Consider the following 129,861-nt stretch of genomic DNA (forward strand, 5'->3'; position numbering starts at 1 on the left):
TTGGCCTTCAAGGCCCTATCCTGTCCTGGTTTACCTCCTATATCTCTGATTTTTCTTTAAGTGTCTCTTAATCTGGTAACTGCTCCTCTCCTGTCCCTGTATCTGTTGGGGTTCCCTAAGGCTCTGTTCTTGGCCCATTACTTTTCACTCTTTATACCTCCACTCTTGGTCAACTTATCCGCTCCTTTGACCTCCACTATCAACTCTATGGCCTCCCTCCTCTGCCATGTGTCCGACTGCCTCTCTGCCATCTTCACCTGGATGGCTGGAAGCTACCTCAAGCTCAACATATCCCAAACTGAGCTTGTCATCTTTCCACCACCTAGTGGCACATCAAAACTTGCTCCCAACCTCCAATGATTTAAACGCTCCCTCAAAACTCACCTTTTCACCTTGTCTACCTGACCCAGTCCTAAGAAAGTTCCCTCTTCACGCTCCACCTGCCCAATTCCCTCCACCTCTTTCGTCTCCATTCACTACATTAATCCTCTTAATGTTAACTCTCACAAGTCTTTCTCTCTCTATCTCCTATCTCCTCAACCTGTCTGTAATGTTTTTGTGTCTACATATACTGTATGTAGCTTCTTTCTCTGTAGTCTCTTGCATTGATTTTTACTGATTCTATTGTTTCTCTTGTCCTTTACTTATCTATATTTTTTTCAGTTTATTTTTTGTTGATTGTGCGATGCTGCGGATTCGTTGGCGCCATATAAATAAAGATGATGATGATGATGATCTGCAAACCCGCCACACATAAGATGCGGTTTTATTTTACAGCTTCCAAACCGCAGGATAGTAATTATTGCAGTTTGGATGAGAACACATATTCAATGTGTGGTTGTTTGCCAACCACATACCAAACCGAACTTCAGTAAATCTCCCTCTTGCAGTATTTTACTCCACCTTTAAGAGTATCCTGTAGTATGACATAATGACAAACAGGATAAGTGTTATATATAACACTGCTCTGACCAGCGCCGGTTCTAGGGTTCACGGCGCCCTAGGCAAAATTTCGCCGCCCCCCCCCCCCCTAAAAAAAAAAGTAGAGTTTACTTAACTTTTCTCTAGCTGATCCGCGCCTTCTTCACGCAGAGGCGGAGTGATGCATTCTGGGAGGGAAGGGGAGGGGGGCGCCAGGAAAGAACTTTATTCACACTGTCTGTCTGACAGACAGTGATACTTCACAGATGCCCCGCGGACACTGAAAAACAGCGGCGGCGGCAACCCTCTCCTGAGCCACTGACTAGATTAGAAAATCTAGTCAGCGGCGCCCTGCAGGTCCCGGCGCCCTAGGCAACTGCCTAAGGTTGCCTAATGGGAGCGCCGGGCCTGGCTCTGACCAAAATGTTGGGTTGCCACCTGTCTGGGTCAATAAAATTGACATTCAGTACCTATATTGTTAATAGGGTAGAAACATAATAGGGATAGTATGTCGGGTATGTTTTTATTTCCATTTGGCAAACCTACTGAGAATATGGGAGCTATTTATGTGCTCAGCTAACTGTCCAGATGTTGCTGTAACTGATAGGAACCAATCAGATTGTGTAATTATTTTGTGCCTTTGAAAAAATAAAAGCAAACTGGTTGCTATTTGTTAGCGTTAACTTTGTGGTTACCTGTGCACCAGTTTTTATAAATATCCCTATTTTTTGTGACACAAAATTGAACAGCTAGTGTTGTAATAAACTAAACATCAATTTGGTGAATGGCACTTTGCTAAAACAAGTCTTTTAAAACGTGAGCTGTAATGATTACAAACAACCTACTTTACGAAATATTATTATCTACGTTAAAAAATATGAACACACAAATTAAAGGCATTACTCACAGGTGTCAGAGACACAGATGAATTATTTAATCGCTCCTCGTGGCTCCTAATTAATATATGCTAATAGAGTTTCTCTCTGCTGTCACAGTTTTAAGATACAGCTACTGCAACATAGCTGCAAAGTTAATTACTATTTTGTTGTTTAGATTAATTACATAGAAATGTACAAATAACTATTTTTCTGGGAAACGATGATTATTAGTTTGTTTGTTTCAGAACACAATGCCTCTCAGATTAAAATGGATCTGAGGCTAAAATATTGTTTTGTTGTAATACGGCATCATCTACATTGTTTTCAACAGCTGTGTATACAACCACTGCCAAAACTATGTGTTTGTTTTACCTGCTTGTTGAGGACATGCCGGGGTTTTTCTTGGCAAATGGTTGTTTTACTCCAGTTCCTGGCTATGTTAAGGTATCGCTAAAGTTTGTTTAATTCGTAAATAAATGAACGCTGCATTTCTAAGGTATTAGGATACCTTTATTCTAGTCAACATGATGTATAAACTAATTTAGCATTACAATGTGAAAAATAAAATAAAAAAATGTACTAAGCATTATCATTAGCATATTCTTTTTAATAGGGTTGTATTCCAAGGCATAACTACTAAAAATAACAGGATTGTGATGGGTCCCATAACCACCATCATAAACACATACCCACCATGATATCTGCCCCATCACCTGTCAGTATCCAGTAGCGCTCAGTGATGTGTACTAATCTCATTAGCAGAATTTAGCATATTATATAAACAATCGTTCTATTTTCCAAATCATATAACAGCCTGGATATAAAATTGTCATATTTATTTTGCACTTTAAGGCACATTTTGTCCTTTGGGACACCGCAGTGTATGATGTTGAGCCCCACAGCAGTTCCATGGGTAGTTTGATTATAGCCAAGAGAAATATCGGGCCCAGGCACAGCAACTTCTTGGGCCCCTTCCATAGTCTTCGATGAGGGTGGGTCCACACCAGGCTGGTGACTCCTCCTACTTCACAGGCAGGCCAGGGCCCCCAGGCAGGTCCTGCCCAGTACTTTTTGTACCTGCCCCCCCCACCCCCTCTCAACACCCCTGAATATGGTCAGTAATAATATCCAGCAAGGCTTCATATGGGCAGTAATAATATCGAGCAAGGTGTAATATGGCCAATAATAATGCCCAGCAAGGTGTAATATGGGCAGTAATAATAACCAGCAAGCTGTAATATGGTCAATAATATCACCTAGCAAGATGTAATATGGCCAGTAATAATACCCAGCAACATGTAATATGGCCAGTAATAATACCCAGCAAGATGTAATATGGGCAGTAATAATACCCAGCAAGATGTAATATGGGCAGTAATAATACCCAGAAAGATGTAATATGGGCAGTAATAATATTCAGCATGGTGTAATATGGCTAGTAATAATACCCAGCAAGATGTAATATGGCCAGTAATAATACCCAGTAAGATGTAATATGGCCAGTAATAATACCCAGCAAGATGTAATATGGCCAGTAATAATATTCAGCATGGTGTAATATGGCTAGTAATAATACCCAGCAAGATGTAATATGGCCAGTAATAATACCCAGTAAGATGTAATATGGCCAGTAATAATACCCAGCAAGATGTAGATGGCCAGTAATAATATTCAGCATGGTGTAATATGGCCAGTAATAATACCCAGCAAGATGTAATATGGCCAGTAATAATACCCAGCAAGATGTAATATGGCCAGTAATAATATTCAGCATGGTGTAATATGGCTAGTAATAATACCCAGCAAGATGTAATATGGCCAGTAATAATACCCAGTAAGATGTAATATGGCCAGTAATAATACCCAGCAAGATGTAATAACGCCAGTAATAATATTCAGCATGGTGTAATATGGCCAGTAATAATGCCCAACAAGATGTAATATGGGCAGTAATAATACCCAGCAAGATGTAATATGGCCAGTAATAATGCCCAACATGGTGTAATATGGGCAGTAATAATGCCCAGCAAGGTGTAATATGGGCAGTAATAATGCCCAACATGGTGTAATATGGACAGTAATAATGCCCAACAAGGTGTAATATGGACAGTAATAATGCCCAACAAGGTGTAATATGGGCAGTAATAATGCCCAGCAAGGTGTAATATGGGCAGTAATAATGCCCAACATGGTGTAATATGGGCAGTAATAATGCCCAGCAAGGTGTAATATGGGCAGTAATAATGCCCAACATGGTGTAATATGGCCAGGGCCGCCAAGAGAAATACTCTACATAAAGTGCATTTTTATAGATTTTCTTACTTGCAAACACATGTCTGGCGCTCATACGTGTCAGTCAGCACTTATACCTGCCCTGTAGATAGTGCAAGTGATACGGCTAAAAAACTCATACAAACCCAAGAGAAGCATGAATCAGACGAACGTGTGTGCGCCTCATCATCCTTTTCTGTACATTGCCGATGAGCGCCCGCCCGTTCCCTCCCCTCTTCACCACTGAAATTGTAGGCAGTCAGAAGTGTGATTTGCACATGTCTGTACATGAATTGGATGCGATTGTGTTCACTGGGATAAAGTCCTTTTCTGAGCTCAAGGCGGGACGTAAGTCTGAAGATGAATCAGACTCTTTCTGTCCATATGTTATGGACACCCATGATGACCAGAAGTGCTGGAGCTTGGGACGGACTCTGGTAATGGCAGGTGTAAAAGGCTCACCTGTCATAGGATTAATGGGGTGTTGGGGGTCCACTGTTGAATAAAAAGGGGACAATACATTGAATCTGGATAAGATTTCTAATGTGAATAAACAAGATTAGTAGAAATATACATTTTAAACTGTTTTACTACAATAAGTCACCCCCACCCCCCAGGGACAGGTTGGGCTGGGGGGCAGGGGGCCCCAGGCTGGTCACATAGTAGGCTACCTTGGACAGGGTCACTGGGATACCTTCTCTTTAAAAGAGGCTACTCAGTCGAGTCTTGCCCCCCAGGCTAAAATTTGCCAGCCCTCTCCCCCAACACTAAAAAAAATTGTTTTTATTGATTGATTCTTGTAACTTTGGTGGTCTTTTAGTTAAAATAAAATTGGTGCCCTAAATATGGGGAATAGACAAGTTTTAAATGATAAAGAATAAGATCCAGAAAGGAAAATATAAGGCTATGTTTCTATTTTATTTCTAAAGTATTATTTCAATCTATTTCTTTGCTGAGGAATGACTTCTATTGACTAAAGTTTTAGAAATATATGAAACACATTCATAATTCATAGCAGTCCTCTGAAGCTCATTAGGCATTCATAAATGAATAATATATTATCAGATATTACTTATAGCTGAATCATAGCACTTGTTCTTCGTTGACTGGAATTAAATATGTTCGAGAGCCACTGTTTACTAATCTCAAGGATAGGCGTTCAATCAAATCAACACTGTGTCTCATCAAACTCATCCAAAGTTAGAACACAAACAATGTTAATTTATTGAGTTCAACCACGGTAAAAGGTCTTTATTTCTGCTCTATTTTGTATAATTTATTACTACAATTTTGCATATAAAGCCACATTCATAGACCAATGTGGCATCTGAGCCAGTATATCCCCAAGTAGGACACAAAGAGTAACATTTACTTTATGGGGCCCTGTGTCCGCAGGGCGCATACATTAAAGAATGCCCCAATTCTTATATCTGATGTTCATCTTTGGGGGCTTGTGGTCTGTAACTAAAAATGTGCTTGTCTGCAAAATTAAAAATGTCAGCCGATTGCTATACCGCCTAACACATCTGTATTACCCCCTTAATTATGTTTCCTTTTATCAGCTAAAATACTGCTTGTTACAACCTCTTTTATGTCATAAATAACTCATGACAGTAAGAGAGCATCTGAACTACCTTTGTTTCAAGTCAGTAATTAACATCCTCATCTTTCATTTACTTTTTATTTAACGGCGCATATTAAAGCACAGATTCCTTGAAATTATGTTAGAGAACTCAAAAATCCTTGGGCTAAAAAGCGGGATCATTTCCACAGGCGCTCACTCTCCACCCCCTGACGTTTATTAGAACATCTCGTACCGCACAGCAAAACCTTTTTGTACTAGTAGGCGGAATCAGGTCACAACTAACCAACTTTTTCTGCAGAATGCCCTGATATACCCACGTCCGAACAATATTCCCACCTCTTGTTAGCTAGCAAAAATGGCCAGTCTATGCCATCATCTGCGCTAATCTGTGCACTTGCCCATACGAAAAAGGCCACTTAATTACTAAACATTAATATACAGAATATTAACCATTAAAGATTGTCTCCACACAAAATCTATACTTTCCTATATAGTAGGGAGCAGCGATGTAAAACAAAACATGTGTACCGCCCACGCTCTTGTCTCCCGCAGCATCCTGTGTCCTCTTACCGCGGTCAGCCTGTCATGGCGGACAGTAGGCGCACCTGCAAAGTAACCCAACAATAATCATGCTCACCTGTGGCATGTCCCAACATTCTATTCACGGTGCCTGTAGCAGACTGAATACCCCGCAAATAGAATGCACATTCCACAGGTGTGATTTTGTATATGTTATTTTCTGTATGTTGTCTGTTTTTTGTTTTGTTCTTTTATTTCTGCCACAAAACAGTTACCATATAAGCTTTTCGCACTATTATGTACTGTTTGAATTTGCCATGAGGTAGAGTGATATTTATAACGATACTATGGGGTATATTTACTAAACCGCGGGTTTGAAAAGTGGAGATGTTGCCTAAAGCAACCAATCAGATTTTCAAACCCGCCGTTTAGTAAATAAACCCACAAATCTTTTAATGGCAGCCAGTTTGACAGTCCTGTATGACCACATCTGGTTGCACCTTGTTCCCCTGCCATGTTCTCTTATATAGTTAGTAGGATGTACTCTACAAAGAGACTTAGATATTAGCAGTTCATAGTCAGCAATCTGCTCTAATTATCAAATTGCCTCTATGGGGTTTACTTCAAAGGGCAAACATGTAGTACCCCACAGAGCTCTAGTTTCCGTGAAACCTCTATTGAAGGGCTGGTGCTGGAAGCAATGTTTAGTCCATCTTCTCCTGGGTCCTGGTGCACTCCAGCTCCTCTTTACAACAGTCCTCATGTCACTTCCGTTTCATCCCGGAGCACCAGGCATGGGTTTCTCATAGCATTTAAATCTGTCTGACATTCTATATGATAACTCATTGTTCTCATTTCTTTATCTGCAAATGGTAATTTAATGAACAAAATGCTTTTCTGATACTCTACTGCTGTGCCATGATTTCCAGACTCAATTGGGGATTGGCACAGTGTTTGTGGACCTTCTTATCTTGGCATCACTTTTCAGGTACATTTATACAGCCAGTATAAATAGTGATGAGCTCACACAGGAAATATGTCATATTAAAGTAATGCTTTCCTCACAAACCTGAATAAATGAGAAGTTTGTAGGGGGAGACAGGGCAAGAGAAGACCACCCCTGAAGAGGTCTCCTTAGCAATAGGGATTATTTTACTATAACTTGGTGAACTAAGGGCTAAATGTATCAAGCTACGGGTTTGAAAAAGGGGAGCTGTTGCCTATATCAACCAATCAGATTCTAGCTATCATTTATTTAGTACATTCTACAAAATGACAGCTAGAATCTGATTGGTAACATCTTGACTTTTTCAAACCCGCAGCTTGATAAATGTACCCATTTTATAGCCACAGTGTAAACCTCTTTGCGGAAAACAGTAGTAATAGTGAAATCACCCTAATAATATGAATTGCAGTTTCATTATATTCAGCTGTGTGCAATACAATTAGTAATTGCACCAGTGAATTAATTTTCCATTATTGCTCTTACTGATTATTTTGTATACTTTAGACTACTGCTTTGTGCATATTGTTGCATTACTATTTTTTTTATACTTTTTATTTTCACCAGAAAATTGTGGTACCACAAGTACAAAACACTAAATTGAACATAGGAAAACCATGGATATAATGTTTCTTTTATTAAGAAAAGTAAATCATAAACGTCATAAGAATTATCTCTAATGAATTGGTAAATAGGGAGGGGACCTACACGAAGAGGAACAAAAGAAATTTGTGGTTGATACGTTTTAAACAGTGCATTGATGTGAGGATGGTGAGTTGTCAAACAGTTATCATAATAGGGATTGAGGAGAGGAGAGTCCTTATGGATTGGTGCTTCTAGTAGTGAGTTCAGGAGATTGTATAACTTGTCCCAGAAGAGAGAGATTTTTGGGCAAGCTCACCATATGTGGTATAGGGTAACCTGTGTCTGCACTTCCCCCATATAATCGGGTCAGCATTAGAAAACATTGCATGGACTTTATGAGGTGTATAGTACTACCTGTAATATAGCTTGTCCCCTTAATTTAGGTTGAGATAGAGGCTCGAGCTGTCCTGTCTTATTTCTTTTCAATAGTCCTCCACAAGAGAGGGCTAAGATCTTTTTATCAGCAGAGAGTAATATCGGGAGCAGTCGCCTGGGAGGGGGGGGGTCGCCTGGGGGGGGGGGGGTAGAGGTTCACTAGGCGTTGATGTCTCGTGCTGTTGCTTTACAGAATTGTTATAAATAAACAAAGGAGTTTTCCTGGTACATGGAGCATGGTAGTAGTGACAGTCGCTTACGGAAGTTGCATACAGCAATTTTTTCACGCTGCACTGTCACTTTCCAAATTAGCAGAATACTGTAAACCAATGAGATTCCATCTGTCGTTTCACATGTGGAATTGTCAGTTATTACATAATTATCATGTAGACTTTGTCTACATGAGCGATTGTAGCTGAGATTAAAATCGCTGCGATAAAATGCCCATGTGAATGCAGCCTTACTAAGAGCTTTCATTTAAAGATAACTGTTTAACAGGCAGATATTTGGGGGCTGAACCAATATTTATGAAAATAAAATTCCTGTGACAATACTGAGCCCATAAAATTAGTTTTTTTTCTGCTGTGAATTCTCTCATTGATCTGAATCTGCAGATATTGGAATTCCTGTGTCATTTTACTGCGAATGTAAAGAGTGAGGCATGACCAGCGCTGTATATCCCTAATGAAAAGTCTGCATATTGTGACATTTAAACCGGCTCCAGAGACGTACTACATTCAGAAGAAAATCCTTTTCAAGTGAAATCCTCTGCTGTCAAAAGCCGCAGATTTTCACAAGCCTTTTTAATAGGTCAGGCAAAGAAGTGTGAGCATCTAATTAGCATGAGACTTAGTCTGCTGATTAACATTAGCATTCTGAACATAAACCCCTTTTAAATATATCTGTATATTTTACTTGTATAGCCTACTGAATGTATGCTGCATATTACAGGCTAAATGTCCTCATATGACAAATAAATTGAGGTACAGTTATGTATCCCATTTTCGTTGTATTTAAATATTTGAGGTAACACTTACTTTCTGGAATTCAAACACTTGTAAAAAACTAAATTTGGCCCCCAAAAAGAAGTAGTCACTTCAAGATGTTTTTTCATTTTGGGCAAGCCTCCTCCTAAACCACAATCCCTTCCCCATGTAGAAATGTGCGCTGGGTCCCAACTGTTATGTCATCTGTGTGTAATTACACCTGCCTTGTAGCACCTAACAGGGGTACATGCGTGTTTCTACAGTACTACATGAGCCTGTACTTGGCTTGTATGTGCATGCCATTTTCCTCTGCTGTTCAGTCATTAGGAAGCATTAACACATTGTCACGGTCACTAAGATTCTCGACCCAGAATTCTGCCAATAGTAGTTACTACAAGCGAGGCGTGGAGTCTAACACAGCGGCTGGTCTTCTCCAGGGACCCCCACAAGAGGTAAAATAATAGAAGACTGTGTACCGCACAGGGTAAATCCAAAAATCCCAGTGATATGTTATAATATCAAGTCAAAACAGTTCTAAATATGGGTATCAAATGTTTAATTCCACCCTAATCACTGGGAACGATGCTACTACACCCATACACCCCACAAGAGGGTATGGGTTTAGCGGCACCACTGCGCAGGTCATGGCCCTCTGGAGAGTGTGGCAGGGTTAACGGTCATGCAGCTAAGAGAATTGAGGATATGGCAATACGGATAACAGAACGCAATGAGGTGCTCTGTGGATGCAAGTTGTAACCTAGAAGCAGCGGAAAGTTCAGATGAGCGGCAGGTGGTAGGTACCACAGACGTGGAGATGGGGTTATCCAACAAGCAGGTGAAGTGATACGAGATGCGGCTGTGATCAGCGGAAGGCAGGGATTTATCACAGACATGGCGATGAAGTTATCCAGCCCGCAGTTGATGAGTCGGAGAAGCTGCAGTGATTAGCGGGAGGCAGGTAATACCACGAACGTGGCGATGAAGTTATCCAGCCCTCAGTTGCTGAATCAGAGAAGCTGCAGTGATTAGCGGGAGGCAGGTTGTGACAGGATGGACCGCCTATGCCACCATGTCTGTTGTTGCTGGGAACCGGCTGGGCTTACTTTGCCACCGTTCCCTTTCGTAATCCAAAAAGTGACCTCTTGCCGCAGTAGGAGGGGCTTACACGAGCTGCCACCACTGGACTCTTTACCGGCATCCAGTACCGGGTTTCTCCTGGGTAAATGACGCTGCTAGCGTATCTCGTTGCTGGTTTACCTGGGCTGGTACTCCTGACCTCTCATGATAGATCAGGGTTGCTGTGGATGGATCTCCCTCTGGCCTATCATACTGACTGTTTTTTCATGTAGCACACAAATATCAACTTTAAATTTCAGTGTACAAATAAGCTATCAAGTATTTGTGTGCTACATGAAAAAACAGTCAGTATTTAACTTATCTGCAAAACAGAATACTAATTTGCTCCCCTTGCATTGTAACATGGTTTTGTCCAGGAGACTGAAATAAGAAGTTTCTCAACTTAAGATCCTTAATGAATCAGGCCCATGGTCCCCATTGCAAGATTATTACCATCTAAGCTGAGTACATTACTGCAGCACTCTAAGTAATTAGCACAGAATGCTAACAGCACAATGCAAATACTAATAATTATAATCAGCCGAGCGCTGTGACTTGGCATGACTGTCACTGCTACACCTCATAAGTTAATGAGGTTGCTAAATCTGACCAATTAGCGTGTCACTTATCCTAGGCTTTTCATTTTTCGCGGCCAGTGGCAGATATCTACGTTAGGTCATCGTCAGTGCGGTCTGAATCTGTCAAGACGACATTTTCCATCACCCAATTACTAAATCTACATGTAACATTTTAATATAATTGACAGAAATGTCTCTTACCACTCTCCAGTAACCTCTGCAATGAGCCCAGGGTAAAGATATCTCCATAGCAGCTTAATGTGAACAGGAGAAAGTGGCGCTAGCAATTTTTTTTTTTTTTTTAAAGACTCATAGAAAATCGTGAGCGTGTTTTAAACCCAGAACAAAAATATGCAGTTGGCATATAATCCATATGTTTATAATTTAGTGAAGACAGGAGGTGAAGGAGATTAAGCTGCGAGAGCTTATGCTTACAATTTAATAATTATTTATCCACAGGGGAGTCACAGTGGGTTCTGCCTCAGGATAGAAATTAGAGAGATATTTATATGTTTAAGGATAAATTAGGAGAACTATAATGGTGAAGGGGTTCAGGCAGGGGAGTTGGAATATCCTTAATCTGGTTATTGGTGAATACATTACACTTTATATTCTGGCCCACCCAATGTTTCTGTTGCTGTGCTGCCAATATTATGCGTTAAAAATTACATTATTAGGCTTAATTATATTGCAGACAATAGAAACATATGAATGATTTATTTCCTAAAGATGTTTTTCACTGTATTTCAATATACATGTTGTAAGGTGCAACAAGCTATTTTTCTCATGTACTTATATAAGCACCAATTTGCATTTTTTTCCTTTACTTACTTATGTAAACCAATACTTACTTTACATCCAATGCAATAAAATAAGCATATATCTATCAATAATGTACTACTACTGTTTTAGTAGGAGTGCTTGAAGATAGAGAGACACCACTATGCTGGCTGCTACTGTTGTCACATACGATTATATTGGAGGGGAGAGAGTCTGCTCTATATCCAAGACCTGGGCTGTGGATGGCTCCTTGTGTACCCTTTCCATTTACTGAGCCTGTGGCATTATTTTTCCATGAAGAAGCCTGACAGCCACTTTCCCACCTTTGAGTGGCGACTACAATCTTTGGTCTGAGCCCATAAACCTTCACTTGTTGGATTGGATTTGTAGAACCACTGGGAATTGTGACCCCACAGTAAACAGATGCCGATCCGAATCAGGTCTGGCTGGGGTAGTCCATTATATCTGTCGAAGCAGCAAGGAATGTGGGCAGCACGGTGGCTCAGTGGTTAGCACTTCTGCCTCACAGCACTGGGGTCATGAATTAGATTCCCGACCACGGCCTTATCTGTGTAGAGTTTGTATGTTCTCCCCGTGTTTGCGTGGGTTTTCTCTGGGTTCTCCGGTTTTCTCCCACAATCCAAAAACATACTAGTAGGTTAATTGGCTGCTATCAAATTGACCCTAGTCTGTATGTGTGCGTGTTAGGGAATTTAGAATGTAAGCTCTATTGATATAAGTGCATTCTCTGTACAGTGCTGCAAAATTAGTGGCGCTATATAAATAAATGTTTCATTCAGGTGGGCAAGGGAAATTCCATGTATGCCAGATAGCCTCTAAAAGATCTGGTTTACTTGTTATGGTGACTGGCTATGGTCTGAGCACCTTAAAGTATTTATTCATTAACCATACCTGCATAGGTTTCTTATCTTGCTTTCAGGCGATTCAGAGGCAAGATAGGAAAGACAGGGTGGGCAGAGCTTAATGATAATAGATAAAAATGAGTGCGCTCTAGTTATTGAGTGTGTTCTTGACTTAGGGAGCTGCTGATCATGGAGTTTCCATGATCCAATGGAACAAATAGTAAATGTAAAGAGCCGTGCTACATCTTTATATGACAATATAGTGAAAGATTGAACCGTGAGCATGGTATTGTCCCAATAAAGTCTATGATCAATCTAATGAAAAGTCCTTAGTTCATATGGTTCAATTGGATATCCTGATGTTATCAATATAAAGCTGGAAATATTACGTTGATGATATCCTAATAATTAAAAATAGTCTTTTAGATCTTAATGTTCTCCTTGTTGCTGTAGTTAACCCTAACGCAGCTATATTTCCACAATGATTAAGGGAGTTTTTGAAGTTACATATCCACTCTGTCCAATAGTATATACCTTGAAAAAAATCAGAAAACATAAATGTCCAATTAAGTTTAATGATTTGCTGCATCTGTGGGTTTGGAAATGACATCATCAAGACCATTCCCATCTCAGTTCACAGCAAGTGTCAGTGGACCAATCCCATCACTGCCACTAGGTGTGGTCTGTGGGAGGGCGGGGCTTGATGGTGCAAATCGTGCCATGGCCCCGCCTTCCTTGTTGCAGTTCAGTGCTCCAGCGAGAATTTCCTGCTCTCTTGGGAGTTCGGGAGGTCTTCCCCTACTTCAGGAGGTCTTCCCCTGGACACTTTGGGAAAGTAGATAACAATACCTTTAACTCCTGCTCATCGTGTATGTCCTCAATTTTGAAATGGGTGGGGATAGAACAACTTGTAGCCAATCTGATCATTTAAATGTCAACTACAGCAGGGTATTAATATACTGACCTTGTGGAAAGGAGTAAAATGCCTCTTTATATGAACACCGGGTACTTCTGGTGATAAGATTTGCCGGATCTCATTGGCGATAGATATCCTAGGCCTGGGTCTAGAAAACTTTACATTTTAATTGAACTAGAGATAAAAAGTAAAATAAAAATGGCAAAATTTGATTTCTACGGGGGGTATTCAATTGTTGCTTTTAACGCGCTAAAACAAAAAAAAACGAGCGCTCGAAAAATATTACAGTTTATACGGTAATATGCGCGTAAATACCGTTAATACGGTAGTTTACTCGCTGAATTTCATCTCATGAAATTTAGCGAGTAATTACCGTATTAACGCTAATATTTTTAGAGCGCTCGTTTGAGAGCGTTAACGACAACAATTGAATACCCCCCTACAAATCTTAATGCTTCATGGTCAGCAAATCATTTTACAAAGGCTGACCTAAATAAAAATTTTAAGGAAAGCTGTCTTTAAAAATGTAGTTTTTAAACAACAAATTTATTTATTTATTTATTTATTTTTAAAACAGTCAACATGTTGCTTCTAGTACATATATTTTTCACATTGTTTTGTGCTTGAGCAGCAACCAAAACACTGATATTTATTTAAATATCTAGTTTGGACCACTTTCGCTTTCCATGAGAACACTCAACAAGCCAATTAGTGTACAGAGCAGACCACAAACATCTCAATATTTTTTTGTACTAAAATGCAAGAATCTCAAACAAATTCTTTAAAACATACAGTAACCCCTTAAACCAAGCTCACTTTATTGCTTGTCATAATTGTACAACTGGGTTTGAGTGGGCAAGTTCGGCAATCTGGATTAAATCTATATAATAACCTATTGTAATCTGCCACTGGGTTACATGGTGCTGTAGGAAACATTTGGTAGAATGAGGAACTGAAACAGTGATAGGCAACCTGATATATAACATACAAAAGGGCCTCACATTACCCTTAATCTCAGTAATAAATTTAAACAATACATGTAATGAAATACAGAGACGCCTATCTGTAATAACATATCAACAGACGTTTTAAACAAGTGATACAAGCTGTAACAAACACATCTGATTATAAAGCAGCAGGAAGAAGCTGGGGGCCACAGGTGAAAGTTTGGATAGCCGCATGTGGCCCTAGGACAGTTGCTTATCACTGAACGATTTGCTATACTGTAAAAAAGGAAGATGGAATTTAATGGACAGTTAATATAATCATCATCATCACCATTTATTTATATAGCGCCACTAATTCTGCAGCGCTGTACAGAGTCCCTGCCCCAATAGGGCTTACAGTCTAAATTCCCTAACATACACAGACAGACAGAGATTAAGGTCAATTTAATAGCAGCCAATTAACCTACTAGTATGTTTTTGGAGTATAACGATGAAACATAGTCCCATACAATTATATTTTCTTCTGAATTATATTTTAATTAAACAGAACGGTGTTATGAAATGAATGTCGTAGTAAAAACGCATATAGTAACTTCTGCAAGTAAATTATGCTGTCTCATCCTCCAATTTAGAATTCAATTTCAGTAATAGTGATAAAGCCTGTTTTGTTTTAAGCCTCAGAAAACAATTTATCTAATGTGATGGTTTCTGTGTAATGTGGGGATCACTATCTGAGATTACAAAAGTTACGGGCTGTATGAAAAGCGGAGGATTTGTTTCCGTGGAGCACAGTTTGACAACGATTGCCTGCAGACTGCCAACGTCTAAAAAATAAACCCCCTAAAATATATGCACTTGCTGAAGATCTGCTCGGGAAGTATGATATGAACAAAGATTTGGCAAATCAACTTTAAAGGACTGACCTAAATAGACATTAACAGATGTTTCAATATTCATACATGCTGATGCTTACAATAAATCGTATTACACTTACCTTTGGCAGCTGTCTACAAGATTAAGGACCAAACAGACAAAGGCCTGAATTTGGAAAGAGTGTCATGTTACTGGCATCTGGTGCTGCAGGGACTGCTCGCTTACACTGTTTCAGTCTGTGAAGGAACAAGATGGTATTAAGGGATACACACTGAAAATACGCATAGAAATCTCCTTCATGGACGTTTCTTAGACATCCTGGTTTTCACTTCTGTAGGTAAAATCAGCTCCATTTTTGTGAAAAAAAATCTGTAATTAAGAGATATTATAAATATATCTGAAGATGTCTGTATAGACATCTTCATAAGGTATGTGCGTTTGAGGACTCCAGTACAGAAAGACCAGGCACATGGGTATATATAGTTCTATGACCAATTTGGCCATAAGCGTTTGGGACAATTACAGACCCAGGTGTCCAAATCCGATACTGAATAGCCGGCTACTATAGGGAACAGTTAGGGGCGGGTTCAATTACCAGTGAGGTCCCGTAGGCACCTCACGCCATGTGTTCCTGCGCAAATTTCTGGCATTTGCAGTAGAGGAAACTTTGCTAATTTTTCCTGGCATCTCTATGAGGTACAAGCAAAAACGAGTGTATATTTCAACATCCAGCGGAGACCCATTGTACAAGTTCAGGGATTCTGAGAGATGGGGGGGGGGGGGGGGGGCAGGTAAAAAGTACTGGGGCTCTGATCTGCTTGTGTAGTGGGAGGAGCCACCAACATGGTGTGACTACGCCCCCTTTGGCAGCTATGGATGGAGCACCAAGAAGTTGCTGTATTGAGGCCTGAAATTCCTCTTGGCAGCTATGTACAAGGTAGACTACGTGGCTAATTGAATGTGCCTGATTATGTGGTTGGTGATGACCATACACACTGATAGACTAATTCAGTGGATTCCAAACTTTTTCAGTTCAAGGCACCCTTAGGGTCTCCAAAATTTTTTCAAGGCACCCCTAAGCCAAAATAATTACCAAGTAGTCCCCCGCCTTGCTTACCACTGGCCCTGGCTGAGGCACCCTTGTGAGATCTCCAAGACACCCCAGGGAGCCTAGGCACACAGTTTGGGAACCACTGGACTAATTCATAAGCTTTCTTGTCGTTTCCTTACTATAATTTGCTCCATCTTTAAAGTGTTGTCTAACTAATATCATCACTGGCTCAAGACAAGAGTAAGACAACTTAGGTAATAGTTTTAGGCCTCTAGATGTTAAATGTACTATAGTGATCAAACCAATTTTAACATCTCTGCTATGTTTAACTCAAACTGAGAATATCTTTTCATTTACAAGGTTATCAAAGTGAATTATAAATTATCTTTTTCCGTGATAGATTGCACTTTTTTGACTAACATTTTGTAATAAATGATTTCAAAATGGTGCAATAGATAGCTTGGCAGAATGGGAGTTTTCACCGATTCTTTTTCAAATTATGTACTTTATTATTATTATTATATACATGTGTGCGTCATAGTAACAGAAGTATGTACACTTTTATTCCCTATGATGGAAACTTTGTTTTGTGCAATAGAATGTGTTGGCATTAGACGTTAGTCTCTCCTTCCCGCAGACGAACACCGCCATCAACAGGGTCTCATTCAATCCCAGAAGAGCCGTATTCTCTACATGAGTTTGGTTTCACTCGACTCACTAACCGCATTAATCATGGTCAATTACTGTGATTACCAGTGTGGTCTAAGAAGAGCACCACAAGGATGAAAAATGTAATATTGTGGCCCAGTTGAAGCCTATAAACCTAGTCATAAATACTACTAGTATGGTGCTCAGAGAGTTAAGCTAAGCACACATGTAATGGAATATCTCTAGTCATAGGAGCCAACTTTTTAAAATAATTGGGGGTGCTCATGTTATGTTCGCTCCCATATGATTGAAAAATACCATATATAGATTGGATAGTGGCACATAGCTGGTTTCTAAGTCTTGGTGATATTAACAAATTATTCTAAACATACCTCCCAAGTGCATCAGACACGCGCTAGTCACGTCCTAGGGAACTTAACCCCGACGCACCCTACTTAAGGAGGCAATGGGCACACGCAGGACCACGCAGGACCATACCTAAGGCTGTGCCAGAGGGGCAGTCACCCAGGGCACACACATGTGAAAGAGGGCGCAGGGGGGGTTTCTGAGTCTCCAGAAACCCCCTCCCCCTGCGCTAAGTGGCCGCTATAGCTGCACTGTCCTATACAGCAGCAGCGGCGCTGTCAAAGAAGCGTCCGCGGCGGTGCTGTAGTGTATACAGCACCGCCGCGGACGCTTCTTAGACAGCCCTGCGGCTGCTGTATAGGACAGCACTGAAGAAACGGAGCTGCTGTGCATGCGCAGCAGCTCTCGCGGGGGTGGTTTTTTTTTGAGTCGACATTCCTCCGTTCGCCCCCGGGTTTGGGGGAGTCACATTACCTTCTTGCCCCAGCCACCACACAGCTCTGCACACACACTTTCCTGATCAAGTGCTATAAGTGCTAAAAGCTGTGCAAATAAATTAGGGAAAAACCCCCCAAAAAATCTGGAAGACCCAATAACTGTTCAACAGATGTCTGCTATTTACCAAGCTATAAGATCTTCTGAAAATTGCACTGATAAACCCCAAAGTGATCCAATCACACGACATGTGCACGGAACAAGCAAATCTGTCCCCACGTGTATTTATTTTATTAAACAGAGACAGCGCTGAAAGCAGCAGTGGCGCGTCCGTGGAGACTGTGTGCGCGCTGCTAGCTGCACTTGTCAGTGCTAGACCTGCCGCGTCCGTGGAGACTATGTGCGCGCTGCTAGCTGCACTTGTCACCTGCGCTCTGCAGCTCTCAGTGCGCGCTCACGGCTGCCCTCTGTGCGCGCTGCCGCGTTGCCTGACAACCATACACACAACACAGCACAGCAGCCGGCCATAGACAGGCAGGTAAGTCAGCGAGAGGTTTACATGGGAATTACATGCATCACATAAACAGAAAACTTAGCAAAATGCATCACTGTTTTATTTTTCAACAGGTCTAAATAGTGCATTATAATCATAACATGCATATGAATGCAGTAGTGTAAACCAAAAGAGACGTTTTAAAATGTATTGCAAAGTGTATGGCACCTAGTGGCATAGTTTGCAGTTAAGCTTTTGTATTTGGGCATTAAACGGACTGCCATTGTTAAGGCATATGACTAACGAATTTGCTAAACCACACAGGGCAAGCTGTACAGACACATTAGTTGTCATGTTGGTGTAGCTGCATATTGTGCTTTCTGTATTACTCCCAATAGCTGGCCTTATAACATGACCCCTTCCACAGACAGAGCACAAAGTGCTGGGCTCCCAAACTGACCACTTATTTTTCTGTTGCTGTAACCTGGGGTTAAATAATTAATTAGTAATTAAAAACACATTTCTTGTGAATTAATTCATTCAGGCCATGCATTTGCAATTTTAAACTAAATGGGAATTCCAGGAGCAGAACATCGTGGTAGATTAGGTCATGGTGGAGAATCAGCAACAGATATATGTATTGCTTTTGAAATCGATTGTACTGATGGCATTCATCCATTATGTAAATAATGTTACCCTGCAGCACACAAGGCTGTATACATCATTCCCTTCCTTTTGGAACTATGAATTTTAGGAACGCATAATTTGTTGTTTTTTTATTGAAGTATTAAATAAAATCCAAACTTTCATGACATTCATTGTAGAAATTTAGGTTAGAGGAAGGCATGCTGATTAATGTAGCATATAAAACTCTTATGTCATGCACACCAAACCAATTAATCTTGCTAAGTGGTCCCGATCAAGTCAGTTGTAGAGACTTGTAGTGTAAGGTACAGCACAAGTTGCAGGAGAAACCATTTTTTTTTTTTTTTTTTGAAAAAACAAGAATAATTTGTTCCATATATTATATTGTGGCAGTAGAACAATTGCACCTTCAATGTGATGATAATTTTCTTGTAAAGAAAATAGCTGTTAGAGGAGTCGGTTCAAAAAAATCTATAAAGGAGTCGGTTCAAAAATATCTAGGGCACTATGATTCTTAACAGTCTTCTTGGAGGAGGTAGTTCTACTCTTGTGTTCTTCTTACGTGAACTTTAAATTGCTTGATAGTTTTTTCCAATATTCATTTTGCGACACAGAAACTTCAACATATAAATACAGAAGTATGTAACACAAACATAAATATGTTTAATGGAAACAAAAATTCAGGTAGCAGATATGTAAAATATGTCCTTTGTATCAAGTAACTTTACATGTTTTAACCTGAGATTTGCAGGTAGTTGTTGAACCAATAGCTATTGATAACAATAAAGTAGTCTGGGTAACTGATCTGATGGCAGAAAATACAGGGCAAAAAGGCTGGTGAATGGCATCTTTTTGTGTTTTTGGCCTCTGTATCAGCTGTTGCCAAAGCCAATATCAATCAGATAGCAGCATTGGACTCAGTTGTGAATGTGATCAAGCGTATTAGCCAAGGGCAGGCTGAACCCTACATAAGTGAAGGGATGCTACAAGCGTATTAGCCTTCAGTCGGCTGAACCCTACGTAGGTGAGGGGGCGCTACGAGTGTATTAGTCTAGGACGGGCTTAACCCTACGTAGGTGAGGGGGGCGCTACACATGTGTATTAGTCTAGGGCGGGCTGAACTTTACGAAGGTGAGGGGTTTTTACGAGTGTATTAGCCTAACCAGGTCCTTCCTCTTAATGCTAAGAAGAGCAAAGCATGGGCCTCTGAAGTGAATAGATTAGTATCACTGGGCTCCGTCACTGACAGGTAAATGTGGTCAGAAGATGTGATTGGTCTCTTGGGCAAGAGCATAAAAGTCCATCTGTCCTATAGTCCACAAGCCCTTTAAGAAAATGTTAGTGCAAAATTGGAATACGGTTTATAGAACTGAAAGGCTCAGAGTGTGTTGTACTTAAGTAGACGGTTAAGAAATAGCCATTGAGGACGAGTGAAGTACATTCATTGATGCAGATAGCGCAGGAATAATTTTATTATACAGGTGGTTTCATTAATCAGTTTAAATCTACTATGTAAAGTTAAATATAACTAATCACAGCTGTTTAATTAGATGGCAGAGGGTAATTTTGATTATTTTATTGTTTCTCCATACACAGCATTGGCAATGCCGATATTGATCAAATATTAACATAATCAACTTAGTAATAATAGTAGTCTTCTTTTAACCAGCGGGAATGTCTCCACATCATGTGTACATTATTCAGCAATACAACCTCTTCAATACATATACGCAAATAGTTTAAATAAACCCAGTTTGGGGCTAAACTTTCTTTCAAGACATGTTCTGTCAAATATCTCATTGCGCACAGTGGTGTATCTTTGGGGCATTGGCCCTATGCAGACCTCACCCCGGGCCCCCGATGGACGCCTCGTTTTTGACAAATGCAGGACATCTTCTATGAAAGAGTTCTTTGATTACATTACTGTACAGCGGTCCAACCACTTTTTTTTTTATAATATTAAACACCTATTCCTAACAGAGCACTGGCCTTATTATGCAAAGGTGTCAAAGTGATTTCGTATTGTTGACAAACTGTGTTTAGTGTGAAAGTTGTATACACATAAGGCCAGGAGTCACCGGAATAGGGCCACGAATCGGTGACTCCTGGCCCTAGGTTCAACGCCTTGGTTCGCTCTATAGCAGGTAATCACCATTCATGCTGTGCAGTACCAGGATCCTTGTTGTGATCTTCATGCAGCGATACTTCTGTCTGCGTATATATATATATATATATATATATATATATATATATATATATATATATGTTAAAGGGAAATTCTACAGGTGTTTGTTGAGTCTACATTTGTGCAATTGCATAAATTGCATAAATAGAATTTGAGAGGCTCAAAACGTGAGCATAAGGCTCTAGATTGTGCAAGCCAATACTTTCTGTGTAAGATATGAAGGCTAACTACACCCCTGCAGGACTCACTGTACAGATGTGTTCATACAGAGGTGAGGGAGAGAATCTTATTGTGATTTGTGATCGCTGTCTTCAGCCTGACGTACTGGAACAGGCGGTGATGATTATTATAGGAGTGGCTTAAAAAAACCACAACTCTCCATTAATACGCTGTGTAAGACACACCTGAGATCACTAAATCTCTAGAATTCCAGCTGTGGCGCTGATTTAAATAACAGAATAAGGTTATGTGGCATTCACCTTGTTAAAGGAACAGGTGGGGATAATTTATCTTACCCTCAGCAGTGTAATACTGACCAGATGTATTGCTTTTGTCTGGTCAGGATATACTACTGGAAATGTCCCAGTAAATCCCTCTAGAACGGTCCTGTGACACAGTGTATTTGCAAAGAGTGCAGATTTTATGCTTTACCATGCCCAAACCACATTACAGTAAAGAGGGACAAAGCTGTATAGCTATACATTTTCTCATTAAATAATGTTTTTTTTATACTGTATGCTGCTCTGTCATTTTTTTGGTGTATTTTTTTTTTGTCCTTTTTTTTTTTTTTATATATTACACTTTTTCAGAGGAAGGGTGATAGAGGGTCTTAATGTTTCATTGTGGCAGCAGTGTGCTAGAGATCAACATAAATACAATCACTGCCTGCAAAGCAATTGTGTTTTGCTGCTGTAGGCCTCCTCTTGAGAGGATTGTGCATAAATTATTTCCTTAGACCTGGGGTGGATCTAGAAAATAATTTTAGCTGGGGCGATTTTGGGGGGATGATTTAGTCCCCGTCCCCTTTTTGACAGCTAAGGCTGTCTACGGCTGCACACTGGGCCTGAATCATTAAGGAAGGTAAAGCAAAAAAAGGAGTAAATGATGTTCTCTGTGACAAACCATGTTAATCAATGCAATGGTTACAAATTAGTTTATTATTTTGCACATAAGTTAAATACTGGCTGTTTTTTCATCTAGCACACAAATACTTGATAGCTTTATTTGTACAATGAAATTTAAAGTTGATCTAGAACATGCCTTACGCCGACTATAAATCTGTCCCCACATTTTACATTTACCTCATACTTGCCAACTCTCCCGGAATGTCCGAGAGACTCCCGAAATTCGGGTCGGTCTCACGGACTCTCGGGAGAGCAGGCAAGTCTCCTGCATCCCGCAACTGCCTAGCCTAAATTAAGCGATTCACTGTGAATTGCGTCATTTTGGCATTCCCACGCGACAAAATGGCATTTCCATCACGGAGCGGGGCCAAAATGACGCATTTGCCCACCCTCTAGTCACGCCCCTCTCCCGACCTACACTTGCCGAAAGTATATAAGTATGATTTACCTCCCCCTCCAATGCAACATGGTTTTGCCCAGATACAAAGTTACTCCTTTTTTATGCTTTACTCTCCTTGATGACTCAGGCACACTATGTGCAGGTCTGTTCGGCAGAGACAGCGAGGTAGAGTGTGCAGCCCGGCTGCTCTGATTATTTTTAAAACACAATCGGAGCAGTCGGGCACCACACTCTCCCTGCCTGTCTCTGCCGAACGGACCTGCACATAGTGTGCAGCCGCCGGCAGCAAGCCTCCCCCTGGCTCCGCCACTACCTTAGACTGAGGTCAAGGTAAAGATTGCTACCCATGTGAACAGGAGACGCGTGTTATCATAGGGATCTATGACCCCTGTGTCAGCTGCATTTTTTAAATCTCTTTCTCATCCGCATTTTAATTAGAGCACAATACAAGTAAATTTACAAATTGCCTTACAAGCAGTTACATGAATGACCACTTTTTGTGGACCACTGATTAGTTCCTAGTAAACTTATAGTCAACATTCTCATGAATATAATCATCATCATCATCATTTATTTATTTATATAGCGCATAGTTGCCTACTCTCCGCGAATGTCTGTGAGACTCCTGAATTTCTGGGAGTCCTCCCGGACTCCCGGGAGAGCAGGCAAACCTCCTGGTTCCTGGCCGACCATTAGTTTAGTGCCGGGGGCGGGGCTTATTATGTGATTTGAGCTTGCCCAAGTTGGCAAGTATGATATAGCGCCACTAATTCTGCAGCGCTGTACAGAGAACTCATTCACATCAGTTCCAGTTAAACCCACAAAATGGCTGCCTCCACAATATACAGGGAATGGTTCCTTTTAAAGCACGTGTTTGAAAGTTGATGAATTAAAAAAGTTAGAAATAATATTTTTCCTAGATGAATTAAACTACTTCATAGGCTACAGTTTATTAAGCTGATGGAATCATCAGGACTGATGTCTGTGGGAATATGGCTGCTTAGCCTCATCCATCTTCAGTTTATCCAGCAAGGACCAATAAAGTTGCCTTATTCCTATACAACGTTCCTGAGTGAGGAATTTATTCCAGCTATCAGTCAGATCTGGCAGGCTACAGAACTCATTACTGCAAATGAGAACATAAATATTAATTTGCCAATGCAAACCTCATATAAAATGTAGCTAAAATGATGGAAGTAACTTTAGGGAATGAGTGAGGGGCAATTAAATCCATTTTTTATTTGAACGCCTTTTATATAATTTTTGTCACCGACATGCATCATTTTGTGTAAAAATGTAAATGTACAACGTGAGAACAATTCCCTTAGTTGGATCTTGCAAATCATTCTCAGGTGCTAATTGAAGAAGATGTAAAATATTACACATTGGAGGTGAGAGCGATAACGCCTCTGTGATGTTCTTATTAAACAGTATGGCTGTATTCTCAGGAGAATCGGTCCTGCCCACAAAATGTCTGCCTCCATTGTGTAGAGACAACGGGTGCACTTTAAAGTGGAACTAACCTTACAATATAAATATTACTTGTTAAATACTGCCAGGATTTCCTTTACCATACACATCTAAATTAATTGATTTAACTAGGTCAGTAATTCTTAACCTGTTGCCACAGAGGAAAATCATTAAAACACAGTTTGAAGGGCTGTGCGGCTAGAATTGATAAACCCTGTTGTAAAAGAATTATTATTAACATTTATTAATTTGGCGGCACAATTCATCCAAGTGAACATAGTACGAGTGCCAGAAGGGAAACGAGGGTGACATAAAACAAGAAGTAAATTAAAGACGAGTGTAACAAACGAGAATATTAAAACAGAAAGAGGAATTTCGAGGATAACATTGGCAGCAGAATGTAGGGAGCAATGCTGGTTATAGATACAGAGGAGGGCATAGGGGAAGCACTGCTCCTGATTTCACAAGCTTGTGACATGCCTGGAGCATTTTTATATGGTAGGTGCACTTCTGCCTACTGTCACTATCAAATGACACTATGTAGTTAATACCAGATACTTTGAGACTATATACAGGCAGACTGGAGCTTGTTCTGACAGACCTTCTGTCTTACCTCAAAAACGATACTGCAAGCGCTGTGGTGGTACCAAGTCTTCTGTTTGGTCTTCAAGGAGGTTAGCCTATGTGAGTACCTTAAACCCCTCTAACCATCCTCTGAGCCACATTATGTACTCCACCATGGAAGTATTCTGGGTAGCCAGGCCACCCTCCTGCATTCTGAAACAGGTCAAGGCATCCCTGGACTCTGTGGCCACATAGTAGGTAAAAGGACAAGAAGCTGGTGGACTCCTGTGGCAACAGGAGTTATTCCTCCCAGTCTCCCCCATCTAAAGTTACAAATGCCATTAAGCATCTGCTTCAGGGTCCAGTTGAGTCCCTCTCACAGTCTGTTAGTTTATGGATGGAAGGGGTGGTGAGGAGCTGCCTTATTCAGCATGTTGCCAAAAGGCAATGGACAAGTTCACTCATTAGCTACATCTCTTGTTTGGTTAGGATCTCACTGGGTTATCCACCTACAGCATCATCCAACACTCCACACTAGAAAAAGGTCTTTGTCAGTGGTTTCAGTTTTTGGCCCTTTCCTTGTTTTTGGGCCAAAAAGATTTTGTGGGCAACTGACAATAGATTTGGAGATCAGTCAGACGAAAGCCACCAATTCCTCCTACAGACATTGCTCCTCCAGGGTATATGAGAACCATGCTAGAGAGACTGGGATGCATGGTGGTGTTTATCTGCTGCACGGTGTAGCAGCCAAACACCACCAGGTCCTCCCACAAGCATTACTCCTCCAGGGTATATGAGAACCATGCTAGAGAGACTGGGATGCCTGGTGGTGTTTATCTGCTGCACGGTGTAGCAGCCAAACACCACCAGGTCCTCCCACAAGCATTACTCCTCCAGGGTATATGAGAACCATGCTAGAGAGACTGGGATGCCTGGTGGTGTTTATCTGCTGCATGGTGTAGCAGCCAAACACCACCAGGTCCTCCCACAAGCATTACTCCTCCAGGGTATATGAGAACCATGCTAGAGAGACTGGGATGCCTGGTGGTGTTTATCTGCTGCACAGTGTAGCAGCCAAACACCACCAGGTCCTCCCACAAGCATTAGTGCTCCTGGATTCATGAACCATTCTGTAGGCCTAGTGGTGAGAGGCCTCTAATTTCCCATGGGAACACCAGGTAAGTAAGTCTTGCTCCCCCAGAACCTCCTGTATTGCCACTGGACCACCAGGAAGGGGTGCTTCTCTTACTTAATACACATTTTAAACTAAGCATTTCATACACCTGTTACATGACGCATTGACAAACAGTTATTAAACATATTTCTTGCAACATGTCAGGGAGGAGAGAGAAAAGGGTCGTCCAGCCATAATAATTTTTACTTTCTGTTTGAGGAAACCATTAGGTTTTAATGTGAACCTGTATGGGTACCAATTGAGTTAAGTGCTAAAATAAATACTAATACAGACAAGTAAACCATGAAAGTGGCTTTGCATATCCAAAACCTCTTATATACTGTCTCTGTTCCCAATTGTAAAGCGCTTCAGAATCTGCTGGTGCTATATAAATAAATGATGATGATGATGATGAGATTACAATCAACTGGCAAGATTTAAAATACTTGTATATGATTGTTAAGATACTGTATATATTTGTGATTGTTACAAAGTGAATATACATACTAGATATAGATGTAATTAAGATATACTTTTTTCTCTCTTATATATAATATTGTATTGGTAGAATAAGGCTGCACAAATTAATTTTAAGCTTTATAACATCGTCTTTATCTGGCAAACCTCATCACATCAGCTCAGCATTTCATGGGCGCCAGATATGTCATATAACATTGACCTGATATTATGAAGTTAAAGGTGAAATTAATTTGTGCAGTCTTGATGTCTTCTCTTATTTGGATTACAAACAATAAAGGGCTGGTTACTTTCTGTAAAGCTACAGTGAGATTGATGCATTTTTAGGGTGTACAGGTTGCACATGGATGAAAAATGATGTTTGCTACTGTGTAATCTAAAATTATAATGTCTTGTCAATTAGTTTATCCTGATCTATTTTCCATTATATCAATGCTGTTACATTGCAAACAGCTCAATGTGAGCCAACCTCAAGCAAATTAAACCTGGTAACATAAAAGCATTGAAGCTACATTCAATTAGTGTTTTGTTTTTAATTGATAGACGGTTATGAAAAGCTGAAAAGCTTGTGTGCCAGCACAGGCTATATTTGCTGGTTACATTATATCATGGAATATATTAACAAATCTTACATTGTCTCAATCACCCAGTTGTTATGAATGTCACTGTCGGCTAGAATTCACTATATTATCCCCAGATGGTGGTCAGGTTTATCAATGTCAAAATTCTAATTGCCTGTTTGCATGTACAGCCATGGTAATGCTCAATGTCCATGCATTTATGTCAGGGCTATCATTTATCATCTTGAAAGGTAAGGCATGTTATTCTATGCCATACAAATGATAACAGCAGACATAATTATGTCACTGACACCTTTGCTTGGGCAATTATGTGGGGAAGCGAGACTTAATATAAGTGGGATTTGCAGTATTGAAATATACACGTGTGGAATTTTACGGTATTACGGCAGAAAAGAAACAATGAAGATCCTGTGTGATGAATATTCCCCCCAAAAATATTTTATATTAAATGGGTATAATAGAAGCACAAATGAGTATAATATGCAAATAGTTAGCAATTAGCTTTGATCAATCAAGTGCAAAGTCAGCAATGAAGGCAAATGGAAGGTTGCATTGTGTTAATGTACAGTTATACTTTTGCCATTTATAGTAATTAACTTACAATGATGTGCAATCTGTAGTACAAAATGCCAATTAAAGTAATTATAACCCAATTATGACAAGAGTAAATTCTGTAGTTTAATGAGACATTTTTTTAACATATTTTTGTCAGCCAAAATGTGAAGAATGTCATTATTTAGTGAGCCAGGGTGATTTTTTTGGGATAAGAGGAGCACATTGGAATAAGTATTATTATTTATGTATTATATTGGTTTAAAGAAATAAAATGATTAACCATTTTTTCATCCTTGTTTTTAATGCACCTATTCAACCTCAGAAATACTTCCCTACATTTTCTTGGTTAGTTGTAACATTTCTGTATAAGTGTATAATACTTATATGGACCAAAATAAAGTATATTATTGTTTTGTTTTTTAAATACATCATATAAACTATAATATCCCTATGTTCCCTAACCTTTAGAGGAATTATGAGTATGCTTTTAAAAGGGAGGTCCATGCATTTTTGTTAATGTATATTCCCCAATTAACTGCAATTTATTGTTAACGATGTCTTCAGGTAGAAAACCAGGCCTACATTTAAGCTGCAGATTGCAGTTGACATATTTTAAGTGAGTTTGAAATAGTAGTTTGATCTTTAACATCACCCTCCCATCTCTGTTCAGCATAGCTTAGTGCAGGGGTGGGCAAACCAGTCCTCAAGGGCCATAAACAGTTCATGTTTTTAGGATTTCTTTAATCATGCACAGCTGAGTTAATCTATTTGGCTGGGTCAGTAATTATCCCAGCTGTTTCTACAGACAGAAATCCTAAAAACATGAACTGTTTATGGCCCTTGAGGACTGGTTTGCCCACCCCTGGCTTAGTGGAACTATATGATCCAGCCATACAGCAATGTTGGTTTGACAGTCAGAGGGTTGGTTGAGTATATAAGGAGAATAAAAGCTTTGAGTGAATTGTAGAGGTAGTAATCAGCTAGAATAGCCTAAGGTGGTTAAGAAAATAGTTCAGGAATTTGATAAGCTTGCCTGAAAAGATAAGTTTTCAGGGAACACTTTAAGGTTTGCAGGCTAGGGGAAAGTCTTGTTGTAAGAGGCATGGAATTCTACAGAGTGGGTACAGCCCAAAAAAGTCCTGTAGCTGGGAGTAGGTGATTAGCGTGGATGATAATTAATCTTGGAGAGAGTGGAGAGGTCGAGTTGAGAGATATTTTGTAGTTTTTACAGTGTCTTGTGTGAGGTATGTGTGTATTCTGGAAATAGATGTATGTAACTTGATTTGAGTACAGACTGCATGTGGGGAACAGAGGACTGCTCTTAATCAAGGATAACATTTAGGCATCAAGCTTGAGGGGTAGGGTTTATTTTCTTGTTGTCAACAGATACCTTGGTATCAAGTTGGTAAATTCTGTTGACTGTTGGGGATAGAATAGCTCTGTGTTTGAAATATTGGCATTCAGGTGGCAAGAGGACATCCAAAATGAACTGGCAGATAGATATTCAGTAACACAGGTCAACACACAGATGGCAAGAGATCTGGAGAGCATAGATAAGTTTGGGTATCATCCACATGGAGGTGAAATCTAAAGGGCCTTATTAGAGGAAGTAGCAAGGAGATGGATCCAGAGAATCAAACACTGAAGGATCGAGCTGATAAGTAGGATGAGATCCAGGATAGGACCGTGTGCTGAAGACTTAGGGAATGTTGCATTTGTATAAGAAGTTAGTGCTCAACAGTGTCAAAAGCAGCAGAGAGGTCCAGGAGAATGAGAAGTGAGTAGTGTCCGTTAGATTTACCAGTGATCAAGTCATTGACCACCTTAGTCAGTGCAGTCTCTGTGGAGTGTTTGGAATGAAAACCTGACTGAAGTAGGTCCAATAGTTCGTGTGAGGAAAGACAGTGGGCCTGAGTCATTAAGGAGAGCAAGGCAAAAAAAGGAGTAAATTTGATCCTGGACAAACCATGTTACAATGCAAGGGGTGCAAATTAGTTTATTATTTTGCATACAACTTTAATACAGGCTGCTTTTCATGTAGCACACAACTACTAGATAGCTTTATTTTTACACTGAAATTTAAAGTTGATCAAGGACATGCCCTTCCTAACTATATATCTGTCCCCACATTTTAAATTTATCTCCCCCTCCAGTGCAACATGGTTTCGCCAAGGTGCACAGTTACTCCTTTTTTGCTTTTTTTTCTCCTTAATGACTCAGGCCCAGTATGTGTGTGTGAGTTGAGTGTAGGTAAGCTCCTCAAGAAGCTTGGAGGGCCATGGGACTTGAGAGATTGGATGGTAATTTGAGAGCAAGTTTTGGTCAGAATTTTTTTTTCAGATATAGGAGTAATAATCTCATGCTTGAATAGTGATGGAAAGATACCTTAGATTACAGAGTTTAGTTAAGGCTGGGATGAGGACAAGAAACAGTAATCGACTGATTTATGAGGGTTTATGAAGGTTTATAGTCAAGTGGACATGTAATTGATATGAAGGAGAAAACGGTAGATGCTTAATCTTTATTTATTGGATCAAATGAAGAGGACATGCCAGTGGTACACCTGTATTTGTGTGTGCGGTTTTTCCTTAATAGGTTCGGAACGCAAAAGCATGCACCTCTAAGGAGGCCCATGGTGGCCTTCATGTTGGTGTTAGGTTTAATGCGATTTACAACCTTCAGGAGCTCCTCAGTTTCAATAGTCATCCAGGTAAAATCATGCCATTTTTTTAGCAATTCCATGAAGATGAGAGAAAATACCCCTGAAGAGGCACTAAGACACCACTTGGTGACCCCAATACTTGCAATGTCTTGCACGCTTTATGAAATACCTCAATCAGAACAACCACATGTAGCATAATGATGTAAAAATGAATCTTGAATTGAGCAGAAATGGCAAAATAACAACTTGCTGTAACTCCACAACAATTTCTAGCCAACAAATCACACCATGATACCCACAATTCTCCATGCTGTGTTTTGGAGCAAGTTTGTATTTAACAGGATGTGTGTCTCTATGATCTATGATCGTGTTGGGCAGCCGCAGGGAAGCGTGGAGAGACGTTAATGAACTTGCTCTGAGTGCTCTGTGACATTTTAATTAGCATTGTTTTTTAACCCCTGTGTGTATAAGGCCTTATTGTAATGGTAATGTGTCATAAGCCTTATATTTAAAACATACAACAATTATACTATACTATTGTTTATTTGTAGAATGGGGAAAAAAGTCAAGAAGGAAGTTCAACTGCCTCCAAAGGACGTGGTAAGTTTGTATTAGAATTGTAATGGAAGCATTGTGAGTCTTGAGTTTAGTACAACATGCAACGTGGAGCAGATCATTAGTGAGCAGCTTTCATATGTGAGATAACTAGATATTAATTACCTATCTGTTAATTTTATTATCTACTATAAACTATTGATTATAATAATAGATGTGTGGTTGATGTACTTACAGATATAAGACACAACAACCATTCTGGGTTTGCATTACTTGCATCCTAGTATATTTTAAGAGCTATGACCATTATAGCACAGTACATCATTGCCTTAGTGTTCTTTAGTACATGCTTGGTCCCCACTCTCCTATGACTGTCATGTTGAGCCACATCACCAGGACTGGTGGAAGCCCTGCACTGGCTCGGAGCTGCTTGACAGGTGTGAACAGTTGGCCGGCGCTCCTCTGACACCCAGCGTGGTTGAATTAGTAATATAACACTAAGTCACATTATGTCAATATTTAAATATTGGATCAACTTGTAATTCTGGACAACTGTATGTAAACCCCCACTTCAGAGACCTTTATTCCTTACTGGGAAGCTAAAGTTATATAATACTGGCCAGGCCAAAACTTGGAGTAGATATAACAGGCATAACCTTACAGTAATGGCAGATTGGCTCTTTCTGCACCCAGCATTTAACTGCTCCAGGAACCTGGCAAAAAGCACATATCTCATACTTTCCAACTCTCCCTGAATGTCAGGAAGACTCCCTGAAATAGGGGTGATCTCCCTCACTCCCTGAAGAGTCTGGCATTCTCCCTGATGCTGAGCCAGTACAAGACGTGGTTGGCTTCACCATCTGCGGCATGATGACACAGTTCAGAAATTGTGTCCTATGTCCAAGTATTGATGCCTATGGAGATGGCCATTTTTATGGAGACCAAGATTTAATCAAAGACTGACAGGCAAGGCAACATGACTTCAGTAATGGAGACAGAAATGTAAAAGACACTTCAGTCTCTAGAGATTCATTAGCTGCTTTTCTTTAATGCATAGTTGCCTACTCTCCCGGAATGTCCGTCAGACTCACGCATTTCTGTGAGACCTCCCGGGAGAGCGGTTCTCCTCCTCGCAATAGATAAGCGGTGGGGGCGGGGCTTAATGACGTAACTATTGTGACATCTTAGCCCTGCCCCATGCTGTAGTTGGCCAAAATTGTGACAATCGTTTAGGGGGCGGGTCCAAAATGATGCAATTCGTCAAGAACCGATCCCCCGGGATCTCCCTTAAGCCAACGAGGAAAAGTTGGCAAGTATGATATATCTGACACTACCCTGAAGTGAAAGAAGCTGCAGGAAATAACCCACATTTCCCGCTTCTTCTTGTCCTCTAATGCAGGCTGCTAATGCAGTATATCAATTCAGCAGTGTTATCACATACTTGCCAACATTTCTTTTTCTTTTTCCGGGAGATGCCGGCTGGGACGTGGGCGTGCAGGGGGCGGGGCTGCGAAATCGCGTCATTTTGGCCCCGCCCCCGTGACGGAATGACGCAAATCGCGTCATTTTACAGTGGGGGCGGGGCTAAACGCCGCGATTCCGGGTGAATCGCGGCGTTTAAACTGAATTTTTCCCCCTTCCTATCAGGGAGATTGCCACACTCGTCCGGGAGACTCTCGCAAAATGCGGGAGTCTCCCGGACAATCCGGGAGAGTTGGCAAGTATGTGTTATCACCAAGAGACTTTGTTAGAGCTGTTTTGTTGTCACTGGTTCATAGTAAATGGATAGGTGGGTATTCTCATACGGTTTAGTTAAGTCCATATAATGGCTTCCTGCACAATATAAATCGTCTTTGTTTTCTCAGGCTTCAATGTCAATGTCACTGTGTTTCTGTTCAAAAATAACATGTTTCATGTTTATAGGTAAAAAAGTTCACAAACATCCCTTTCCTCCCTCCCACTTTCTGTGTTTGCAGTTTGACTCATTAGCAATTGAAAGTAAAAATGCAGAAACAGCCGTCTTAATGCTTCAGTCTCCAGAAGAGGAAATCCTCGCCAAAACCTGTGACGCTTTATACAAATTTGCAGGAAAAGGTTTGTAGTATGCTGGTCAACTGCATTAAAATAAATGATCTATTTTGAATTCTTAGAGCTATTAGCTGCATTGCTGTGACATCATTGGTGTCACTCACCGGACCGTGAGTGCCTCTTCCCGGACATTTAGGAACCGTGGCCGTCCACCATCCTGAGGGTCTGCGCATGCGCAGCCCTTTTCTATACTTCAGTGTATACCCCTTTAACTTAATTGGCAGATCAGGCAACCTCCCTATATTAAGCACCTGTGGTCACTACCACGTTGCCTGATCTTGGAGTCTCATTCCTCATGAGTCTCTGAAGGTGTTCCTGTATTACTTGTGTATTCAGTGCTGCTGATTCCTGTGGTTTCCAAACCACTTCTACTACTGTGGTTCCATACCACTTCTACCATCAACTTTATCATCATGACTGTTTGCTGATTCCTATCCGCTGCCTCCGTGCACTACAGTCTTCTACACCACTTCAACGTTATTTTATATCAATGTGACTGTTTGCTCATTGCTATCCGTTGCCTCCGTGCACTCCAGCTTTTACCTCACTCACCTGCTTCTCATCAAGTCTGTTTGCTGATTTCTATCCGCTGCCTCTGTGCACTACAGTCTCCTGCTTGCAACTCGCCTGTGTTCAACATCGTGACTGCCAGCTGACTACTATCCACTGCCTCTGTGCACTACAGTCTCCTGCTTGCAACTCGCCTGTGTTCAACATCGTGACTGCCAGCTGATTACTATCCGCTGCCTCCGTGCACTACACTCTCATCTCATCTTTGCTGTGACTTCCTCGAGACTGCCGCTTTTCATTACCATCTGCTACACTTCGTGATCTACAGCTCCGGCCCTGCGCTGCACTCCTGTTTCCCATCGCTGTTGGTTCCTGTGGTTGCTACTGGTTACCTCCGTGTGCCGCTGAGTCCTGCCGCTGTGGTCAGCGCTATCGTCCATCTCCTGCTGATCCACTCTCCACGCCTTCACGTGTTCCACTGGCCTCTACCCTCCTGTCAGCATTGGATTTGTATCTCTTCTACTACCCTCTGCTGGATCATCTCCATTCTCCTGGGTTTCCTATGAGTCCAGTTCCACGTGTTGCTGACTCCTGTGGATTCGTGTCCCTGTCGGTCTACTCACCTGTGCGCTGCACCTGCTAGACCGCTGCTTCTCCTATCCAGGGACTTCCTATCCAGTCGGCCTCCAGCCGCTCAGGTACCGCTGCAATCCCATCTGACTGCTACTGCTGAACCACGGTATGCATACTTCTCATTGACTGTGCTGTGTATTGCATATCTTGCTGGACTGTGTTTGGTTCTCTCTGGAGTCTGCTATCCGCTGAGTCTATTGCCATCATTGACTGTGTTATCATTGTGCTGGACTACTTCAAGAGACTTTCTAGATTGCAGACCTGATCAGTCATTTACATATATATATACCTATATTGTGCATATTACTGTGGATCGTGTATAAGGTGCCTGTGTATATCCTGTGTTGCAGTCTTCCCCCGTGCACCTCCTCACATATATATGCAGTGGTACAACTTGCTGATGTCAGACCACTGATCCCTGTTTCCGGTATCACCTGTTCCATTATCCTCTCACAGAGCAGTGGTACAACTTGCTACCGCAGACCACTGACTACCTGGATACCTCCACTTGGATTCCATTCCTTCACTCAGACAGCGGTACAACTTGCTACCCGCAGACCGCTGACTCTCATCACCTCCTTGTTTCTGTTGGACATTCCACCTCACTATAGCAGTGGTACAACTTGCTATCGCAGACCACTGACTACCTTCACGTGTCCTTGTCCATACAGTTCCTTGTGTATCATTACCTCATTATTACCAGTGTTGCTAGTCATAGACTTTCCTGAGCATCTCATCGGCCATCATTTCATGTTCCGTGATCACCCAGCTACCAGAGTACCCTATTACCATCTACATTGCTCTGGTAAGCCTACCATCTGGTGATCCCTGGGTAAAGACTCCTAGTGCCCGTGACAGTAAGATCAGGCCATGACAGACCCAGATGTGGAACCTACCGCCAAAGAGATGCTGCAACATCTGGTTAGCCGTGTGGAGCAACAGGATGCCCGCCAACAGCTGTTACTTCAGTGTTATCAGTCATTAACCTCCCAAGGTACATCTGGACAGACTGTGACAGCTACTACTGAAGCTCCTGTGCTTTCCTCCGTTTCCCCATTGCCATCCCAGGTGTCTATAGCTTCCACGCTTCACCTGCCTACTCCGTCAAAGTACGATGGAGACCCCAAAACTTGTAGGGGTTTCCTTAACCAATGTTCAGTCCATTTTGAGCTCCAACCTCAAAATTTTTCTACCCATCGTTCCAGAGTGGCCTATCTTATCTCTTTGTTTTCAGGACAAGCCCTGGCTTGGGCCTCCCCTCTGTGGGAGAGGAACGATCCAATATTACAAGATAGTGCCAAATTCATTTCTACATTCCGAAGTGTGTTCGATGAACCAGGTCGTGTGACCTCCGCTGCTTCCAGCATCCTCCGTCTGCGACAAGGATCTCATACTGTAGGCCAGTACGTCATTCAATTTAGGATCTTAGCCTCTGAACTTCAGTGGAACACTGAAGCCCTAGTTGCCGCCTTCTGGCAGGGGCTTTCCGATAAAATTAAAGATGCACTGACTACCCAAGAGCTTCCTTCGTCACTTGAAGATTTGATCTCTCTATGCCATCGTGTTGATATGAGATTTCGTGAAAGAGAGGCTGAGAAAACGACTTCTGCTAAAGCACCTTTTCGCTCTAACCCTCAATTTCGTCCAGTGTCACCCGCTGTGATTCCCATGGAGATTGGACGTTCCAAGTTATCTTCTGAGGAGAGGAAACGAAGAGTCAAGAATAGACTCTGTATCTATTGTGCTGATTCCACTCATGTCCTCAGCTCCTGCCCTAAGAGATCGGGAAATGCCAGGCCCTAACTAGTTCTGGAGAGGTGAAGTTAGGGTCCCTGGAGTCCTCTCCATCGTCTATGAAATCTAAAGTCTGCGCTTTTGATGTGACTATTTCCTTTGCTACCAAGACCTTTGAGTCACAGGCATTGATTGATTCCGGAGCAGCAGGAAATTTTATTTCCAAATCGTTAGTTAATCAATGGTCTCTACCAATGATTACCTTAAAAACTCCCATTACTGTGACGGCTATCGATGGATCACGTCTCATCAACGGTCTCATCACCCAGAGTACGTCTCCAGTAACCCTTCAGATTGGTGCTCTGCATCATGAAGAGATATCGTTTTTAATTCTTCCTGTTACGACAAGTCCGATTGTCCTAGGCCTTCCATGGCTTCAGTGTCATTCTCCCCAGATTGACTGGCGCACCCCTCAAGTCACGTCTTGGGGGCCTGAATGTCACCATCATTGCCTTTCCCAAGTCATTCCTCTCAAGGTACAGCAAGCTTCCATTTCAGCTATTTCACCGGGACTCCCTCCTCAATATGCTTCATTTACCGATGTTTTTGATAAAGCTCAGTCTGAACGTCTTCCTCCTCATCGTTCTTGGGATTGTCCGATTGATCTTCTTCCTGGCAAGACTCCTCCCAGAGGCCGGGTCTATCCACTCTCGTTACCTGAAACTCAAGCTACATCTGAATATATACGGGAGAACCTCCAGCGTGGGTTCATTCGACCTTCCACCTCGCCCGCTGGAGCTGGGTTCTTCTTTGTCAAAAAGAAGGATGGATCATTACGCCCTTGTATAGATTTTCGTGGACTCAATGCCATTACTATCAAGAACCGGTATCCCATTCCGTTGATCACTGAGCTATTTGACCGCATTAAGGGAGCCCGTATTTTTACTAAGTTGGATCTTCGTGGTGCTTACAATTTAATCAGAATCCGTTCCGGTGACGAATGGAAGACGGCGTTTAACACCAGAGACGGGCATTACGAATATCTGGTAATGCCTTTCGGGCTATGTAATGCCCCCGCTGTTTTTCAGGGCTTCATCAATGAGATTTTTCGGGACTTATTATATGTATGTGTCGTCGTCTACCTGGACGACATATTGATTTTTTCACAGGACCTGCCTTCTCACCACCAACATGTGGCAGAAGTCCTCTCCAGGCTACGGAAAAATTCATTGTTCTGTAAATTAGAAAAATGTTCATTCGAATTACCCCAGATTCCATTCTTGGGGTATATTGTTTCCGGAGTTGGTCTGAAGATGGATCCTGACAAAGTAAATGCTGTACTACATTGGCCCCAGCCAACTACTCTTCGTGCCATCCAGCGTTTTTTAGGTTTTGCCAATTACTATAGACGCTTCATTCAAGACTTTTCTTCCATTGCATCTCCTATTGTGGCCCTGACTCGTAAAGGGGCTAATCCTAAGCAATGGTCTACTGAGGCTATTCAAGCCTTTCAAACATTAAAAGAGTCCTTCTCTTCGGCTCCAATCCTTCGTCAGCCTGATGTGACACTCCCTTTTTTCCTAGAAGTAGATGCCTCTAATGTGGGCTTAGGAGCTATTCTCTCCCAACGCTCGGAACAGCAAAAATTCCACCCTTGTGCCTTCTATTCTCGGGGTCTCCTACCCGCAGAGAAGAATTATACCATCGGAGACAAGGAATTACTGGCTATCAAAGCCGCATTAGAGGAATGGAGATACTTGTTGGAGGGAGCTCGCCATCCGGTGACGATCTTCACGGATCATAAGAACTTGTCATATCTCCAGTCTGCCCAATGCTTGAACCCTCGTCAAGCAAGATGGTCTCTTTTCTTTTCCCGTTTTGAATTAATAATTACCTTCAAACCAGCTGCCAAGAACAAAAAAGCTGATGCCTTATCTAGAGCCTTTGCTACGTCCTCTGATATAGAAGAGGTTTCCAACCATACCATTCTAGACCCCAAATGTATCTCACTGGCTGCTTCATCCACCAAAACGCTACCATTTGGGAAGACCCTCGTGCCTCCTACTCTAAGGAGGAAAATCCTTTCGTGGTTCCATGCCTCTCGTTTTTCTGGACACGCCGGTGAACACAAGACTTTTGAGATCCTCTCTCGAAGTTACTGGTGGCCTTCAATGAGGAGAGATGTCAAAGAGTTCATTGCTTCCTGTGAATTATGTTCGCAATTCAAATCCTCCCGCAGAACCCCAGCAGGGTTGCTGCGACCACTACCCATTCCGTCCAAACCATGGACCCATATTAGTATGGATTTCGTTACTGACTTACCACCTAGTAAGAACCATAACACTATTTGGGTCGTAGTGGACAGATTTTCGAAGATGGCTCATTTCATCCCTCTGTCTGGTTTGCCTTCCTCGTCTATCCTGGCTGAACATTTCATTAAAGAGATCTTCCGTATCCATGGATGTCCATCTGAGATTGTGTCTGATAGAGGAGTACAATTCGTGTCCAGATTCTGGCGAGCCCTTTGTAAAACCTTGGGCATACGATTAGCACTCTCATCTTCTTACCATCCACAATCCAATGGACAAACCGAACGTGTCAATCAAGATCTTGAGACTTTTATAAGGATATTTTCATCAGCCAATCAAGACAACTGGGTAGAGTTACTCCCTTGGGCTGAGTTCGCCCATAACAACATGTACCATGAGTCATCATCCAAAACTCCATTCTTTGTGGTCTACGGTCACCATCCGTCTTTTCCGGAATTTCCTGCCCTCCCGCCCACCCAAGTTCCTGCGGTGGAGACTGTTTGTCAGACCTTTAAAAATATCTGGTCTCAGGTTAGAACCTGTTTGAAGAAGACATCTGTCAAATATAAATCTTTCGCTGATAAGAAGAGGCGGGCTATTCCACCACTAAAAATTGGAGATCGTGTCTGGTTATCCACAAAAAATATTCGTTTGAAGGTTCCATCCATGAAATTCGCCCCTCGTTTTATTGGTCCATATAGGATCATTCAAGTTATCAATCCAGTATGTGTGAAACTCCTTCTTCCTAAGAGTCTTCGGATTTCTAATGCCTTCCATGTATCTTTGCTCAAACCTCTTATTATCAACCGTTTTTCAACTCCTCCCTCAGCTCCGCAGCCAGTTCAAGTCCATCAGGAGGAGGATTTTGAGATTACCGAGGTACTAGATGCAAAAATTTCGCGAGGAGTCCTCCACTTCCTCGTTCATTGGAAGGGCTTTGGTCCTGAGGAGCGCTCTTGGATCAAAGCTGAAGATCTTAATGCTCCTGCCCTTTTGAAGAGGTTTTACTCCAAAAATCCGGACAAGCCCGGTTCCAGGCGTTCTGTGCCCACCTTTAAAAGGGGGGGTACTGTCACTCACCGGACCGTGAGTGCCTCTTCCCGGACATTTAGGAACCGTGGCCGTCCACCATCCTGAGGGTCTGCGCATGCGCAGCCCTTTTCTATACTTCAGTGTATACCCCTTTAACTTAATTGGCAGATCAGGCAACCTCCCTATATTAAGCACCTGTGGTCACTACCACGTTGCCTGATCTTGGAGTCTCATTCCTCATGAGTCTCTGAAGGTGTTCCTGTATTACTTGTGTATTCAGTGCTGCTGATTCCTGTGGTTTCCAAACCACTTCTACTACTGTGGTTCCATACCACTTCTACCATCAACTTTATCATCATGACTGTTTGCTGATTCCTATCCGCTGCCTCCGTGCACTACAGTCTTCTACACCACTTCAACGTTATTTTATATCAATGTGACTGTTTGCTCATTGCTATCCGTTGCCTCCGTGCACTCCAGCTTTTACCTCACTCACCTGCTTCTCATCAAGTCTGTTTGCTGATTTCTATCCGCTGCCTCTGTGCACTACAGTCTCCTGCTTGCAACTCGCCTGTGTTCAACATCGTGACTGCCAGCTGACTACTATCCACTGCCTCTGTGCACTACAGTCTCCTGCTTGCAACTCGCCTGTGTTCAACATCGTGACTGCCAGCTGATTACTATCCGCTGCCTCCGTGCACTACACTCTCATCTCATCTTTGCTGTGACTTCCTCGAGACTGCCGCTTTTCATTACCATCTGCTACACTTCGTGATCTACAGCTCCGGCCCTGCGCTGCACTCCTGTTTCCCATCGCTGTTGGTTCCTGTGGTTGCTACTGGTTACCTCCGTGTGCCGCTGAGTCCTGCCGCTGTGGTCAGCGCTATCGTCCATCTCCTGCTGATCCACTCTCCACGCCTTCACGTGTTCCACTGGCCTCTACCCTCCTGTCAGCATTGGATTTGTATCTCTTCTACTACCCTCTGCTGGATCATCTCCATTCTCCTGGGTTTCCTATGAGTCCAGTTCCACGTGTTGCTGACTCCTGTGGATTCGTGTCCCTGTCGGTCTACTCACCTGTGCGCTGCACCTGCTAGACCGCTGCTTCTCCTATCCAGGGACTTCCTATCCAGTCGGCCTCCAGCCGCTCAGGTACCGCTGCAATCCCATCTGACTGCTACTGCTGAACCACGGTATGCATACTTCTCATTGACTGTGCTGTGTATTGCATATCTTGCTGGACTGTGTTTGGTTCTCTCTGGAGTCTGCTATCCGCTGAGTCTATTGCCATCATTGACTGTGTTATCATTGTGCTGGACTACTTCAAGAGACTTTCTAGATTGCAGACCTGATCAGTCATTTACATATATATATACCTATATTGTGCATATTACTGTGGATCGTGTATAAGGTGCCTGTGTATATCCTGTGTTGCAGTCTTCCCCCGTGCACCTCCTCACATATATATGCAGTGGTACAACTTGCTGATGTCAGACCACTGATCCCTGTTTCCGGTATCACCTGTTCCATTATCCTCTCACAGAGCAGTGGTACAACTTGCTACCGCAGACCACTGACTACCTGGATACCTCCACTTGGATTCCATTCCTTCACTCAGACAGCGGTACAACTTGCTACCCGCAGACCGCTGACTCTCATCACCTCCTTGTTTCTGTTGGACATTCCACCTCACTATAGCAGTGGTACAACTTGCTATCGCAGACCACTGACTACCTTCACGTGTCCTTGTCCATACAGTTCCTTGTGTATCATTACCTCATTATTACCAGTGTTGCTAGTCATAGACTTTCCTGAGCATCTCATCGGCCATCATTTCATGTTCCGTGATCACCCAGCTACCAGAGTACCCTATTACCATCTACATTGCTCTGGTAAGCCTACCATCTGGTGATCCCTGGGTAAAGACTCCTAGTGCCCGTGACAATTGGCTTACAATATGCCATGTATTTTAGGTTTATTGACATACTAGAGTTGTCTGTGTAACACTGCCACCCACTGGACACAGTAGTGTTCGTTCGTAAAGACCACCTACTCTGCACAGTAATGTCCTGAGGCTGGAACACTACCCCCTCAGCATAAAGATTCACTTGAGAAATACTATTGTCTGCTACCAAGTGTTAGTCTCAAAATGCTATCTAAGCTACACACAACATTCACTTCTGAAGTACTGTGCACTCTATACACAACATTCACTTCTGAAATACTGTGCACTCTATACACAACATTCACTTCTGAAATACTGTGCACTCTATACACAACATTTACTTCTTAAATACTGTGCACGCTATACACAACATTCACTTCTGAAATACTGTGCACTCTATACACAACATTTACTTCTTAAATACTGTGCACGCTATACACAACATTCACTTCTGAAATACTGTGCACTCTATACAAAACATTCACTTCTGAAATACTGTGCACTCTATACAAAACATTCACCTCTGAAATACTGTACACTCTATACAAAACATTCACTTCTGAAATACTGTGCACTCTATACACAACATTCACTTCTGAAATACTGTGCACTCTATACAAAACATTCACTTCTGAAATACTGTGCACTCTATACACAACATTTACTTCTTAAATACTGTGCACGCTATACACAACATTCACTTCTAAAATACTGTGCACTCTATACACAACATTTACTTCTTAAATACTGTGCACGCTATACACAACATTCCCTTCTGAAATACTGTGCACTCTATACAAAACATTCACTTCTGAAATACTGTGCACTCTATACAAAACATTCACTTCTGAAATACTGTGCACTCTATACACAACATTCACTTCTGAAATACTGTACACTCTATACACAACATTCACTTCTGAAATACTGTGCACTCTGTATACAACATTCACTTCTGAAATACTGTGCACTCTACACAACATTCACTTCTGAAATACTGTGCACTGTACACAACATTCACTTCTGAAATACTGTGCACTCTATACAACATTCACTTCTGAAATACTGTGCACTCTACACAACATTCACTTCTGAAATACTGTGCACTGTACACAACATTCACTTCTGAAATACTGTGCACTCTATACAACATTCACTTCTGAAATACTGTGCACTCTACACAACATTCACTTCTGAAATACTGTGCACTCTACACAACATTCACTTCTGAAATACTGTGCACTCTATAGACAACATTCACTTCTGAAATACTGTGCACTCTATAGACAACATTCACTTCTGAAATACTGTGCACTCTATAGACAACATTCGCTTCTGAAATACTGTGCACTCTATAGACAACATTCGCTTCTGAAATACTGTGCACTCTACACAACATTCACTTCTGAAATACTGTGCACTCTACACAACATTCACTTCTGAAATACTGTGCACTCTATAGACAACATTCGCTTCTGAAATACTGTGCACTCTATAGACAACATTCACTTCTGAAATACTGTGCACTCTATACACAACATTCACTTCTGAAATACTGTGCACTCTATACACAACATTCACTTCTGAAATACTGTGCACTCTATACACAACATTCGCTTCTGAAATACTGTGCACTCTATACACAACATTCATTTCTAAAATACTATGCACTCTATAGACAACATTCACTCCTAAAATACTGTCCACTCAGGGGCAGAACTAACGAGCTCTGGGTCCCGTTGCAGAGAAGCGGGCAAGATGGAATTAGAGAACCAAGGCCCACAGTTCGCTAGTTCCAACCCTCTGCATCTGTCGTGCAGCGGGGCCCATTATCTCCATGGGCTCCGTTGCACCGCACCTGCCGCACCAATGGTAGTTCCGCCACTGTGTCCACTCTGTATAAACGCATTCACTCCTGGAATGCTGTCCACTCTACACAATGAGCCTCATTTAAAGACACATACATGAACCAAAGGTAGAAGAAGAGGGACACAAAATAAGCGTTCTTGTGCGCACATGTTGAGTCAGATGTATCCCAAGATGCGTCCAACGCAAAAACAGTAGCATTTGCACCAGGCGTATGTCATGTGTACAAGTGTGCATACTTACACCTAAGGGATAGCGCAGAGATGGTTATGACAGTGCAAAATACAAGGTTTTGCTCTGTGTACATGACCACACAGCAGTTCTCATTTTCTATTCAGTTTTGCCATTAGTAAAGCAATATAGTGCTCCGATTTTAAGAATGCGGGTGCCCAGTGAGCTCAATGATAACCATCACTGTACTGATTAAATAAATGCAATGCAGGTAACTGACCACTTACATATGTTTTGCATATTGTGTGATCTGAGGTTTTGCAGTGGTTGTTAGTGGCTGCATCTCTCCCAGTCTGACTAATATGTTTCTTATCTGGGGCAAGCAAGATTTATAATAATTACTATGAATGATCGTGTGTACTGGGTGAAGCTATTAAAAGCTAGTCATAACATTTCACTTTCATTCATATGGATTGCCACCTGTTACTGTTAAACAGATTGTTATTTCTGATGTCTCGTTAAAGGCGAGTAAAGCTATAGTTGAATACATAAAAGTAACCTACAACATTCACATTTACATAGTTACCGACAATCCCTAATTACCAGGGACTGTCCAAATGGTCAAACTATTGTCCATTTCCACATTACTTTAGTTTATTGGCGTGTACATGCCATGGTCTAATTTATGTTCATATTTTGTTTTTTTTTCAGGGGAAAATATTTGCACGGGGCATTCTAAATATAGGCGCAGATTTATCAAACCTTCTAAAAAGTAAAAGTGGAGGTGTTGCCCATAGCAACCAATCAGATTCTAGTTATCATTTATCTAGTACATTATAAAACAGTGATGGGCAACAGACGACCTTAGGGTGGCGTGCGGCCCTCTGACCCTTCACCTGTGGCCCCCAGCCCCTTCCTGCTTTATTGTAGTTTGTTTGTTATAGTCTGTAACACTCGTGTAATATGCCTGCTGATGTGTTATTACAGATAGGTGTCGCTTTCTTTGATTAAATGTATTGTTTTAATTTAATTTGTTGCCACGGGCAACATCACCATTTTCCATTTCTTAATGGATCGACCCTTTTTATATATTATATGTTTATATGTTGGAATTATACAGTGTTTGACCTGAAATTCTAAAAGCAATGCATTTAATGTATTTATATATATATATATATATATATATATATATATATATATATATATATATATATGAGATAAATAGGCCAGTTAGTGGTATATTATAGATGTATATTAGTGGCACTATCTAAGCTATGCTTGTATGCAATGAATAGACATTGGTTATGTATGATGCCAGATTATGAAAATATATTTTAGACATTAAGTCAGGGGCTTGGGTATATTAAGGGTGGAGGGTATTGTTAATGCAATTTAGATTTATGCTTCAATATATCTACTCCTAAGTCATACAGAGTTATGCTGACACTATATTTGATTATAAATCTTGCACTGTTAAAGAAAACTTAAATAAAGTATATGTTAAAACACTTAAAAGGATTTATTTAAACAATTGGAATATATAAATTCAATAGTCCTTTATGAGTGATAGATATTATCAGATAATATTTCTACAAACATATAAAACATCTAATTTAATGGTATACAAAGTGGTGTGGAATAAATCCTGGTACATTATGCACAATTGGGCTAAACAACAACAGCACAGTGCTTAGTATCTGTTATTATCATTATATCTTCTTATTACCTGAGCTTATTTCACTTAAGATGCATTGTACTGTTTGCTTTTATTGCTCTCATAAAAAGCTGCAGCTTCCTCTGAATAACATTAAATTATTTATTCACATTCCTCAAGGAGATGAAAATAAATTAAAACTTCTTGGACTCGGAGCGTTGGAATCATTATCTAAACTCATCTCCCATGAGGATAAGACAGTGCGCAGAAATGCCACGATGGTGTGCGGCATCATGGCATCACATAGTAAGTCATTTACAGTGTTTATATAGGGTACAGACTGGTTGGCTGATCTCATCTAATCTACTAGCCGTATACACTGCAGCATCAGGCCTGATATTGCAGCAAAACGACCATGATGGTTCCCTTCCACCTGTGTGCGTGGCCAAATCGAACATCCTGCTGATTGGCTGAACGGCAAGATTGACCAATGTAGGGCTGGCTTTCAAGTTTATTACCGGTTAGATCTCTGAATAGATCATAGATTATTTCAAGACCCGTGTTTATCCTAGAGCACAAAAGTTATACAATGAGAATATTGGTCATTTTTGTATGAGATTTGGGAAACTAATTGTACACATATGAAGTGGTGGGGTATAGTAAGGACAGTTATGGAAGCAGCCCAGGGCCTAGGAACAGGGGCGGACCTAGATGTAATTTTTAGGTGGGGCGATTTTGCATAATCATGCCCCTCCTTCATTCTGATTGGCTGGCCCCGCGAAAAGCCCACCCACCACCCGCGATTGGCCCCACCCCTTCCACCCGTTTTGATCGGCGTCTTGGACCCAATTTTAAAGGTCTTGTACTTGTAGGGGGGGGGGCGATTGCTCCGATCGCCCCCTCCCCCAGATCCGCTACTGCCTAGGAGTGTTAGGGACCCTCTGCTATCCTTGTAATGCATGTATTCAGCAGCAGAAGATTGTGTGCCTACAACGGGCCCGAGCAGTGTTGCTCACTGGATCGGTGTAACAACATGGTGCTATGAACACGTACTGTATATATGTAATAACAACCAATCAGCCTATGCTTTTATTTGCTGACTGCTTTACCCAAACTTGACATAAAGGGATTGTAAAAACAAAAGCATTATTTGCTCAATTATTCCTAACCCAAGTCATTTATATATGCTATTCTTGTTTGATATTATTCTTTTATACAGGCCTTATGGAGTTGTGTTGGCCACCTCCTTGCCTGCTCTCTGTTATATTTTTGACTCTTTCTGAGCCATCCCACACTCTCAGAGACATGTTGTCCTGCCCTCAGTAATGTCACTGATATCCCCTGCCACAAGGCCACGCCCCCATGGTATTGTGTTGCGATAGGATTATCACAGTTCAACATGGGTGACAGGAAAGTGGTATAGGGAATAGAGAAGAGTAACAATGACAATTTTAATGAATGAAGAGATCCGAGAGCAAACTTACTAACAACTTCACAGAAACTACTTTAAAAATAATATTTTTTTCATTCATTCCACAATATTTGCGTAAGGGAAAAAAAATGTAGAGTCCCATTTAAAGGGTTACGTACAGGGTTAGATAAAGGGCCACATTGGCCTGGGGCTGAAAATTTTAAAGGGCCTATTGTGAGAAGTGCTGTCCCACCGGAGGTGTGGCCAGTGATGTGTGGGTGTGGCCAGCAGTGTGTGGGTGTGGGCAGCACCAAGGAGGGCATAGCTTGCTCTTCCCTCCAATCACCTACATCTCCCTCCCATCTTCCCTTATATAAAGAGTGCACCAATAACTGGTTCACACAGCATGTATGTAAAGTGAAGAGTGGAAATACGTCCCAACTGTCCCTCATGATGGGACAAGCTCCTGGCTAATCAGGATAGTCCCCTAAATTCAGGACTATACTGATGGAATTGGGACAGTTAAGAGGTAAAGGTATGTTATTTTATTGACCATTGAAGACAAGATTACAAACAATGGCTGATTTATTTTTATTTATAAAGTGCTTTAACAGAAACATACATGAAAATTGCTTTTCAGGTTGTCAACATTGAACAAAGTACAAAAAGCTGAAAACAATAAAAAAAATAAAAAAAAATAAAACTTGAATCTATCTATAAAAATATATAAATACACTCTGTTAGGATACTGGGTTTATCTGGCCCAGTTCTACTAACTTCACACTGGCTGGCGTCCCAGGGGTGCCTTACTATGCCAGGGAAGCTTACCCAGTACCTTCTAGCGTCCCTATAGTTACTCAGGCAAATGCAGTTAGTAGAGTACAATAGTATCATTTATTGTAATAAAAACAACACTAGAATATTATATACAAATGGTAAATAAATGCCAGGCAGGTTTACCACAGCATCTGTCCCCTACCATATTAGCTTAAGGAGATACAGTTACCTGGCAGTCCTGATTTGCAGAATCCAAAATCCATGAATTTCTTTTAGCTGCAGATGTAATCCATTGGTAGAGAATGAAAACTCAAGACCAGCTACCCTGCACCTTCCAGCAAAATCCTCAGAATCGACCTCCTCCTCCCCTCGAGTGACTCCTTATATCCAGGGTCAAATTTACACACTGCTTTACCCTCCCTGGGCAAATCACTGGCTCTTTCCTTCTTGAACATTGGTGGGTGCTGGACTAGGGGGTTGGATGGGGAGTAGAGATGAGCTGTAATTCTACAGTGGCTCCCCTGCTAGGTTCTAGACAAATGTCTGGACTTGTCCTGTGGAGGACAATGGATACTAATTGGCCTTCCCCACCTACAGATTTAGAATAGCACTCAGCCCCTCCCAAAAGTAACCCCTTTCACTACTTTTTGATGTCACAGGATCCCCAGCTTTTCCATGCTTCCTGTAGAGAAAGGAGGGGGAGAATGAATGTAGCTACAGGCCCCTCACCTCTATCCTGGACACCACCTGATCCTTTCCCATAACCCACCTGGCTTCACTTTAAGAACAATGAATAACAGCTTCACTGTAATATCAGCAATATACAATAAACAGTATACATATTTACAATGAGCTACAATGTCCCCTTATCCACATGCAATTAGACACTGCAGTTGTACTCTTGTGAGTTGGGGAAAAAAACAGGGCTATAAGAAGTATACTTGTCACACTCCACATTTTGTGAGGGACGGGCTGGTTAAGGTGTTATCAAACTCATTTCGTCACACCATACGCTTTGTTTCATTACCCCAGAAACTGTTGATTTCTTGGGATTTTTACAAACAACAGTCTCTAGAGTTTACAGAGAACGGTGCTCAAAACCAAAACCAAAAACATCCAGCGAGTGGCAGTTCTGTGGGTGAAAACAATGAGAAACATCAAGAGAATGGCCAGCCTGGTTTCAGTTGACAGGAAGGCGACAGTAATTCAATTAACCATGGGTGGTATGCAGAAGAGTATCTCTGAATGCACAGCACATCCAAACTTGAAGTGGATGTGCTCAAGCAGCAGAAGACCACAAAGCCCCTTATGGCCTCCACACAATACAGAGGGTAGCCTGGTGATCGTCACACAGTACATACCACCCTTGGGACTGCCACACAACACATAGAACCCTTGTCACCACCACACAATACAGAGGCAACCTTGTGACCAACACACAATACATAGGAAAACCTTGTCACCACCACAAAATACAGAGGGCAGCCCTGAGACCACCACCCAATACAGAGAGAAAAATATTCCCTGTCACATATTCCCTGTTGGGCCTGTTGTCACATATTCCCTGTTGGGCCTGTTGTCACATATCCCCTGTTGGGCCTGTTGTCACATATCCCCTGTTGGGCCTGTTGTCACATATTCCCTGTTGGGTCTGTTGTCACATATCCCCTGTTGGGCCTGTTGTCACATATTCCCTGTTGGGTCTGTTGTCACATATCCTGTTGTCACAATCCCGTTGTCACATATCACCTGTTGGGCCTGTTGTCATATATCCCCTGTTAAAACTAACTTGTCCCTACCTGTTGTGTTAAGCACTGGTGACCTCAGTCTGGGACGGGGTGGGAGTTGGTACAGCATGAGTCACACAACACGAGTCACACACAGCCGTTGTAGGCACAGCCCCCACCCCACTCAGCAACAGGCAGCCTCGCGATTGGCTGCCTGTTGTTCTCTAATCGCCCCACATTGCCATAGCCCCAAGCCCTCCTCTCCCTCCCCATGCCAGATGCACTCACACAAAAAAAATGCCACTCCTGGCTGGCCTGGGCCTATTTCTGCGGAGAGGCCCATTGTTAATCCGGCCCTGTGTTTGTATGTATGTATGAACATGTGTGTCTATGTATATCTACGTGTGTGTGTGTATGTATGTGTATATGGGTCCTCGCGATAGACAATCATATCAGAACAGAGGCCGCTGACTTCCGCATCATGTGACATCCTCTGCACAGTGCAGAGACGTCACGCAGCATGGAGGGAGTGCACTGTGCTCTCCCTCCTTCATCTGTTCGGCACCTTTGAAGACCGCAGGGCAACACATGTGGCCCTCCTCCTCTTTCATGTTGCCCCTCACTGTTCTTGAAGGTGCTCGATGTAGCAATCATAGCAGTACAATCATACAAGAAATGTATATTTGGCATCTCAGCATAACACAATAACCTGGTTAAAGGTGACATTTTATTAAATAAATGTCATAAAATATTCCATACAGCCTTGTTAAATAATAAAAGTCACATGCAAGTTAACAAATTACATTATGTTAATCATTTTTTCCCACCTTTTCTTCATGTTTTTCACAGATGATGTTAGGAGATTGATACAGAAGCTGGATATTATACCTCTGCTAATTGCTCGTCTCGCCCCAGAAGGTAGAATCTGCAAAATATTTTGTTGACAAATCCAACCATCTGCTCAGAAAGTCTCCATGTAACTAATAGCTACATATGGGGATTACATAAACTGGTTGTGCAGCATGCATAAGACGATGCAGTGTTTTGTTGAATATACCTCTGAAAAGGAGCCTTAGGGGGAGAACTAGCGATGTGCAGCATACTGCCTCCGGAACGGTTCGTGGAGACAATTCCCAGCGATGTCCGGCCTGAAATCTCTGCTCATTTTTCCTTGCATATCTGTGGGAAATTACCAGAGATTCCTCTACCGTAGTGACTGGTAGTGTGCGGAGCCAGACATCATGGTAATATCCAGCAGCACATCACTAAGAACTGACTTATCCCCTTAATGTTGCTATTGAACTTATGTTACTGGTAAATGGTTAATGTAGCTGGATAGAACTCTTGAAATATTTATGCCATACATTTGCGTCCACCCTTAAGCAGTCATTATCAGTTTGGCCTATACCAGCAGGGGGCGTGGCCACAATGACGTGTGAATTCCGGCACTAAGGTCCCTCCATTCAACTCAATTAACTGGCTGGGATCCGGGAGGTTGCCCTGCTCTCCCGTGAATCCAGGAGGACTCTCAGAAATCCGGGAGTCTCCGGGACATTCTGGGAGAGTAGGCAACTATAATTTATACTGACCAAAAAGACTCCATAACAAATAAAAAAATGACATTGTAAATTAAACTTCCAAACTTCTTATTCAGAGCAGATGGATATTTATAATCCATCAGTGTCCCTTCACATTTTGCAGTAGTTCTTAACTAAAAATTAGGATTTGCCAAAAAGCCATGGGTTTTTTGCTTTATTCTTACCAGACATCCCATGACCCGTACAAAAGTACTTATAATTTACACTAAGGTGTATATTATTCTCTATATAGAACATTCTCAGTTTGGAGTAGTAAGCAATACCTTTACACAGCAGCATGAAGCTAATTTACTCTTTTAGGGTGGGGTACCCCTTAACCACATAATTCTATAATAAATATTAGCCTGCCCATGGGATGATATTGTATTATTTACATACCTCCCACAGGTCCGCTTAGTATGGTAGAAAAGGGGACATTACAGTTTAGGGTGGGAGACACGGCTTGGTTGGATCAGAGATGTGGGCTAAAATGTCTCTAAAACTGAATGTTTGGAGTTATGTATTTAGAAAGATGAACCTGTTTGTACAAAGTATGAAAGTGTCACTTACACACAGTGGATACAGTGAGCTAACACATAATCATCAGAATGCATATAATGCACATAGCCATGCACACTAAATATGTCACTGACCTCAGAATGGATTAAAGCACACACAATATTGTTTTGTGCAATGCCTATGATTTCACAGCATACAAAATGCAATCATATTTTATTTTTGTTCTGTTGCAGAAGAAGTAGTGGTCCATGAATTTGCTACACTTTGTCTTGCATACATGGCTATGGAATACACCAGTAAAGCAAGAATATTTGATCTGAATGGGTTAGAGCATCTCATCCGATTGTTAGGCAGCCCAGACCCCGATGTTCAGAAAAATTCTGTGGAATGCATTTATCTGTTGGCGCAGGTAAAAATATATTGTCTCTCATGTGACCTCTGACAAGCATTACTGATAAAGTACCCATTTTATAGAGAACAAACAGCATGAGTAGCCAGGAAGGTAATATTATCCAGGTTCGTATTCTGTGCCATGTGACCAGGGATGCCATGTGACCAGGGGTGCCATGTTACCAAGGGTGTCATGTGACCAGAGGTGCCATGTGGCCAGGGGCGCCGATAATGATGGGGTTGGATGCGGCTCCAGCTCAGTCCGCCCCTCCAACGCCCCATCTGAGCTGTAGGAAAGTGTGTAGACGAATAGCTCCTATAGGTCCTCATGGTCACAAGCCTCCTAGGCTGCGTGCACAGCATCTGCCAGTCTGTGGGCTCACACCTTCCAAGCCTCCAAAAGCAGCATTGTCTTTTACCATGGCTGTACAAGCAGCCTAGGGGGTCCCCCAAGAAGGAGCCGCTTCAGGGCTTGAGATATCAGTTGGCGGCCCAGCATGTGACTTATTACTTAGCAACATATGTAAACAGAAAATGGTATGCAATTGTAACATAACAATCACAGTTGTATAATTCACTAAGGTAACAGTCCACATGGAAATAATGTCAATCAAGGATGTGATCTTTTACTTCACTCAGTTGATTTGTTACTCAGACTCACACCTATAAATAACAATGAATAAATATGGTTTACAATCCTTATAAAAATACACAAATAAGTTGAAATTGAAATCCTGAGTGCCTTAGGATACAAGCTTTGAAACTCATTTATCCAAAAGACCTCTCTCCTGTTTGTATCGTTCAATACGATCAACACCACTCTGTGTCAACCAGCATCTTTTCAATCACTGGAAATCACTGGGAGTGTGACCCAAATCTATGTAATGTCTGTGTGCTGACAACAGCGTTATAGATATACAGTCTTGTGTCTTTTGTGTTGTTTTTATAATGTAAAGAAGACCACAAGGACCGTCTAGTTATATAATATTACTTCTGATGCAGGACTTCCAGAGTCGCTCTGCGATCTGTGAGCAGAATGCTGTCCCCCCTTTGCTGGGGCTGCTGACATCGGACTATCCAGCTATCCAGCTGTTGTCTCTGAAGGCCCTTAGCAGTGTCAGCTGTGAAGCAGAGTGCAGGCTAGCGCTAAAGGAGAACCAGGCTTTGGACCATCTTCTAAAAATCCTGGAAGCAAAGGTATGGGGGTTTTTTTTTTACAATTTGCAGAAATCCATGTAAAAGTAACATTTCATTTAAACTTTATTTTAAATACTCTAACGCATAATAATAAAGTAAAACAAGTAATCCACAATTTTGCTGATGATTTCCTTACTGGGGTTACTGTGTTTAGTCTATAGGTGGACATTCGATTTTAAGTAAACCTTCGAGTTAATAATGAAATATAAGTGTGACAATAAATGGAGGTTTCCTTATAGAATGACCTATGTCTTTATGTGTCATTGAACATGTATAGAGAATGTGTAATTCATTCAGAAACCGTATTAGGGAGAAGATGAAGTTACTGCACATGTGCCAGACACTTGAGAACCAAATCAGTACAAATATTTTAAAGAAAATGCTGCAAATTATAATAAGTTTGCAATCTATAGGATAATACCACATCATGCAAATAGTGAAAGTGTAAGAAACTAAATCATGAGCCTATTCTCTGGGGTGTCCGTTCTGTCCGGTATTTTCTTCTGCCACTGCCCTTGTTTGCATTGATTGTATCCTGGCTTTGAAAACACTATTTTGCTATACCAAGTCTTAGGCCCAGGAGCAGCCTGGGCTGGGGGGCATGGGGGCACCTGTCCACCCGGGCCAGTCCCATATTGGGCTACCTTGGGCCGGGTCAATGGGCCACCTGCATTTTTTTCCCTTTAAAATGTTTCTAATAGGCTGCTGAATCCAGTCTTGACCCCCGGGCTGATATTTGCCAGCCCTCCCCTGCTTAGGCCATCTTACTTGCACTGACACAGTGGATTACCTGCCCACTTCCAGTTTGTAGACGATTGGGGAAGTTGCCGTGAATTTTACCAGATGCTGCAGGGCATAATCATAAAAGACCACATGGCACCATGTGGTCTCACTGTAATAACACTATAATGCTTTCTTGAGTAGTATTATGTTATAACAATGCAGGCAAACCCCCCCCCCCCTCAATATAGTATAAGATGGCTTCATGTATTCATTGGTCCTTTAACACTTTCAAACTGAGTAATTATTTCACAAGAGTGGGTAGAACCAGTTTACAATGTCAGGAGATTTTTGACATTGTATTTCACTCATACTTGCCAACTCTCCCGGAATGTCCGGGAGACTCCCACATTTTGGCAGAGTCTCACGGACTCCCGAGAGAGTGTGGAAATCTCCCGCATCTGCCAGAATTCTGCCCACTTCCTAGTGAAGTGGGCAGAATTAGGTCCAAAACGCCGCAATTCACCGGGAATTGCGGCGTTTGGCCCCGTCACCTACTGTCAAATGATGCGTTTGCATCATTACGCCATGGGGGCGGGGCCAAAATGACGCAACTTTTGGAGCCTCGCTCCCATCACGCCCACCTCCCCTGGCAGGCTCCCGGAGCAAGTCTATAGCAAGTTGGCAAGTATGATTTCACTTTGTTATCTACCTAACTGCAAGATATTTTCTTCTGTTATCAGCTGATTAGACCTTTTTGTCAGATGTTGCTATGGTATACTGAAGTAAAATTACAAGCATTTCATAAGTGTCAAAGGCTTTTATTAACAATTACATTAAGTTTATGCAAAGAGTTAATATTTGCAGTGTTGACCCTTCTTTTTGAAGACCTCTGGAATTCGCCCTGGCATGCTGTCAATCAACTTCTGGGTCACATACTGACTGATGGCTGTCCATTCTTTGTCATAATTTGTGGGGTTTTGTTTGTCCACCCACCTCTTGAGGATTAAACACAAGTTCTCATTGGGATTAATGTCTGGGGACCTAAAATTTTGATGTTTTGATCCCCAGAGCATCTTAGTTATCACTTGTGCCTTATGGCAAGGTGCTCCATCATGCTGGAAAAGGCATTGTTCGTCATCAAACTGTTCTTAGATGGTTGGGAGAAGTTGCTCTTGGAGGATGTTTTTGTACCATTCTTTATTCATGGCTGTGTTCTTAGGCAAAATTGTGAGTGAGCCCACTCCCTGGCTGAGAAGTAACCCCACACATGAATGGTCTCTGGATGCTTTACTGTTGGCATGACACAGGACTGATGGCAGCGCTCAACTTTCCTTCTATTGACAAGCGTTTTTCCAGATGCCCCAAACAATCTGAAAAAGGAATTCATCAGAGTAAATGACTTTACCCCAGTCCTCGGCAATCCAATCCAGATGTTTATCCTGCAGAGAGGTAACTATTTGCTGGCCTTCTTGACACCAGGCCATCCTCCAAAAGTCTTCGCCTCACTGTGTGTGTAGATGCACTCACACCTGCCCGTTGCTATTCCTGAGCAAGCTCTGCACTGGTGGTTCCCCGATCCCGTAGCTGAATCAACTTTAGGAGAGGGTCCTGGCGCTTGCTGGATGTTCGTGGGCACTCTGAAGCCTTCTTTGCAACTATTGAACCTCTCTCTTTTAAGTTCTTGATGATCCGATAAATGGTTGATTTAGGCGCAGTCTTACTAGCAGCAATATCCTTGCCTGTGAAGCCCTTTTTGTGCAAAGCAATGATGACTGCAGTTGTTTCCTTGCAGATAACAATGGTAAACAGAGGAAGAACAATGATTTCAAGCATCACCCTCCTTTTAAAGCTTCCAGTCTGTTATTCTAACTCAATCAGCATGACAGAGTGATTTCCAGCCTTGTCCTCATCAACAATCTTACCTGTGTTAACGAGAGAATCACTGACCTGATGTCAGCTGGTTCTTTTTTGGCGGGGCTAAAATGCAGTGGAAATGTTGTTTTTGGGATAAAGTTCATTGTCATGGCACTCTTCGTGACAAAACTGAGGCAGCAGACTTTGTGAATAGTAATATTTGTGTCATTCTCAAAACTTTTCGCCGTGACTGTACAGACTCGGAGGCATCCTTCTTTCAAACACTGTGGCCCCTTATAAGTTATTAGCTGGTGTTCATGTGTGATCACCAGACAGTAATATCCTACCCTACACTACTGAAAACATTAAGCAGCAGGGATGGAGGAAGGTGATGTTATGCCCAGATATCCCCCACCCTGGCTCCTAGAGGATAGCCCATCCTTTCACATAATGTACCCCCTTAGTAGTTATTGTCTGGTGATCAATAACAACCTATACCTCAGAAAGCGTTGAGAAGTCCAGAGATGCGGGAATTATAATGGTCAAATTTCCCTCATGCTGGCTTTAATAAACTTAGGGTACCCTCATTTGATGGGGTAGGTTGTCTAGTTTTAAAAATGGTATGCCATATTTTTTCTGCCTATACATTTTTTTCACATTCAAGACAGCGTAAACTAGCAAATAAAAAAATATTTTAATTTTAATCTTCAAGTGTAGAATTTATTATCATCATCAACATCAACATTTATTTATATAGCGCCCAACAAATTCTGTAGCGCTTGAAAACCTATGCGTAGAATCCTGCTCTTTGCTGTTTTGGAAAGATGGATTGATGCCAAAGCAAGAACTTGGTGGTGTTTATAAAAAAAAAAAAAAAAATTGTTCACTTTATTGCAATTTAAATAAAAAAGGAAACACTTTTTCGACCATTTTGGGTAGATTTACTTTTCTATGGCAGGAGATATAAGCAAGTGAATCGTATTTTTGGAATATTGAAAGTCTACTGAAATAAATAAAATATGCAAGATATGATGTGTGTGGGTACTGCATAAACAAATTACTGATAATGAGGTTGGAATGTGACCAGCCTAAATAGACTTAGCAGAGGGATGAGAAAGCCTCAGCGACGAAGGGGTTAAAGAGGATCTCTACCAAAAAATCTAGTATTAAATGGAGTTTACTGTGTTAAGATCACATCTGGTATCGATGCATAATTTGCTTGATCTGCAGGATTCCTAAAATCCTGAATGGCCCCACACTGCTTTATTATATACTTCTATATTCGCCTAATACAAGCAGGCAGAACTGTTTAAATCAGACATGTGCACAAAGTATACATGACAAGTGTCAGACTAATGACGTTGGTGGACTGGGCCAACAGCGCCTAACAGGTAAGTAAAACATACTAGATTTAAATTTTTGGGGGGTATTCTCCATTTATCAGCAGCAGCAGCTATTTATATAGCGCCACTGATTCCGCAGCGCTGTACAGAGAACTCACTCACATCAGTCCCCTCCCCATTGGAGTTTACAGTCTAAATTCCCTAACATACACACACACACACACAGACCGAGAGAGACTAAAGTTAATTTGATAGGAGCCAATTAACCTACTGGAATGTTTTTGGAGTGTGGGAGGATACTGGAGCCTCCGGAGGAAACCCACACAAACACAGGGAGAACATACAACCTCAACACAGATAAGGCCATGGTCTGGAATCGAGTTCATGACCCCAGTGCTGTGAGACAGAAGTGCTAACCACTTAGCCACAGTTCTGGACAATGTTCCCCTTCTTAAGTCCTGTCTCCTATGTAGCAAATGGGTGAGACCACCATTACCCAAACCCAGGAGCCAATCCATACATTGGGGGAATTCAATTTCCCCCGACACAATGCAGTGTTAAGCATATTACCGTTAATACGGTAATTGTAACGCTCCCTGAGCCACCAACAAAAAGCTGGCATTGAAATTACCGTACTAACGGTAAATATGCGCACTAGTACCAGTAATAGTGCGCAGGCCGCGTTCCTTGTGACAGTAATGTGCCCAATTGAATATGCCCCTATGTAGGTCAAAGCAGAGCAGGTGGACATAATCCAACAGATCTATTAAAGCACCTCTATTCAGCTAGAACAAGTCTGCATGGATTGTGTCCTTCAGCACTGAGATCTACACTGGCTTCTTGCCCATACACAGAGGGACCTGTTTCCTCGCTTAAGGTAACAGGGGAGTCCAAGAGGAGCGACACCTCTATTTGCTACATGTAGGGTATAAATGTGGGTTGGTTGTCTAAAACGCCTTTAAAGCTCTATACTCCTACACTTTCTGATAAGCTCTTTACATTTTTATTTCTGAAAACTTGTAGCCTATATAAAACAACTTGTGTTTTAACTTTAGCAGCCATTTAAGATGCACAAAGCAGTATGTAGCTATAATCTAGGATAATTACTTCAGTCCGACTAAAGTCCTGCGACAACATATGTGCTTATTATCTATTATTAGGAGCTTAATGACTTACATGTGGAGGCACTTTCTATAATTGCAAACTGCCTTGAGGATGTGGATACTGTTCAACTTCTTCTGCAGTCAGGAGGACTAAAGAAGATATTGACCTTTGCAGAGACATCTCCCCTGCCTGACATACAAAGAAATGCCGCCAAAGCCATCGCCAAGTCTGCTCACAATGGTATGTGACATTCAACTTAACATTACGTTCAGTGTCATTCAGTATAATGGATGTGAATTGTCTCCATTCAGAGCGATATCTCTTTCACTCACCACTGTTTCTCTGGTTTTCTTTCCTTTATGTCAGACAATCCAGGGATAGACCTGGACTAATTTTGTTTAAAGAGCAAGTAGATACTTCTGGACATGACTGAATATCAAAGCCTATGTACTACTGAGCAAAATATTATATCTGAAATAAGGGATTTGTTTATACTTCATTAAATCTGTACAGCATGCTCTCTGTTCTATATTTTGGAGGACGTTTGCTTTGCTTGGGAAGGTGGTGTATCTCTCTCTTGCATCACTCTAGGGTAGGGGATAGCCGAAGCCAGAGCTGGATTAAGGCTTTGGGGGGCCCGGGGCACTTAAAACAGGGGGCCCCCTAAGATCTAAAATTAAGACAGTGGTTCCCAAACTTTTGCATTTTGCGGCACACTTAGAGTCTCTATAATTTTTTCAAGGTACCCCTCCAAAATAATTACTGAGCAGTCCCGTTTTATAAGTAGTTGGGTCAAAATAGCGTAATAAGTATTTAGATCAGGACAAAAATACTCATTTAGTTGTATGCAAAAATAATACACATAAATCCAATTTACAGCTATCTCACCCTGTGCCCCTGCATCAACTGCATCCACACACTCTGTGCCCCTCTGCATCCACACACTCTGTGACCCTCTGCATCCTCTCACTCTGCCCCCTTCTTCATTCTTTTGCCCCTCCATTGCTGTTTCCTATCACCATTCCCCTACCACCCTTCCCATAGTGGTTTTCCGTAGTGCAGCCCCTTCCCATAGCAGTTTTCCCTAGTGCAGCCCCTTCCCATAGCAGTTTTCCCTAGTGCAGCCCCTTCCCATAGTAGTTTTCCCTAGTGCAGCCCCTTCCCATAGTAGCTTTCCCTAGTGCAGCCCCTTCCCATAGTAGTTTTCCCTAGTGCAGCCCCTTCCCATAGTAGTTTTCCCTAGTGCAGCCCCCCCTGCCCCTCACTTACCTTGCGGTGCGCAGCATCGCTCCTCAGATCAGACAGGAAGTTCCTGTCTGACCGCACATCATCGTGGGACCCCATTAAGCAACAGGCAGCCTCGCGATTGGCTGCCTGTTGTTTTCCACTGGCCACCAATGTCTGTGATCGTCGCTCCCCCGCTCTTACAACCCCACCAGCAAATTGACTGCCCCGGCGCCCTTCCCCCCCTCTCTGTGCCGAGTAGCCCCCAACCGGCGCTGGAACTTAGAAAAAAAAATAAAGAATTCATTAGTGAGGCGGCTTCGTCAGGGTACCGGTAGGCTCAATCACCAATTTGCCCCTGCTGACAGCTGATTATAAATAGGAGTGGTAATACGGGCGGCGAGGGGCGACATCTACGGAGAGAGGGGGGCCTGATGCGGTAGCTGTCAGTTGCTGTCAGACAGCAACTGACAGCAGATGAAGTCATACTGGCGGCGGGGGCCCTCAGAGAGAGGGGGGCCCGGGGCACTTGCCCCCTGTGCCCCCCCCTTAATCCGGCTATGGCCGAAGCTTGTGTGATTGACTGGCAGTCACCTAGGTAACATTCATGCTTTGGGTAGACGGTGGAATTGATGGATTCATGTTCAATGGTATTTCCAAGGATGGCACAGCAAGGGCAACTGACATGCAATGCTTTATGGTTTGAGCTTTTTATCTTACGTCAGATTCCCTTTAGGAATGCTAAATGTCTCTCCAGTTCCCTCAGTAAAAACCATTCAGTGGCTTTGCATACTTTCAGTTTATTAGTCTGTGTATGGTCATCAAGAGATTCAGTATAGGGACCCCATTTAGCATAGAAACCTTTAACTCCCTTATCAATATCGGAAAAGGTGGATTGTATTTCAATAATTGTAGGGAACCCGCATGACACCCAAAATGTCATTTTCGCATTTTACATAATAGTAATAAGAGGTATAATATTAGTATCTGAAAAATCTCTCAATCTGTCAAAAGAGGAAAAGAGCAAAGGTTCATAAAGATTATTGAAGTGCAGATGGAAGGTATGACTGATAATGACGTCACCTTATTCCAATATTTTCGTATTTTCAAGTATGTCCTCAAGTTACACGTCAGGTTTGTCTCTTGTCTTGTTAGAGTAATTTAATTAAGACGAGAGTCCCTGCTATTGTAGCTTGAGAACTACGGTAGAAACAGATCTAGTTACCTAACCTTGTAGTTTTACTCTGGACCTACAGTAATAATCTTGTGTTTAATAAGTATATATTTCATGCATTATTCATTGCCATGTTTACGTATTAGCTGAATAAGCTATGCCGGTATTTCCCTATTTTTGTCATTTACATTAAATAAAGTTAATAGTGTACAGTACCATATATCTGAATACTGCCCTAGTATACTATACAATCTTTATTTAAAATACATTTATGGATTGAATGGAAAGTCTCTGGTGGTCATAAGTGGAACTGCAGCTTTTTTTTGTAATCCTTTTTGGGCCGTATTTTCAAGCTCAAGGGGTATATTTACTAAACTGCAGCTTTGAAAAAGTGTAGTTGTTGCCTATAGCGACCTATCAGATTGTAGCTGTCATTTTGTAGAATGCACTAAATATATGACAGCTAGAATCTGATTGGCTGCTATAGGCAACATCTCCACTTTTCCAAACCCGCAGTTTGGTAAATATACCCCCAGGTGTCCTTTTAAACAACAAGAGCAAACCAACTTTTATACATACTCTCGCCCATACTGAACTATTCCACTTAATACAGTGTTTTTTCAAACACATTGATTATGCAGTATCTGTATCTTTTAATGTGCTTTCTATTCTTAATCAATATATTCTTCTTATTATTATTATCCTTTATTAATATACCACCACCATATTATACATTGTTTAAATGTTTTTAATCATTTACATCAGTCCCTGCCCCATTGTGAATATAAATATGTTCCAACTGCGCTCGCAAAGTGCTAATAGAACAAAGGGGTGAATATTATAGCAGAATAAATTAGACACATCACATACAATGGCTTGATATAAACAAACTAAAGGTGGTGTATCAATGTATATCGTTAAGTAAACTAAATCATAGTCTGAATGGAAAAAATCAATAGTCCTTGACTCAATGAGTCCACACAAGAAAACACAAAGTCTCTGAAAAACACTTGCAGGATTTGAAATTGCTGTCAATGGGGTATGGACCAATTGGGGATCAATCCAGAAATCCACATATGTCCACGTATGTCAGGATGAACCTCAAAAAGAAGAAAGAAAAAAAGGGGGGAGGGGGAGGAAGGGAAGGAAAAGGAAGGGAAAGGAGACAAAGAAGGAAAGGAAGATGATGTCAGTTGGTAATAAGTGCTATGATTGGTGCACAATAATAATGCAGTTGAAATTGTAAAATGAAAACTGAACAAAGCGTATGGGACCAAGAGGGAATAACTAAAAAGCAGTTTAATAGGACCCAATACTGGCCACAACAATAAACTACAATGGAAACATGCACGGCATAAATACGCTGACTGAAAAACGAATTGATTGAGATGTAGTGATGACCAGAGTGTGCACCACCGAACTCACGCTAGTGATGGTAAACGGCGTGGAAGCGTTGCTGGATGAAGGAGAGTCAAGGTCCAATGACCTCCTTCAGAGTAGAACTCCAGAACAGGCAGGTTGGATGCAGCAGTCGGATCGTGTGTGCCGGAGTCTGCGGGTGCCCCATTGTAACTTACAGTGTAAGGGATCCCTACGATATGGAAGATTTCCTACACACACACGTACACACATGTACACACACGTACGTACACACACACACACACACACACACATACATCCAGAGAAAACCCAAGCAAACACAGGGAGAACATACAAATTCCACATACGTAATACTTGCCCTCAAATCTAATTTGTTTTTACTTGTTTATGACTCTTGATTTGCTTTGTAAGTATGCCCGCTCTCTGTTAATGAGCCATCCCCCTGTAGAGCAGCTTAGGAGGCCTGGTGGGCACAGCATGATGCCAGAACATTTTCGGCACAATTTTCACGCTAATTACCTGACACTATTGATCTAGAGGCAAAATGCCATATCCTTAAATGGAACTGTGTTTATTTCCTATTATCCAGCCTGGAGATGTAATCTGTGATACAGTGCATGTAAGTTACAAGCAGGTTCCATTCTACACTGACATCAGTTATGTCTAAAGGTTCATGTTAAAAGAGTGCTCTTCTGGTGCCAGTCACAGCGTAGGGATTGTTATTATTTATTAACAGTTATTTATAAAGCGCCTACATAATCTGTGGTGCAGCAGGAGGAGACGCACGCAAACACAGAGAGAACATACAGACTGCACACATATAGGGCCCTGCTCGGAATAAAACCCATGATCACTGGGAAGCAGCAATACTAACCACTGCATGAATGTATTCTCAGAACTGGCTAACGCTGCATACCCGATGTAACGCAACCCACTCTGAATGATTGATACATACCTCTGCTCACACAAGTGGTTTGTAGTAAAGTACAGAGAAATCACACATGGTTTTCCAGCACTGTAGTTTGACCTATAATTTGCCCTTCTGCTCCTGTGAACAGCAGAGGCATGCAGCCACCGGGACTGACCTTGATGTATGTGTGTATGTATGTGGATGTTTGCTCCAATCGTGTTCCATCGGGAACACCACATGACCAAATTCTGATAATAAGTGCACCTGAACAAGCTGTATAAGTGGAACAAAAAAAAATATATAGCACTTGTTTTAAAATATCCATTGTTATCTCTCTGACTAAATGTCAAAATGATGACTGGGTATAAAGCTAAGATAATTGTATAATAATATGAATGTTCTGCTCTGATTGTGATCTGCTGATGAGTTGATAGGTAAAAACATAAAAGATCAACTAAAAACATTCTGCTGCAGCAAATATTGTTACTTACAGACCTCTCCTAGTCCTTGGTTAAAGCTGGCCCCATATGCGTCAGTATATTTTGTTTCCTATGGAAGGATTGCATTTTTCTGCAATCGCATCACTATACAACTTGGGCACACATATTACAATGCAATAATTTCTAGTTGATAACTTTTAATAGGTTCGCTTGTTAGAAAAAACAAACGATTGCTTAATACACATTAGAATTTTGATCTGATAAAGCACAAGGTAGGACAGTCATAGGATCATTAGACTTTAATCATGCAATTACAATATACATACTTCAATCAGCTTCCATATGATTGCTTTAAGATAAGAAAAAATAATTCAATGAAAACATTTGTATTATCAATGAATTCAACCATCCACATTGCATCTATTGGACAAATTATCATGCACACAAGGGTCAGTTGTTTAATTCGTTCAGTAAAAATGATCGGGATGATACATCAACTTAACGATGTGGGGCAGACTTTCACTGCACTTATATCATTACTGCAGTTCTGACATTCCAATGTAGGTATGACAAACATATTCTGATATGTCATAGACAAGGTTAAGATACATTGTGGGCAGTTTGGTTCCACTTTAAATGTGCTTGTTTGATATAGATTAATTAGTAAGATTATTGCCCTTAATTGCAAATGTCTAGGAACTCAAAAACATTACGCTAGTACTTTGAAATATGCCAGTAGTTATACAAAGAGAACAAATATGGTATGTGCTAATTAGTGTACAAATATGTTATATGATAATTAGTGTATAAATATGGTATATGATAATTAGTGTACAATATGGTATATGATAATTAGTTTACAATATGGCATATGATAATTAGTGTATAGATCTGTTTTATAATTTGTGTACAAAATGTTTAATGATAATTAGTGTATAAATATGGTATATGTTAATTAGTATACAAATATGTTATATGATTAGTGTATAAATATGGTATATGTTAATTGATGTACTATATGGCATATGATAATTAGTGTACAGATCTGTTATATAATTAGTGTACTAGACATGGAAATGTCGTTTGGCATCATTTAATAAATATAGGACAATAACAGTGGCATTCTTTACAAGTACAGGGGAGTTGGTTTTGTTCTTGGGGTTTGGAGGAATAAGGGATTATTCTGTAATTTGGAACACCATGCCAAAAATATACTGAATTACATTTCAAATTTTACATTAAAAAACAACCCCAGTTTTTTACTCACACTGTCCCTGGCTTATCCTTTCTTATTACATTGTCTAGCAGTGCTTCTCACAGTGTCTATAGAAGGAAACTCTTGTGTGTCCTGAAAAGCAGCAAATATTTACTTTTCTTTCTTCCTGTCCTTTTGGAAATTTCCTGGATGACAGATTAGTGGATACAAGATCTCATACCTGTAGCTCCTATACTCTACTCTTTCCTGAACAATGAGCACTTCACTTTGTACATTTAAAAATGACCCCTTGTCTTTACTCAACCTGCACAAATGAGCACTTCATAGTGTACAGCAGTTTCACTGTGACATGTTTTTTATCAAGATGAAATATCCAGTCTGCAGTAGTTATATAAAGTAACAGATGTACCAGCCTGAAATACAACCCTTCAACAGTACAACGTTACAGTATGTTTTGTAATTAAAACTGTGCTCCATTAGATAACATATGTTCTCCTGACATGTTATATTACTGTCTAGCTCTGTCATATACACATGAGCTGTCTGCTGAGTGGCTGTTTTCAGATCCCAGTGAAAGTAAATTTCTGGTTGGTATTAAAAAGGATTTTTCTTGTTATTTTTCTGTACAATTTGGTTAGAAGTTAAAACATAAATATAAAAATAAATGGCCGTGCATGATGCAAACATTTATGTTGTACGTATAGAACTCTAAGCCCTTTGTTTCAGTTATGTAATATCTGTTTATTAACAATATAAAATATATACAGATTTGTACAGGTGAAGTCAAGGTATTGACAACCACTCTGCTTTTGTTTTGTTAACTCACAATAGCTCATAAATATTGGTGAAAAGCTGACACCTGGTTCAGTCTATTTACTATTATTCGCTATCAAGTAGTCTTAGATTCAACACTGTTTTAATAGTGATTGATTGTTGAAATCTCTTGCCAAATTTTATATCATGTATCATGATATATATAGGTCTTTTTATATATATATATATATATATATATATATATATATATATATATATATATATATTATTTTGCTAAGTGACACTATTTTGTTGTGATAAGTTAATTTTCTTCGCCATTGTCCTGTTTGTTTGCATTGTCCTATAGGACTCGGTACTTAAGAGCACAAAATAAATTCTTGAATACTTTGGAATGTTCGTTAATAATTGTTTTCTAAAAGAATAACAGGATCTCTATTAATTATTATATCTTACATGACCGCTAGACCTAAAAGACAAGCAGCTATGATGTAAGCTATAATAATATTGATTAGATTGGCTAGATTGATTTTCCTTGCAAACCGTTATTCCTCTGCTGAGCCTCTCTGTCAGTCAGTCTGTCAGTCTCTACATTGGCTGCCTGTATTTCAACGAATCCAATATAAAATTCTTCTACTAACATATAAGGCCATCAACAAAATTGCACCGACATACATTTCCTCACTTGTCTCAAAATATCTCCCAACTCGACACCTCCGTTCTGCACAAGATCTACGTCTCTCCTCCCCTCTCATCACATCCTCCCATTCTCGGTTACAGGATTTTTTTCCGGGCTGCACCCACTTTGTGGAATTCCCTCCCACGCACAGTAAGACTTTCCTCTAGTCTTCAAATCTTCAAGCGTTCACTGAAAACCCACCTCTTCAGACAAGGTTATGATATTCCTCAACCATCATCTTAATTTCCCTAGATTACCCTATTACCATCCTCTACACAGCTAACGCAAGACAACAACCCTCTGACCAACATTGCAACACAGCCCACTCAATACTTTTACCTTTGTATTCTAGCTGGTCCAGTGTGCAATATGATGTAGCACATGCCCTTGTGTTTCTAACTCCCATTGTCCTATAGATTGTAAGCTTGCGAGCAGGGTTCTCTTACCTCTCTGTCTGTATGTATTACCCAGTATTGTCTTATTAATGTTTGTTCCCAATTGTAAAGCGCTACGGAATTTGCTGGCGCTATATAAATAAATGTTGATGATGATGATGAATATGCAGCCTATTCATTCACTAAGGATTACTAACATGACTGAGGCATGTAGCAATAGAAATAGGGCTAGTTATTAGCCATTGTGTGAGCTGTAGCAATACGCAGCCGATCAGGTCCCTAGGAGCTGACATCAGGTCTACAGCACGGAGTACTGCAGTGATCACTCTTTTTCCTGGTGAATTCTTAGGCAGCTTTCTAATGAATTGTGGTTGAGGCCCATAATGACAATATATGCGATTGAATATGTTTTATTTTGTCTGTCAACAGCTGAGAATAGAAAATTCTTCCACGAACAAGAAACAGAAAAGACTCTAGTGAACCTGCTGCTGACTGATAATGACGGCGTTAAGGTGGCTGCATTGCAAGCTGTCTCTGTCATGTGTACAAATGCTGCTAGCAAGGACTTGTTTAATAAGCACGGTATGAATACAAGCTGCCGTTTGTGCATTGCGTTGCATACAGCCTGACTGCCTGCTGAGCTAATATTGTTGTCTTCATATAGGAATTCCTCAGATAATTCATTTATTGAACAAAGACAATGCAGACGTTCGAGAAGCTGCAACATTTGCACTGGCAAACCTTACCACTGACTGCCCTAGCAATGCCAGGTGAGTGCCCAGCCTTACACACTGGAGCTAATGAAATACTGGCTCCGACACATTGGTACCCAGATCGTGCCGGCCAGCGCTGCATAGAAATCCCACAATGCTCTTCACTGACGTCTGTGACATTTGCTTGACCTTTAGTCTGTGTGATGAGAGTATTGCTGTCAGCATCAAGACAATGTTGGACAATTCTTGCTGGGATTGTTTGTAAATCCAGAGCCCCACATCACATGTCATAAGATACAGCATTAATGTAATGAGACAAGGAAAGATATGAGTCTGCCTGTGACAAGCGGTAGATTAGTGACAGTGGCCTTCCGGCATAAATACATTGTTTTTAGGCGTTTTGGCAAAGGCTTGCGTTCTTTACACGGTAGGTCTCATCGTGGTCTAAATAACCAGCAAATCTGTTCATTCATCAAACATTGGGTGATTCATGGATCCCATATTAATTTGTGGCATCAAACGGGGACAGGCTGCCCATAGAGATCATGAATACACATATCACATCCTACTGACTGCTCTTTTCATAGGTTTATAACTCTGGTTATCACTCTTCCTGCAGCTTCACTTTGGTCAAACGTGGAGGAAGCAGGGTCGCGATAATGATTGGTGGAGTTGTTTCTGTATTTGCATATTAAGCATGTTTAAATAGATAAAGCCTGGCTGTGTCTTAATTATATAGGGCTGGACGCACAAGTATTGTGACTTTGCTTTGGATCTTTTCACTTCTGTTCTGCTTTTTATCTCTCTTTGTACTTGTTTTTTTTTTTGCCTTATTCTGCTGTTTTTCTGCTTTATTTTTTGTCATTTTCAAATTATAAGGAATAAAAAAGGAAAAAAAGAAATAGGACAAGTTGCTACCGGAGAAAAACCAAGCAAAAGAACAACAAAAGCATAAATGTGTACTATACCATACACTAGCAAGTGTTGTTGTCACATTGCAGTTTTGTTTTTTCCTTCTAGTACTAAAATAAAACACAAAAAATTATGTCAATAATGCTTGTGTATCCCGGGCCTATAACTTCATGATTGTTTTATGTTTATTAACTTCCCCCAGTTATTATTCTAACAAGCAACTTCAGCGGGAACATTTATTTTTACAAATAGTATGAAATAAACATTTTGTTTTCTGATGACTTTGACAAACTTATTTAGGAGAAGGTGAAGCCTAATGAATACTAATGTAGCAATAGATACTGACCTGTAAAAAATGGGGTTAAATTGTTCAATTGTTAAACTCAGTTGTGAAGGGTTGCAGTAAACAGCAGATTGTAAATAAGGCCATCAGAGTGGCGTTCTCTTTAAATGATGCTTTAACCCTTCACTTCCAGAGTGCACAGTGCAGAGGGAACAGCGGTCATAAGGAATTATCAATCATCAATATTGTGTTTCTATCAGGTGCTGAAGTTAAAGCAGCACTAAAATCCTCCTTTGTTTTATTTTACCACATTTGTGTCGCCAGTACTTATTGATTTTACTGCATTTAACTTAATATTCGGCTCGGTAATATAGTGAGACGTCTGTTAAAATATAAGCAATGTGACTACAGAATATGGCTATTTTTTTAGTGCATTGATGTGATTGCTACGTTAGGGCTTTACTGCCATCTAGTGGTAGATATGCCTTCTGTCACGTAACACATCCTGCTACCAAGAATAAGGACATTCTTATCCCCAAAGTTCCTCGCATGAGAACATTGTTTCCTTGTCCCCAGCATGCCTCCCCCCACCTTCCCTGTTTTACTATAAAAGCAGATTTTTGTTCCAAAGTCTAATATAATAATATATAGGGTTAAATGTGAAACCGCTAACATAGGGTTAAAACAGATTTAACGCTAACAAATGAAAGCAAGAAAGATATCAAACAATCTGTTGTTTATTATGTCAAAACATAGCAGCACAGGTACCGCATAACTCCCACTTGTAATTATAAACGAAGAATTTATTTTCACTGGCTTGTCACAGACATCCCTCCTCATCTCGCACCTCACTTGCTAATTTAATTAATAGCACTCCATCATCTGCATGTGGTTATTATAATACTGCAGTGTGTTTGAATTCTTGAAAAGTATCACCTGGAAACTCATTTGGTGGAGAGAATTCTGTACAATAATGGACACTTTTGATTAATGATCATATTTCATAGTAGCAAATTAATTAACATTAGCTCAGATCATTTGTCAAATTCAGAATTTAGCCTGAAGATTAAACTGCTCATTTAAGTAATCATATGCCACATTTGTTCAGTATATTTTTGGATATGTCCAGACAACATTGTTGCTATAGTATAACGGACAGATTGGAATACTTATTTGTTAAATAATATCTATGGAAAAAATGTATGCAGCAAAAATCTTTATTTTCAAACATAAAGATATTTTGCTACACAAATTCTTTCCTTGGATATTATTCCAGGACAGTTTTTGGTGGGGTACCAGGGCAAAGTGCATTATGGGATAATTATCATGTTGCTACACATCTGGGCAATGGTACCAAAGGATCAATAGTAAGAGGTATATTTACTAAGCTGCGGGTTTGAAAAAGTGGAGATGTTGCCTATAGCATCCAATCAGATTCTAGCTATCATGTATTTAGTACATACTACAACAGTACAGCTAGAATCTGATTGGTTGCTATAGGCAACATCTCCACTTTTTCAAACCCGCAGTTTAGTAAATCTACCCCTAAGAATTTTTTTTATTTTTTTTTTACAAATTGTGTGCTTTGTTCAGATGTTGGAAGTGACTTAGATTCCTTGATGTTTCTTATCATGGCATCAGATCCAGTTTTGTTTCAGTGGAATGTTAGATATGAATATGTTATTTGACCTTATAATTGTAACTCCACTTGTTTAATGGTCATTGCTATAATTATTAAATGCTGTTTTAAAAGTGATTATAAGTGTCCTGGATGAAATTGAGCTGTGTAGAGTGAGACACGGCAGGTTTACAGAGGCAAACTGTGATTTACCAGTGATTTATTTTCCTTGATTTTTTTTTCCTGTGTCATAGATCAAGAGATATGCAGCTGTATGTAACTGCTGGAGACATTCTTCATTACTAATCCCTTCTTCTATTTCTTGCATTTCTGAATTAATTAGTAGCTGTATACGACTGTGTATTCTGGAGATTTTCATTGCTATATTAGCAGGATATATAGCTACAGGAAGGTGACAAAGCTAAATAACTCCAAACTAAAATCTTTTAAGGGGAACTCTCCAAAGAAAAATGAGAAATAGGTATGACCAGGAGATTGGGAAGTTTCAAGAGAAGTAGCTGTCTGCACCAAAGATAATGCACTAGAGAGAGTTTCCTTAAGGGTGATTTGATTTAGAAATATTAGATGTGAAGTAAAATTGATTTGAGAGAAAAACAAAACTACAGACATAGTTTATTATCTCACATGCTTGACATTGGGTACTAAACTGGTGACCGCTTAAACAATTGAGAGTTTCAAGGGAAGAACAATTGAAAATTACAAAGGAAGGACAGACAGAGGACGTAAATAAAACATAATTAGTCCCCTGCATAAGTGCCCTCGCTGTATCCGCAGATTATTAAATCAGATAAAAGGGGAATCTGAGGTCAGGAAAGATATTTTGGATATTATATATCCAATGTCAAAATGTAATTCTTATGTTGATTCAGATTCTACTGTTAATGCTCATTTAAAATCTAACACATCTCCACCCTTTACCACTCATACCAGCTTAGCTCCTTCTTCTTCCTCTTCTTCTTCTCTATCTTCGTTTTCTTCGTTTTCTTCTTTTCTATCTTCTCTTTCTTCTTTTCCTTTTTCTCCTTCTTCTCTATCTTCCTTTTTCTTTTTTTTTCCTGGTAGTCAAGAGACCATGGTAGAAATCCTACCCTCTCCTTTTTTCTAAATTTCTAGTAAAGGAACATATGACTAGTTGCCTAACCAATGGGGAAGTAAGTGTTACATAGGGTGTGTGCATCCTGCTATGCGGCATACTTTAACATTAACATCTGGATCATTTAGGAATACTTAAGAAAAGGAAATGCAATAGGAAATGTGTGGTTTATACTGGGCTACTACTTGCGTAAATGAGCTCTCTTTAGTATTAGATAATAACTGAAACAACCAGAGCCTTATAAAATGTTACAGAACAGCCTCCAGGTTGATAACATTACAGAATACAATGGCCTTAGACTTCCTATTAACCAGTAGTACAGATGGGGTGTGCACCCTTATAGGAATGTGGCTGACATAACACGTTCAAGGAAGAAGAACGAAAATTAAGAAAAAATTATGTCGGTTGTTGGGGATCTATTTTCTTGGCTCGGATCTATGGGACTTCAGCGGTTCCCAAAGTGTGCACCAGGGGTGCCGCGGTGCTGTCACAGGGGTGCCGCGAGAAAGCCAGAAAAAATCAAAACAAAACATAAACTCACCAATCCGCGCGGCGCCAGTTTATGTTTTGTTTTGTTTTTTTCTGGCTTTCCCGAGGCAGAGGGGACAGAGTAAGAGGGAGCGTGGCAGAGGAGAGGGGACAGCATGACAGAGGGCAGAGGAGAGGGGACAGTGTGACAGAGGGAGAGGAGGAGGACAGAGGGCAGAGGAGTGGGACAGCGTGACAGAGGCCAGAAGAGGGGCACAGAGGGCAGAGGAGAGGGGACAGCATGACAGAGGGCAGAGGAGAGGGGACAGCGTGACAGAGGAGAGGGGGCAGCGTGACAGAGGAGAGGGGGCAGCGTGACAGGGCAGAGGAGGGGGACAGTGTGACAGAGGGCAGAGGAGGGGCATAGTGTGACAGAGGGCAGAGGAGGGGCACAGTGACAGAGGGCAGAGGAGGGGGACATAGAGCAGAGGAGTGGGACAGAGGGCAGAGGAGGGGGACAGAGGGCAGAGGAGGGGAACAGAGGGCAGAGGAGGGGGACAGAGTGCAGAGGAGAGGGGACAGCGTGACAGAGGAGGGGAGCAGAGGGCAGAGGAGGGGGGCAGCGTGACAGAGGGCAGAGGAGGGGCACAGTGTGATAGAGGGCAGAGTGAGAGGGAGCGTGACAGAGGGCAGAGGAGGGGACAGCGTGACAGAGGGCAGAGGAGGGTGACAGCATGACAGAGGGCAGAGGAGGGGGGCAGCATGAGAGCGGGCGGTGTGAGAGAGGGCAGAGTGGGCAGCATGAGAGGGGGCAGAGTGACTGGATGCAGAGGGGGCAGTGTGTCTGGATGTAGAGGGGGCATATTTGCATACAACTAAATAAGTATTTCTGTCCTGACCTAAATACTTATTAAATTTTTTTGACCCAACTACTTCTAAAACAGGACTGCTCAGTAATTATTTTGGAGGGGTGCCTTGAAAAAATGATGGAGACTCTAAGGGTGCCGCGAACTGCAAAAGTTTGGGAACCACTGGACTAAGATATTAATTAAGACAGGAGCAGGAGGAAGAGGTTATACAAATGATAGACATTGCATAACATTGAAATGCAATTCTTGCTTTATATGATGTTGGAGTGATATGGAACCTGAACGAGTTAAATGATTAAACTTCTACATTCTGCTAATGCTATAGTGGGCGACCAATGACGTGCTTTATTCAAAAGGGACTCTGATTAAGTAAAAAAAGGAGATGTTTCTATATGCTATGTTTTAATAAGAAAACAAAAGAAAACCAACATAAAATAGGTTTGTGTTTATTGCTATAAATAAAAAACTAAACAATAATATATATATATATATATATATATATATATATATATATATATATATATATATAAATAAATAAATAGTGATTTAGACTAGAGGGGCGCTCAGTGTATAACACCGCATAAAAGTGCTTAACGTGCTCAAAAAATAATAAATACACATACAGTAGGCTGCTCCAAACTCCAAATGCACCAATTGCAGATGCAGACAACTTATGTAAAGATAAGAGAAGAAGTGCCAAACATAGTGTAATACCATCAGATTATAGTACATAAATGTTGTGCTCTAAAAGACGCGTACCAAATGTATAAATATATCAGGCTTATCTGGTTAGTGATTCAGTCCAATTCCAGATCCTCCTCAGAAGATAACAGATTCGTAGGTTCACTAGAAATTAAAAAAAATAGCAACATAGTGTAATATGCCCATGTGACTGTTAAAAGAATTTTATTACACATCCGGGTGCGTAAGCAAATGAATGCCCGTACATTAAAATGTAAAACATATAGCTTATCTGATTGAGTCCTCAAATACAGGTATCCCAAAGAGTTTTCCTATATAGGGGACCATAGGATAAACAGCAGAAGCGATGCCTCCTCGATCCTTCAGAAGCGATGCCTCCTCGATCCTTCAGAAGCGATGCCTCCTCGATCCTTCAGAAGCGATGCCTCCTCGATCCTTCAGAAGCGATGCCTCCTCGATCCTTCAGAAGCGATGCCTCCTCGATCCTTCAGAAGCGATGCCTCCTCGATCCTTCAGAAGCGATGCCTCCTCGATCCTTCAGAAGCGATGCCTCCTCGATCCTTCAGAAGCGATGCCTCCTCAAATCTTAACGTGTTTCGTCGGGAAGACTTTATCAGGTCTAGTGAACCTATGAATCTGTTATCTTCTGAGGAGGATCTGGAATTGGACTGAATCACTAACCAGATAACCCTGATATATTTATACATTTGGTACGCGGCTTTTAGAGCACAACATTTATGTACTATAATCTGATGGTATTACACTATGTTTGGCGCTTCTTCTCTTATATTTATATATGTATGTATAATATACCTTTTATGGAAACTGCTCTATTAGTACTCATGTATTGGCAGATGGATAATTCCTAAATGATGTTGCAGTATAAAATCTATCTATATAAATCACAGCCTGGGGTTATGCTTGGTGTAGAGTTCTGTGTGTGATACCCTGACTTACAGATCTGTATTCCTTTTTATTCTTGAAAATAAATATATTATTCCACAACACTGATAGTGTCTCCTGAAGTTCCCATGATGACTCTGTGTATAACAAGAAGTATGGTGTATGGCATTGTCACATAATGTGCATTTAACACCACAATCGTCCTGCACCAGTTTGACAGACGCCACCGCTGATCTATGCTGCATTTAATACAGATGTGCCCAGATTGGTCCCTTTCTGGACACCGGTTTCTGGATAAAGTGGTCCGTCCACAGACTTGCCTACGATTGGATATGCTGGAGCTGACTGACGTGCTTAGCCATTCTGGTGCTGAGACAGTTGCTGAGATGACACATTCCTCATCCCTTATACAAACTACCACAGGCATTTGTATATGCGTTGTGTGCAAATATTAAGTACTTTGTAAGCATTGTTAGATTTACCAACAAATACCAAAAATGTAGACATTTGCCTCAAGAAAATGTCTTTTTTAAAACATAAAGAAATTCCTTTTATTTTGCTGCCCTCAAATCTCACTGCGTGAGACAGCTGTCTCTGGTTGTCTCATTAGAGACACAGATCTCTGCCTCTGATAACATTCTGATGCTCGGAGCCTATTCAAACACACTCAATAATTTGTTTGTTTGTTTTCTTTTATTAATAAAGCATTAGAGCTTTTATATTATTTAGTGAACAGCCCGGAATAATACATTAAAATCAGTTGCTCTTAGAACGATAGTATTAATGGATTTCTAAAGCCTCATGTAAAACAGTGGAATATTAAAAAACAGATTGTAATCCGTATTTATATATACTTTGTTGGTGACTATACTTTGGAATGACTCTCTTTATAGATATGGTTTGCAATCTGAAATATGAGAATGTATTACAACTATACTATTTAGTATTTTGTTACTTGTAAACAAAATACTGCTACCAATGGGTAAAGGGGGAGCAGGACGGATATTTAGGGATAAAATGAAGAACATATTTTCAGTATGAAGGCAGCTAGGCTTATCTTTGAAAGGCTTGTTAACCCACTTTTTGGAGGAAAGTAGGAACAACCTATAGTGATAATACATTGCTGTATTTTCTCTTTCACAAAAAGATGAACCTCTGAACTACAGACCAGAGGGAAGAAGGGCTGTTAGTAGAGACTGGAGAAACAATTTGGCAAATTTGAGATTCTTAAAATGTCAGTGATTAGGGGTTTGAGGATTATTACGGTCGCCGTGAAAACAATTGAACTTATTTAAATTGATAGATGTGTGTTTGATACCACAGTGTTCCCACTTTAGTTTGGTTCTCCGTCCGGTATCTAAATCTCAGTCTGTGGCTTCCCCTCCTCACATAGTGCTGACCTTGCTACATACAGCTCTGTCCGTACAATCACACAAGAGATCACTGCTTCCCACAAGATCAGCTCACTCATCTCCTGAAGTAATCTGTGCTGCTGTGAACTTTCTGACAGTCTGATTAGCTAATAAACTGGTGACATTCTGGATGAGCGGGAGATGAAGATTCAATATTGCAAATGTGCTGATCTAATTAGCAGAAAATAAAAAAATAACACACAATCATTTAAAAATACCATTTGCCCTTTTGCCATACTAAGCCTCTATATATAAATTTAATGTAGCGCCTGTATTAGAATGGGGAGACAGACAATTGCACTTGGGTGCAGATATGGGATCTGTTATGTGGAATGATTGGGACTCTGCATACAAGTTTTTTTCCACAGTTTGGAGCACTTTAATTTATTAAATAAATGTGTAAATTGCCCATTTATCCACACTACCCCTGGTCATTCCCCTGCTCAATAAAGATATTCTCACCAATCAACAGCAATTATTGACTCTTTTTCCTTCTGGTTTTCCAACCTTTTTGGACACAGGCTTCTGGATAAGTGATCCCATCCAAAACACAACAACCTTTTTCTAAAATATGTAGAACATTTGCAGCTACCATACTGCAAACTGACATTGATAAAAATCATGTAAAGATGGGGGCAGCACGGTGGCTTAGTGGTTAGCACTTTTGCCTCACAGCACTGGGGTCATGAATTAAATTCCCGACCATGGCCTTATCTGTGTGGAGTTTGTATGTTCTCCCCGCCTTTGCGTGGGTTTCCTCCAGGTGCTCCGGTTTTCCTCCCACACTCCAAAAACATACTGGTAGGTTAATTGGCTGTGATCAAGATTAACCCAAGTCTCTCTCTGTCTGTGTGTGTGTGGGTTCTCTGTTCAGCGCTGCGGAATCAGTGGCGCTATATAAACAAATGGTGATGAAGATGGTGACCACACAGTGAAAGTCACCTAATCTTAGGGGTATATTTACTAAACTGAGGGTTTGAAAAAGTGGAGCTGTTGCCTATAGCAACCAATCAAATTTTAATTATCGTTTATTTAATTCATTCTACAAAATGACAGCTAGAATCTGATCGGTTGCTATAGGCAACATCTTCACTTTTTCAAACCCGCAGTTTAGTAAATATACCCCTTAATTCCTGTTTATACTTTTAGAACTTCCATGTGTCCCAATTATCCCAGGACAGTCCTTCTTTTTTACACTACAAATCTGTAACTCACATTCCTTAGTGTCTCCTTATTAAGTCTCATGATGCACTTAAGAGGAAACATGGGGTAGTGGGGTAGACCTTGTGGCCTGACCAAATTTCAGATCATAGGGGTGATCTGTTTTTTGGTGTTTAATTGTTTAAAAAATTGAAGCCCTCTAACTGCTGGTAATTGGGGAAACTCTCTAACTTGTCAGACACATCTCTGGTGAGAAAACATTTAAACCGATAATAAAAAAAGAAGAAGCTGAAAACTTTCCAGTTTGTGTGAACCAAAAATGTTTATTCTTGTTTAAATTAATGCACCACAAAAAATTAAGAAATGATGAGATACAAGCCAAGCACAAGAAGAAAGGAATTTCATTATTATTATTATTATTATTGTTATTATTACAAATTATGAGCAGCAAGAGATTAGAAGACCAGTCTATTCTCCATACAAGTAAATGCTTATATGTCAAGCTGTCTGTTTCTCGAATAAATGATGCAAGAGGCATATACAAGGTCTTGTTTGCTTTGATAAATCTTCTTAATTCAAGTCTGAGGTCAGACTGTTAGTGCAGAGTAATATCCAGGGTATTTCTTTAATTTCTTTTCACAATAATCATTCATCTTCTCTTGTCCTCCCTTGGGTCATTTTCACTTAAGTTAAGTATTTTAAAATAAAAATTAATATGTGTTCCAAAAATATTCAGTTTCTGACCTTCTAAGTAATTAATTCACTGGTATTTTAAGTAAGACAGCAATTGAGCCTAATCTTTTGTTCTTTCTCAAGTAGGTATTTTTAATCTATTCTTCTAGAAATGCAGGCAGCTCCCATTGTCTCGTGTATGGTAAAATAGTTAACTATACTACAATTTAATATTCAAGATTTTACTAAAGGCTGAGCTAAGACAGAAGCAGTGGAGGAAGAAGCCTGGGACAGAGCCCCCAACCCCCTCCCAATATATAGGTGCATCACGCTCCCTGAAACCCTTAAGTTTTGATGGCAATGAAATATTTAGCTTACAGCCTTCAGTAAAGTAATTAAAAGGATACACATTTATAATGAAAAACTTAACATGAGCTACAGAGGCTGGCTCCTAAATTTTTTATAGACACTGTATTATTTTTATTATCATGTTATTTATGTAGCCCCTGTGCTGCCAGGGACCTCAATGCACTTGGTGGGGAGAGGGTTGTTAAATTCACGATTATGGTAATCTCACCTCCTCTTAATTTCTCAAACGCAGTATCTTCATCCGAGTGGTGTGCTCTCTTTGGGGTTGCAGATCTTGGAGCCTCCACCAGGGGGTGACTTGGAGGGAAAACCCTGGCTGACTCTCTATAAATGACTTCACACTCACCAGGAAAAGGGAATAAACCACTTGTCACATTTATTAAAGGCTGAGTAAATTAAAGGTCTGTAACCTGATAAATAGTGGGTAGAATATAACAAGTGTAATCTCTGGTAAAGATCAAGTGACTGATATGAATATAACCATGAAATGAAATGGCATACGATAGCAGTGATACAAAATTAATGTGAGAAAAGATGAACTGAATAACTGCCCAGTGAACAAGAATAAGGAAGAGATGAGGAGTAGTCCTGACAGCATAGAGCAGGTCAAGGCCAGGCCTCTGGCTCAAATAGGCTATAGCACTAGTAATTGCATGGTGCTTTGCAGTATATATCAGCTGATGGACTCTTGGTGTGGTCACTGACCAGTTCTAGAAAGCAGGAGGGCTCTTTAAACATGGATCAGATGCCTGTATGGTTCTTCAGTGGCTCTCCTCTATAGATGATTGTGTATTAGTAGTATTAGCAACAGCAGCAGCAGAAACCTAGAATAATGTAAATGGAACAGGACACTCTAACTCTCCCTGGACATCTGGACTTACCTGTACCCCCTCTGGATCCCTGGGCTGGACCTGGATTACCTCTGGATTGGACTTGGACTCTCCCTGGACCTCCAGGCTGGATCTGGAATCCCTTGGTACCTCTGGCACATTATATTGGATCCCTGGCAGCTTTACTTTCTGGTAATGACAGACTCCCATCTAGAATTGACAGTCCCCACTGTTAGTCTAGCAGCTGTCCCTGTTAGATTGGCAGCTTTTTCAGCAAGACTTGCAGCTTTCTCTGTAAGGTTGGCATCTATTCCTAAAAAATTAGCAATTTTCTCTGTGAGACTTGGACTCTATTTAAGGATTGGTAGTCCATCTCATCTTCTGCAGCCTCTATCTACTGTGGTTGCCCTCTTTGTCTTTGCCTAGCTCTACAGCACATATCTCACTGGACTCACGCTCAGTGATGTGTCTCACTTACAGGCTCAGTGGATGTGGCTAAACTGCTTTCTGTTTCCCATCGCTCCTTAAGTAATAGGTATAGTCCCAGCAATGGTAATGCCTACATCCTCTATGGCTGCACTCTGCGCCTCTTCTTCGCTCCTCTCCTTAGCTACCACCTATAGCATTGGCTCTGACGTCACTTTGTTTGTCCCCACTCCTTGGGCATGACGGGAGGTGTTGTTTCCAACACTCAAGACCCCTCTGCTGGTGGCTCCTTCATCCCTCTCACTCAGCTCCCAGCACCCAGCCCACCTATACAGGTGAGTGCTATGAATCTTTCCAGAGATGCTGTAAATTCATATTCATTTATTTGTAGAGTATACTTTGAATTTAATGAACCTTTAGAGCACACACTTCTTGGTTAGTAATATTTATTGAGATGTGGTTTCCCTTCTTTTTTTAAAATTCGGAATCATTTATCAGTCTGTCATAGACTGGAGGAGTAAACCTCTGCATGAGAACATACAAACTCCACAGACAGCTTCCTGCGGTAACAGACCCTGCCCTACTAAATACCCTCGATTTACTGACAATTTCACACTTTTCTAGTAGCCCCTTGGCCTCCACACTGAATTCAAAGTCTCATCAAGCCTGATGCATGTGGACAACAGACAATGAGAGCTGCCTGCTACACTTTTATCAAGTAGTGGTTTAGTGTGGGTGTTACACATGTGCTGTTTCCTTATAATTCCCTGCCCGTATATTGCACAGCGCTTGCTGATGTCCTTTATAAGGTGAATGGATTAGTACTATGTATTATGCTTTACTGTTTACCGTTCATTTGTGTTTGTTCTAAGTGGTGACAACCAGCAGCACTACATATATTTCTGTAAGTAGACTAAACTGTAAGTAGACTAAACTGTAAGTAGAAACAGTAACATTGTGGGACAATTTTTTTCAGGACTCAACTATGCTATATACATATAACCACAGTTTGAGTAACATCAAATGTGAATCGAGGCAAGGTAGCCGTTTTGGGGCACCTTAACCAATCTTCAGCTCTACATTATAACCAGCATTGTCAGTGCCTGGGAACAATATCCCAACCATGGGTCCTACTTGCCAGCCATAGTCTACAGCTTCACGGCCAACCACAGCGTCCTAGACATGTTACTAACCACATTGCAGATTCCCAGCTACATGTCATGGCTTTAACACCATTGTGTAGCCAAGACCCATTGTAAGACCCAAACACATAACTCAGCGATCATTACAAGCTTAGGGACGGGGCACAATAAGTGAAGTTCTTGGGTGGAAGGAGAGTGGGGTACATTGAGCAGAGTCCTAACAGCGGTGTTTGTATCTTTTACGTGGTACCATTGATTATGTGGAGTGTCCTGGCTGGGTCTATCAGCAATATAAGTTCCTCTCTGCTTTCAGCGTTATATGTCCTTCACATAGAGGATCTAGGTTGAAGTCCAGGGGGTAAATGTATTAAGGTCCGATTTTTTTTCAGCGATTTCAAATCGCGGGTGATAACCTGCGATTTTAGTCCCCAAGTCACCAGATGTATTAAGCTACGATTTTTACTCTGATCTTAAAAATCGCTGGTCATCTCTGGCGATTGGCTGCGATGTCAAACACTCCCGTGTTTAGCTAACTCTCCTGTGTTTAGCAACCCACCTGTCTAAATCCCTTAGACAACACGCTGCTTCCTAGCTGGGTGATTAGTAGACACATCACTGTTACACTGTCTGTCTATAGAGCCTCAGGTCTGGCAGCTGTCAAAAGTGTAAAAATAGATAAATGAAAAAAAAAAAAAGCGTGGGGTCCCTCCGTCCATGCACTATTAACCCTAGTGCTGCCAGCCTACTGCTGGTTGCGTGAAAATCAGGGAAAAATTAGCTTGGGGTCCCCCCGATTTTCACTCAATCATCAGTAGGCATACAGCCGGGGTGGGTGGCACTATGGCAGGGGGACATACGGCAGGGGTCCCCCTGCCATAATGACACACCAACCTCAGGCTGTTCAGCGCTGGGCTGGATTTCCTAGGGAGTGGGATTTGCCAAATCTAGGAATAACCAGCCCAGTGCTGAAAGCACTAGGGCTCCTCCTACACCCCTGGGCGGTGGATAGTAGGGTAATAGCAGCGAAAATAATGTAAAACAAGCAAACAGACGCCATTTTGTTTTGTGGAACTACAAGTCCCAGCCATGCCAGGGTGCCTTAAAGGGACTGGACATGCTGGCACTTGGATAACCACAAGTGCCAACATGCCCTGATACCCATGGCTGGCTGACACCTGTAGTACCACAAAATAGAATGTTAAATAAGCCACAACTCCCTGTTTAAAACCTCAACATTTTTATAAAAATAATAAAACCCCAATAAATACACTAAACCTCCTCCCGCATTCATACCACATATATTTATTAAAAATAAGAAAACCCCAATATACTTTCCAATCAGATTTCTTCTTCTTTTGTCGGCAGCTTTTAATCCAAAAATGCTTGTTAACCATGTCCCAAAACAATTTGTAATTCCAATAGTCCCTGCTTCTTTTTTAAACTTTTGACAGCCGCAGAGACCTGCGGCTCTATAGACAGGCAGTGTAACAGTGATGTGTTTACTAATCACGCAGGTAGGATTCAGCGTGTTGTATTTACCGATTTTGAAAGCTAACTCAGGAGAGTTTGCTTAATCGCAGCTTCATACATTTGAGACTTGTATAGCTGGAGTGGCAAACAGTCGGGACTTTGATCTCTATCGATTTTGAAAGTAGCGATTTTGACAGAAACACATCTCTGGCGATTTTACATGACATCTCAGGTTCATACATCAGCGAGTTTCAACTCTCCCAAGAAAATTGCTGGATTTTCAAAATCGGAGCTTGATACATTTACCCCCAGAACACCACCAGCAAATCTCTGCTCCCTGGGTCTAAAATATGTATGAGCCCTGTTGGCGTAACCCGTCTACCTATTTCCAACATGCAGTTGTCCCGATTGGGGTTGGTCTATTTTCCTTGTTTGTATTTTGGGATGACATCTGTTTATGTCCTCTTTTGACCATGTTGGATAATTGTACAATGTGCGACGAAAACTACAAATAAAGTTGTTAAAAAATAAATTAAAAAAAAGCTTAACATAAGTAGGAGTTGAAACTGTTCTGTGAAGAGGAATGGTATAAAATCTCACAAACTGAATTTCAGGGTTGATCAACAGGTACAAGAAACAAGACGTTACTAAGGTACATCAGCTACTAAATTTAAAGCTAGATATTTTTTATAAATAAGACCCTGAATGTTGGAGCAGTGTGATCAAGTAAACATGTGGAAAGGAAACGCCTACAATTAACTCTGTATGTTAATTGTAGGCGTTCTCTCACCATTGTGACTCCACTTCCCAGGACACACAACGTGCCGAAATACATAACATCCATCCTAACCACTGGGAACTTGATTAAGTGATAGGTCACATGAACTAAGTTGCATTAGTGTTACTGCACTAAAAACATAAACATTTTGCAGTAGAATTAGTAGAATGATGAGTTGGCCTCACAGGTGAACTCTTATACTCTCACAATAGGAATAACTATCAGTATAGTGACCGCTTCGAGAGGAATCTAATATGTGAATATTTAAGCTGCAGGGAAGTTGGGATGTTCGCTCCTATCCTAGATGACTGGTACTGTCCTCTAATACTATATGCTGCATCAATGTATACTACTCTGTGAAGTCATATGGTAGTGTATTATTATTATTATTATCCTTTATTTGTAAGGCGCCACATGGTTTCCGCAGCGCCGTACACAGTACTAACAGTAGACCATACAGGGTAAAACAGTACAGAACATTAAACATAAAATACCAATACTTCAGAAACTCCGGGCAGGCAAATACAGTAGAGACGGAGCGGAAGAACGGGTATGGAGACAGGAGGAAAGAAGGCCCTGCTAATACGAGCTTACATCCTAAGGGAGGGTGAACAAAATCAGGCACAGAAGGGGGCCAGTGAAGCAAAGGGGAGAGAAAAAATGGGGCCAGGGGAGAAGCAGAAGAGATGAGAGGTTAAGTGGATGGTTGGTAGGCCTTAAGGAACAGGTGAGTTTTAAGTGCCCATCTTAAGGAGCACAGGTTGGGTGAGAGACGAATGGAGCGAGGGAGGTCGTTCCAGTGAAGGGGGGCAGCGCGGGAGAGGTCTTGGATTCTAGAGTGGGAAGAGGTGATAAGAGTGGAGGAGAGGCAGCGATCATTGGCTGAGCACAGGGAGCGGGCGGGAGTGTGAATGGAGAGGAGGTTAGAGATATAAGGGGCAGTAGACTGGGAGAGAGCCTTGTAAGTGGTGGTGAGGAGTTTGAAAAGGATTCTATAGGGGAAGGGGAGCCAGTGTAAGGCAAGACAGAGAGGGGAGGCAGAGGAGGAGCGGCGTGAGAGGAAGATGAGTCTCGCAGCCGCATCGAGTATAGAGCGGAGGGGGGCGAGGTGGGAGCAGGTAAGGCCAGTAAGGAGGAGGTTGCAGTAGTCGAGGCGGGAGATGATGAGAGCATGGATGATAGTTTTGGTGGCATCTTGAGAGGAAGGGACGGATGCGGGCAATGTATTGGAGTTTGTTTGCTAATTTTGCTCCGGTACCCAATTCCCAGCTCTCCCAGCTCCACGATATTCATAAATACCATACACAATTCTCACTGCTCATAAACCACCTTGAAGCTGTTTTTGCTTTTGATAAATGAACATAAATGATATTGTTTTGATGTTGTAATATTATATTGTTCACAATTTTGCATAGAGAACCTGGGAAACATAATATGCAGGATATCTCATGATTTCACTCTAGGATGAGCAGTCTGAATGGGAAAGTGTTACACTCTTACTCTTGTGTGTTTTCATCCTTAATCTTCTGATTAATGAAGCCCAGTGCAATTGATTTTCCACAGTGGTCCAGATATTCGCTCCAGATTGCTGATCTTAGATTTAATAATAGTACAATTCCTTATTGATATAATTAGTTTCCTCTATATTATTAACATTTTATTTATTTAGGAATAAAGTAAATGTTGTGCTTATTTTCAAATGTGCTTTCTAATATCGGAGGGTATGTATAAAGTAATTAGCTAGATTACTTTTATTAGTACTTAAAATGAGATATGCTAATTGTTTGTAGTACTTAACATTTCATTCCGTTTTCTCTTAAACCAGTGCGGTGGCAGAGGCTGACGGGATCGATGCGTTAATCAATCTTATGTCGGATAAGAAAGATGAAGTGATTGCTAATGCATGCACAGTTCTCATCAGTATGGCTGCTCAGGAGTCTCTCCGGCTCATTATACTAACTCATGGTGTCATGCATGCTGTCGTGGAACCATTGCAGTCAGCCAACAATGTGGTGCTCAGCAAGGCCGCTCTCACACTGGCTGCAGTAGCATGTGACGTCGATGCAAGAGCGGAGGTGAGGAGTATTTCTTATCTGTTATCTAGAGTTCCGCAACCTTTTCTCACCCTCGGCACACCTAAACCCTTCCACGGTTCCACGGCACACCACAAGCAGAAATATACACAAAAATCTATATTGTTGTTTAACACAAAAGAGCACTCCCATAAAAATTTTTATCAATTAAATAGTCTCTGCAGCAACGCGACAGATAGTAGATGTGATCACTGGCCGAATGCTTTCTGAGCGCGTAATTATTGTTCCCGCCTCATTCCTCACGTATCTCGCATGCAAGCTAGCGACAGCAACGGAGAGATAAGGAACAGGCTTGTGGGGAACGTCACCCGTACGCAAAACATTCATAAGTGTCACCCCCGGAATATCTCCTCAAATCAGACCATATTCTGGCATGCTTAAATATCCGGCCAGCAGACTACCACTGCGTGTGTGTGCAGTAATCTACTCTTGTGATCTGGCCCAAATAGCTAGATCTCTCCAACTTGGCTACACGCGTAAGATACATATTTTAAATGAATCCTGCACCTGCTCGCTGCTTGTACCAATTGACAGCATCTGCTGTGTGTGGCCGGCACACGAGATTCTGCTCTTTATAAATAGATTACAATCTACAATATCCAGAAGTCCATATAGGAGATCTAGATATTCTGCTGCATTCAGTTGGTGGCATTTTTCTCATTCCTTACAAAAACTACTATATAAATATTTTGTATATGATTTGTGTACACCATAAATGTTTTTAAAACATTGCCAGTTTAATCCTTTTTTACATTAGTAGAATAGCGCAGAACACATTGTATTTTTTTTAACATTTATTCCTTACATTTTGCTGTCCGCAAAAACTTGATGTCTCTGGTGGTCTCATTAGTTGTTAATTACGAACCGCACAATCTGTGGACCCCCAATGCTGCTTTGTGTGTATGTGCGCCTACTCACGGAGCACCCTCGCTTCATGGAAACATCCCTGTAAAATCAATTTGCTCCTTCCCCCACTTTCCATCTATACCCTCTATTCATTTCAAGTTTTCTATTTTCGAAGTATTACTCAATTTAGCCTAATCAGGGTCGTCCCTCTAACATGTCACTTTTATTTATTGCATTAGTTCAGTGTTGTCCAAATTCCACCCTCAGGCCCCTAACAGTGCTTGTTTTTCATATCTCTTTGCTGGAGCACAGGTGTATTCATTATTGACTGACACATTGTAACAGATCCACAGGTGGTATAATTACAATGTGTCAGTCAGTGATGAATACACCTGTGCTCCAGCAAGGATATATGGAAAACATGCACTATTAGGGGTACCTGAGGATTGAGTTTGGGAAACAGTGCATTAGTTGAAGTGTGCCTAAAATGCGCTTTCCGGCAGAAGTGTAACTGGAATGCGTTAAGCGTGTCTCATTATATAGTATAGGAACGAGACCAAATCTCTGTGACCTCAGAGGTGGTGAAATAGGAGTCAGTTTGCTTTCTGCGATCTTTCCGCAAGCAGGAAACGCCCCTGTGAATGCCCCCTTTCCACCCCTTGACATCATGTAAATAATCCTGTCCGGCAAAATGGAATCTTGATTCTGCAGATTATACTCTGCAATTTCTCCCATCAGCCACTGCAAACTTTTGCACCCCTTCATATGCCACCCTCTTGGCTGCAGAGCCTGCACTTCCCGATAGGTCTGGCTGCAATCACACAAAACTTAGCACGTCATGTCACACAAGAGCCTTTGCGGTTTGTAAGTTACTCTTATTGTAGGCAAATGTCTGTTTTGTGTCTACTCCTGTGTGTCCTGCAATAGTAAAGTGACTTGATGCTCTCTTTACCCTCATTACCCTCATCAGTGGTGATTGTTTTTTTAGTTCACTTGCCCATGTTTGACACCACATAGCTGCAACAAATGCTCCCTGTATATAAAGCAGCTTTCTATTATACAGTCATACTAAGTTTGTGACGAGAGGGTAAATCACTGTTTGAAATGAGAAAATGATTATTATATGGACTTTTTGCTAGTATTCAAGGCATTAAAGTCCTCTTATCTGACACATAAATCAATCAATTAGTGCCGTAAAAGCCTGCAGTGATGTCCTATACAGATTACTGTTGATTTGATACACTTCATTGTAAAGTGAAATGTAGCCTAACGTAATTTGATTTTACTTTTTAGCAAAAATAGTTGTTTTATTCATGTTGTACCATATATTTATTAAGGTTGAAAAAGAGTTAAAGTTTTATTACAGTTCCTTAAAGTTTAACCCTCCTCTCTAGCCAGTTGATCGAGAGGATAGATAAAAAAATAAAACATAATTCAATTTGCCCTAAGAGGGTAAAACTGAGGGACTGACACGTTCATATGTACTTACTAAAGGGACTATAACCTCAAAACATGTACTTGCCTAGATCTGTGTTTTATGTTATCCCCCTGTGCAAGCTAAAGCTCAAGGGGTTGTGTCTGCTACCCTTGTCTGAATATGTGTCTGTCCTTTCCATGCCTTGTCACACCAAAAATGACATCATACGCCATGCTCAATTATACCATACATTTCCCATGCCAATAGGCCATGCCCCCAAGTTATTATAGTGAGAGCGGATCATCATGCCTCATTAAGATTGACAGGGGAGCTCCGGGAGAGGATATAGGAATTAGCGGGATATTAATGATACCTTTCTGAGTGGTATACCCAGCAAACAAACTAAGTAATGCCATCATAGAAACTAGTCCTATAACAAACTATTTTCACTCCTTTCATTAAATAAAACCAGAGGAATAATTAAAATATATAGGGTTAGAGTTCATTTAATGGCTGTAGCTTTGTGTTCTGTTTTCGTAGGAAGAGATCTAATCCCTTCATGGATCTATCTACAGTGTCTGCCAGTCCCAGTTCTTGTTGGAGTCCATTCCATAGTGTCACTACTCATACTGTAAAGAATGAAGCCTCTTTTTCTTTAACCGTAAGGGGTGACATTGTGTCCTCAGTGGTGGCCCGATGGTGAACAGTGTGCTGGAGAGTGATTTTTACTGACCATTTGTGCTTTTATAGATGATGATGATATTACCCTTTAACCACTTGATGTCTTCCGCTATGATGAGCGGTGATCATTTAGTTTGGTTCTTGGCATCCTGGTCTCAGCACACAGCATTTAAACAGCACTGTGCTGTTTTTCTCAGGGATTTACCCAGAAGATTGCAGTCCAAGGGCAGCGCAGGAGAGGCCTGGAAACATGTAACTGAAGCAGCTGTATTAGATCTAGTTTACAATGAATCCTTTAGTGCTGGCAAAAGGAGAGACCAAGCAAACAAACAAGGGTCCCTCCATAAATCGATGCCCATATGTGTACTGCAAATTCAATATAAAGCCGCACCAAAGCTTTATAAAACCATATTCTGTCTTTGAGTCACTGTCTTGTTTAATACAGGGGTCCTTATTTATTTGTGCTTACCTTATTACTGCCAGTTAGTATTGTAGCAGCGGTCCTGCATCATATTGGTCCCGCTATAGTGGCAGGCTATGAGCACAGTCTTTGAGACCTAGTAGCAATGGAGCCTTGGGTAATTTGGCTGTGCTACCTCCCTAGAGAAAACTCTAAATAAATTCTCTATGAAGCTAGCTGCACACATCCTAATATTCCTATTAGACAGAAATTGGCCCTTTTCTGCACTTACAAACCAAATTAGACATATAGCTGCCATGGAGGAAATAACTTACTACCGACACGTGTTTAATCAAGTATGGGCCCTACAGCTACTCGCAGACATCAGGGGGTAAATGTATCAAGCTGAGAGTTTTCCGGCGGGTTTGAAAAGTGGAGATGTTGCCTATAGCAACCAATCAGATTCTAGCTATCATTTTGTAGAATGTACTAAATAAATGATAGCTAGAACCTGATTGGTTTTTCAAACCCGCCGGAAAACTCTCAGCTTGATACATTTACCCCCAGGTCTCTACCTTCATCCTCTTCTGCCTCTTGATTTCCCCCCTCGACCTATGTATGGTGAGAAGATCCCCAGCATACAGAATGCCCTTATGCTCTATGACGCCACCTCTCTCATACATGCAGCAATTAGTGACCCCATTTTAACTCCATTACTGTGAGTTTATTAAGACACTATCATTTGTCAATTTTGTCATATTTATTCATACCTTCACGTTTGACGTTGCTATACTTTGTCTTGCATTTTCTGTTTCCTATTTACTGTTCATTTGCACTGATGCATGTTCTCGTTATCTTCTTGACCAACCAAAGTAAAGAATTATTAATAAAAGATTCCTTGGTGTTGCACCGGAGTGCTTCGCTAGTCCACCCTACACACAGCGAGGTGCACACCTATCCCAATGCAACTGGAAAGCATCCCAGTAAAAGTATAGGATGAAACCTAATCTCCACTTGCTCAGACCAGGTGCAAAATGAAAGTGTTTTTGTGGAGTGGAAATGATGTCCAATTTAAATCCGTGTTTTATTTAGTTTAGAAACGCGGGTGGACTGGTCCATCTCGTAAAACTCCTCCACTCCAACCATGATGAGGTTAGAAGGAATGCATGCTGGGCTACCGCTGTATGTGCTAATGATGAATTGGCTGCAGCTGAACTCTATGGATTGGGGTAAGGAAGACATTAACACATATTCTTTGTTTAAAGTGTATCTGTCAGCACATGTTAAGATTAATTGACTGACTTCATTAGCTACTGTCCTGTAAATTCATATAGGAATTTAAACTATTAAAGTGGACCTACACAATTAATAATTTAATCACAATTTATTAAAAAAAAAAAAAAGCATATAAATAAACATTCTAGAGGCCACTTTCACACCTCTAAATATAAAGAAATCAGATCACCTCTCCTTCCAGGGCCAGCTCTGATCTGACAGATCATCATCCTACTGAGTATAACGCTACACAAACATCTGTTGTAGTCCAAGTGCTTCTCTACTAATATCTATAATCATTTACGGGGGGTAGGGGGTCATTATTCCTTGTAATACCCAAGTTCTCCTAATGAAACGTGGACTGATGACATCAGAACTCACCATCTAAGTGATGACGTTACATCTCACTGAATATTTATACAGACATTATTTACAGGAGTTTATAATACACAAGAGATGTTAATACATGTATAGAATTGTGATATAGGTTTAGTTAAAGTAGACTAAGATGACAGCATTAACATAGAAACATAGAATTTGATGACAGAAAGGAACCTACAGGTCCATCTAGTTTGCTCTATTTTGTGTGTGTTTTGCCAATTTTTATTTTGTTTTATTTTATTTATTTTTTTGAACATTTGACAATTTGATAGGCAGAAACACAAGCCAGCAGGACAGCTCCTTTTTCGGTTATGGCCCATTTCATTAGAGGTCAGAACCTTCATGGGCCTGGGGTGTCAGCCATGTAGTTCTACATGGCCGCTACCTACGTGCTACATCTAGCAGATCCTTTAGTGAGCGCATCTTGGCCAACTTCAGTTGGAAGGTACTTTTGTAGATGTCTGTTTCCTATCCAAACTGGTTTTGGGACATCCTCCATCCCCTCTTTTGTGTCTTCATATGGTTGAATGAGAAAATGGGATTTCTACTTACTGATCAGTTCTTCTCTCTGAGGCCAATGGGGAACACAGACCTGTCCTCTCCAGGATGTTTCCTGTTTATTTTCTCATTTTAGTCTTCCTTGACACGTTGGCTGTCACGGGCACTAGGAGTCTTTACCCAGGGATCACCAGGTGATAGGCTTACCAGAGCAGTATAGGTGGTAATATGGTACTCTGGTAGCAGGGTGATCACGGAACAGGAAATAGCAGATGATGAGATGCTCAGGAAAGTCTATGACTAGCAGCACTGGCAATATGGAGGTAGTAATACACGAGGAACTGTATGGACAAAGGACACGTGAAGGTAGTCAGTGGTCTGCGGTAGCAAGTTGTACCACTGCTATAGTGAGGAGGAATGTCCAACAGAAACGAGGAGGTGATGAGAGTCAGCGGTCTGCGGATAGCAAGTTGTACCGCTGTCTGAGTGAAGGAATGGAATCCAAGTGGAGGTATCCGGGGAGTCAGTGGTCTGCGTTAGCAAGTTGTACCACTGCTATGTGAGAGGATACTGGAACAGGTGAAACTGTAAACAGGAGTCAGTGGTCTGCCACTAGCAAGTTGTACTACTGAATATATATGTGAGAAGGTGCACGGGGAGAGACTGCAACACAATATATACACGGGCACCTTGACTTTGATCCACAGTAATATGCACAATATAAATGTATAAATGACTGAACAACACTGCCAATATAGAAAGTCTCTTGAAGTAATCCGGCATGAGATAACACAGTCAATGATGGCAGTAGAGTCAGCAGATAGTACACTCCAGAGGAGAACCAACACAGTCAATGATGGCAATAGACTCAGCGGATAGTACACTCCAGAGGAGAACCAACACAGTCCAGCAAGGTATGCAATACACAGCACAGTCAATGGGAAGTATGCATACCGTGGTTCAGGAGAAGGCAGTCAGACAGGAGTGCAGAGATACCTGAAGGGCAGGAGGCCAGCAGGATACAAGTCCCTGCATGGGTGAAGCAGGGGTCTAGCAGGTGCAGCGCACAGGTAGGTAGACCAGCAGGGAACACAGGAAGGCGTGGAGAGCGGATCAGCAGTAGATGGATGAGTAGCGCTGAGAAGTAACAGCAGCGGGTCTCTGCGGGAACACGGAGGTAACCAATAGCAACCAGCAGGTGCAGTAACGATGGGACACCGGAGCAGAGTTGAACTGGAACAGATGATCACGGAGAGTAGCGGGTAGCAATAGTGGCAGCAGACTCAAGGAAACACGGTAGAGTAGACAAGGACTGAAGACTGAAGCGCACAGAGGCAGCGGATAGGAATCAGCTAAACAGTCACGATGAAACACAGACGGGTTGCAGGTTGAAGACTGTAGTGCACGGAGGCAGCGGATAGGAATCAGCTAGCAGTCACGATGATGAAACACAGACGAGTTGCAGGTTGAAGACTGTAGTGCACGGAGGCAGCGGATAGGAATCAGCCAAACAGTCACGATGATGAAACACAGACGAGTTGCAGGTTGAAGCCTGTAGTGCACGGAGGGAGCGGATAGGAATCAGCTGGCAGTCACAATCATGAACAGGTGAGTGGATGTGGTTGAAGCCTGTAATGCACGGAGGCAGCGGATAGGCATCAGCTAACAGTCCCAATGATACATGGTAGAGTTGAAGTGATTAGAAGACTGTAGTGCACGGAGGCAGCGGATAGGAATCAGCTCACAGTCACGATGATACAGTAGATGGTAGAAGTGGTATGGGAACCACAGTAGCAGAAGTGGTTTGGAAACCACAGAGGTAGAAGTGGTTTGGAAACCACAGGAATCAGCAGGGCTGAATAAACAAGGAAACACAGGAACACCTTCAGAGACTCATGGGGAATGAGACTCCAAGATCAGGCAACGTGGTGTTGACCACAGGTGCTTAATATAGGGAGGTTGCCTGATCTGCCAATTAAGTTAAAGGAACATACACTGGAGGTATAGAAAGGGCTGCGCATGCGCAGTCCCTCAGGATGGAGGACGGCCACGGTTCCTAAATGTCCGGGAAGAAGCACTCACAGTCCGGTGAGTGACAGTACCCCCCCTTTTAAAGGTGGGCACAGAACGCCTGGAACCGGGCTTGTCCGGATTTTTGGAATAAAACTTCTTCAGAAGGGCAGGAGCATTAAGATCTTCAGCTTTGATCCATGAACGCTCTTCAGGACCAAAGCCCTTCCAATGAACGAGGAAACGGAGGACTCCTCGCGAAATTTTTGCATCCAATACCTCAGTAATCTCGAAATCCTCCTCCTGATGAACTTGAACTGGCTGCGGTGCTGAGGAAGGAGTCGAGAAACGGTTGATGATGAGAGGTTTGAGCAAGGACACATGGAAGGCATTGGAGATCCGAAGATTCTTAGGAAGAAGAAGTTTAACACATACTGGATTGATAACTTGAATGATCCTATATGGACCAATAAAACGAGGGGCGAATTTCATAGATGGAACCTTCAAACGAATATTTTTGGTAGATAACCAGACACGATCTCCAATTTTTAGTGGTGGAATAGCCCGCCTCTTCTTATCTGCGAAAGACTTATATTTGTTAGATGTCTTCTTTAAACAGGTTTTGACCTGAGACCAGATATTTTTGAAGGTCTGACAAGCAGTCTCCACAGCAGGAACTTGGGTGGGCGGGAGGGCAGGAAATTCCGGAAAAGACGGATGGTGACCGTAGACCACAAAGAATGGAGTTTTGGATGATGACTCATGGTACATGTTGTTATGGGCGAATTCAGCCCAAGGGAGCAATTCTACCCAGTTGTCTTGGTTGGCTGAAGAGAACATCCTAATAAAAGTCTCAAGATCTTGATTGACTCGTTCCGTTTGTCCGTTAGATTGCGGATGGTAAGACGATGAGAGTGCTAATCGTATGCCCAAGGTTTTACAAAGGGCCCGCCAGAATCTGGAAACGAATTGTACTCCTCTATCTGACACAATCTCAGACGGACATCCATGGATGCGGAAGATTTCTTTAATGAAATGTTCAGCCAGAGTAGACGAGGAAGGTAAACCGGACAGAGGGACGAAATGAGCCATCTTCGAAAATCTGTCTACCACTACCCAAATAGTATTGTGATTCTTACTTGGTGGCAAATCAGTAACGAAATCCATACTAATATGGGTCCAAGGCTTGGACGGAATGGGTAGTGGTCGCAGCAACCCTGCTGGAGTTCTGCGGGAGGATTTGAACTGAGAACATAAATCACAGGAAGCAATAAACTCTTTGACGTCTCTCCTCATAGAAGGCCACCAGTAACTACGAGAGAGAATCTCAAAGGTCTTATGTTCACCGGCGTGTCCAGAAAAACGAGAGGCATGGAACCACGAAAGGATTTTCCTCCTCAGAGTAGGAGGCACGAGGGTCTTCCCAAATGGTAGCATTTTGGTGGATGAAGCAGCCAGAGAAATACATTTGGGGTCTAGAATAGCATGGTTGGGAACCTCTTCTACATCAGAGGACGTCACAAAAGCTCGAGATAGAGCGTCAGCTTTCTTGTTCTTAGCAGCTGGTTTGAAGGTTATAATTAATTCAAAACGGGAAAAGAAAAGAGACCATCTTGCTTGACGAGGGTTCAAGCATTGAGCAGATTGCAAATATGACAAGTTCTTATGATCCGTGAAGATCGTCACCGGATGGCGAGCTCCTTCCAACAAGTATCTCCATTCCTCTAATGCAGCTTTGATGGCCAGCAACTCCTTGTCCCCGATAGTATAGTTTTTCTCTGCGGGCAGAAGACCCCGAGAGTAGAAGGCACAAGGATGTAATTTTTGTTGCTCCGAGCGTTGGGAGAGAATAGCTCCTAAGCCCACATTAGAGGCATCTACTTCTAGGAAGAAGGGGAGTGTCACATCAGGTTGTCGCAGAATGGGAGCAGACGAGAAGGACTCTTTGAGGATTTGAAAGGCTTGGAGAGCCTCAGATGACCATTGCTTAGTATTAGCCCCTTTCCGAGTTAAGGCCACAATGGGAGATGCAATGGATGAGAAGTCTTGAATAAAGCGTCTATAGTAATTGGCAAAACCTAAAAAACGCTGGATGGCACGAAGAGTAGTTGGCTGAGGCCAATGTAGTACAGCATTTACTTTGTCTGGATCCATCTTCAGGCCAACTCCGGAAACTATATACCCCAAGAATGGAATCTGGGGTAACTCGAATGAACATTTTTCCAATTTACAGAACAACGAGTTTTTCCGTAGTCTGGAGAGGACCTCTGCCACATGTTGGTGATGAGAAGGCAGGTCCTGTGAGAAGATCAATATGTCGTCCAGGTAGACAACGACACATACATATAATAAGTCCCGAAAGATCTCATTGATGAAACCCTGGAAAACCGCGGGGGCATTACACAGCCCGAAGGGCATTACTAAATATTCGTAATGCCCATCTCTGGTGTTAAACGCGGTCTTCCATTCGTCACCGGAACGGATTCTAATTAAATTGTAGGCACCACGAAGATCCAACTTAGTAAATATCCGAGCTCCCTTGATGCGATCAAATAGCTCAGTGATCAGCGGAATGGGATACCGATTCTTGATAGTAATGGCGTTGAGTCCACGAAAATCTATACAAGGGCGTAATGATCCATCCTTCTTTTTGACGAAGAAGAACCCAGCTCCAGCGGGAGAGGTGGAAGGTCGAATGAACCCACGCTGGAGATTCTCCTGTATGTACTCAGATGTGGCTTGAGTTTCAGGTAACGAGAGAGGATAGACCCGACCCCTGGGAGGAGTCTTGCCAGGTAGAAGGTCGATCGGACAATCCCAAGAACGATGAGGAGGAAGACGTTCAGACTGAGCTTTATCAAACACATCGGCAAATGAAGCATACTGAGGAGGGAGTCCCGGGGAGGAAGATGAGATGGAAGATTGCTGTACTTTAAGAGGAATAACTTGAGAGAGACAACGATGGTGACATTCAGGCCCCCAAGACGTAACTTGAGGGGTGCGCCAGTCAATCTGGGGAGAGTGACATTGAAGCCATGGAAGGCCTAAGACAATCGGACTTGTCGTAACAGGAAGAATTAAAAACGAAATTTCTTCATGGTGTAGTACACCAATCTGAAGGGTTACTGGAGACGTACTCTGGGTGATGAGACCATTGATGAGACGTGATCCATCTATAGCCGTCACAGTAATGGGTGTTTTTAAAGTGATCACTGGTAGGGACCATTGATTCACTAGTGATTTAGAAATGAAATTTCCTGCTGCTCCGGAATCAATCAATGCCTGTGACTCAAAGGATTTGGTAGCAAAGGAAATCGTAACATCGAAAGCGCAGACTTTAGATTTCATAGACAATGGAGAGGACTCCAGGGACCCTAACTTCACCTCTCCAGAACTAGTTAGGGCCTGGCATTTCCCGATTTCTTAGGGCAAGAACTGAGCATATGTGTGGAATCAGCACAATAGATACAGAGTCTATTCTTTACTCTTCGTTTCCTCTCTTCTAAAGATAATTTGGAACGTCCTATCTCCATGGGAATCACAGAAGGTGAAACTGGACGAAATTGAGGGTTTAAACGAAGAGGTGCTTTAGCAGAAGTTGTTTTCTCAGATTCTCTTTCACGAAATCTCATGTCTACACGATGGCAAAGAGAGATCAAATCTTCTAGTGACGAAGGAAGCTCTTGGGTAGTCAGTGCATCTTTAATTTTATCGGAGAGCCCCTGCCAGAAGGCGGCAACTAATGCTTCAGTGTTCCACTGAAGTTCAGAGGCTAAGATCCTAAATTGAATGACATACTGTCCTACTGTATGGGAGCCTTGTCGCAAACGAAGAATGCTGGAAGCAGCGGAGGTCACACGACCTGGTTCATCGAACACACTTCGGAACGTGGAAATGAATTTGGCACTATCTTGTAGAATTGGATCGTTTCTTTCCCACAGAGGGGAGGCCCAAGCCAGGGCTTGTCCAGAAAACAATGAGATAAGATAGGCCACTCTGGAACGATGGGTAGAAAAATTTTGAGGTTGGAGTTCAAAATGGACTGAACATTGGTTAAGGAAACCTCTACAAGTTTTGGGGTCCCCGTCATATTTTGACGGAGTAGGCAGGTGAAGCGTAGGAGCTGTAGACACCTGGGATGGCACTGGGGAAACGGAGGAAAGCACAGGAGCTTCAATACTAGCTGTAACAGTCTGTCCAGATGTTCCTTGGGAGGTTAACGATTGGTAACATTGAAGTAACAGCTGTTGGCGAGCATCCTGTTGCTCCACACGGCTGACCAGATGCTGCAGCATCTCTTTAGCAGTAGGTTCCGTATCTGGGTCTGTCATGGCCTGATCTTACTGTCACGGGCACTAGGAGTCTTTACCCAGGGATCACCAGGTGATAGGCTTACCAGAGCAGTATAGGTGGTAATATGGTACTCTGGTAGCAGGGTGATCACGGAACAGGAAATAGCAGATGATGAGATGCTCAGGAAAGTCTATGACTAGCAGCACTGGCAATATGGAGGTAGTAATACACGAGGAACTGTATGGACAAAGGACACGTGAAGGTAGTCAGTGGTCTGCGGTAGCAAGTTGTACCACTGCTATAGTGAGGAGGAATGTCCAACAGAAACGAGGAGGTGATGAGAGTCAGCGGTCTGCGGATAGCAAGTTGTACCGCTGTCTGAGTGAAGGAATGGAATCCAAGTGGAGGTATCCGGGGAGTCAGTGGTCTGCGTTAGCAAGTTGTACCACTGCTATGTGAGAGGATACTGGAACAGGTGAAACTGTAAACAGGAGTCAGTGGTCTGCCACTAGCAAGTTGTACTACTGAATATATATGTGAGAAGGTGCACGGGGAGAGACTGCAACACAATATATACACGGGCACCTTGACTTTGATCCACAGTAATATGCACAATATAAATGTATAAATGACTGAACAACACTGCCAATATAGAAAGTCTCTTGAAGTAATCCGGCATGAGATAACACAGTCAATGATGGCAGTAGAGTCAGCAGATAGTACACTCCAGAGGAGAACCAACACAGTCAATGATGGCAATAGACTCAGCGGATAGTACACTCCAGAGGAGAACCAACACAGTCCAGCAAGGTATGCAATACACAGCACAGTCAATGGGAAGTATGCATACCGTGGTTCAGGAGAAGGCAGTCAGACAGGAGTGCAGAGATACCTGAAGGGCAGGAGGCCAGCAGGATACAAGTCCCTGCATGGGTGAAGCAGGGGTCTAGCAGGTGCAGCGCACAGGTAGGTAGACCAGCAGGGAACACAGGAAGGCGTGGAGAGCGGATCAGCAGTAGATGGATGAGTAGCGCTGAGAAGTAACAGCAGCGGGTCTCTGCGGGAACACGGAGGTAACCAATAGCAACCAGCAGGTGCAGTAACGATGGGACACCGGAGCAGAGTTGAACTGGAACAGATGATCACGGAGAGTAGCGGGTAGCAATAGTGGCAGCAGACTCAAGGAAACACGGTAGAGTAGACAAGGACTGAAGACTGAAGCGCACAGAGGCAGCGGATAGGAATCAGCTAAACAGTCACGATGAAACACAGACGGGTTGCAGGTTGAAGACTGTAGTGCACGGAGGCAGCGGATAGGAATCAGCTAGCAGTCACGATGATGAAACACAGACGAGTTGCAGGTTGAAGACTGTAGTGCACGGAGGCAGCGGATAGGAATCAGCCAAACAGTCACGATGATGAAACACAGACGAGTTGCAGGTTGAAGCCTGTAGTGCACGGAGGGAGCGGATAGGAATCAGCTGGCAGTCACAATCATGAACAGGTGAGTGGATGTGGTTGAAGCCTGTAATGCACGGAGGCAGCGGATAGGCATCAGCTAACAGTCCCAATGATACATGGTAGAGTTGAAGTGATTAGAAGACTGTAGTGCACGGAGGCAGCGGATAGGAATCAGCTCACAGTCACGATGATACAGTAGATGGTAGAAGTGGTATGGGAACCACAGTAGCAGAAGTGGTTTGGAAACCACAGAGGTAGAAGTGGTTTGGAAACCACAGGAATCAGCAGGGCTGAATAAACAAGGAAACACAGGAACACCTTCAGAGACTCATGGGGAATGAGACTCCAAGATCAGGCAACGTGGTGTTGACCACAGGTGCTTAATATAGGGAGGTTGCCTGATCTGCCAATTAAGTTAAAGGAACATACACTGGAGGTATAGAAAGGGCTGCGCATGCGCAGTCCCTCAGGATGGAGGACGGCCACGGTTCCTAAATGTCCGGGAAGAAGCACTCACAGTCCGGTGAGTGACAGTACCCCCCCTTTTAAAGGTGGGCACAGAACGCCTGGAACCGGGCTTGTCCGGATTTTTGGAATAAAACTTCTTCAGAAGGGCAGGAGCATTAAGATCTTCAGCTTTGATCCATGAACGCTCTTCAGGACCAAAGCCCTTCCAATGAACGAGGAAACGGAGGACTCCTCGCGAAATTTTTGCATCCAATACCTCAGTAATCTCGAAATCCTCCTCCTGATGAACTTGAACTGGCTGCGGTGCTGAGGAAGGAGTCGAGAAACGGTTGATGATGAGAGGTTTGAGCAAGGACACATGGAAGGCATTGGAGATCCGAAGATTCTTAGGAAGAAGAAGTTTAACACATACTGGATTGATAACTTGAATGATCCTATATGGACCAATAAAACGAGGGGCGAATTTCATAGATGGAACCTTCAAACGAATATTTTTGGTAGATAACCAGACACGATCTCCAATTTTTAGTGGTGGAATAGCCCGCCTCTTCTTATCTGCGAAAGACTTATATTTGTTAGATGTCTTCTTTAAACAGGTTTTGACCTGAGACCAGATATTTTTGAAGGTCTGACAAGCAGTCTCCACAGCAGGAACTTGGGTGGGCGGGAGGGCAGGAAATTCCGGAAAAGACGGATGGTGACCGTAGACCACAAAGAATGGAGTTTTGGATGATGACTCATGGTACATGTTGTTATGGGCGAATTCAGCCCAAGGGAGCAATTCTACCCAGTTGTCTTGGTTGGCTGAAGAGAACATCCTAATAAAAGTCTCAAGATCTTGATTGACTCGTTCCGTTTGTCCGTTAGATTGCGGATGGTAAGACGATGAGAGTGCTAATCGTATGCCCAAGGTTTTACAAAGGGCCCGCCAGAATCTGGAAACGAATTGTACTCCTCTATCTGACACAATCTCAGACGGACATCCATGGATGCGGAAGATTTCTTTAATGAAATGTTCAGCCAGAGTAGACGAGGAAGGTAAACCGGACAGAGGGACGAAATGAGCCATCTTCGAAAATCTGTCTACCACTACCCAAATAGTATTGTGATTCTTACTTGGTGGCAAATCAGTAACGAAATCCATACTAATATGGGTCCAAGGCTTGGACGGAATGGGTAGTGGTCGCAGCAACCCTGCTGGAGTTCTGCGGGAGGATTTGAACTGAGAACATAAATCACAGGAAGCAATAAACTCTTTGACGTCTCTCCTCATAGAAGGCCACCAGTAACTACGAGAGAGAATCTCAAAGGTCTTATGTTCACCGGCGTGTCCAGAAAAACGAGAGGCATGGAACCACGAAAGGATTTTCCTCCTCAGAGTAGGAGGCACGAGGGTCTTCCCAAATGGTAGCATTTTGGTGGATGAAGCAGCCAGAGAAATACATTTGGGGTCTAGAATAGCATGGTTGGGAACCTCTTCTACATCAGAGGACGTCACAAAAGCTCGAGATAGAGCGTCAGCTTTCTTGTTCTTAGCAGCTGGTTTGAAGGTTATAATTAATTCAAAACGGGAAAAGAAAAGAGACCATCTTGCTTGACGAGGGTTCAAGCATTGAGCAGATTGCAAATATGACAAGTTCTTATGATCCGTGAAGATCGTCACCGGATGGCGAGCTCCTTCCAACAAGTATCTCCATTCCTCTAATGCAGCTTTGATGGCCAGCAACTCCTTGTCCCCGATAGTATAGTTTTTCTCTGCGGGCAGAAGACCCCGAGAGTAGAAGGCACAAGGATGTAATTTTTGTTGCTCCGAGCGTTGGGAGAGAATAGCTCCTAAGCCCACATTAGAGGCATCTACTTCTAGGAAGAAGGGGAGTGTCACATCAGGTTGTCGCAGAATGGGAGCAGACGAGAAGGACTCTTTGAGGATTTGAAAGGCTTGGAGAGCCTCAGATGACCATTGCTTAGTATTAGCCCCTTTCCGAGTTAAGGCCACAATGGGAGATGCAATGGATGAGAAGTCTTGAATAAAGCGTCTATAGTAATTGGCAAAACCTAAAAAACGCTGGATGGCACGAAGAGTAGTTGGCTGAGGCCAATGTAGTACAGCATTTACTTTGTCTGGATCCATCTTCAGGCCAACTCCGGAAACTATATACCCCAAGAATGGAATCTGGGGTAACTCGAATGAACATTTTTCCAATTTACAGAACAACGAGTTTTTCCGTAGTCTGGAGAGGACCTCTGCCACATGTTGGTGATGAGAAGGCAGGTCCTGTGAGAAGATCAATATGTCGTCCAGGTAGACAACGACACATACATATAATAAGTCCCGAAAGATCTCATTGATGAAACCCTGGAAAACCGCGGGGGCATTACACAGCCCGAAGGGCATTACTAAATATTCGTAATGCCCATCTCTGGTGTTAAACGCGGTCTTCCATTCGTCACCGGAACGGATTCTAATTAAATTGTAGGCACCACGAAGATCCAACTTAGTAAATATCCGAGCTCCCTTGATGCGATCAAATAGCTCAGTGATCAGCGGAATGGGATACCGATTCTTGATAGTAATGGCGTTGAGTCCACGAAAATCTATACAAGGGCGTAATGATCCATCCTTCTTTTTGACGAAGAAGAACCCAGCTCCAGCGGGAGAGGTGGAAGGTCGAATGAACCCACGCTGGAGATTCTCCTGTATGTACTCAGATGTGGCTTGAGTTTCAGGTAACGAGAGAGGATAGACCCGACCCCTGGGAGGAGTCTTGCCAGGTAGAAGGTCGATCGGACAATCCCAAGAACGATGAGGAGGAAGACGTTCAGACTGAGCTTTATCAAACACATCGGCAAATGAAGCATACTGAGGAGGGAGTCCCGGGGAGGAAGATGAGATGGAAGATTGCTGTACTTTAAGAGGAATAACTTGAGAGAGACAACGATGGTGACATTCAGGCCCCCAAGACGTAACTTGAGGGGTGCGCCAGTCAATCTGGGGAGAGTGACATTGAAGCCATGGAAGGCCTAAGACAATCGGACTTGTCGTAACAGGAAGAATTAAAAACGAAATTTCTTCATGGTGTAGTACACCAATCTGAAGGGTTACTGGAGACGTACTCTGGGTGATGAGACCATTGATGAGACGTGATCCATCTATAGCCGTCACAGTAATGGGTGTTTTTAAAGTGATCACTGGTAGGGACCATTGATTCACTAGTGATTTAGAAATGAAATTTCCTGCTGCTCCGGAATCAATCAATGCCTGTGACTCAAAGGATTTGGTAGCAAAGGAAATCGTAACATCGAAAGCGCAGACTTTAGATTTCATAGACAATGGAGAGGACTCCAGGGACCCTAACTTCACCTCTCCAGAACTAGTTAGGGCCTGGCATTTCCCGATTTCTTAGGGCAAGAACTGAGCATATGTGTGGAATCAGCACAATAGATACAGAGTCTATTCTTTACTCTTCGTTTCCTCTCTTCTAAAGATAATTTGGAACGTCCTATCTCCATGGGAATCACAGAAGGTGAAACTGGACGAAATTGAGGGTTTAAACGAAGAGGTGCTTTAGCAGAAGTTGTTTTCTCAGATTCTCTTTCACGAAATCTCATGTCTACACGATGGCAAAGAGAGATCAAATCTTCTAGTGACGAAGGAAGCTCTTGGGTAGTCAGTGCATCTTTAATTTTATCGGAGAGCCCCTGCCAGAAGGCGGCAACTAATGCTTCAGTGTTCCACTGAAGTTCAGAGGCTAAGATCCTAAATTGAATGACATACTGTCCTACTGTATGGGAGCCTTGTCGCAAACGAAGAATGCTGGAAGCAGCGGAGGTCACACGACCTGGTTCATCGAACACACTTCGGAACGTGGAAATGAATTTGGCACTATCTTGTAGAATTGGATCGTTTCTTTCCCACAGAGGGGAGGCCCAAGCCAGGGCTTGTCCAGAAAACAATGAGATAAGATAGGCCACTCTGGAACGATGGGTAGAAAAATTTTGAGGTTGGAGTTCAAAATGGACTGAACATTGGTTAAGGAAACCTCTACAAGTTTTGGGGTCCCCGTCATATTTTGACGGAGTAGGCAGGTGAAGCGTAGGAGCTGTAGACACCTGGGATGGCACTGGGGAAACGGAGGAAAGCACAGGAGCTTCAATACTAGCTGTAACAGTCTGTCCAGATGTTCCTTGGGAGGTTAACGATTGGTAACATTGAAGTAACAGCTGTTGGCGAGCATCCTGTTGCTCCACACGGCTGACCAGATGCTGCAGCATCTCTTTAGCAGTAGGTTCCGTATCTGGGTCTGTCATGGCCTGATCTTACTGTCACGGGCACTAGGAGTCTTTACCCAGGGATCACCAGGTGATAGGCTTACCAGAGCAGTATAGGTGGTAATATGGTACTCTGGTAGCAGGGTGATCACGGAACAGGAAATAGCAGATGATGAGATGCTCAGGAAAGTCTATGACTAGCAGCACTGGCAATATGGAGGTAGTAATACACGAGGAACTGTATGGACAAAGGACACGTGAAGGTAGTCAGTGGTCTGCGGTAGCAAGTTGTACCACTGCTATAGTGAGGAGGAATGTCCAACAGAAACGAGGAGGTGATGAGAGTCAGCGGTCTGCGGATAGCAAGTTGTACCGCTGTCTGAGTGAAGGAATGGAATCCAAGTGGAGGTATCCGGGGAGTCAGTGGTCTGCGTTAGCAAGTTGTACCACTGCTATGTGAGAGGATACTGGAACAGGTGAAACTGTAAACAGGAGTCAGTGGTCTGCCACTAGCAAGTTGTACTACTGAATATATATGTGAGAAGGTGCACGGGGAGAGACTGCAACACAATATATACACGGGCACCTTGACTTTGATCCACAGTAATATGCACAATATAAATGTATAAATGACTGAACAACACTGCCAATATAGAAAGTCTCTTGAAGTAATCCGGCATGAGATAACACAGTCAATGATGGCAGTAGAGTCAGCAGATAGTACACTCCAGAGGAGAACCAACACAGTCAATGATGGCAATAGACTCAGCGGATAGTACACTCCAGAGGAGAACCAACACAGTCCAGCAAGGTATGCAATACACAGCACAGTCAATGGGAAGTATGCATACCGTGGTTCAGGAGAAGGCAGTCAGACAGGAGTGCAGAGATACCTGAAGGGCAGGAGGCCAGCAGGATACAAGTCCCTGCATGGGTGAAGCAGGGGTCTAGCAGGTGCAGCGCACAGGTAGGTAGACCAGCAGGGAACACAGGAAGGCGTGGAGAGCGGATCAGCAGTAGATGGATGAGTAGCGCTGAGAAGTAACAGCAGCGGGTCTCTGCGGGAACACGGAGGTAACCAATAGCAACCAGCAGGTGCAGTAACGATGGGACACCGGAGCAGAGTTGAACTGGAACAGATGATCACGGAGAGTAGCGGGTAGCAATAGTGGCAGCAGACTCAAGGAAACACGGTAGAGTAGACAAGGACTGAAGACTGAAGCGCACAGAGGCAGCGGATAGGAATCAGCTAAACAGTCACGATGAAACACAGACGGGTTGCAGGTTGAAGACTGTAGTGCACGGAGGCAGCGGATAGGAATCAGCTAGCAGTCACGATGATGAAACACAGACGAGTTGCAGGTTGAAGACTGTAGTGCACGGAGGCAGCGGATAGGAATCAGCCAAACAGTCACGATGATGAAACACAGACGAGTTGCAGGTTGAAGCCTGTAGTGCACGGAGGGAGCGGATAGGAATCAGCTGGCAGTCACAATCATGAACAGGTGAGTGGATGTGGTTGAAGCCTGTAATGCACGGAGGCAGCGGATAGGCATCAGCTAACAGTCCCAATGATACATGGTAGAGTTGAAGTGATTAGAAGACTGTAGTGCACGGAGGCAGCGGATAGGAATCAGCTCACAGTCACGATGATACAGTAGATGGTAGAAGTGGTATGGGAACCACAGTAGCAGAAGTGGTTTGGAAACCACAGAGGTAGAAGTGGTTTGGAAACCACAGGAATCAGCAGGGCTGAATAAACAAGGAAACACAGGAACACCTTCAGAGACTCATGGGGAATGAGACTCCAAGATCAGGCAACGTGGTGTTGACCACAGGTGCTTAATATAGGGAGGTTGCCTGATCTGCCAATTAAGTTAAAGGAACATACACTGGAGGTATAGAAAGGGCTGCGCATGCGCAGTCCCTCAGGATGGAGGACGGCCACGGTTCCTAAATGTCCGGGAAGAAGCACTCACAGTCCGGTGAGTGACATTGGCTCCATTAACGTGACCTTTCTATTTCACTTATATTATGGTTCCCATGCAGAGTTTGTTTCTTTGTTTATCCATTTTCGGTTCCTCATTGCAGATTGTGAACTGGTGTTTCTCTGATGTTAGTAGGCAGAACCTGAACTCTTTTTTTTGTTTTCTATACGTACCCTGACTCCTAGGAATGGCCTCAGATAGAGAAGGACTTACCAGTACAAATTCTGTTTTTGCAATGAAAACAGCCTGTCTACAGGTTGAACAGGTCATTCATGCACACAGTAGCTTGTCCATGTATTTCATACCAAAAAAATACCTAACTTGGATATTTTTATTTTGTCTTGTACATCTACTAGGGCTTTTGACATTCTTCAGGAGATAAATCTGTCAACGAGGCGCCAAAACACTTTTAGTAAATTGGCTGAAAACAAGATGCTGGATAACAACCTGTCTCTAAAGTACAATCAGAAAGGATACTTGTCCTACAGCAACCTGATAAATGATGGGTTTTATGATCATGGTCGGGTATGTGAAACACACCTTTCTTGTACTGGAGAGAAGATGGTCAGATGGCTTGAGGAGATTTTAAACTAGAGACAGTGAGAATGGTGAAGGAGAGTGCAAGATGGTGTAGACAACAACAGGGCTTAGGCTGGGTACGCACTACAGAAAATTTCTCCCGATGCGATATCAGTAACGATTTTACCAACGACTGAAAGTCCTGGGGGTAAATGTATCAAGCTGAGGGTTTTCCGGCGGGTTTGAAAAACCAATCAGATTCTAGTTATCATTTATTTTGTGCATTCTACAAAATGACAGCTAGAATCTGATTGGTTGCTATAGACAACATCTCCACTTTTCAAACCCGCCGGCAAAATCTCAGCTTGGTACATTTACCCCCTGATCATCATGCCGATTCATCTGTACACACTATTGATGTCTTACACGATTTCCCTTCAGATCTGTGCTCTTCATCTGTCATAACCCTCAGCTGAAAAGATCATGACTCTACACTTTATAGAGATCTATGGACACTGCTGGTCGTGTGTGTATAAACACTAGCAGAATTGGAACAACATTGTCCCTTCGTTGAACAAGATTTTTAGTCTGGTTTCAAAATCAAATGAAACGATACAATGAGCAGTAGAACGATAATCGTTCATCGTTGGAGTGTACACACTAATGTGATACCAGGCCAAACAGTTGTTTATCATGTGGTTGGCCCGATAATTGGGTGAAAAATATGTAGGGCCTGAGTCATTAAGAAGAGCAAGGCAAAAAAAACTAGTAAATGTGATCCTGGATAACCCACGTTACAATAGAAGGGATGCAAATTAGTTTATTATTTTGCACATGAAGAAAATACTGGCTGCTTCACACAAATACATGATAGCTTTATTTTTACACTGAAATTCAAGGTTGATCTAGAACATGTCCTACCCCAACTATAGATCTGTCCCCACATTTTAAATTTACCTTCTCCCCTCCAATGCAACATGGTTTTGCCCAGGAGCAAAGATACTCCCTTTTTTATGCTTTGCTCTCCTTAATGACTCAGGCCCTCAGTGTGTACCCAGCCTTAATCAAGTGAAAAGGGTATTGAGAGGCAATGAGTAGGTGCGTAAAATTAAATAGCCGTAAAAGTATTAAATGTTTGGTAACAAATGAGATGAGTTAGAACTAATAATGATGTTGGAAAAGAATTCCGATATGGTGGATTTGCTTGATGAAAATCATGACTGGGCAGTGAACTTGGAAGGATAGAAAAGTGGAAAGATGGTTTTCAATATGTAAAAATCTGTTTATGGCCTATCAAGTGTGAAGATCGTGACAGTGTGGAGTCCTTTATGAAACTGTGTCTTTTTTCAACCTTACTAACTGCGTAACTAAATATGAGATGCTTATATGTAGGTGTATATTGCATTAAGTGACTTGTATGCATACCATTATGGAACACTCCCAAACTGAGTCATGTGACACAAGTTTAGGAGAAGTTTATAAGCTTATTCAGAACATACAGCCAAACGGATTGGACCAGTGCTTTGCCCATCTTGAGGAAAAAATATTATTTTCCTAAAATATGTAGGCCTATACGTTTTTTCAGTGAATTGTCAAAAGCAACAAATATTTCTTCTGTACAGATAAAACCAGAAGTGAAGTTGGCATCTCTGGAAGAGCTCAGCAAACAGGAGCTGAACCAGAACCGAGCGGTTATCTTAGTAAATACAAAATCTCCAGAGCCGTAAGTGCTACTCTTTTATTTGTTTTAAAATATATTGTGACAAAATCAGGGGAATAGGTATCATCACCTGGGGTAGATGGCTTTGAACAGCAGCAATAAATCACGAAAATGCAGGATTTCTGATAGAACTGACCTCAGACCGTTTTATTGAGCATGTGCAAATAAACAAAAACATAAAAGCCTTGCCTGTCGGGCACTAACTAAACATTCCTTAGAGGCCCTCTCTCAAGTCTGAGACCTTGTGTCCCAGACTCAAATGCCAAACAAAGGTTATTTGCTCACTCTCAGCAGGATCTTTCAGGAGCCAGCCTCCTCCCCAGGTCTGAGAGAGAGAGAGAAAGTGATCAGGGCTACACAGGCTTTTACAGGCCCCACACAGGTGCAACTCTTTATTAGTCTTCTGTGAAACATACTCTGGGAAGCTTTTCCCCACAGAGCTAAACAATCTCCCTGCTGTTAGCGCATACAAGGCAGGAGACCTGGGACAAATATCTCTGTGATTTAGCATTAATTCAGTGACTTTGTCACCATATATATATTTTTTTAAATGGAAAGTATTAAACTGAGCCTGCTATAAATGCCTCACAAAGCCAAACATAAAGGATGTAACCATCACTTGGGGAAATATGGGCAGACTAATGAAAACCACTCATTTTAAAAAGCTGTTACTATATTGTATTTAGTGATTTACAAGGCTTATTGAATTCTTTAGCCCACCTCAACTCAACACTAATGGTGGCTCTGTATGGTATTCTCAAATAAATTGACTAATTTCAGATTTTGTTTTCTTTTTATGTTATAAAGAACTGAATTTTAACATTTTAACACACAATAATAGGGTACTGATAAGGCGCCCGTGGTGTGTTGTACTGAAGAGGCTTTTGTGTATACAAGGCCTAAGAACATTGATGTGATAGTCGGGTTAGATTCTTCAGACATGCAAGTTTTGTATTTTCAACGTTTCGCTCCCTGTAGGACAAAAGAGGACATAGCATTTTATATACCATTTTAGGGATGTATTTTCAAACAATTATGTATTGGTACATTAATAAAAACGCTTATGCAATATGTTATGAATTGCACTATATATATATATATATATATATATATATATATATATAATATATGGTAGGATGCGACCCAGTCACATTACGCTCACCTTCAAGCATGGAACACACTTTCCTGCTAGGTTTTCCTTATTGTTGACGAGTTCCCCAGCCAAATAATACAATACAGCTCTGAGTTTTCATCCATTAAACCTTTTCTCCAGCTACAGATGTTAACAAGATATCACAGTTGCATTATTAGAGTTTTCTTTTCAGAACTCATAGTGCTGTTTGTTGACATGTTACAGCTTTGTGTTGTAGTGGACCCGTATAATAAGTGTAACTATGCTTACAGGGCTGTATCTTCACCACCTCCATTAGAGGAAAAGCCAGAGCCAAATGCTGGAAGGTCTCCATCTTCGGTCAGCAGAAGCGCTTCTAGAGAGAAAGGAAGGTACGCTCTATTTCTTCCTCTGCTTGGTTTTTTACACATTAATGGGATCACTCTATGCTGTGTGACCTAGAGCAGAAAGTGTATATAGTTTTATCTAATTCCACCAAAAAAAAGCTACATAAGAATCTGCTGTTCAGTGCAACCCTTACAAGAAACTTTTTCCTAACAAGTAAAATTTAACATAATTTCCATATTGTTCAGCTTAAAATAAACTGTGCTTACATTTTGTTCATAATATAAATAAATAGTATCTCCAATTCAGATTTGTTTTACTAATTAGTGTCTGCATCAGCTATTTAAAAGAATACACACTTATGTTCCCTGCTCCTGCTTCCTACAGTATCCCGGCTCCTCTTCGCTGCACTTACGTTTAGCACTGCGACTGGAATGTATCCCACGTGCTGCATTCTATTTGCTACAAATAGAATGTTGTGTGATGTTGTACAGAGAATTAATATGTAAACAGAATGAGTCGTGTAATCTGTTTTTATAATGAGTTCGTTTGGCAGAGCTATGATCATCTTTACATAATCACAGAAGCATAAACTACTGAGCGGCTCACGTTCACCATACAGGACAATTATTCAAAGTGACCTAATTTGCAGTATGTAACAGATTTTTACTAAGGTTACAATTTGATCATGTGGAAATTCTACGTTCATCAGCTGACCAAATTATAATATTGTGCAATATTGGGGCTTCCTTAATATGCCTATTATTATTAGTGTTGTTGTTAGTGTCATTTATTTATACAGCGCTACAAAAGAGTAGAGAAAAATAGCATAAAACAAAAACTTACGGGACCGGTAGGCAAAACAAAAAAACAGCAATGATATGACTTTAAGAAGCATAAATACAAGAATAGTAAGATATTAAGCATTATAGTGTATATGAGATGTAATAGGTAAGGTATATAACAAACGAGTGTTGAACAATATGCAAGAGGCATGATACAAGGAGGTCTGCACTTTTTAATCGCAGGATTTAGGCGATTTGGGAAGTGTCCTGCTAAGTATAATTTATGCAGGACCTTAACAGGTTCACCTAGTTTTGAAACTGAAAATTTAGATTTTGTTTTAGGGGACTAGATTTATTTACATGAGCTGGTATTGGTGGAGAGAAAGGATTATAAATAAGGATTTTTCACCCCACAGAGGGACGCGTGTTTCCCTCCTCCTCACATGTACTGTAATCCAGGCCTGGTCCTATATTTTTAATGGGACGTATATCACTCCTACCAGTTACATTTTGGTGGAAGAGCACATTTCTAGGTGCTCTTTGAAGAATGCAATACAAACCTTAAAACACACAAACGTGGCACGTGTAATAAAGACAGCACCTATGGGCGCTCACTGTCATGATTAATTTAAGACCAGGAAAGTTGAAATGAATGAAGCAAGTGATCCTAAGGTGAATGTTGGTTGAACTTTGATATGATGTTTTAGCCGTTTCCACAATGCGCGTTTTCCGGAGTAATCACAAACCTGCACATGTCGGCACATCCCCCTTTTATAAGGATGTTTCCAAAGACTCGGGGGGAGAGTCAATTAGTCGCGATGTTCCTGAGAAAATTGCGGCTGCGCATTTTTACCGTTAGTATTGTAAAAACTGCGCTCATGTGAGGAACACTCAGTGGAGATTTCTCTGAAAAAATATGCGCAAAGTGTCTCTGTAATGGTCGCGGAGACACTTTGTGCACAATTGAATCCCCCCTAGAATTAGACGTACAGGTGTTGTAACAGTTTAAATTCCAGGTCCCCACTCTGTGGTATCGGAAGAAGCGCTGGCGCTGGTGGGGGGCAGCGTAGTGAAGTGACTTCTGCGCATATGCCGTAGAGTGGTAAAGAGGCATCATGGTGGATGTGCATGCAATGGGCAGGGGGCACCGGGGCTCTCAGTGCTCTCAATGCTGACAGATGTACGATTCAAACATGTAACATGTTTAGAGTTTTATCTGCTGATAAAATATAGTACACATTATAGCCTGGTGTCACTGTTATTGTTGCATTTAATATCTAACTTTGCCGCCCCACATACATTTCTCATCAACATACTAAAGTGTAAATATTTCTTGTTGTCAGCATCAATGCTCAATCTCCAGTAGACGATAAACAAGACCCTCAGCCAGGCCGTTCTCCTTCTCTAACCAGAAGTGGTGTAAAGGACAGGTCTTCAAGGTAATTTTGCATAAACTATATAGCCGTACATGCAATAATATAAATTATTTAGTTAAATAAAGCACCAGCTGCATACTAATCATGTGATTTTCTGTGTTGTGATCCACCACAATGAAAATTGTTTTCTCTTTTACACTTATACAATCTGTTTTCTTAGCATCCTAGTTATGCCCTGTCATGTGCACTAACTGTATATGTGAGTCACTTCCAATGTAGTATATATGCAATGTATTCATGGGCCAGCTGTTGGGATGGTGGTAATGTAACGGCCTGGATATCACAGCCAATTAAAACAAGTAGGTAAGACCAACGGTGCAGTTTTCACTCTTGAATCCTATAACCGCCTAGGAAAAAATATTTTGCTTAGCTGCTGCCCACTCTAACCAGAATTCCGGGGGCCGCTACTATTGCGTTTGCCACTTTAAAGTTGCTAAGTGGAAGGGGGGGATGTGAGTGAGCGAAACCAGTTACAAGCCACTATCTCTTGATTGTGGCTTGTGATTGGTTGTCCCACTCACAAACCCCTCCCCCCAATGTTTTTAGACACGGGTGTAAGAGGCATAGAGCAGCCCCACAGGATAGAAGGAGACACCTTAGTAAAAGTGTTCACTGGGTGGAAGTGCAGCATTAGGCAGCCCATACATCCAGCCAGGGGCATCTGCCCCAGGCCGGTCCCATAGTGGACTACCTTGGGCTGGGTTACTGGGCTACCTACATTTTTTCTCCTTTAAAATGTTCTGAATAGGCTGCTGAGCAGAGTACCCCACGCTAAAATTTACCAGTCAGTCCCCGCACCCAGCTATCTGGAAGATGGATTTGGTTGTTTTAGGACAAAATTAATCTAAATCTCTTTGCTTATGAGCTCAGATTGATTGATGCTGATTAAAATCTGATCAGGATCATGAGATATTGATCTGGACTGACAGAAATTCAGGTCAGCTGCTGGTTGCAATGTTTCATCATGTAGGTCACCATCCACCCACCCATGTGAGTGGCCAAACTGGATGAGCGCTCAGCAACTGTCCCTGTAGGAGCAGTATATACACATGGTACAAGCACTCCCAAATCACGATGCCTGTGTACCTATATATAATTACATTACAGGCTGCATAACATCACCACCATCTGAGGATGGGATACATTCACAGTGTGCCAGCGAACACAGCTATAACGTGTCTTTTCTTTCCATACGCCCCCCCAAGACACCAAAGCACATGTATCACCGTTCTTATGACAGATGTTTTTACTTTATACTTATTAATGAAAAACATGTGCAGATTAAATTCACATGCAGTTTTCTAGAGGATCCCGAAATCCTCTGCTGAAAGACACATGTGCCGCGGGATGTGTCAGATGATTCTTTTTCATGAATTGACGAACGACTAAATGGAAGCAGATGTGTTTTCTAACAGGGGCTTTCGTGTGATGGATTTCAGGGCAACCCATTAACCTTTACAATTCAGGGAGACCAGCTCCATTAACTTCCACGGTTTATTAAAAAAAAAAGATACCGTTTGAGATTTGAGGTACATATTTTTATTTTTCTGAAAGTTAATTTAAAAAGGTTATGACTAAAGTGTACCCGTGCCTTATACACAGGGGAGGAAGTCATTCTGCGGACTGAACCAAATTACTACCACACTTACAGATCTGTAAGTAATTTGGTTCGGTCCACAAAATGGCTGCCATCGCTGTGACAGGTACACTTGAAAGAAGAACCTCACTTCAATGTGGTTGTTTTTTGAATAAAAACAAACTAACCCCACAATCCCAGGCACGCTACAGAGTCTGCTCTGGGATCCCCACGGTTCCCACTCTATTCTGTTCTTCCTTGCTCGTTTAAAGCGTCACCAAATCAACTTTTCCAATATACTTGCACTGCTTATTGTATTCATTTAACCTTCTCCAGGATGTTGACCTGGTAACTGGTTGATGCTGTAGTTATGCTAGTTGCGATGGCGGTGTATTTTTTATATGTAAGCAACACATAACTAACGTTTTTCTTCATTATCAGGTAAAATATCTTTGCAGACAGAAAAGCAGATTTAAGAAACATACATCTTCTATAATACTTCTAAATCAAATTACTCAATATATGTTGAAATGTGACAAATACTGTGCGTTTCCCTTCTCTGTAAAGGTCAGGTGGTGTTTATTCCATCCACTTGTCAGTATGGAATTAAATCAACTCTCCGGCCGTGTGAGATTTATTGATGCTAATTCCATAAAATATGCATTTTTGTGCATCCACTGTTACATTAATTTGCCAGTAGGTCTTGTCTAATAAATGGCAGAGGGGGACAGTATGTTTTAGATAATAAAGTTTATATTATATGCTTATGTTATGGTCACTTTTGGAAAATTATTTATTTCTTTATTTTTTTTTTAGCAATAATGATTTTTATTGATATTTTCAGAATAGATGGGGACAGAGAGAAAATGATTTTATAACAAAGTAGTCTTTATCATTTCAGAGTACATTATTATCAATATATTACATTTTGTTTCTTAGATGGGCAAAATTAAATGTTTTCCTGGCTGGCTGATTTTTTACCTGATTTGTCTAATATTTGGATATGTGATCAATTTGGTACACATGTGTGGAGACCAGCAGGCCTCTTGACGTCCAGATCTTGACGTCTCACATACACAGCTATGACGGTCATGACCTCACATACACAGCTATGAAGATAAGTCTGTTTTGCACCCTGCAAGATCAACTCATTGAACTGGATAGTGATCTGGTGTAATCAGTCCACATAGAGTACAATGATTGGCTAAAATTATAACAAACGACCATATTGGTGAACACACATGTACAGATTTGCTTGGCCAAGACGGTATGATAATAAGTTTGTAGGCTAGATTCCACTATTGTTATGTGTATGAGATCATCAGTGACTACAGTAACAGTCATGTGGGATCCGGACATTCCATCCAATCAGGGCCGGTTTATGGGAATGGAGGGTACTGTGAGCTCTGCCCACGCTTACCTTCTATCTCTGATCCGTCCAGGCTGTAGGCGTTCTTCCACTTCCTGTAGTGCTTTCGCAGCGCCCAGTACTCTCCTTACTGAGGAGATCTATTGAGAGTGAGACTATGACTCATAGTCTCACTCTCATGAGATCTCCTCAGTAAGGAGATTACTGCGCGCTGCGGAAGCACTACAGTGACAGCAGGCAGCTAACAGCATAACATTTGCTGTTAGCTGCCTGCCATTCTCAGTGACCAGCTGACAGTCGGAGCAGGGGGCGTCCCCCGATGAATAATGCCGCCGGCTGCGCTACAGCTGAGCAGCTCTAAAGGAAACAAAAAAACAAGCACTTTCAAGGGCCCCCAGATGCCTGAGGCCCCTGGGCTCTAGCCCAATTAGACCTCAGGTTAATCCGGCCCTGCATCTGATCAGCACACAGTGGAATATGCCAAATTTACCCCCAAAATTCAGCAATTAATTTGAACTTATGATTCTCAATATGTCTGGCCAGGGTAACTGTTGCATTGGTAGTAAGTAATAAATTATTAGTTGTTTCAGTTTTGTGTGTGCTTCCATATCCATATTTTTAAGAACATTCATATCTACTTTTACGTAAGTGTGAAAACTGAATGTCTTCATTCCTCTTAGTAAAGTGAAGAATAAAGTAAAGAAGGAGGAAGAAAAGACAAAGGAGGAAGATGAGGTGCCCCAGATAATAGTTCAGCCAGAGCCTGCTCATGACGCCACAAAGTGGTTTCCGCCGTGTGACAGAGAGTTAACTGAATATATCTCAGAGGCATCCAAAACTATCCTTCCACTCCCCCATCTAATGGAGCAAGTTATTGCTCTGGCTCAGTAAGTAACATATAAGCTCAAAAAAACATAGTAAATAAATAATACAAGAATATGAAAACCTAATATTTAGGCTGCATAATGCAGTGATGGGCCACAGGTGGCCCTCCGAGCCGTCACCTGTGGCCCCCAACTCATTTGTGCTTTATTGTCAGCTTTGTTTATTATAGCTTGTAACAGTTGTTTAAAACACCTCCTGATATGTTATTGCAGATTGGTGTCTCTTTCTTTAATTAAATGTATTGTATAACTTATTACTGAAATTAAGGATAATGTGTGGCCCTTTTGAAGGTTAGAGGGCCACACATGAAGTCCCTGCAGTGTCTCAGGTTGCCTATCACTGCTTTAAGGGGTAAAGAACTACAACAAAAGTTTCACCATTCGATGTCCAACAAGATGCTGTGCAAAACCAACTGTAGTGTAATCACTCTGTGTGCCTAGAAACCTCACTGTTTACAGGTGATTGTCCCTCGGACAGGAAGGGCTCAAGCATTACTTTTTAAAAAAAATAATCTTTGACCTTTCATTCATTTGGGGACTGCAGCTAAATTTTAGCTTTATGTTGCTTTATATTAATTTATAAACTGTTTGTTGGTATGTATCATATGGATATCGCTGGTAACAAATAAAAGTGCTGCCTACTACAAGCTAGATGGGGTATATACCATGCTTGGGTGGAGGGAGCGTCTGGAGTACAAGCCTGTGACAAGTTCCTGCCTTAAATATGTTGGTGTCACTCTTAGCTTCATTCTTATAAGGCTGGAGGACACAGGGAGCAAGTGTAGGGATCTGCAAAATGGTGCAGATGTGGAGCTGCAAGAGAGGAAGATCAGTCTTGCAGCAGCATTTAGAATGGGTTGGAGTGAGGGGTATATGGCGGTCAGGAATGCCAGATACAAGGAGGTCTCAGTTGCCAAGACAGGAGATGATTTGAGAATGGATAATTTAAGGAAATCCTTAAGAAATAAATCAGATTCTACCTGCCATTGTTCTAGTACAGCTTAGAAAAGGAAAACAAACACCTAACCGGTTGCTATTGGTTACATCACCTTTTCACAATTATGGAAAACAACAATTAGTAATGAAAAATGTACCATGTAATAAGTATGATGGGTCCAATTGTAATTCAAAAAAATAAATATCTTCATTTTGTAGATTAAGCATTGATGTAGAAAGGATTAACCAGTCAGTCACACTTTATCCTGATAAATATCCTTTTCCTGCTTAACTACATAATCATTATATTCACTTAATTTGTACAGACTTCAAAATAAAATTGATTTCATTTGAAGCTTTTATGTTGCCTTTTAATCTTACGTAAAAAATGCAGTTAAACAGATAAGATGCTTAGATGTCTGCATATATTACCATTTTAATTCATTTAATGATCTGAGCATAATTGCAGCAATCACTCAACAACTGTTTGCAAAAAGCTACTTCTGTTTTTTGACGATACTTGAAATATGTCACAAAGATCTGAAAAGTGATGGATCTGCTTACATTTCATGAAGGTTTGTTGCAGAAAAGATGGGTGGCCCTATTGAGAAATGTCAACTGCATGAATTCAGCTGGGAGCTCCATATAAGTGAACTTAAATATGAGCTAAAGTGCAATGTAATACCCATTGGAAAAATTAAGAAAGGGATATTCTATCATCGAGCATTGCTTTTCAAGGTACGTACATAAAAATTTTTTGCTTTCTTGTTAATGTTAGAGCAGTTCCAATTTTCTTTATATTATTTAGGAAGATCAATTAATGTAATTTATTATTAATATAATTTATATGTAATTAAAGTGTCAATACTTTGACATATTGCAATATACACTCAGTGGCCCTTTATTAGGTACACCTGTACACCTGCTCGTTATTGCTAATCAGCCAATCATGTGGCAGCAACTTAATGCATGAAAGCATGCAGACATGGTCAAAAGGTTCAGACCATACACCAGGGGGTAAATGTATCAAGCTGAGAGTTTTCTGGTGGGTTTCAAAAGTGGAGATGTTGCCTATAGCAACCAATCAGATTCTAGCTGTCATTTTGTAGAATGTACTAAATAAATGATAGCTAGAATCTCTCAGCTTGATACATTTACCCCAGAATGGGGAAGAAATTTGATCTAAATAGGTGCATGATGTCACAAGGCATAATTATCACTGTGATCCCAAAATATTAATTTGTGTAGATGTCCTCTTATGCCTACTAATTAAGCCTAAAATCTTTTATAAATCCTTCTTACTATAACACAACCAACATGACAGCAGTGTTTTAATGTTAACCCTTTGTCTGCTGGACAGCAGTATATAAATGCTGTGTCTTCTACATAGAGTAGTATACTAGAGTGGATGAGATATTATGTGGTGAGCCTAAGGGTACCTTGAATGACCCTTCCATGGTGGTAGCATTGGATAGTGTGTCAGCTGTTCGGGGTGTGAGTCTACTCCTTTCTGTAGCATATCCAGTTCTCAGGGACAGATTCCGTTCTCTGCGGAGTGCAGTAGGACATCGCCGCACTTCCGGTAATATGGTCGTGAAATCAGCAAAGACTTCAGGCCAGACATCGCAATGGGGTGTCTTCATGTACTGTTCCGGGGGGCACTTTGCAGCACATTGCAACCAATTTTAATCTCCTCTCAGACCCCGAAAGGGGTATAGGCCCCAATAGCGGATGTGGCTTCACAAGAATGTGTGCATAGTTGGACAGATCCAGCCAGAGTATGCCAAGGTAGGGGCAGGGTTTAAATGGTCCAGGATTGGAGCTTATTTTATCCTGACTTTCCCTTTAGAAGTTATGCTGTGGCCCAAGTAAAAAGTGAGAGGTGTAAGTAATGAACCCGTACCGTAGGACGTGTTATGTGTGCTGAGGGTGTACCTGATATGCCGTATGGTTGTATTCTAGGCTATTGCAGACAGGCTTGGCATTGGCTGTTGTCTTGTACGTGCTGATTATGGTCGAGCCTGGAATGAAGTCAAGTTGCTGGATGAGTCTCCTAAAACAGGAACAAGAACCCCTCCAGAGACTTTTATTGTGGACCTGATGCATGATCCTGGTCATCTGATGAAACACGGGAGTGTGGAGGCAGATAACTATCAACATATCTGATGCAAGAATTTTATTCTGTCAATATTTTTGTCACATTTGCTTATAAATCTCTATGCAATAAATTATCCAGTTAAGAAATATGATGGTATGTTTCTGTAGTGTGATAACAGCTATTTAAGACACTCTAAGGTTAAAACAAGGAGGCGAGTGGGTGCCAAGTGAGTGAAACGCCGCTGCTGGATTGTCCTGTTGGCTAACAGAAAGGAGGCCGTCTGGTGGGACTCAGCGTCTCCTGGGCAGAGCCACCGACGCCACTGACAGATTGGTGGCTCCAGAGTAGAGCTATGTAAGTCATATTGCTGCTACCTGGAGATGTGGGAAGAAGTGGAAGGGGACTCAAGAAGCTGCTGAATTAGGGGGACCAAACCCAATATTATATTCAGGCCTTGCCTGTAGGCTACTCTGCCAAGCTGATGCATGACCTCAGACAGGGCCACTATCTCCCCCTCTGTCTCGCAATCATACAATAATCACCCATTCAATAACTGACAAAACAGCAAGCAGTGGTCACGTTCACAGTGCCAAATAAATATAATATAATATATATTATATAATTATATTATAAATAATAGCCAATATGAGCCAAGAACGCCTCCAGGCCAGTTCTCTCCAAATACACCCACCGTTTCCAAGGACAACTAAGCCCCATCCCCTTAACCACCACAAAGGGGCAATTTCCCACCTTAAATTTGCCTCTGTTCCCAATCCACTCAATGGCCCTCTCCATTGCTTCTTGTATACGTATATCAAAGATAGCCAAGACAATATATGAAAAATACATCCCATCTTGCATATACAACATGGTTGTGCACTTCCACAATTCTCAATATCTGATAGCAAATGACCCATCATTTCTACATTATCAGCCATTTTCTTTTTTTTTTTTATTAATATATATATATATATATATATATATATATATATATATATTTGAATAACAGTACTAAGATGGGGGTACGGAAGAGAAAGGAAGGGTAGGGGAAGGGGGAACAGTCTCAAATGAATAAAGAAAACATGGTTTAAGGATACATAATAAAAACAAAAAGGGTGAACTTTAAAGTATACAAATTATAAAACCAGGAAAAAGCCATTATAATAGGATGACAAGGAGGATGATGAGGATGATAATAGGAGGGTAAGTCAGTCTGGGGGATAGAGGGGAGGGGGAGAACCGGGAAATGTTAGCAAATGTAAAGTGAAGGGAAACCACAGGAACAAAGATTAGAGGAGAGCATTCGATATAGAGGGTGATCTTATACTCGGGGTGAGGTGGGCTATCATTGTGCGGTCCTGGTACATTGTATAGGGCGGTCGCACATTATGCTAGTGATGTGCCCAAATCAGACACTTTCTTGTTCACTTTTTTGAGTCTTCTGTTTAATGCCTTACTATTATTGGCTTGTCTGCAGACCAAACCACTCAACACCACATCAGATATCTCAGTGATCAGGACTACGTCCCTGCAAATATTAAGAGCCATCTCTGCAGAACTTCCCATATCATTACTTCCCACGTGTAATATGATCACATCCAGGTACTGCTCTCCCATGGAGAGTCTTACTAGTACAGGTATTACCTGGACCCACCACATACCTCTCCTTTCGAACCAAAGCAGCTCCACCTGCATAGAGTCCCAGGTTCTGTCCGCTGCCCTTGCTCCCGCTCAGTGTACGTAGGAGTCCCCACATACCCACACCCGTTGCCTATAAATCTAACAGCCTAGCATGTAACACTGCAGAGCAGTTCCCCATACTTCCTTCTCATTCTACTTTTTTCTTTTAATCTCTTACCTTATGTTGTTTCTTATCTATTTTTATCATTATTTTAAATCTCTTTACATTGAAACCATCCATTTTATTTACAGACAGATATATATCCCGTACCTGTTAGGCTTCCACCTACCTAGGCTCTTAAAGGTCGCACTATGCATACATACTGGGGCCGCCTCCATGTCTGCACCTGTGCAAAAGGGATGAGTACTAAAGTGTGCTGCTTCCACCCATGCTGCGCCCAACTAGCGCACATCATACTTGCAAACTGATATCGGTCTCTCACGTGCGACGAGTGCCGCCATAAGCCAGCTGTCACTTGGGGCCGCCAGTGTCCCATCACTGCTTCTTCAGTCTCACAGCAAGCTCACTTCATTCTATGCATCAGGCAAAGTAGGCACTTCTGCTTCAAGTGCTGGAGATGTCCCCACCTGTGAAGATCCAACAAACACATGCACATGCAATCTTCTATATCTCTCTCTCTTCTTCTTCTTCTTTCCTCAATCTCTTCTGTGAACCTGAAGTCTGCCTGTTGCTTACTGAAGCCTGAATGCCCTCAGGGCTCCAACAGGCTGGTGCACTAACCGCTCTTGTCTGGCAATTCCTTAAACTGCCTCTACACCCTAGCCCTGAGACCACAACCTCCTTTGCCTTCATCCTCACTCCAGGTCTGCTCTTTAACTGCCTCCCAGATTGTGGGGACCAACTCTGGGCCTTCTGTCTCTTTCTGGTACCCGGTATCTGCCAGAGGCCCTTTACTTGGGGCTGAGCATGCAACACTTCCACTAAGGGCCTCCTCCACTCTTTCACCCCAGGACTCGTTCAGAGGCATTCAACAAAACATCCGCGCATCCACTCCTATTTCCTATAGATGTTGACACAGCCTCGACATTTACATGGGCAGCAGCAACCACCTATGTGAACCTTGCCATAACTTGTGTGCCAGATTCCGTACCTCCAGAGAATAGCCGCCATAGCAGCCACTCCAGACCCTTCTCCTGTACACCAACTCTCAAAGCCTCTATTGCTGTCTCCCAACTTGTTGCTGCTCTTGCAGACATCATCAGCAGCAGCACCAGCTATTTTTATAGCACTAGTAATTCCTCAGCGCTGCACAGAGAACTCACACATATCAGTCCCTGCCCCATTAGAGCTTACAGTCTAAATTCCTTAACATAGACACACATAGACTGATAGACACTTTGGTCAATTTAATAGCAGCCAATTAACCTACTAGTATGTTTTTGGAGTGTGGGAGGACACCAGAGTACCAGGAGGAAACCCCCCACTAGCACAGGAAGAACATACAAATGCCACACAGATAAGGCCATAGTCGGGAATCGAACTCATGACCCCAGTGCTGTGAGGCAGAAGTGCTAACCACTAAGCACACTCCTCTGTCCAGTGATGGTCAAATGTGCTGAATGATAGTCTAGTAAAAGTTGGACTAATGGATAACATCAGTATTTACTGACAGACTGAAGCGTGATTGGACCTGGAGGGACGTATGACGAGTTTGATAAAGGAATAAATATAATGTAATCCATTTTAGAATGAAGTAATGAGTAAGGTCCTCAGTACAGAATTTGGGAGTCCGAAGGGTGAAGATGAGTAAAGGTCATTGGGGGAGTAAAGGTCATTGGGGAATACTGTATTGGTAAGTGGAGTATAATGTACATGTATAAGTGTGAATGAAGACACATGATTGTATTGGCTGCAGTTAGAGATGTTTCAAAAATATAATGTAGTAATAATAATAAAGGCATAATTGTCTATTAAATTATAAGATAAACTTGTTGAGGAAAATAAGTTCTATTTATAAGGCAATATGTGTTGTTTGGTAAAGGGAAACTACAGTAAATACAAGCTTCTTTTTATGACAGATTGTCAGGTAACTTTTAAAACTGATTAAGTTTCAGGTGTTTGTCAGCACTGATGATGTTTGGATAGACTTTGGCTATGTGACTAACTGCACAGAGAACTCTGCTGAGTATTATGAAGAGAACATGGTAACACAGCTTTCATCTGGACGTGCTGCTTAACTGTCACCCGTGAGGTGCTTCAGAACACTTCAGATTCTTAAACAATTCAGAATCAGCTCAGCTACTTAAACAATTCAGAACGTGGGTAGAAAGAGAAGTGAGAAAATATTCTATCATAGATAAGATCCAATAAGGACACAGTTCCTTGTGGAAGGTGTTAGAGTGCCACCTAGAGGATGTAACAGAATGATGTAGGCAATGCAATCCATATGAAGTGATAACAGTGTCTTTTCCATTACTTAAAGGTTGATTCCACTTTTGTTTACTTATAGATTATATATGCAAATATGTCTATTTTACACTTATAACCACTATTGTATCTATATGTATTTTCTGTATACACTCTCTATTAGGGTGAACATAGCAGTTTCTTGACATTCAACTCCTGCCATCTTCATAGTGACACCTCTGTCTATGGCTTTCCCCTCCGCTGTGTCATTTGCAGATATCATTCAATTTGTAAAGTGTAGCACAAAACTCTTCGTGCAATTAAAAAACATTATTTGTGACACGGTGGTGGGGGCTGGCTGTAGATGAGGACATATTACAGCCCCTTCCCCATAAGATTGAATTATTTGCTCGGATCCCGTTCGGATCCGCACTGTTCGGGTGGGCTCGGATTAGCGGAATCCGAGCCCGCTCATCTCTAATTATGATGCATTCCATTTGCATATTTAATGTGTGTGGAGCACACTAATGAAAGCTCTATGTGTTTTTAAGTTATATTAAATTATTATATCTTTCAGACCTTCCCTTAAGGTGTAAATGAGGTACTTGACTGGTTATTTTTTAAAAGTAAGTTATTGGATTATTTTCTTTTTTTGTCCGATTTTCTTCTTCTTTTTCCCCCCATATGTTCTGTGTGCGCCCTTTTATCCATTCTAAGAAGGTTTATTATTTTTTTATTTATGGTATCATATTATGTTTTGTTATTCACCCTTCGTTTTCAAAATTGAATTGTCAGCTATATAATGATTGTTTTACGGAGCTGTTTAGGGGCACACGCAGGATTTCCCCCCCCCCCCAACCCAAAAAACCCCTAAAAAACGCGAGAGAGCTGCTGCGCATGCGCCCGCTCCGTTTCGGCAGCACTGTACTATACAGCAGCCGCGGCGCTGTCAAAGAAGCATCCGTGCGGCTGTGCTGTATACAATACAGCACCGCCGTGAGCGCTTCTTTGACAGCACCGCGGCTGCGGTATAGTACAGTGCCGCTATGTGGGGCACTTCGTTAGCGGAGGAGAGGCCCCTGCTGTTATTATATCTGAGGAAAGAGCTGAAGATCTAATAAGCGCTGCATTACCGTTTTATGATTGACCGCGGTGCTGTCATGTCACCATCTCCTGTGTTCTCTCTGCAAGCTGTCACTGCAGCAGGACCTGGGGAGAGGGGCCTAGGGAGAGGTCCCTCTCTGACTACATTTGGGGCTGCCAAAAATGGACAACCCATTTAAACAGGAAAAATGCTACTTTTTGTTTAATGAAAAAACAGTGTTGTTATCAGCCCCATGGCAGCCACAACGAATGGTTTAACTCCCTGGTCAGCTGAGTAGACAGGAAAGAGAAATTCAGAAAATGTATTTGTCAATAATTTGTCATTTCCATAGGACTCTGACAAGGACACGCTCCATCCAGACATACTCTTGCAAGATGGATCAGACCAATGCAATGGGCTATAAGAGTAATGGACGTGAGGTGCCGGAAATTCTAAGGGGTAAATTTATCAAGCTGCGGGTTTCAAAAAGTGGAGATGTTGCCTATAGCAACCAATCAGATTCTAGATATGATTTATGTAGTATATTCTACAAAATGACAGAATATGATTGGTTGCTTGATAAATTTACCCCTAAGACTGCACTCTATAGCGGACGATCTCTGCAAAGCACCAGGGTGGCCATCGATTTATACCTATACAGGAGTTATCTTCCGGATGTGACATTTTCTTCCATGGAGTTGATAAGTAAATTAGAGAATTATTGCTGTTAATTTCATATCCTTGAGATACTCTACGGCAGCCCAATATTCACGCTTGTCTGTTTATATTTTTCAGGAACGCCTTGGAAATTTTCTGAACATGAAGTATCTCAAGGAAACGAAATTAACAGTAATAATTATCTTATTTTTATTTAAAGATACACTAATAACAACATGTCCAGCATATACACTTAGAAACACAATACAAAATTAAAAAAACGATTTGTCATTTTCCAGTGATCATGTATTAAAATGTGGGAAGAATGGGAAATAAAATTCAAGGACCAGATTAAAAATTATGATGCTTTTGTGCAGATGTAGGTAGACCAAGGATTCCAGATTTGGTTAAATTTGTTACATTTGCCATGTATTTTTTTCCATTGCTATTATAAACCATATGTTATTTTTATCTGCAATCTTGCAACATAGTGAAGGATTGCTTCATTTATAGAGTTCTTACTGAAACCAGAAATACATAAACCCAACAGGACTGTACATGGATTTAAAAAAACTTTTGTTTGTAATATATCTTCTGGATGTCTGAGAAACAATATGAATCTTAGGACATGACTATAAAATTATCCTCTTTGGTCACAACCTTTATAGCATAAGGTTGAAGAGGATGGAAAAATCTTATGTAATTTAACTGGTACCAAGTACGACCTTGATTTTGTGATCATGGTCTTTAATATAGAGATGGATGATGGTGAAGGGCTTAAATCTCTTTCCAAGTCTATTCGTGCTTCAATAATGGATCTAATTTATAGGAAGGTAACAGAACAGACATAGTGCAATTTCTCATTGAGGTATAATAACACGATGCTTCAAAAGTAGATAGAGTTCTAAACAGCAGGTTCCTCAGAATGGATTGAGGATAGATGATGATAGAACGCACTTAAAGGTATTCAAATAGTTTTGGTCAGGAGGTGGTGTGAATGTTGGATAACTACTCTCGTGTATGCTACTGTGAACCATCTACAATATTATACACTCTTTTAGGGATTTGTTGCAGGTTTTTCCACGAGTGGGATTGAAAAGCCTGGTAGGAAACCGAGTCCCATATAGGATCAAATGAGATGTATATGAGTGAGCTCATAAAGCTTAATTCAGAGGATCGAAAACTGAATAGGAGAATGCAGTAGTTGGGTTATCTAAATATCATCTGCTTAGTTGGACCAAAATGGATATTAGAGAAGTAACGCTAACCATCTGTTTCAATTTATGTCCACAAGAGGATAGAATAATATAAAATTTGACTTAGATGGGCGGCATATTCATATTTACGTATGTCCGGGAGCCTCCAACACGATCAGTGGAACTAAAAATCCTACATCCATTGAGTATTCTTTAAATAACAACCTGTCCTGCTGTTTGAAGTCCATGGATTAATCCAGTTTTCCAGCTTTGGCTATCTCAGTATCTCTCTACGACTGTATTGGTCCTTTTTCCTCTGTGGCGGCCTTGGTTTCTGTCTCTCAGTGGAGCCATCTCAAGCTCAAACTTCCTCAGTAGAAACGTCTCGGTCTCCCAGTGGAGTCATCTTGGTCTTTCTCCTGCTCTCCGTGGAGCTGTCTTATGGATATATTTACTAAACTGCAGGTTTGAAAAAGTGGACATGTTGCCTATAGCAACCAATCAGATTCTAGATATTATTTATTTAGTACATTCATAAAAATGACAGCTAGAATCTGATTGGTTGCTGTAGGCAGCATCTCCACTTTTTCAAACCTACAGTTTAGTAAATACACACCTTAGTCTTTCTGTCTCTGTATCAGTAGAGCAGTCCAGGTACTGCAAACGCAAAGAAATATAGGATAACAGAGAAAATTGGGGCATGCAAAAAAAATAGTAATACTGTGCATTTGTCAATGTATATAGAAAAGGAACAAGTACTAGGAATTACAGCCAACTTGCAGAGTGAAAAACATGGTGTTCATGTATAGATACTATTAACAAAATATTAACTTTGTGCAGGTGTCTTTACACACTGATTACTACAGTAATGAAAATTATTCCAGCTCAATTTGTAGCTCAGTTATACATCAATTTTTTCAAATGTATAAAATTAGATTTAAAAAACTAAAAGAAATAAAGCAAAATATAGTGAATAAATATTAATACAACTTACTTGGTCCCTCTGCCTTTCTTCATTGCTGAAGTCCTTCCATATCATTTATCTGGAGTGGGGAATATTATACAGAGGGAAACACTTCCCCTGGGAGGTGAAGTGGTAGTGGAGGAGCGATGTTCCCTGGGCTACCACCACCATACGTCTGTATTGTACAGGCCATCAACCACTCACAGTGTCCCACAATCCACTCTGCACTGAGCCAAATGAATGACAGACCAAAGCAGTAGTGACAGGGAGGAGCAGGCAGCAGACATTGATAGGCTTGAAATTTGATCATGGGGGTTCCTGGGAATTGGGAAGCCCTCCCTCGATTGTGTACTGCGTAGCTAGTGCCCCATTTTGCTCATGTATATCAGGACCTATAATCTTGTGCTGCACTGCATATACATCAGTTTTTAAATGCACAAGTAGCTCAAGTAGTTACATACCAGCTTTATACCATACTTGCCAACTCTCCCGGAATGTCCGGGAGACTCCCGAAATTCGGGTCGGTCTCACGGACTCCCGGGAGAGCAGGTAAGTCTCCCGCAACTGCCTAGCCTAAATAACGCGATTTGCGGTAAATCGTGTAATTTTGTGCCCGCCCGCCGCCACAAACCAATATTTTCGCCACAGGCTCGGGGCTAAAAATGACATTTTTGGCCCTGAGCCTGTGACGAAAATACCGGTTTGTTGCGGGGGGGTGGGGTCAAAAATGACGTGTTTGGCCATGCCCCGCCCCCTCCTCTCCTCTAGTCACGCCCCTCTCCCGTCCTACACTTGCCAAAAGTAGGTAAGTATGCTTTATACAAAAAAATGCAGGAGAGGGATTGAAAGTCGTTTCCTTTCTATTACTGTTATTTTGGATTTTGGTCTGTAACTGCACTTTTTTGCATTCAAAGATATAGTCACATATATGAGTCAGCACAAACACATGAGAATTGCAGATCCCTTATGTCAGACTTTTCTTTGTTGATAACACTTTTCTACATTTAGCCACTGTGTAATCCAGACAATGACATTAGTGTGCTATTACCAGATGATGTGTATCCTATAGATAGCAAGGCTCAAGGCCTACACTCTGTAAGGCAGATAACACAAGAATGACGTCTTGTCTCTGCAAATAAGTTGTTACTGGTGACCTACACACATTTCTTCAGTCTACCTTTTGCTGACTGGGCTAAAACAGATTCCTGTCTCACTAGAGATTTTGTTCTGAATGTCCACACATACGTTTCCTGGTAAAAATATTCTCTTTATATTACGTTTGGCATTTGTACATCCCCCTAAGAGGGATATATATCATTTTGGCATCAGATCACTTAGACTCTAGTTTTATTAGGGCACCAGATCATATCAGCCGCAGTTGATTTGTGGAACCTGGTACTCAAATTAACTGAAGCCTAAATAACCAGGTGCCCAAATTGTGCACCCAAATGGCCTGGTGACAGAGGTGGGACTATAGTGGGTGCAGGGGTTACGGAGCTCTGAGGTTAGGGGTGCCCGGAAATGCCACGTGGCCCCCACTACTGAGGACCCCTCTCGCAGGTCTCTTCTGAGCAGTGCATGAGACAAATGCAGACCACGTAGAAGATGCAGACATATTGGATTTTCTTCTGCACAAAGGAATTATGCAAATTATATCTTTGAAAACAGAAATGTTACATACATATTTCATTTTTTATTTTTACAGAACCAAATACCAAATAATACCTAATAGCAAACTTCCCATAGTAATGACGAGCAGCCAAAGTCATAAATAAAAAAATTGACCACCTGGGGTGAGAAGGAAAACTGCCCCCCCCCCCCATGCCTTCAATTTTAATCAAATTAACCTAAAATATTCATAATATGCGCCCCCTTCAGCACTGCACCCTGGAATATTGCCCCTCTCGCACAGCCCTAGTTACCCAGCAGCTTCTCTATGTTTCATGTGCTGTAAGGTCCCGTTTAAAATGGTATCTCAAGGATTTGTGCATGTTTTCAATATGTACTTCATGAAATAATAAGCATATATTAAATACCATGATTCAGACAAACATGTAACACTGTATTGGGGTTTTTTTTTCCGTCTGTCCGGACTCCGTGGACTGTCCGGGCCCCTCAATCACTGACTGTGCTGCCCCTTTTTTTCCTTACCTTCTTCTCCGCGATGCTGCAGCTCAGCCTCCCAGACTCTGATAGGCTGGGAGCACGGCGCGGTGACGTCATCACTGCGCGCCGCTCCCAGTGTTTCAGTGACCAGGAGCTGCAGCATCGCGGAGGAGAAGGTAAGTTAATTAGCTATTCTTTTTTTTGAGGGGAGAGAGCCTGGGGGACCTAAACTGTGTACGAGGGGAGGGAGAGTCTTAAGGACCTTAACTGTGGAAAGGGGGGGGGGAGGATAGCCTGAGGGACCATAACTGTGGAGGGAGGGAGTGGGGGGAAGAGAGGAAGAGCCTGGGGGACCTTAACTGTGGAGGGAGTGGGGAGAGGGAGAGCCTGGGGGACCATAACTGTGGAGGGAGGGAGTGGGGGGAAGAGAGGGAGAGCCTGGGGGACCTTAACTGTGGAAGGGGGGGGAGGAGAGCCTGGGGGACCTTAACTGTGTAGGAGGGGAGGGAGAGCCTGGGGGACCTTAACTGTGGAAGGGGGGGGGGAGAGCCTGGGGGACCATAACTGTGGAGGGAGGGAGTGGGGGGAAGAGAGGGAGAGCCTGGGGGACCTTAACTGTAGAGGGAGTGGGGAGAGGGAGAGCCTGGGGGACCATAACTGTGGAGGGAGGGAGTGGGGGGAAGAGAGGGAGAGCCTGGGGGACCTGAACTGTGAAGGGAGGGAGGGGGGAAGTGGGGGACCTTAACTGTGGAGGGGGAGAGAGAAAGGGACCTTAACTGTGGAGGGGGGTAGAGAGGGGGACCTTAATTGTGGAGGGGGGCAAAAGGGAGAAGGGGATCTTAACTGTGATTGGGGGGGAGAGGGGGACATTAACTGTGGGGGGGGGACATTAGCTGTGGGGGGGACATTAACTGGGGGGACATTAACTGTGGGGGGGGGACATTAACTGTGCTTGCGGGGAGAGGAGAAGGGAACATTAACTGTGTTTGCGGGGAGGGGAGAGGGGGACATTTACGGAGTGGGGGGGAATGTACTGTGATGAGAGACAGGGGGCGCATGTATGGAGAAGAGGAGGGGGGCACATGTGTAGGGAGGGGGGCACATGTATGGGGAGGGGGGCCCCGCCAGATTAATTAGTACTGGGCCCCACAGTTTCTGATAGCAGCTCTGTATACAATACTGTGCAAATGTTTTAGGCAGCTGTGTAAAAAAATGCTGAAAAGTAAGGATTTTTTTCAAAACAGAAGTGTTAATAGTTTATTTTTATCAATTAACAAAATTCAAAGTGAATGAAAATAAGAGAGATCTAAATTAAATCAATATTTGGTGTGACCACCCTTTGCCTACAAAACAGCATAAATTCTTCTAGGTACACTTGCACAAAGTCAGGATTTTTGTAGGATTATAGTCAGGTGTATGATTAACCAATCATACCAAACAGGTGATAATGATCATCATTTTCATATGTAGGTTGAAACAGTTGTGTAGGAGGCTTAAAACTCGGTGAGGAACAGCCAAATCTGCTGCAAAGGTGAGGTTGTGGAAGAGTGTTTCATGTCACAGGTCACACACCATGGCAAGACTGAGCACAGCACCAAGACACAAGGTAGTTATACTGCATCACCAAGGTCTCTACCAAGCAAAGATTTCAAAGCAAACTGGGGTTTCAAGATGTGCTGTTCAAGCTCTTTTGAAGAAGCACAAAGAAACAGGCAACCGTTGAGGACCGTAGATGCAGTGGTCGGCCAAGGAAACTTAGTGCATCAGATGAAAGACACATTATGGTTACTTCCCTTCGAAATCGGAAGATGTCCAGCAGTGCCATCAGCTCAGCAATGGGTGTACCTGGGTCCCACTGTTTTTTTCCATCTACTATTTGGAGAAGTCTGGCCAGAAGTGGTCTTCATGGAAGAATTGCGGCCATACTTTTTACGTGAAAACAAGGTCAAGCGACTCAACTATGCACGAAAACATAGGAGCTGGGATGTAGAAAAATGTCAGCAGGTGTTCTGGACTGATAAGTGAAAATGTTAAATATTTGGCTGTAACAGAAGGGCTGGAGGGCGGTACAATAATGAGTGTCTGCAGGCGACAGTGAAGCATGATGGAGGTTCCTTGCAAGTTTGGGGTTGCATTTCAGCAAATGGAGGTGGATGATTTGGTTAGGATTAAAGGTGTCCTCAATGCTGAGAAATATAGCCAGGTATTTATCCATCATGCAATACCACAAAGGAGGCATCTGATTGGCTCCAACTTTATTCTGCAGCAGGACAAGGACCCCAAACATACAGCCAATGCCATTAGGAAGTATCTTCAGAGTAAAGAAGAACAAGGAGTCCTGGAAGTGATGATATGGCCCCACAGAGCCATGATCTCTACATCATCAAGTCTGCCTGGGATTACATCAAGAGACAGAAGGATTTGAGCAAGCCTATGTGAGAGCCGCGGCGCATGTTCCTGGGTCGGGGAGCCAATCTGTGCTCCCTAACCGGCCATCTAATCTTTGGCGCCGCCGGTCGGGGAGCGCTGATTGGCTCCCCGACCCGGCGACATGCGCCGCGGCTCTCACACCTACATCCACAAAAGATCTGTGGTTAGTGCTCCAAGATGTGTGGAACAACCTCCCTGTCGAGTTTCTTCAATAACCGTGTACCTAGAAGCATTGATTCTGTTTTGAAGGCAAATGGTGGTCACACCAAATATTTATTTGATTTAGAAGTCTCTTCTGTTCATTCACTTTGCATTTTGTTAATTGATCAAAATAAACTAATAACACTTCTATTTTTGAAAGCATCCTTACTTTGCAGCATTTTTTCCACACCCGCCTAAAACTTTTGCACAGTATTGTAGATGTATGTGTGGTACGCAGTACAGAAATACAGGGCCGCCGAGAGGGGGGGGAGCGAGTACTAATTACCCGGGCATGTTAGGGGGCCCGGCCCGGGCCCTCGCGCCGACGTTTTGTTTTTTAATTTTTTTTTTTCCAAAACTAATTTATTTTTTTCCGGCGTGGGGGGGGCTCGGTTGTTGGTGGGGGGAGCAGGGTAGTTGAAAAAAAACAAAACCATACTCACGTGATTGTGGCGCCGGCGTCCCTCCTCTATGCTGCTCTGTGCTCCATTGCTCCGGGCTGACTGAATGCCGGGTGTGACATCATCATGTCACGCCCAGCATTCAGTCAGTCTGGAGCAATGGGGCACAGAGCAGCAGAGAAGACAGGAAAGGAGAGAGAACTAAAGGTAAGTGAAGGGAGGAAATCGGTGGGGTGTGGTTAAAAAAACGGGGGGGGGGGGCAGCATGACACAGAGGGGTTAAAGAAAGGAGGGACAAATGCAGCATGACACAGAGGGGTTACAGAAAGGAGGGACAATAGCAGTATGACACAGAGGGGTTAAAAAACGAGGGACAAGCAGCATGGCACAGGGGGTTAAAGAAAAGAGGGTCAAGCAGCATGGCACAAGGAGTTAAAGAAAGAAGGGACAATAGCAGCATGGCACAGGGGGTTAAAGAAAAGAGGGACAAGCAGCATGGCACAGGGGGTTAAAAAAGAGGGACAAGCAGCATGGCACAGGGGGTTAAAGAAAGGAGGGACAAGCAGCATGGCACAGGGGGTTAAAGAAAGGAGGGACAATAGCAGCATGGCACAGGGGGTTAAAGAAAAGAGGGACAAGCAGCATCACACAGGGGGTTAAAAAAAAGAGGGACATGCAG

General features: G+C 41.9%; 1 protein-coding gene across 1 annotated transcript; it reads left to right on the forward strand.

The window, feature by feature from the left end:
- The first annotated feature begins 18,236 nt into the window (after nucleotides 1-18,236).
- Nucleotides 18,237-116,235, forward strand: ARMC3 (armadillo repeat containing 3). The gene is made up of 19 exons (XM_075211226.1): nucleotides 18,237-18,294; nucleotides 30,638-30,686; nucleotides 32,618-32,735; nucleotides 44,764-44,889; nucleotides 49,348-49,416; nucleotides 50,828-51,003; nucleotides 51,987-52,181; nucleotides 57,262-57,445; nucleotides 65,824-65,976; nucleotides 66,059-66,164; nucleotides 83,062-83,311; nucleotides 87,766-87,902; nucleotides 103,673-103,841; nucleotides 105,458-105,558; nucleotides 106,960-107,058; nucleotides 109,140-109,235; nucleotides 112,858-113,064; nucleotides 114,573-114,735; nucleotides 115,960-116,235. The coding sequence occupies exons 2-19, from the start codon at nucleotides 30,639-30,641 to the stop codon at nucleotides 116,161-116,163; spliced, it is 2,601 nt and encodes an 866-aa protein (XP_075067327.1). The 5' UTR covers nucleotides 18,237-18,294; nucleotide 30,638; the 3' UTR covers nucleotides 116,164-116,235.
- The last annotated feature ends 13,626 nt before the right edge of the window (nucleotides 116,236-129,861 follow it).

The sequence above is a fragment of the Mixophyes fleayi genome, chromosome 5 (assembly GCF_038048845.1).
Source record: "Mixophyes fleayi isolate aMixFle1 chromosome 5, aMixFle1.hap1, whole genome shotgun sequence".
Lineage (NCBI taxonomy): Eukaryota > Metazoa > Chordata > Amphibia > Anura > Limnodynastidae > Mixophyes > Mixophyes fleayi.

Excerpts from the sequence above, each read along its gene's own strand:
- ARMC3 (XM_075211226.1), top strand. The coding sequence starts at position 30,639 with ATGGGGAAAAAAGTCAAGAAGGAAGTTCAACTGCCTCCAAAGGACGTG. Across the intron at positions 30,687-32,617 it reads AACTGCCTCCAAAGGACGTG|TTTGACTCATTAGCAATTGA; the intron begins GTAAGTTTGTAT and ends CTGTGTTTGCAG. Across the intron at positions 66,165-83,061 it reads GACTGCCCTAGCAATGCCAG|TGCGGTGGCAGAGGCTGACG; the intron begins GTGAGTGCCCAG and ends CTCTTAAACCAG.